Genomic DNA, 144,179 nt, shown 5'->3' with positions numbered 1-144,179 from the left:
CGGGAAGAGGGGGAACCAATGAGAGACAAGCTCTAGGTGTGGGGGCAGGCACAGGTCACTCTATTTTCCCATCAGGAAGAAGAGATAACCACAGGCTCAGCCTGCCCCCCGGAACCAGAATAGGGCCAGAAGCCATCCTGCGCTTTTGCGGCCAGCTCCCACAAAAGCGAGTTGAAAAATGGAGCTCAGGGGCACTGCAATTCACAAACCTGCAGAGTTATAAATGATAACTCTCGTCCACAAATATATTGAGGGAAGGCAACGAAGAGGATTTGAAAGCAAGGCAGAATTGCAGGAAACAGATTTCAGGAGGTAGATTCGAATCGCCTTGAAAGCACATGAAAAGCGGCAAAACGTCGACAATGATGCCCTTGGCCAAAAAGGGCGTATGCGTTTTTTCCTGAATATATTCAGGAAAAAACGCATACGCCCCTTTTGGCCAACCAAGCCACCTGGAAAGGCAAATCAGCGCTACAAAGAAGTCTCGCTTCCCATCGGTCAAAAGGGCCATGCTGAAAAAAGTGTGAAAACCAGAAATGCAGGACAGGCCAAGGAGAAATGGGAGCCTTGCTCCGCTGATGGGTGGGTTGCAAATTGCCAACAGCCACTCTGGAGAAGTGTACGGTGTGTCCGGAAACATCTAAAAAACACAGCTTAGAGAGCATTGGGCACTTCTGCTCATGGGCGTATAAATTGGGAAAGCTAAAAATCAGCAAGACACAGGCACCCCAAAGTTTAGGGCTGCTCTGTTGACAAAACCTCCACTTCATTACACCTTAAATATCCCAGGAAAGAGAAAAATGGATAAAGAATTTCTGGTCCTTATGTACAAGGGACTATCACTCAGCCATGAAATCAATGTCATAAGGCTAGTAGCATCATGATGAGTGGATTTAGGTACGAGGATTCTAAGTGAAATAAGTCACACAGAAAAAGACACTTATCATAAGATATCACTTATAGAGGGAATGTAAAATCCGCTACACTTGAACTGAATTACAAAACAGAACAGTCACACGTTTAGAAAACACACTATGGCTGCTTAACGGGAAAGGTGAGGAGGGGTGATGCATAAAACAAGGGTTTCAAATTAGCTCACATACCGTTCCATAAACCCAATATGTAATAGACAAGACCTACTCCTTCCTCAGTGAACTGGACTCAACACCTCCTATTCACCGCACAAGAATATATCTGACTAGTAAGAATCTTAAAACCTATGTATGATTATCTCTCTGTAAGTGAGTCAAGTGGGTGTAAAGTGGCATAAACACAGCAGTGAACAGCAGCTAAACCCCATTATAAAAATAAATTACTTTTCAAAACCCATGAAACAAAGACAGTGAAAGAGAGAGAAATTCTTACAAAATTCGTTCAGGGGCTGTGAGGCAACCTGGATTGACCATACCTAGACACACAGCTGGAGGAGACATAAAGGTGGACACTCTTGGGCTTGAGAGGTTTGGTGAGGTTGGGTGAGCAAACGCAGACCCTTTAAAGTAATACTGCGTGGTACCCATCCCATGGGTCCCAAAACTCCAGGTTCAAGGGCATCTTCCTACATCGAAAACATGCATGAGAATCCAAGAAGATGGTACACCGTGTGATCGGGAAAGGTTTCTAAAACGCACCTCATTTCTCATCTCCTTGTGCTCGGGTTCGCCATTCCAGCCGCTTTACTAGCAATCTCCCTACTTGGAGAATCAGCACCTTTAACCTCCGGTTCCGTACAGGTTGCAATTTGTCCTGAGGATGAACGGGAAGAGGGGGAACCAATGAGAGACAAGCTCTAGGTGTGGGGGCAGGCACAGGTCACTCTATTTTCCCATCAGGAAGAAGAGATAACCACAGGCTCAGCCTGCCCCCCGGAACCAGAATAGGGCCAGAAGCCATCCTGCGCTTTTGCGGCCAGCTCCCACAAAAGCGAGTTGAAAAATGGAGCTCAGGGGCACTGCAATTCACAAACCTGCAGAGTTATAAATGATAACTCTCGTCCACAAATATATTGAGGGAAGGCAACGAAGAGGATTTGAAAGCAAGGCAGAATTGCAGGAAACAGATTTCAGGAGGTAGATTCGAATCGCCTTGAAAGCACATGAAAAGCGGCAAAACGTCCACAATGATGCCCTTGGCCAAAAAGGGCGTATGCGTTTTTTCCTGAATATATTCAGGAAAAAACGCATAGGCCCTTTTTGGCCAACCAAGCCACCTGGAAAGGCAAATCAGCGCTACAAAGAAGTCTCGCTTCCCATCGGTCAAAAGGGCCATGCTGAAAAAAGTGTAAAAACCAGAAATGCAGGACAGGCCAAGGAGAAATGGGAGCCTTGCTACGCGGATGGGTGGGTTGCAAATTGCCAACAGCCACTCTGGAGAAGTGTACGGTGTGTCCGGAAACATCTAAAAAACACAGCTTAGAGAGCATTGGGCACTTCTGCTCATGGGCGTATAAATTGGGAAAGCTAAAAATCAGCAAGACACAGGCACCCCAAAGTTTAGGGCTGCTCTGTTGACAAAACCTCCACTTCATTACACCTTAAATATCCTAGGAAAGAGAAAAATGGATAAAGAATTTCTGGTCCTTATGTACAAGGGACTATCACTCAGCCATGAAATCAATGTCATAAGGCTAGTAGCATCATGATGAGTGGATTTAGGTACGAGGATTCTAAGTGAAATAAGTCACACAGAAAAAGACACTTATCATAAGATATCACTTATAGAGGGAATGTAAAATCCGCTACACTTGAACTGAATTACAAAACAGAACAGTCACACGTTTAGAAAACACACTATGGCTGCTTAACGGGAAAGGTGAGGTGGGGTGATGCATAAAACAAGGGTTTCAAATTAGCTCACATACCGTTCCATAAACCCAATATGTAATAGACAAGACCTACTCCTTCCTCAGTGAACTGGACTCAACACCTCCTATTCACCGCACAAGAATATATCTGACTAGTAAGAATCTTAAAACCTATGTATGATTATCCCTCTGTAAGTGAGTCAAGTGGGTGTAAAGCGGCATAAACACAGCAGTGAACAGCAGCTAAACCCCATTATAAAAATAAATTACTTTTCAAAACCCATGAAACAAAGACAGTGAAAGAGAGAGAAATTCTTACAAAATTCGTTCAGGGGCTGTGAGGCGACCTGGATTGACCATACCTAGACACACAGCTGGAGGAGACATAAAGGTGGACACTCTTGGGCTTGAGAGGTTTGGTGAGGTTGGGTGAGCAAACGCAGACCCTTTAAAGTAATACTGCGTGGTACCCATCCCATGGGTCCCAAAACTCCAGGTTCAAGGGCATCTTCCTACATCGAAAACATGCATGAGAATCCAAGAAGATGGTACACCGTGTGATCGGGAAAGGTTTCTAAAACGCACCTCATTTCTCATCTCCTTGTGCTCGGGTTCGCCATTCCAGCCGCTTTACTAGCAATCTCCCTACTTGGAGAATCAGCACCTTTAACCTCCGGTTCCGTACAGGTTGCAATTTGTCCTGAGGATGAACGGGAAGAGGGGGAACCAATGAGAGACAAGCTCTAGGTGTGGGGGCAGGCACAGCTCACTCTATTTTCCCATCAGGAAGAAGAGATAACCACAGGCTCAGCCTGCCCCCCGGAACCAGAATAGGGCCAGAAGCAATCCTGCGCTTTTGCGGCCAGCTCCCACAAAAGCGAGTTGAAAAATGGAGCTCAGGGGCACTGCAATTCACAAACCTGCAGAGTTATAAATGATAACTCTCGTCCACAAATATATTGAGGGAAGGCAACGAAGAGGATTTGAAAGCAAGGCAGAAATGCAGGAAACAGATTTCAGGAGGTAGATTCGAATCGCCTTGAAAGCACATGAAAAGCGGCAAAACGTCCACAATGATGCCCTTGGCCAAAAAGGGCGTATGCGTTTTTTCCTGAATATATTCAGGAAAAAACGCATACGCCCTTTTTGGCCAACCAAGCCACCTGGAAAGGCAAATCAGCGCTACAAAGAAGTCTCGCTTCCCATCGGTCAAAAGGGCCATGCTGAAAAAAGTGTGAAAACCAGAAATGCAGGACAGGCCAAGGAGAAATGGGAGCCTTGCTCCGCTGATGGGCGGGTTGCAAATTGCCAACAGCCACTCTGGAGAAGTGTACGGTGTGTCCGGAAACATCTAAAAAACACAGCTTAGAGAGCATTGGGCACTTCTGCTCATGGGCGTATAAATTGGGAAAGCTAAAAATCAGCAAGACACAGGCACCCCAAAGTTTAGGGCTGCTCTGTTGACAAAACCTCCACTTCATTACACCTTAAATATCCCAGGAAAGAGAAAAATGGATAAAGAATTTCTGGTCCTTATGTACAAGGGACTATCACTCAGCCATGAAATCAATGTCATAAGGCTAGTAGCATCATGATGAGTGGATTTAGGTACGAGGATTCTAAGTGAAATAAGTCACACAGAAAAAGACACTTATCATAAGATATCACTTATAGAGGGAATGTAAAATCCGCTACACTTGAACTGAATTACAAAACAGAACAGTCACACGTTTAGAAAACACACTATGGCTGCTTAACGGGAAAGGTGAGGTGGGCTGATGCATAAAACAAGGGTTTCAAATTAGCTCACATACCGTTCCATAAACCCAATATGTAATAGACAAGACCTACTCCTTCCTCAGTGAACTGGACTCAACACCTCCTATTCACCGCACAAGAATATATCTGACTAGTAAGAATCTTAAAACCTATGTATGATTATCTCTCTGTAAGTGAGTCAAGTGGGTGTAAAGTGGCATAAACACAGCAGTGAACAGCAGCTAAACCCCATTATAAAAATAAATTACTTTTCAAAACCCATGAAACAAAGACAGTGAAAGAGAGAGAAATTCTTACAAAATTCGTTCAGGGGCTGTGAGGCAACCTGGATTGACCATACCTAGACACACAGCTGGAGGAGACATAAAGGTGGACACTCTTGGGCTTGAGAGGTTTGGTGAGGTTGGGTGAGCAAACGCAGACCCTTTAAAGTAATACTGCGTGGTACCCATCCCATAGGTCCCAAAACTCCAGGTTCAAGGGCATCTTCCTACATCGAAAACATGCATGAGAATCCAAGAAGATGGTACACCGTGTGATCGGGAAAGGTTTCTAAAACGCACCTCATTTCTCATCTCCTTGTGCTCGGTTTCGCCATTCCAGCCGCTTTACTAGCAATCTCCCTACTTGGAGAATCAGCACCTTTAACCTCCGGTTCCGTACAGGTTGCAATTTGTCCTGAGGATGAACGGGAAGAGGGGGAACCAATGAGAGACAAGCTCTAGGTGTGGGGGCAGGCACAGGTCACTCTATTTTCCCATCAGGAAGAAGAGATAACCACAGGCTCAGCCTGCCCCCCGGAACCAGAATAGGGCCAGAAGCCATCCTGCGCTTTTGCGGCCAGCTCCCACAAAAGCGAGTTGAAAAATGGAGCTCAGGGGCACTGCAATTCACAAACCTGCAGAGTTATAAATGATAACTCTCGTCCACAAATATATTGAGGGAAGGCAACGAAGAGGATTTGAAAGCAAGGCAGAATTGCAGGAAACAGATTTCAGGAGGTAGATTCGAATCGCCTTGAAAGCACATGAAAAGCGGCAAAACGTCCACAATGATGCCCTTGGCCAAAAAGGGCGTATGCGTTTTTTCCTGAATATATTCAGGAAAAAACGCATACGCCCTTTTTGGCCAACCAAGCCACCTGGAAAGGCAAATCAGTGCTACAAAGAAGTCTCGCTTCCCATCGGTCAAAAGGGCCATGCTGAAAAAAGTGTAAAAACCAGAAATGCAGGACAGGCCAAGGAGAAATGGGAGCCTTGCTACGCGGATGGGTGGGTTGCAAATTGCCAACAGCCACTCTGGAGAAGTGTACGGTGTGTCCGGAAACATCTAAAAAACACAGCTTAGAGAGCATTGGGCACTTCTGCTCATGGGCGTATAAATTGGGAAAGCTAAAAATCAGCAAGACACAGGCACCCCAAAGTTTAGGGCTGCTCTGTTGACAAAACCTCCACTTCATTACACCTTAAATATCCCAGGAAAGAGAAAAATGGATAAAGAATTTCTGGTCCTTATGTACAAGGGACTATCACTCAGCCATGAAATCAATGTCATAAGGCTAGTAGCATCATGATGAGTGGATTTAGGTACGAGGATTCTAAGTGAAATAAGTCACACAGAAAAAGACACTTATCATAAGATATCACTTATAGAGGGAATGTAAAATCCGCTACACTTGAACTGAATTACAAAACAGAACAGTCACACGTTTAGAAAACACACTATGGCTGCTTAAAGGGAAAGGTGAGGTGGGGTGATGCATAAAACAAGGGTTTCAAATTAGCTCACATACCGTTCCATAAACCCAATATGTAATAGACAAGACCTACTCCTTCCTCAGTGAACTGGACTCAACACCTCCTATTCACCGCACAAGAATATATCTGACTAGTAAGAATCTTAAAACCTATGTATGATTATCTCTCTGTAAGTGAGTCAAGTGGGTGTAAAGCGGCATAAACACAGCAGTGAACAGCAGCTAAACCCCATTATAAAAATCAATTACTTTTCAAAACCCATGAAACAAAGACAGTGAAAGAGAGAGAAATTCTTACAAAATTCGTTCAGGGGCTGTGAGGCAACCTGGATTGACCATACCTAGACACACAGCTGGAGGAGACATAAAGGTGGACACTCTTGGGCTTGAGAGGTTTGGTGAGGTTGGGTGAGCAAACGCAGACCCTTTAAAGTAATACTGCGTGGTACCCATCCCATGGGTCCCAAAACTCCAGGTTCAAGGGCATCTTCCTACATCGAAAACATGCATGAGAATCCAAGAAGATGGTACACCGTGTGATCGGGAAAGGTTTCTAAAACGCACCTCATTTCTCATCTCCTTGTGCTCGGGTTCGCCATTCCAGCCGCTTTACTAGCAATCTCCCTACTTGGAGAATCAGCACCTTTAACCTCCGGTTCCGTACAGGTTGCAATTTGTCCTGAGGATGAACGGGAAGAGGGGGAACCAATGAGAGGCAAGCTCTAGGTGTGGGGGCAGGCACAGCTCACTCTATTTTCCCATCAGGAAGAAGAGATAACCACAGGCTCAGCCTGCCCCCCGGAACCAGAATAGGGCCAGAAGCCATCCTGCGCTTTTGCGGCCAGCTCCCACAAAAGCGAGTTGAAAAATGGAGCTCAGGGGCACTGCAATTCAAAAACCTGCAGAGTTATAAATGATAACTCTCGTCCACAAATATATTGAGGGAAGGCAACGAAGAGGATTTGAAAGCAAGGCAGAATTGCAGGAAACAGATTTCAGGAGGTAGATTCGAATCGCCTTGAAAGCACATGAAAAGCGGCAAAACGTCCACAATGATGCCCTTGGCCAAAAAGGGCGTATGCGTTTTTTCCTGAATATATTCAGGAAAAAACGCATACGCCCTTTTTGGCCAACCAAGCCACCTGGAAAGGCAAATCAGCGCTACAAAGAAGTCTCGCTTCCCATCGGTCAAAAGGGCCATGCTGAAAAAAGTGTAAAAACCAGAAATGCAGGACAGGCCAAGGAGAAATGGGAGCCTTGCTCCGCGGATGGGTGGGTTGCAAATTGCCAACAGCCACTCTGGAGAAGTGTACGGTGTGTCCGGAAACATCTAAAAAACACAGCTTAGAGAGCATTGGGCACTTCTGCTCATGGGCGTATAAATTGGGAAAGCTAAAAATCAGCAAGACACAGGCACCCCAAAGTTTAGGGCTGCTCTGTTGACAAAACCTCCACTTCATTACACCTTAAATATCCCAGGAAAGAGAAAAATGGATAAAGAATTTCTGGTCCTTATGTACAAGGGACTATCACTCAGCCATGAAATCAATGTCATAAGGCTAGTAGCATCATGATGAGTGGATTTAGGTACGAGGATTCTAAGTGAAATAAGTCACACAGAAAAAGACACTTATCATAAGATATCACTTATAGAGGGAATGTAAAATCCGCTACACTTGAACTGAATTACAAAACAGAACAGTCACACGTTTAGAAAACAGACTATGGCTGCTTAACGGGAAAGGTGAGGTGGGGTGATGCATAAAACAAGGGTTTCAAATTAGCTCACATACCGTTCCATAAACCCAATATGTAATAGACAAGACCTACTCCTTCCTCAGTGAACTGGACTCAACACCTCCTATTCACCGCACAAGAATATATCTGACTAGTAAGAATCTTAAAACCTATGTATGATTATCTCTCTGTAAGTGAGTCAAGTGGGTGTAAAGCGGCATAAACACAGCAGTGAACAGCAGCTAAACCCCATTATAAAAATAAATTACTTTTCAAAACCCATGAAACAAAGACAGTGAAAGAGAGAGAAATTCTTACAAAATTCGTTCAGGGGCTGTGAGGCAACCTGGATTGACCATACCTAGACACACAGCTGGAGGAGACATAAAGGTGGACACTCTTGGGCTTGAGAGGTTTGGTGAGGTTGGGTGAGCAAACGCAGACCCTTTAAAGTAATACTGCGTGGTACCCATCCCATGGGTCCCAAAACTCCAGGTTCAAGGGCATCTTCCTACATCGAAAACATGCATGAGAATCCAAGAAGATGGTACACCGTGTGATCGGGAAAGGTTTCTAAAACGCACCTCATTTCTCATCTCCTTGTGCTCGGGTTCGCCATTCCAGCTGCTTTACTAGCAATCTCCCTACTTGGAGAATCAGCACCTTTAACCTCCTGTTCCGTACAGGTTGCAATTTGTCCTGAGGATGAACGGGAAGAGGGGGAACCAATGAGAGACAAGCTCTAGGTGTGGGGGCAGGCACAGGTCACTCTATTTTCCCATCAGGAAGAAGAGATAACCACAGGCTCAGCCTGCCCCCCGGAACCAGAATAGGGCCAGAAGCAATCCTGCGCTTTTGCGGCCAGCTCCCACAAAAGCGAGTTGAAAAATGGAGCTCAGGGGCACTGCAATTCACAAACCTGCACAGTTATAAATGATAACTCTCGTCCACCAATATATTGAGGGAAGGCAACGAAGAGGATTTGAAAGCAAGGCAGAATTGCAGGAAACAGATTTCAGGAGGTAGATTCGAATCGCCTTGAAAGCACATGAAAAGCGGCAAAACGTCCACAATGATGCCCTTGGCCGAAAAGGGCGTATGCGTTTTTTCCTGAATATATTCAGGAAAAAACGCATACGCCCTTTTTAGCCAACCAAGCCACCTGGAAAGGCAAATCAGCGCTACAAAGAAGTCTCGCTTCCCATCGGTCAAAAGGGCCATGCTGAAAAAAGTGTGAAAACCAGAAATGCAGGACAGGCCAAGGAGAAATGGGAGCCTTGCTCCGCTGATGGGTGGGTTGCAAATTGCCAACAGCCACTCTGGAGAAGTGTACGGTGTGTCCTGAAACATCTAAAAAACACAGCTTAGAGAGCATAGGGCACTTCTGCTCATGGGAGTATAAATTGGGAAAACTAAAAATCAGCAAGACACAGGCACCCCAAGGTTTAGGGCTGCTCTGTTGACAACCTCCACTTCATTTCACCTTAAATATCCCAGGAAAGTTAAAAATGTATAAAGAATTTCTGGTCCTTATGTACAATGGACTATCACTCAGCCGTGAAATCAATGTCATAAGGCTAGTAGCAGCATGATGCGTGGATTTAGGTACGAGGATTCTAAGTGAAATAAGTCACACAGAAAAAGACACTTATCATAAGATATCACTTATAGAGAGAATGTAAAATCCGCTACACTTGAACTGAATTACAAAACAGAACAGTCACACGTTTAGAAAACACACTATGGCTGCTTAACGGGAAAGGTGAGGTGGGGTGATGCATAAAACAAGGGTTTCAAATTAGCTCACATACAGTTCCATAAACCCAATATGTAATAGACAAGACCTACTCCTTCCTCAGTGAACTGGACTCAACACCTCCTATTCACCGCACAAGAATATATCTGACTAGTAAGAATCTTAAAACCTATGTATGATTATCTCTCTGTAAGTGAGTCAAGTGGGTGTAAAGCGGCATAAACACAGCAGTGAACAGCAGCTAAACCCCATTATAAGAATCAATTACTTTTCAAAACCCATGAAACAAAGACAGTGAAAGAGAGAGAAATTCTTACAAAATTCGTTCAGGGGCTGTGAGGCAACCTGGATTGACCATACCTAGACACACAGCTGGAGGAGACATAAAGGTGGACACTCTTGGGCTTGAGAGGTTTGGTGAGGTTGGGTGAGCAAACGCAGACCCTTTAAAGTAATACTGCGTGGTACCCATCCCATGGGTCCCAAAACTCCAGGTTCAAGGGCATCTTCCTACATCGAAAACATGCATGAGAATCCAAGAAGATGGTACACCGTGTGATCGGGAAAGGTTTCTAAAACGCACCTCATTTCTCATCTCCTTGTGCTCGGGTTCGCCATTCCAGCCGCTTTACTAGCAATCTCCCTACTTGGAGAATCAGCACCTTTAACCTCCGGTTCCGTACAGGTTGCAATTTGTCCTGAGGATGAACGGGAAGAGGGGGAACCAATGAGAGGCAAGCTCTAGGTGTGGGGGCAGGCACAGGTCACTCTATTTTCCCATCAGGAAGAAGAGATAACCACAGGCTCAGCCTGCCCCCCGGAACCAGAATAGGGCCAGAAGCCATCCTGCACTTTTGCGGCCAGCTCCCACAAAAGCGAGTTGAAAAATGGAGCTCAGGGGCACTGCAATTCAAAAACCTGCAGAGTTATAAATGATAACTCTCGTCCACAAATATATTGAGGGAAGGCAACGAAGAGGATTTGAAAGCAAGGCAGAATTGCAGGAAACAGATTTCAGGAGGTAGATTCGAATCGCCTTGAAAGCACATGAAAAGCGGCAAAACGTCCACAATGATGCCCTTGGCCAAAAAGGGCGTATGCGTTTTTTCCTGAATATATTCAGGAAAAAACGCATACGCCCTTTTTGGCCAACCAAGCCACCTGGAAAGGCAAATCAGCGCTACAAAGAAGTCTCGCTTCCCATCGGTCAAAAGGGCCATGCTGAAAAAAGTGTAAAAACCAGAAATGCAGGACAGGCCAAGGAGAAATGGGAGCCTTGCTCCGCGGATGGGTGGGTTGCAAATTGCCAACAGCCACTCTGGAGAAGTGTACGGTGTGTCCGGAAACATCTAAAAAACACAGCTTAGAGAGCATTGGGCACTTCTGCTCATGGGCGTATAAATTGGGAAAGCTAAAAATCAGCAAGACACAGGCACCCCAAAGTTTAGGGCTGCTCTGTTGACAAAACCTCCACTTCATTACACCTTAAATATCCCAGGAAAGAGAAAAATGGATAAAGAATTTCTGGTCCTTATGTACAAGGGACTATCACTCAGCCATGAAATCAATGTCATAAGGCTAGTAGCATCATGATGAGTGGATTTAGGTACGAGGATTCTAAGTGAAATAAGTCACACAGAAAAAGACACTTATCATAAGATATCACTTATAGAGGGAATGTAAAATCCGCTACACTTGAACTGAATTACAAAACAGAACAGTCACACGTTTAGAAAACACACTATGGCTGCTTAACGGGAAAGGTGAGGTGGGGTGATGCATAAAACAAGGGTTTCAAATTAGCTCACATACCGTTCCATAAACCCAATATGTAATAGACAAGACCTACTCCTTCCTCAGTGAACTGGACTCAACACCTCCTATTCACCGCACAAGAATATATCTGACTAGTAAGAATCTTAAAACCTATGTATGATTATCTCTCTGTAAGTGAGTCAAGTGGGTGTAAAGCGGCATAAACACAGCAGTGAACAGCAGCTAAACCCCATTATAAAAATCAATTACTTTTCAAAACCCATGAAACAAAGACAGTGAAAGAGAGAGAAATTCTTACAAAATTCGTTCAGGGGCTGTGAGGCAACCTGGATTGACCATACCTAGACACACAGCTGGAGGAGACATAAAGGTGGACACTCTTGGGCTTGAGAGGTTTGGTGAGGTTGGGTGAGCAAACGCAGACCCTTTAAAGTAATACTGCGTGGTACCCATCCCATGGGTCCCAAAACTCCAGGTTCAAGGGCATCTTCCTACATCGAAAACATGCATGAGAATCCAAGAAGATGGTACACCGTGTGATCGGGAAAGGTTTCTAAAACGCACCTCATTTCTCATCTCCTTGTGCTCGGGTTCGCCATTCCAGCCGCTTTACTAGCAATCTCCCTACTTGGAGAATCAGCACCTTTAACCTCCGGTTCCGTACAGGTTGCAATTTGTCCTGAGGATGAACGGGAAGAGGGGGAACCAATGAGAGACAAGCTCTAGGTGTGGGGGCAGGCACAGGTCACTCTATTTTCCCATCAGGAAGAAGAGATAACCACAGGCTCAGCCTGCCCCCCGGAACCAGAATAGGGCCAGAAGCCATCCTGCGCTTTTGCGGCCAGCTCCCACAAAAGCGAGTTGAAAAATGGAGCTCAGGGGCACTGCAATTCACAAACCTGCAGAGTTATAAATGATAACTCTCGTCCACAACTATATTGAGGGAAGGCAACGAAGAGGATTTGAAAGCAAGGCAGAATTGCAGGAAACAGATTTCAGGAGGTAGATTCGAATCGCCTTGAAAGCACATGAAAAGCGGCAAAACGTCGACAATGATGCCCTTGGCCAAAAAGGGCGTATGCGTTTTTTCCTGAATATATTCAGGAAAAAACGCATACGCCCTTTTTGGCCAACCAAGCCACCTGGAAAGGCAAATCAGCGCTACAAAGAAGTCTCGCTTCCCATCGGTCAAAAGGGCCATGCTGAAAAAAGTGTGAAAACCAGAAATGCAGGACAGGCCAAGGAGAAATGGGAGCCTTGCTCCGCTGATGGGTGGGTTGCAAATTGCCAACAGCCACTCTGGAGAAGTGTACGGTGTGTCCGGAAACATCTAAAAAACACAGCTTAGAGAGCATTGGGCACTTCTGCTCATGGGCGTATAAATTGGGAAAGCTAAAAATCATCAAGACACAGGCACCCCAAAGTTTAGGGCTGCTCTGTTGACAAAACCTCCACTTCATTACACCTTAAATATCCCAGGAAAGAGAAAAATGGATAAAGAATTTCTGGTCCTTATGTACAAGGGACTATCACTCAGCCATGAAATCAATGTCATAAGGCTAGTAGCATCATGATGAGTGGATTTAGGTACGAGGATTCTAAGTGAAATAAGTCACACAGAAAAAGACACTTATCATAAGATATCACTTATAGAGGGAATGTAAAATCCGCTACACTTGAACTGAATTACAAAACAGAACAGTCACACGTTTAGAAAACAGACTATGGCTGCTTAACGGGAAAGGTGAGGTGGGGTGATGCATAAAACAAGGGTTTCAAATTAGCTCACATACCGTTCCATAAACCCAATATGTAATAGACAAGACCTACTCCTTCCTCAGTGAACTGGACTCAACACCTCCTATTCACCGCACAAGAATATATCTGACTAGTAAGAATCTTAAAACCTATGTATGATTATCTCTCTGTAAGTGAGTCAAGTGGGTGTAAAGCGGCATAAACACAGCAGTGAACAGCAGCTAAACCCCATTATAAAAATCAATTACTTTTCAAAACCCATGAAACAAAGACAGTGAAAGAGAGAGAAATTCTTACAAAATTCGTTCAGGGGCTGTGAGGCAACCTGGATTGACCATACCTAGACACACAGCTGGAGGAGACATAAAGGTGGACACTCTTGGGCTTGAGAGGTTTGGTGAGGTTGGGTGAGCAAACGCAGACCCTTTAAAGTAATACTGCGTGGTACCCATCCCATGGGTCCCAAAACTCCAGGTTCAAGGGCATCTTCCTACATCGAAAACATGCATGAGAATCCAAGAAGATGGTACACCGTGTGATCGGGAAAGGTTTCTAAAACGCACCTCATTTCTCATCTCCTTGTGCTCGGGTTCGCCATTCCAGCCGCTTTACTAGCAATCTCCCTACTTGGAGAATCAGCACCTTTAACCTCCGGTTCCGTACAGGTTGCAATTTGTCCTGAGGATGAACGGGAAGAGGGGGAACCAATGAGAGACAAGCTCTAGGTGTGGGGGCAGGCACAGCTCACTCTATTTTCCCATCAGGAAGAAGAGATAACCACAGGCTCAGCCTGCCCCCCGGAACCAGAATAGGGCCAGAAGCAATCCTGCGCTTTTGCGGCCAGCTCCCACAAAAGCGAGTTGAAAAATGGAGCTCAGGGGCACTGCAATTCACAAACCTGCAGAGTTATAAATGATAACTCTCGTCCACAAATATATTGAGGGAAGGCAACGAAGAGGATTTGAAAGCAAGGCAGAATTGCAGGAAACAGATTTCAGGAGGTAGATTCGAATCGCCTTGAAAGCACATGAAAAGCGGCAAAACGTCGACAATGATGCCCTTGGCCAAAAAGGGCGTATGCGTTTTTTCCTGAATATATTCAGGAAAAAACGCATACGCCCCTTTTGGCCAACCAAGCCACCTGGAAAGGCAAATCAGCGCTACAAAGAAGTCTCGCTTCCCATCGGTCAAAAGGGCCATGCTGAAAAAAGTGTGAAAACCAGAAATGCAGGACAGGCCAAGGAGAAATGGGAGCCTTGCTCCGCTGATGGGTGGGTTGCAAATTGCCAACAGCCACTCTGGAGAAGTGTACGGTGTGTCCGGAAACATCTAAAAAACACAGCTTAGAGAGCATTGGGCACTTCTGCTCATGGGCGTATAAATTGGGAAAGCTAAAAATCAGCAAGACACAGGCACCCCAAAGTTTAGGGCTGCTCTGTTGACAAAACCTCCACTTCATTACACCTTAAATATCCCAGGAAAGAGAAAAATGGATAAAGAATTTCTGGTCCTTATGTACAAGGGACTATCACTCAGCCATGAAATCAATGTCATAAGGCTAGTAGCATCATGATGAGTGGATTTAGGTACGAGGATTCTAAGTGAAATAAGTCACACAGAAAAAGACACTTATCATAAGATATCACTTATAGAGGGAATGTAAAATCCGCTACACTTGAACTGAATTACAAAACAGAACAGTCACACGTTTAGAAAACACACTATGGCTGCTTAACGGGAAAGGTGAGGAGGGGTGATGCATAAAACAAGGGTTTCAAATTAGCTCACATACCGTTCCATAAACCCAATATGTAATAGACAAGACCTACTCCTTCCTCAGTGAACTGGACTCAACACCTCCTATTCACCGCACAAGAATATATCTGACTAGTAAGAATCTTAAAACCTATGTATGATTATCTCTCTGTAAGTGAGTCAAGTGGGTGTAAAGCGGCATAAACACAGCAGTGAACAGCAGCTAAACCCCATTATAAAAATAAATTACTTTTCAAAACCCATGAAACAAAGACAGTGAAAGAGAGAGAAATTCTTACAAAATTCGTTCAGGGGCTGTGAGGCAACCTGGATTGACCATACCTAGACACACAGCTGGAGGAGACATAAAGGTGGACACTCTTGGGCTTGAGAGGTTTGGTGAGGTTGGGTGAGCAAACGCAGACCCTTTAAAGTAATACTGCGTGGTACCCATCCCATGGGTCCCAAAACTCCAGGTTCAAGGGCATCTTCCTACATCGAAAACATGCATGAGAATCCAAGAAGATGGTACACCGTGTGATCGGGAAAGGTTTCTAAAACGCACCTCATTTCTCATCTCCTTGTGCTCGGGTTCGCCATTCCAGCCGCTTTACTAGCAATCTCCCTACTTGGAGAATCAGCACCTTTAACCTCCGGTTCCGTACAGGTTGCAATTTGTCCTGAGGATGAACGGGAAGAGGGGGAACCAATGAGAGACAAGCTCTAGGTGTGGGGGCAGGCACAGGTCACTCTATTTTCCCATCAGGAAGAAGAGATAACCACAGGCTCAGCCTGCCCCCCGGAACCAGAATAGGGCCAGAAGCCATCCTGCGCTTATGCGGCCAGCTCCCACAAAAGCGAGTTGAAAAATGGAGCTCAGGGGCACTGCAATTCACAAACCTGCAGAGTTATAAATGATAACTCTCGTCCACAAATATATTGAGGGAAGGCAACGAAGAGGATTTGAAAGCAAGGCAGAATTGCAGGAAACAGATTTCAGGAGGTAGATTCGAATCGCCTTGAAAGAACATGAAAAGCGGCAAAACGTCCACAATGATGCCCTTGGCCAAAAAGGGCGTATGCGTTTTTTCCTGAATATATTCAGGAAAAAACGCATAGGCCCTTTTTGGCCAACCAAGCCACCTGGAAAGGCAAATCAGCGCTACAAAGAAGTCTCGCTTCCCATCGGTCAAAAGGGCCATGCTGAAAAAAGTGTAAAAACCAGAAATGCAGGACAGGCCAAGGAGAAATGGGAGCCTTGCTACGCGGATGGGTGGGTTGCAAATTGCCAACAGCCACTCTGGAGAAGTGTACGGTGTGTCCGGAAACATCTAAAAAACACAGCTTAGAGAGCATTGGGCACTTCTGCTCATGGGCGTATAAATTGGGAAAGCTAAAAATCAGCAAGACACAGGCACCCCAAAGTTTAGGGCTGCTCTGTTGACAAAACCTCCACTTCATTACACCTTAAATATCCTAGGAAAGAGAAAAATGGATAAAGAATTTCTGGTCCTTATGTACAAGGGACTATCACTCAGCCATGAAATCAATGTCATAAGGCTAGTAGCATCATGATGAGTGGATTTAGGTACGAGGATTCTAAGTGAAATAAGTCACACAGAAAAAGACACTTATCATAAGATATCACTTATAGAGGGAATGTAAAATCCGCTACACTTGAACTGAATTACAAAACAGAACAGTCACACGTTTAGAAAACACACTATGGCTGCTTAACGGGAAAGGTGAGGTGGGGTGATGCATAAAACAAGGGTTTCAAATTAGCTCACATACCGTTCCATAAACCCAATATGTAATAGACAAGACCTACTCCTTCCTCAGTGAACTGGACTCAACACCTCCTATTCACCGCACAAGAATATATCTGACTAGTAAGAATCTTAAAACCTATGTATGATTATCTCTCTGTAAGTGAGTCAAGTGGGTGTAAAGCGGCATAAACACAGCAGTGAACAGCAGCTAAACCCCATTATAAAAATCAATTACTTTTCAAAACCCATGAAACAAAGACAGTGAAAGAGAGAGAAATTCTTACAAAATTCGTTCAGGGGCTGTGAGGCGACCTGGATTGACCATACCTAGACACACAGCTGGAGGAGACATAAAGGTGGACACTCTTGGGCTTGAGAGGTTTGGTGAGGTTGGGTGAGCAAACGCAGACCCTTTAAAGTAATACTGCGTGGTACCCATCCCATGGGTCCCAAAACTCCAGGTTCAAGGGCATCTTCCTACATCGAAAACATGCATGAGAATCCAAGAAGATGGTACACCGTGTGATCGGGAAAGGTTTCTAAAACGCACCTCATTTCTCATCTCCTTGTGCTCGGGTTCGCCATTCCAGCCGCTTTACTAGCAATCTCCCTACTTGGAGAATCAGCACCTTTAACCTCCGGTTCCGTACAGGTTGCAATTTGTCCTGAGGATGAACGGGAAGAGGGGGAACCAATGAGAGACAAGCTCTAGGTGTGGGGGCAGGCACAGCTCACTCTATTTTCCCATCAGGAAGAAGAGATAACCACAGGCTCAGCCTGCCCCCCGGAACCAGAATAGGGCCAGAAGCAATCCTGCGCTTTTGCGGCCAGCTCCCACAAAAGCGAGTTGAAAAATGGAGCTCAGGGGCACTGCAATTCACAAACCTGCAGAGTTATAAATGATAACTCTCGTCCACAAATATATTGAGGGAAGGCAACGAAGAGGATTTGAAAGCAAGGCAGAAATGCAGGAAACAGATTTCAGGAGGTAGATTCGAATCGCCTTGAAAGCACATGAAAAGCGGCAAAACGTCCACAATGATGCCCTTGGCCAAAAAGGGCGTATGCGTTTTTTCCTGAATATATTCAGGAAAAAACGCATACGCCCTTTTTGGCCAACCAAGCCACCTGGAAAGGCAAATCAGCGCTACAAAGAAGTCTCGCTTCCCATCGGTCAAAAGGGCCATGCTGAAAAAAGTGTGAAAACCAGAAATGCAGGACAGGCCAAGGAGAAATGGGAGCCTTGCTCCGCTGATGGGCGGGTTGCAAATTGCCAACAGCCACTCTGGAGAAGTGTACGGTGTGTCCGGAAACATCTAAAAAACACAGCTTAGAGAGCATTGGGCACTTCTGCTCATGGGCGTATAAATTGGGAAAGCTAAAAATCAGCAAGACACAGGCACCCCAAAGTTTAGGGCTGCTCTGTTGACAAAACCTCCACTTCATTACACCTTAAATATCCCAGGAAAGAGAAAAATGGATAAAGAATTTCTGGTCCTTATGTACAAGGGACTATCACTCAGCCATGAAATCAATGTCATAAGGCTAGTAGCATCATGATGAGTGGATTTAGGTACGAGGATTCTAAGTGAAATAAGTCACACAGAAAAAGACACTTATCATAAGATATCACTTATAGAGGGAATGTAAAATCCGCTACACTTGAACTGAATTACAAAACAGAACAGTCACACGTTTAGAAAACACACTATGGCTGCTTAACGGGAAAGGTGAGGTGGGCTGATGCATAAAACAAGGGTTTCAAATTAGCTCACATACCGTTTCATAAACCCAATATGTAATAGACAAGACCTACTCCTTCCTCAGTGAACTGGACTCAACACTTCCTATTCACCGCACAAGAATATATCTGACTAGTAAGAATCTTAAAACCTATGTATGATTATCTCTCTGTAAGTGAGTCAAGTGGGTGTAAAGCGGCATAAACACAGCAGTGAACAGCAGCTAAACCCCATTATAAAAATAAATTACTTTTCAAAACCCATGAAACAAAGACAGTGAAAGAGAGAGAAATTCTTACAAAATTCGTTCAGGGGCTGTGAGGCAACCTGGATTGACCATACCTAGACACACAGCTGGAGGAGACATAAAGGTGGACACTCTTGGGCTTGAGAGGTTTGGTGAGGTTGGGTGAGCAAACGCAGACCCTTTAAAGTAATACTGCGTGGTACCCATCCCATGGGTCCCAAAACTCCAGGTTCAAGGGCATCTTCCTACATCGAAAACATGCATGAGAATCCAAGAAGATGGTACACCGTGTGATCGGGAAAGGTTTCTAAAACGCACCTCATTTCTCATCTCCTTGTGCTCGGGTTCGCCATTCCAGCCGCTTTACTAGCAATCTCCCTACTTGGAGAATCAGCACCTTTAACCTCCGGTTCCGTACAGGTTGCAATTTGTCCTGAGGATGAACGGGAAGAGGGGGAACCAATGAGAGACAAGCTCTAGGTGTGGGGGCAGGCACAGGTCACTCTATTTTCCCATCAGGAAGAAGAGATAACCACAGGCTCAGCCTGCCCCCCGGAACCAGAATAGGGCCAGAAGCCATCCTGCGCTTTTGCGGCCAGCTCCCACAAAAGCGAGTTGAAAAATGGAGCTCAGGGGCACTGCAATTCACAAACCTGCAGAGTTATAAATGATAACTCTCGTCCACAAATATATTGAGGGAAGGCAACGAAGAGGATTTGAAAGCAAGGCAGAATTGCAGGAAACAGATTTCAGGAGGTAGATTCGAATCGCCTTGAAAGCACATGAAAAGCGGCAAAACGTCCACAATGATGCCCTTGGCCAAAAAGGGCGTATGCGTTTTTTCCTGAATATATTCAGGAAAAAACGCATACGCCCTTTTTGGCCAACCAAGCCACCTGGAAAGGCAAATCAGTGCTACAAAGAAGTCTCGCTTCCCATCGGTCAAAAGGGCCATGCTGAAAAAAGTGTAAAAACCAGAAATGCAGGACAGGCCAAGGAGAAATGGGAGCCTTGCTACGCGGATTGGTGGGTTGCAAATTGCCAACAGCCACTCTGGAGAAGTGTACGGTGTGTCCGGAAACATCTAAAAAACACAGCTTAGAGAGCATTGGGCACTTCTGCTCATGGGCGTATAAATTGGGAAAGCTAAAAATCAGCAAGACACAGGCACCCCAAAGTTTAGGGCTGCTCTGTTGACAAAACCTCCACTTCATTACACCTTAAATATCCCAGGAAAGAGAAAAATGGATAAAGAATTTCTGGTCCTTATGTACAAGGGACTATCACTCAGCCATGAAATCAATGTCATAAGGCTAGTAGCATCATGATGAGTGGATTTAGGTACGAGGATTCTAAGTGAAATAAGTCACACAGAAAAAGACACTTATCATAAGATATCACTTATAGAGGGAATGTAAAATCCGCTACACTTGAACTGAATTACAAAACAGAACAGTCACACGTTTAGAAAACACACTATGGCTGCTTAACGGGAAAGGTGAGGTGGGCTGATGCATAAAACAAGGGTTTCAAATTAGCTCACATACCGTTCCATAAACCCAATATGTAATAGACAAGACCTACTCCTTCCTCAGTGAACTGGACTCAACACCTCCTATTCACCGCACAAGAATATATCTGAATAGTAAGAATCTTAAAACCTATGTATGATTATCTCTCTGTAAGTGAGTCAAGTGGGTGTAAAGCGGCATAAACACAGCAGTGAACAGCAGCTAAACCCAATTATAAAAATAAATTACTTTTCAAAACCCATGAAACAAAGACAGTGAAAGAGAGAGAAATTCTTACAAAATTCGTTCAGGGGCTGTGAGGCAACCTGGATTGACCATACCTAGACACACAGCTGGAGGAGACATAAAGGTGGACACTCTTGGGCTTGAGAGGTTTGGTGAGGTTGGGTGAGCAAACGCAGACCCTTTAAAGTAATACTGCGTGGTACCCATCCCATGGGTCCCAAAACTCCAGGTTCAAGGGCATCTTCCTACATCGAAAACATGCATGAGAATCCAAGAAGATGGTACACCGTGTGATCGGGAAAGGTTTCTAAAACGCACCTCATTTCTCATCTCCTTGTGCTCGGGTTCGCCATTCCAGCCGCTTTACTAGCAATCTCCCTACTTGGAGAATCAGCACCTTTAACCTCCTGTTCCGTACAGGTTGCAATTTGTCCTGAGGATGAACGGGAAGAGGGGGAACCAATGAGAGACAAGCTCTAGGTGTGGGGACAGGCACAGGTCACTCTATTTTCCCATCAGGAAGAAGAGATAACCACAGGCTCAGCCTGCCCCCCGGAACCAGAATAGGGCCAGAAGCAATCCTGCGCTTTTGCGGCCAGCTCCCACAAAAGCGAGTTGAAAAATGGAGCTCAGGGGCACTGCAATTCACAAACCTGCAGAGTTATAAATGATAACTCTCGTCCACAAATATATTGAGGGAAGGCAACGAAGAGGATTTGAAAGCAAGGCAGAATTGCAGGAAACAGATTTCAGGAGGTAGATTCGAATCGCCTTGAAAGCACATGAAAAGCGGCAAAACGTCCACAATGATGCCCTTGGCCAAAAAGGGCGTATGCGTTTTTTCCTGAATATATTCAGGAAAAAACGCATACGCCCTTTTTGGCCAACCAAGCCACCTGGAAAGGCAAATCAGCGCTACAAAGAAGTCTCGCTTCCCATCGGTCAAAAGGGCCATGCTGAAAAATGTGTGAAAACCAGAAATGCAGGACAGGCCAAGGAGAAATGGGAGCCTTGCTACGCGGATGGGTGGGTTGCAAATTGCCAACAGCCACTCTGGAGAAGTGTACGGTGTGTCCGGAAACATCTAAAAAACACAGCTTAGAGAGCATTGGGCACTTCTGCTCATGGGCGTATAAATTGGGAAAGCTAAAAATCAGCAAGACACAGGCACCCCAAAGTTTAGGGCTGCTCTGTTGACAAAACCTCCACTTCATTACACCTTAAATATCCCAGGAAAGAGAAAAATGGATAAAGAATTTCTGGTCCTTATGTACAAGGGACTATCACTCAGCCATGAAATCAATGTCATAAGGCTAGTAGCATCATGATGAGTGGATTTAGGTACGAGGATTCTAAGTGAAATAAGTCACACAGAAAAAGGCACTTATCATAAGATATCACTTATAGAGGGAATGTAAAATCCGCTACACTTGAACTGAATTACAAAACAGAACAGTCACACGTTTAGAAAACACACTATGGCTGCTTAACGGGAAAGGTGAGGTGGGGTGATGCATAAAACAAGGGTTTCAAATTAGCTCACATACCGTTCCATAAACCCAATATGTAATAGACAAGACCTACTCCTTCCTCAGTGAACTGGACTCAACACCTCCTATTCACCGCACAAGAATATATCTGACTAGTAAGAATCTTAAAACCTATGTATGATTATCTCTCTGTAAGTGAGTCAAGTGGGTGTAAAGCGGCATAAACACAGCAGTGAACAGCAGCTAAACCCCATTATAAAAATCAATTACTTTTCAAAACCCATGAAACAAAGACAGTGAAAGAGAGAGAAATTCTTACAAAATTCGTTCAGGGGCTGTGAGGCAACCTGGATTGACCATACCTAGACACACAGCTGGAGGAGACATAAAGGTGGACACTCTTGGGCTTGAGAGGTTTGGTGAGGTTGGGTGAGCAAACGCAGACCCTTTAAAGTAATACTGCGTGGTACCCATCCCATGGGTCCCAAAACTCCAGGTTCAAGGGCATCTTCCTACATCGAAAACATGCATGAGAATCCAAGAAGATGGTACACCGTGTGATCGGGAAAGGTTTCTAAAACGCACCTCATTTCTCATCTCCTTGTGCTCGGGTTCGCCATTCCAGCCGCTTTACTAGCAATCTCCCTACTTGGAGAATCAGCACCTTTAACCTCCGGTTCCGTACAGGTTGCAATTTGTCCTGAGGATGAACGGGAAGAGGGGGAACCAATGAGAGACAAGCTCTAGGTGTGGGGGCAGGCACAGGTCACTCTATTTTCCCATCAGGAAGAAGAGATAACCACAGGCTCAGCCTGCCCCCCGGAACCAGAATAGGGCCAGAAGCCATCCTGCGCTTTTGCGGCCAGCTCCCACAAAAGCGAGTTGAAAAATGGAGCTCAGGGGCACTGCAATTCACAAACCTGCAGAGTTATAAATGATAACTCTCGTCCACAAATATATTGAGGGAAGGCAACGAAGAGGATTTGAAAGCAAGGCAGAATTGCAGGAAACAGATTTCAGGAGGTAGATTCGAATCGCCTTGAAAGCACATGAAAAGCGGCAAAACGTCCACAATGATGCCCTTGGCCAAAAAGGGCGTATGCGTTTTTTCCTGAATATATTCAGGAAAAAACGCATAGGCCCTTTTTGGCCAACCAAGCCACCTGGAAAGGCAAATCAGCGCTACAAAGAAGTCTCGCTTCCCATCGGTCAAAAGGGCCATGCTGAAAAAAGTGTAAAAACCAGAAATGCAGGACAGGCCAAGGAGAAATGGGAGCCTTGCTACGCGGATGGGTGGGTTGCAAATTGCCAACAGCCACTCTGGAGAAGTGTACGGTGTGTCCGGAAACATCTAAAAAACACAGCTTAGAGAGCATTGGGCACTTCTGCTCATGGGCGTATAAATTGGGAAAGCTAAAAATCAGCAAGACACAGGCACCCCAAAGTTTAGGGCTGCTCTGTTGACAAAACCTCCACTTCATTACACCTTAAATATCCCAGGAAAGAGAAAAATGGATAAAGAATTTCTGGTCCTTATGTACAAGGGACTATCACTCAGCCATGAAATCAATGTCATAAGGCTAGTAGCATCATGATGAGTGGATTTAGGTACGAGGATTCTAAGTGAAATAAGTCACACAGAAAAAGACACTTATCATAAGATATCACTTATAGAGGGAATGTAAAATCCGCTACACTTGAACTGAATTACAAAACAGAACAGTCACACGTTTAGAAAACACACTATGGCTGCTTAACGGGAAAGGTGAGGTGGGCTGATGCATAAAACAAGGGTTTCAAATTAGCTCACATACCGTTCCATAAACCCAATATGTAATAGACAAGACCTACTCCTTCCTCAGTGAACTGGACTCAACACCTCCTATTCACCGCACAAGAATATATCTGAATAGTAAGAATCTTAAAACCTATGTATGATTATCTCTCTGTAAGTGAGTCAAGTGGGTGTAAAGCGGCATAAACACAGCAGTGAACAGCAGCTAAACCCCATTATAAAAATCAATTACTTTTCAAAACCCATGAAACAAAGACAGTGAAAGAGAGAGAAATTCTTACAAAATTCGTTCAGGGGCTGTGAGGCAACCTGGATTGACCATACCTAGACACACAGCTGGAGGAGACATAAAGGTGGACACTCTTGGGCTTGAGAGGTTTGGTGAGGTTGGGTGAGCAAACGCAGACCCTTTAAAGTAATACTGCGTGGTACCCATCCCATGGGTCCCAAAACTCCAGGTTCAAGGGCATCTTCCTACATCGAAAACATGCATGAGAATCCAAGAAGATGGTACACCGTGTGATCGGGAAAGGTTTCTAAAACGCACCTCATTTCTCATCTCCTTGTGCTCGGGTTCGCCATTCCAGCCGCTTTACTAGCAATCTCCCTACTTGGAGAATCAGCACCTTTAACCTCCTGTTCCGTACAGGTTGCAATTTGTCCTGAGGATGAACGGGAAGAGGGGGAACCAATGAGAGACAAGCTCTAGGTGTGGGGACAGGCACAGGTCACTCTATTTTCCCATCAGGAAGAAGAGATAACCACAGGCTCAGCCTGCCCCCCGGAACCAGAATAGGGCCAGAAGCCATCCTGCGCTTTTGCGGCCAGCTCCCACAAAAGCGAGTTGAAAAATGGAGCTCAGGGGCACTGCAATTCACAAACCTGCAGAGTTATAAATGATAACTCTCGTCCACAAATATATTGAGGGAAGGCAACGAAGAGGATTTGAAAGCAAGGCAGAATTGCAGGAAACAGATTTCAGGAGGTAGATTCGAATCGCCTTGAAAGCACATGAAAAGCGGCAAAACGTCCACAATGATGCCCTTGGCCAAAAAGGGCGTATGCGTTTTTTCCTGAATATATTCAGGAAAAAACGCATACGCCCTTTTTGGCCAACCAAGCCACCTGGAAAGGCAAATCAGCACTACAAAGAAGTCTCGCTTCCCATCGGTCAAAAGGGCCATGCTGAAAAAAGTGTAAAAACCAGAAATGCAGGACAGGCCAAGGAGAAATGGGAGCCTTGCTACGCGGATGGGTGGGTTGCAAATTGCCAACAGCCACTCTGGAGAAGTGTACGGTGTGTCCGGAAACATCTAAAAAACACAGCTTAGAGAGCATTGGGCACTTCTGCTCATGGGCGTATAAATTGGGAAAGCTAAAAATCAGCAAGACACAGGCACCCCAAAGTTTAGGGCTGCTCTGTTGACAAAACCTCCACTTCATTACACCTTAAATATCCCAGGAAAGAGAAAAATGGATAAAGAATTTCTGGTCCTTATGTACAAGGGACTATCACTCAGCCATGAAATCAATGTCATAAGGCTAGTAGCATCATGATGAGTGGATTTAGGTACGAGGATTCTAAGTGAAATAAGTCACACAGAAAAAGACACTTATCATAAGATATCACTTATAGAGGGAATGTAAAATCCGCTACACTTGAACTGAATTACAAAACAGAACAGTCACACGTTTAGAAAACACACTATGGCTGCTTAACGGGAAAGGTGAGGTGGGGTGATGCATAAAACAAGGGTTTCAAATTAGCTCACATACCGTTCCATAAACCCAATATGTAATAGACAAGACCTACTCCTTCCTCAGTGAACTGGACTCAACACCTCCTATTCACCGCACAAGAATATATCTGACTAGTAAGAATCTTAAAACCTATGTATGATTATCTCTCTGTAAGTGAGTCAAGTGGGTGTAAAGCGGCATAAACACAGCAGTGAACAGCAGCTAAACCCCATTATAAAAATCAATTACTTTTCAAAACCCATGAAACAAAGACAGTGAAAGAGAGAGAAATTCTTACAAAATTCGTTCAGGGGCTGTGAGGCAACCTGGATTGACCATACCTAGACACACAGCTGGAGGAGACATAAAGGTGGACACTCTTGGGCTTGAGAGGTTTGGTGAGGTTGGGTGAGCAAACGCAGACCCTTTAAAGTAATACTGCGTGGTACCCATCCCATGGGTCCCAAAACTCCAGGTTCAAGGGCATCTTCCTACATCGAAAACATGCATGAGAATCCAAGAAGATGGTACACCGTGTGATCGGGAAAGGTTTCTAAAACGCACCTCATTTCTCATCTCCTTGTGCTCGGGTTCGCCATTCCAGCCGCTTTACTAGCAATCTCCCTACTTGGAGAATCAGCACCTTTAACCTCCGGTTCCGTACAGGTTGCAATTTGTCCTGAGGATGAACGGGAAGAGGGGGAACCAATGAGAGACAAGCTCTAGGTGTGGGGGCAGGCACAGGTCACTCTATTTTCCCATCAGGAAGAAGAGATAACCACAGGCTCAGCCTGCCCCCCGGAACCAGAATAGGGCCAGAAGCCATCCTGCGCTTTTGCGGCCAGCTCCCACAAAAGCGAGTTGAAAAATGGAGCTCAGGGGCACTGCAATTCACAAACCTGCAGAGTTATAAATGATAACTCTCGTCCACAAATATATTGAGGGAAGGCAACGAAGAGGATTTGAAAGCAAGGCAGAATTGCAGGAAACAGATTTCAGGAGGTAGATTCGAATCGCCTTGAAAGCACATGAAAAGCGGCAAAACGTCCACAATGATGCCCTTGGCCAAAAAGGGCGTATGCGTTTTTTCCTGAATATATTCAGGAAAAAACGCATAGGCCCTTTTTGGCCAACCAAGCCACCTGGAAAGGCAAATCAGCGCTACAAAGAAGTCTCGCTTCCCATCGGTCAAAAGGGCCATGCTGAAAAAAGTGTAAAAACCAGAAATGCAGGACAGGCCAAGGAGAAATGGGAGCCTTGCTACGCGGATGGGTGGGTTGCAAATTGCCAACAGCCACTCTGGAGAAGTGTACGGTGTGTCCGGAAACATCTAAAAAACACAGCTTAGAGAGCATTGGGCACTTCTGCTCATGGGCGTATAAATTGGGAAAGCTAAAAATCAGCAAGACACAGGCACCCCAAAGTTTAGGGCTGCTCTGTTGACAAAACCTCCACTTCATTACACCTTAAATATCCCAGGAAAGAGAAAAATGGATAAAGAATTTCTGGTCCTTATGTACAAGGGACTATCACTCAGCCATGAAATCAATGTCATAAGGCTAGTAGCATCATGATGAGTGGATTTAGGTACGAGGATTCTAAGTGAAATAAGTCACACAGAAAAAGACACTTATCATAAGATATCACTTATAGAGGGAATGTAAAATCCGCTACACTTGAACTGAATTACAAAACAGAACAGTCACACGTTTAGAAAACACACTATGGCTGCTTAACGGGAAAGGTGAGGTGGGCTGATGCATAAAACAAGGGTTTCAAATTAGCTCACATACCGTTCCATAAACCCAATATGTAATAGACAAGACCTACTCCTTCCTCAGTGAACTGGACTCAACACCTCCTATTCACCGCACAAGAATATATCTGAATAGTAAGAATCTTAAAACCTATGTATGATTATCTCTCTGTAAGTGAGTCAAGTGGGTGTAAAGCGGCATAAACACAGCAGTGAACAGCAGCTAAACCCCATTATAAAAATCAATTACTTTTCAAAACCCATGAAACAAAGACAGTGAAAGAGAGAGAAATTCTTACAAAATTCGTTCAGGGGCTGTGAGGCAACCTGGATTGACCATACCTAGACACACAGCTGGAGGAGACATAAAGGTGGACACTCTTGGGCTTGAGAGGTTTGGTGAGGTTGGGTGAGCAAACGCAGACCCTTTAAAGTAATACTGCGTGGTACCCATCCCATGGGTCCCAAAACTCCAGGTTCAAGGGCATCTTCCTACATCGAAAACATGCATGAGAATCCAAGAAGATGGTACACCGTGTGATCGGGAAAGGTTTCTAAAACGCACCTCATTTCTCATCTCCTTGTGCTCGGGTTCGCCATTCCAGCCGCTTTACTAGCAATCTCCCTACTTGGAGAATCAGCACCTTTAACCTCCTGTTCCGTACAGGTTGCAATTTGTCCTGAGGATGAACGGGAAGAGGGGGAACCAATGAGAGACAAGCTCTAGGTGTGGGGACAGGCACAGGTCACTCTATTTTCCCATCAGGAAGAAGAGATAACCACAGGCTCAGCCTGCCCCCCGGAACCAGAATAGGGCCAGAAGCCATCCTGCGCTTTTGCGGCCAGCTCCCACAAAAGCGAGTTGAAAAATGGAGCTCAGGGGCACTGCAATTCACAAACCTGCAGAGTTATAAATGATAACTCTCGTCCACAAATATATTGAGGGAAGGCAACGAAGAGGATTTGAAAGCAAGGCAGAATTGCAGGAAACAGATTTCAGGAGGTAGATTCGAATCGCCTTGAAAGCACATGAAAAGCGGCAAAACGTCCACAATGATGCCCTTGGCCAAAAAGGGCGTATGCGTTTTTTCCTGAATATATTCAGGAAAAAACGCATACGCCCTTTTTGGCCAACCAAGCCACCTGGAAAGGCAAATCAGCACTACAAAGAAGTCTCGCTTCCCATCGGTCAAAAGGGCCATGCTGAAAAAAGTGTAAAAACCAGAAATGCAGGACAGGCCAAGGAGAAATGGGAGCCTTGCTACGCGGATGGGTGGGTTGCAAATTGCCAACAGCCACTCTGGAGAAGTGTACGGTGTGTCCGGAAACATCTAAAAAACACAGCTTAGAGAGCATTGGGCACTTCTGCTCATGGGCGTATAAATTGGGAAAGCTAAAAATCAGCAAGACACAGGCACCCCAAAGTTTAGGGCTGCTCTGTTGACAAAACCTCCACTTCATTACACCTTAAATATCCCAGGAAAGAGAAAAATGGATAAAGAATTTCTGGTCCTTATGTACAAGGGACTATCACTCAGCCATGAAATCAATGTCATAAGGCTAGTAGCATCATGATGAGTGGATTTAGGTACGAGGATTCTAAGTGAAATAAGTCACACAGAAAAAGACACTTATCATAAGATATCACTTATAGAGGGAATGTAAAATCCGCTACACTTGAACTGAATTACAAAACAGAACAGTCACACGTTTAGAAAACACACTATGGCTGCTTAACGGGAAAGGTGAGGTGGGGTGATGCATAAAACAAGGGTTTCAAATTAGCTCACATACCGTTCCATAAACCCAATATGTAATAGACAAGACCTACTCCTTCCTCAGTGAACTGGACTCAACACCTCCTATTCACCGCACAAGAATATATCTGACTAGTAAGAATCTTAAAACCTATGTATGATTATCTCTCTGTAAGTGAGTCAAGTGGGTGTAAAGCGGCATAAACACAGCAGTGAACAGCAGCTAAACCCCATTATAAAAATCAATTACTTTTCAAAACCCATGAAACAAAGACAGTGAAAGAGAGAGAAATTCTTACAAAATTCGTTCAGGGGCTGTGAGGCAACCTGGATTGACCATACCTAGACACACAGCTGGAGGAGACATAAAGGTGGACACTCTTGGGCTTGAGAGGTTTGGTGAGGTTGGGTGAGCAAACGCAGACCCTTTAAAGTAATACTGCGTGGTACCCATCCCATGGGTCCCAAAACTCCAGGTTCAAGGGCATCTTCCTACATCGAAAACATGCATGAGAATCCAAGAAGATGGTACACCGTGTGATCGGGAAAGGTTTCTAAAACGCACCTCATTTCTCATCTCCTTGTGCTCGGGTTCGCCATTCCAGCCGCTTTACTAGCAATCTCCCTACTTGGAGAATCAGCACCTTTAACCTCCGGTTCCGTACAGGTTGCAATTTGTCCTGAGGATGAACGGGAAGAGGGGGAACCAATGAGAGACAAGCTCTAGGTGTGGGGGCAGGCACAGCTCACTCTATTTTCCCATCAGGAAGAAGAGATAACCACAGGCTCAGCCTGCCCCCCGGAACCAGAATAGGGCCAGAAGCCATCCTGCGCTTTTGCGGCCAGCTCCCACAAAAGCAAGTTGAAAAATGGAGCTCAGGGGCACTGCAATTCACAAACCTGCAGAGTTATAAATGATAACTCTCGTCCACAAATATATTGAGGGAAGGCAACGAAGAGGATTTGAAAGCAAGGCAGAATTGCAGGAAACAGATTTCAGGAGGTAGATTCGAATCGCCTTGAAAGCACATGAAAAGCGGCAATACGTCGACAATGATGCCCTTGGCCAAAAAGGGCGTATGCGTTTTTTCCTGAATATATTCAGGAAAAAACGCATACGCCCTTTTTGGCCAACCAAGCCACCTGGAAAGGCAAATCAGCGCTACAAAGAAGTCTCGCTTCCCATCGGTCAAAAGGGCCATGCTGAAAAAAGTGTGAAAACCAGAAATGCAGGACAGGCCAAGGAGAAATGGGAGCCTTGCTACGCGGATGGGCGGGTTGCAAATTGCCAACAGCCACTCTGGAGAAGTGTACGGTGTGTCCGGAAACATCTAAAAAACACAGCTTAGAGAGCATTGGGCACTTCTGCTCATGGGCGTATAAATTGGGAAAGCTAAAAATCATCAAGACACAGGCACCCCAAAGTTTAGGGCTGCTCTGTTGACAAAACCTCCACTTCATTACACCTTAAATATCCCAGGAAAGAGAAAAATGGACAAAGAATTTCTGGTCCTTATGTACAAGGGACTATCACTCAGCCATGAAATCAATGTCATAAGGCTAGTAGCATCATGATGAGTGGATTTAGGTACGAGGATTCTAAGTGAAATAAGTCACACAGAAAAAGACACTTATCATAAGATATCACTTATAGAGGGAATGTAAAATCCGCTACCCTTGAACTGAATTACAAAACAGAACAGTCACACGTTTAGAAAACACACTATGGCTGCTTAACGGGAAAGGTGAGGTGGGCTGATGCATAAAACAAGGGTTTCAAATTAGCTCACATACCGTTCCATAAACCCAATATGTAATAGACAAGACCTACTCCTTCCTCAGTGAACTGGACTCAACACCTCCTATTCACCGCACAAGAATATATCTGAATAGTAAGAATCTTAAAACCTATGTATGATTATCTCTCTGTAAGTGAGTCAAGTGGGTGTAAAGCGGCATAAACACAGCAGTGAACAGCAGCTAAACCCCATTATAAAAATCAATTACTTTTCAAAACCCATGAAACAAAGACAGTGAAAGAGAGAGAAATTCTTACAAAATTCGTTCAGGGGCTGTGAGGCAACCTGGATTGACCATACCTAGACACACAGCTGGAGGAGACATAAAGGTGGACACTCTTGGGCTTGAGAGGTTTGGTGACGTTGGGTGAGCAAACGCAGACCCTTTAAAGTAATACTGCGTGGTACCCATCCCATGGGTCCCAAAACTCCAGGTTCAAGGGCATCTTCCTACATCGAAAACATGCATGAGAATCCAAGAAGATGGTACACCGTGTGATCGGGAAAGGTTTCTAAAACGCACCTCATTTCTCATCTCCTTGTGCTCGGGTTCGCCATTCCAGCCGCTTTACTAGCAATCTCCCTACTTGGAGAATCAGCACCTTTAACCTCCTGTTCCGTACAGGTTGCAATTTGTCCTGAGGATGAACGGGAAGAGGGGGAACCAATGAGAGACTAGCTCTAGGTGTGGGGACAGGCACAGGTCACTCTATTTTCCCATCAGGAAGAAGAGATAACCACAGGCTCAGCCTGCCCCCCGGAACCAGAATAGGGCCAGAAGCCATCCTGCGCTTTTGCGGCCAGCTCCCACAAAAGCGAGTTGAAAAATGGAGCTCAGGGGCACTGCAATTCACAAACCTGCAGAGTTATAAATGATAACTCTCGTCCACAAATATATTGAGGGAAGGCAACGAAGAGGATTTGAAAGCAAGGCAGAATTGCAGGAAACAGATTTCAGGAGGTAGATTCGAATCGCCTTGAAAGCACATGAAAAGCGGCAAAACGTCGACAATGATGCCCTTGGCCAAAAAGGGCGTATGCGTTTTTTCCTGAATATATTCAGGAAAAAACGCATACGCCCTTTTTGGCCAACCAAGCCACCTGGAAAGGCAAATCAGCGCTACAAAGAAGTCTCGCTTCCCATCGGTCAAAAGGGCCATGCTGAAAAATGTGTGAAAACCAGAAATGCAGGACAGGCCAAGGAGAAATGGGAGCCTTGCTACGCGGATGGGTGGGTTGCAAATTGCCAACAGCCACTCTGGAGAAGTGTACGGTGTGTCCGGAAACATCTAAACAACACAGCTTAGAGAGCATTGGGCACTTCTGCTCATGGGCGTATAAATTGGGAAAGCTAAAAATCATCAAGACACAGGCACCCCAAAGTTTACGGCTGCTCTGTTGACAAAACCTCCACTTCATTACACCTTAAATATCCCAGGAAAGAGAAAAATGGATAAAGAATTTCTGGTCCTTATGTACAAGGGACTATCACTCAGCCATGAAATCAATGTCATAAGGCTAGTAGCATCATGATGAGTGGATTTAGGTACGAGGATTCTAAGTGAAATAAGTCACACAGAAAAAGACACTTATCATAAGATATCACTTATAGAGGGAATGTAAAATCCGCTACACTTGAACTGAATTACAAAACAGAACAGTCACACGTTTAGAAAACACACTATGACTGCTTAACGGGAAAGGTGAGGTGGGGTGATGCATAAAACAAGGGTTTCAAATTAGCTCACATACCGTTCCATAAACCCAATATGTAATAGACAAGACCTACTCCTTCCTCAGTGAACTGGACTCAACACCTCCTATTCACCGCACAAGAATATATCTGACTAGTAAGAATCTTAAAACCTATGTATGATTATCTCTCTGTAAGTGAGTCAAGTGGGTGTAAAGCGGCATAAACACAGCAGTGAACAGCAGCTAAACCCCATTATAAAAATCAATTACTTTTCAAAACCCATGAAACAAAGACAGTGAAAGAGAGAGAAATTCTTACAAAATTCGTTCAGGGGCTGTGAGGCAACCTGGATTGACCATACCTAGACACACAGCTGGAGGAGACATAAAGGTGGACACTCTTGGGCTTGAGAGGTTTGGTGAGGTTGGGTGAGCAAACGCAGACCCTTTAAAGTAATACTGCGTGGTACCCATCCCATGGGTCCCAAAACTCCAGGTTCAAGGGCATCTTCCTACATCGAAAACATGCATGAGAATCCAAGAAGATGGTACACCGTGTGATCGGGAAAGGTTTCTAAAACGCACCTCATTTCTCATCTCCTTGTGCTCGGGTTCGCCATTCCAGCCGCTTTACTAGCAATCTCCCTACTTGGAGAATCAGCACCTTTAACCTCCGGTTCCGTACAGGTTGCAATTTGTCCTGAGGATGAACGGGAAGAGGGGGAACCAATGAGAGACAAGCTCTAGGTGTGGGGGCAGGCACAGGTCACTCTATTTTCCCATCAGGAAGAAGAGATAACCACAGGCTCAGCCTGCCCCCCGGAACCAGAATAGGGCCAGAAGCCATCCTGCGCTTTTGCGGCCAGCTCCCACAAAAGCGAGTTGAAAAATGGAGCTCAGGGGCACTGCAATTCACAAACCTGCAGAGTTATAAATGATAACTCTCGTCCACAAATATATTGAGGGAAGGCAACGAAGAGGATTTGAAAGCAAGGCAGAATTGCAGGAAACAGATTTCAGGAGGTAGATTCGAATCGCCTTGAAAGCACATGAAAAGCGGCAAAACGTCCACAATGATGCCCTTGGCCAAAAAGGGCGTATGCGTTTTTTCCTGAATATATTCAGGAAAAAACGCATACGCCCTTTTTGGCCAACCAAGCCACCTGGAAAGGCAAATCAGCGCTACAAAGAAGTCTCGCTTCCCATCGGTCAAAAGGGCCATGCTGAAAAAAGTGTAAAAACCAGAAATGCAGGACAGGCCAAGGAGAAATGGGAGCCTTGCTACGCGGATGGGTGGGTTGCAAATTGCCAACAGCCACTCTGAAGAAGTGTACGGTGTGTCCGGAAACATCTAAAAAACACAGCTTAGAGAGCATTTGGCACTTCTGCTCATGGGCGTATAAATTGGGAAAGCTAAAAATCATCAAGACACAGGCACCCCAAAGTTTAGGGCTGCTCTGTTGACAAAACCTCCACTTCATTACACCTTAAATATCCCAGGAAAGAGAAAAATGGATAAAGAATTTCTGGTCCTTATGTACAAGGGACTATCACTCAGCCATGAAATCAATGTCATAAGGCTAGTAGCATCATGATGAGTGGATTTAGGTACGAGGATTCTAAGTGAAATAAGTCACACAGAAAAAGACACTTATCATAAGATATCACTTATAGAGGGAATGTAAAATCCGCTACACTTGAACTGAATTACAAAACAGAACAGTCACACGTTTAGAAAACACACTATGGCTGCTTAACGGGAAAGGTGAGGTGGGGTGATGCATAAAACAAGGGTTTCAAATTAGCTCACATACCGTTCCATAAACCCAATATGTAATAGACAAGACCTACTCCTTCCTCAGTGAACTGGACTCAACGCCTCCTATTCACCGCACAAGAATATATCTGACTAGTAAGAATCTTAAAACCTATGTATGATTATCTCTCTGTAAGTGAGTCAAGTGGGTGTAAAGTGGCATAAACACAGCAGTGAACAGCAGCTAAACCCCATTATAAAAATCAATTACTTTTCAAAACCCATGAAACAAAGACAGTGAAAGAGAGAGAAATTCTTACAAAATTCGTTCAGGGGCTGTGAGGCAACCTGGATTGACCATACCTAGACACACAGCTGGAGGAGACATAAAGGTGGACACTCTTGGGCTTGAGAGGTTTGGTGAGGTTGGGTGAGCAAACGCAGACCCTTTAAAGTAATACTGCGTGGTACCCATCCCATGGGTCCCAAAACTCCAGGTTCAAGGGCATCTTCCTACATCGAAAACATGCATGAGAATCCAAGAAGATGGTACACCGTGTGATCGGGAAAGGTTTCTAAAACGCACCTCATTTCTCATCTCCTTGTGCTCGGGTTCGCCATTCCAGCCGCTTTACTAGCAATCTCCCTACTTGGAGAATCAGCACCTTTAACCTCCGGTTCCGTACAGGTTGCAATTTGTCCTGAGGATGAACGGGAAGAGGGGGAACCAATGAGAGACAAGCTCTAGGTGTGGGGGCAGGCACAGGTCACTCTATTTTCCCATCAGGAAGAAGAGATAACCACAGGCTCAGCCTGCCCCCCGGAACCAGAATAGGGCCAGAAGCCATCCTGCGCTTTTGCGGCCAGCTCCCACAAAAGCAAGTTGAAAAATGGAGCTCAGGGGCACTGCAATTCACAAACCTGCAGAGTTATAAATGATAACTCTCGTCCACAAATATATTGAGGGAAGGCAACGAAGAGGATTTGAAAGCAAGGCAGAATTGCAGGAAACAGATTTCAGGAGGTAGATTCGAATCGCCTTGAAAGCACATGAAAAGCGGCAAAACGTCCACAATGATGCCCTTGGCCAAAAAGGGCGTATGCGTTTTTTCCTGAATATATTCAGGAAAAAACGCATACGCCCTTTTTGGCCAACCAAGCCACCTGGAAAGGCAAATCAGCGCTACAAAGAAGTCTCGCTTCCCATCGGTCAAAAGGGCCATGCTGAAAAAAGTGTAAAAACCAGAAATGCAGGACAGGCCAAGGAGAAATGGGAGCCTTGCTACGCGGATGGGTGGGTTGCAAATTGCCAACAGCCACTCTGGAGAAGTGTACGGTGTGTCCGGAAACATCTAAAAAACACAGCTTAGAGAGCATTGGGCACTTCTGCTCATGGGCGTATAAATTGGGAAAGCTAAAAATCAGCAAGACACAGGCACCCCAAAGTTTAGGGCTGCTCTGTTGACAAAACCTCCACTTCATTACACCTTAAATATCCCAGGAAAGAGAAAAATGGATAAAGAATTTCTGGTCCTTATGTACAAGGGACTATCACTCAGCCATGAAATCAATGTCATAAGGCTAGTAGCATCATGATGAGTGGATTTAGGTACGAGGATTCTAAGTGAAATAAGTCACACAGAAAAAGACACTTATCATAAGATATCACTTATAGAGGGAATGTAAAATCCGCTACACTTGAACTGAATTACAAAACAGAACAGTCACACGTTTAGAAAACACACTATGGCTGCTTAACGGGAAAGGTGAGGTGGGGTGATGCATAAAACAAGGGTTTCAAATTAGCTCACATACCGTTCCATAAACCCAATATGTAATAGACAAGACCTACTCCTTCCTCAGTGAACTGGACTCAACACCTCCTATTCACCGCACAAGAATATATCTGACTAGTAAGAATCTTAAAACCTATGTATGATTATCTCTCTGTAAGTGAGTCAAGTGGGTGTAAAGCGGCATAAACACAGCAGTGAACAGCAGCTAAACCCCATTATAAAAATCAATTACTTTTCAAAACCCATGAAACAAAGACAGTGAAAGAGAGAGAAATTCTTACAAAATTCGTTCAGGGGCTGTGAGGCGACCTGGATTGACCATACCTAGACACACAGCTGGAGGAGACATAAAGGTGGACACTCTTGGGCTTGAGAGGTTTGGTGAGGTTGGGTGAGCAAACGCAGACCCTTTAAAGTAATACTGCGTGGTACCCATCCCATGGGTCCCAAAACTCCAGGTTCAAGGGCATCTTCCTACATCGAAAACATGCATGAGAATCCAAGAAGATGGTACACCGTGTGATCGGGAAAGGTTTCTAAAACGCACCTCATTTCTCATCTCCTTGTGCTCGGGTTCGCCATTCCAGCCGCTTTACTAGCAATCTCCCTACTTGGAGAATCAGCACCTTTAACCTCCGGTTCCGTACAGGTTGCAATTTGTCCTGAGGATGAACGGGAAGAGGGGGAACCAATGAGAGACAAGCTCTAGGTGTGGGGGCAGGCACAGCTCACTCTATTTTCCCATCAGGAAGAAGAGATAACCACAGGCTCAGCCTGCCCCCCGGAACCAGAATAGGGCCAGAAGCAATCCTGCGCTTTTGCGGCCAGCTCCCACAAAAGCGAGTTGAAAAATGGAGCTCAGGGGCACTGCAATTCACAAACCTGCAGAGTTATAAATGATAACTCTCGTCCACAAATATATTGAGGGAAGGCAACGAAGAGGATTTGAAAGCAAGGCAGAAATGCAGGAAACAGATTTCAGGAGGTAGATTCGAATCGCCTTGAAAGCACATGAAAAGCGGCAAAACGTCCACAATGATGCCCTTGGCCAAAAAGGGCGTATGCGTTTTTTCCTGAATATATTCAGGAAAAAACGCATACGCCCTTTTTGGCCAACCAAGCCACCTGGAAAGGCAAATCAGCGCTACAAAGAAGTCTCGCTTCCCATCGGTCAAAAGGGCCATGCTGAAAAAAGTGTGAAAACCAGAAATGCAGGACAGGCCAAGGAGAAATGGGAGCCTTGCTCCGCTGATGGGCGGGTTGCAAATTGCCAACAGCCACTCTGGAGAAGTGTACGGTGTGTCCGGAAACATCTAAAAAACACAGCTTAGAGAGCATTGGGCACTTCTGCTCATGGGCGTATAAATTGGGAAAGCTAAAAATCAGCAAGACACAGGCACCCCAAAGTTTAGGGCTGCTCTGTTGACAAAACCTCCACTTCATTACACCTTAAATATCCCAGGAAAGAGAAAAATGGATAAAGAATTTCTGGTCCTTATGTACAAGGGACTATCACTCAGCCATGAAATCAATGTCATAAGGCTAGTAGCATCATGATGAGTGGATTTAGGTACGAGGATTCTAAGTGAAATAAGTCACACAGAAAAAGACACTTATCATAAGATATCACTTATAGAGGGAATGTAAAATCCGCTACACTTGAACTGAATTACAAAACAGAACAGTCACACGTTTAGAAAACACACTATGGCTGCTTAACGGGAAAGGTGAGGTGGGCTGATGCATAAAACAAAGGTTTCAAATTAGCTCACATACCGTTTCATAAACCCAATATGTAATAGACAAGACCTACTCCTTCCTCAGTGAACTGGACTCAACACTTCCTATTCACCGCACAAGAATATATCTGACTAGTAAGAATCTTAAAACCTATGTATGATTATCTCTCTGTAAGTGAGTCAAGTGGGTGTAAAGCGGCATAAACACAGCAGTGAACAGCAGCTAAACCCCATTATAAAAATAAATTACTTTTCAAAACCCATGAAACAAAGACAGTGAAAGAGAGAGAAATTCTTACAAAATTCGTTCAGGGGCTGTGAGGCAACCTGGATTGACCATACCTAGACACACAGCTGGAGGAGACATAAAGGTGGACACTCTTGGGCTTGAGAGGTTTGGTGAGGTTGGGTGAGCAAACGCAGACCCTTTAAAGTAATACTGCGTGGTACCCATCCCATGGGTCCCAAAACTCCAGGTTCAAGGGCATCTTCCTACATCGAAAACATGCATGAGAATCCAAGAAGATGGTACACCGTGTGATCGGGAAAGGTTTCTAAAACGCACCTCATTTCTCATCTCCTTGTGCTCGGGTTCGCCATTCCAGCCGCTTTACTAGCAATCTCCCTACTTGGAGAATCAGCACCTTTAACCTCCGGTTCCGTACAGGTTGCAATTTGTCCTGAGGATGAACGGGAAGAGGGGGAACCAATGAGAGACAAGCTCTAGGTGTGGGGGCAGGCACAGGTCACTCTATTTTCCCATCAGGAAGAAGAGATAACCACAGGCTCAGCCTGCCCCCCGGAACCAGAATAGGGCCAGAAGCCATCCTGCGCTTTTGCGGCCAGCTCCCACAAAAGCGAGTTGAAAAATGGAGCTCAGGGGCACTGCAATTCACAAACCTGCAGAGTTATAAATGATAACTCTCGTCCACAAATATATTGAGGGAAGGCAACGAAGAGGATTTGAAAGCAAGGCAGAATTGCAGGAAACAGATTTCAGGAGGTAGATTCGAATCGCCTTGAAAGCACATGAAAAGCGGCAAAACGTCCACAATGATGCCCTTGGCCAAAAAGGGCGTATGCGTTTTTTCCTGAATATATTCAGGAAAAAACGCATACGCCCTTTTTGGCCAACCAAGCCACCTGGAAAGGCAAATCAGTGCTACAAAGAAGTCTCGCTTCCCATCGGTCAAAAGGGCCATGCTGAAAAAAGTGTAAAAACCAGAAATGCAGGACAGGCCAAGGAGAAATGGGAGCCTTGCTACGCGGATTGGTGGGTTGCAAATTGCCAACAGCCACTCTGGAGAAGTGTACGGTGTGTCCGGAAACATCTAAAAAACACAGCTTAGAGAGCATTGGGCACTTCTGCTCATGGGCGTATAAATTGGGAAAGCTAAAAATCAGCAAGACACAGGCACCCCAAAGTTTAGGGCTGCTCTGTTGACAAAACCTCCACTTCATTACACCTTAAATATCCCAGGAAAGAGAAAAATGGATAAAGAATTTCTGGTCCTTATGTACAAGGGACTATCACTCAGCCATGAAATCAATGTCATAAGGCTAGTAGCATCATGATGAGTGGATTTAGGTACGAGGATTCTAAGTGAAATAAGTCACACAGAAAAAGACACTTATCATAAGATATCACTTATAGAGGGAATGTAAAATCCGCTACACTTGAACTGAATTACAAAACAGAACAGTCACACGTTTAGAAAACACACTATGGCTGCTTAACGGGAAAGGTGAGGTGGGCTGATGCATAAAACAAGGGTTTCAAATTAGCTCACATACCGTTCCATAAACCCAATATGTAATAGACAAGACCTACTCCTTCCTCAGTGAACTGGACTCAACACCTCCTATTCACCGCACAAGAATATATCTGAATAGTAAGAATCTTAAAACCTATGTATGATTATCTCTCTGTAAGTGAGTCAAGTGGGTGTAAAGCGGCATAAACACAGCAGTGAACAGCAGCTAAACCCAATTATAAAAATAAATTACTTTTCAAAACCCATGAAACAAAGACAGTGAAAGAGAGAGAAATTCTTACAAAATTCGTTCAGGGGCTGTGAGGCAACCTGGATTGACCATACCTAGACACACAGCTGGAGGAGACATAAAGGTGGACACTCTTGGGCTTGAGAGGTTTGGTGAGGTTGGGTGAGCAAACGCAGACCCTTTAAAGTAATACTGCGTGGTACCCATCCCATGGGTCCCAAAACTCCAGGTTCAAGGGCATCTTCCTACATCGAAAACATGCATGAGAATCCAAGAAGATGGTACACCGTGTGATCGGGAAAGGTTTCTAAAACGCACCTCATTTCTCATCTCCTTGTGCTCGGGTTCGCCATTCCAGCCGCTTTACTAGCAATCTCCCTACTTGGAGAATCAGCACCTTTAACCTCCTGTTCCGTACAGGTTGCAATTTGTCCTGAGGATGAACGGGAAGAGGGGGAACCAATGAGAGACAAGCTCTAGGTGTGGGGACAGGCACAGGTCACTCTATTTTCCCATCAGGAAGAAGAGATAACCACAGGCTCAGCCTGCCCCCCGGAACCAGAATAGGGCCAGAAGCCATCCTGCGCTTTTGCGGCCAGCTCCCACAAAAGCGAGTTGAAAAATGGAGCTCAGGGGCACTGCAATTCACAAACCTGCAGAGTTATAAATGATAACTCTCGTCCACAAATATATTGAGGGAAGGCAACGAAGAGGATTTGAAAGCAAGGCAGAATTGCAGGAAACAGATTTCAGGAGGTAGATTCGAATCGCCTTGAAAGCACATGAAAAGCGGCAAAACGTCCACAATGATGCCCTTGGCCAAAAAGGGCGTATGCGTTTTTTCCTGAATATATTCAGGAAAAAACGCATACGCCCTTTTTGGCCAACCAAGCCACCTGGAAAGGCAAATCAGCGCTACAAAGAAGTCTCGCTTCCCATCGGTCAAAAGGGCCATGCTGAAAAATGTGTGAAAACCAGAAATGCAGGACAGGCCAAGGAGAAATGGGAGCCTTGCTACGCGGATGGGTGGGTTGCAAATTGCCAACAGCCACTCTGGAGAAGTGTACGGTGTGTCCGGAAACATCTAAAAAACACAGCTTAGAGAGCATTGGGCACTTCTGCTCATGGGCGTATAAATTGGGAAAGCTAAAAATCATCAAGACACAGGCACCCCAAAGTTTAGGGCTGCTCTGTTGACAAAACCTCCACTTCATTACACCTTAAATATCCCAGGAAAGAGAAAAATGGATAAAGAATTTCTGGTCCTTATGTACAAGGGACTATCACTCAGCCATGAAATCAATGTCATAAGGCTAGTAGCATCATGATGAGTGGATTTAGGTACGAGGATTCTAAGTGAAATAAGTCACACAGAAAAAGGCACTTATCATAAGATATCACTTATAGAGGGAATGTAAAATCCGCTACACTTGAACTGAATTACAAAACAGAACAGTCACACGTTTAGAAAACACACTATGGCTGCTTAACGGGAAAGGTGAGGTGGGGTGATGCATAAAACAAGGGTTTCAAATTAGCTCACATACCGTTCCATAAACCCAATATGTAATAGACAAGACCTACTCCTTCCTCAGTGAACTGGACTCAACACCTCCTATTCACCGCACAAGAATATATCTGACTAGTAAGAATCTTAAAACCTATGTATGATTATCTCTCTGTAAGTGAGTCAAGTGGGTGTAAAGCGGCATAAACACAGCAGTGAACAGCAGCTAAACCCCATTATAAAAATCAATTACTTTTCAAAACCCATGAAACAAAGACAGTGAAAGAGAGAGAAATTCTTACAAAATTCGTTCAGGGGCTGTGAGGCAACCTGGATTGACCATACCTAGACACACAGCTGGAGGAGACATAAAGGTGGACACTCTTGGGCTTGAGAGGTTTGGTGAGGTTGGGTGAGCAAACGCAGACCCTTTAAAGTAATACTGCGTGGTACCCATCCCATGGGTCCCAAAACTCCAGGTTCAAGGGCATCTTCCTACATCGAAAACATGCATGAGAATCCAAGAAGATGGTACACCGTGTGATCGGGAAAGGTTTCTAAAACGCACCTCATTTCTCATCTCCTTGTGCTCGGGTTCGCCATTCCAGCCGCTTTACTAGCAATCTCCCTACTTGGAGAATCAGCACCTTTAACCTCCGGTTCCGTACAGGTTGCAATTTGTCCTGAGGATGAACGGGAAGAGGGGGAACCAATGAGAGACAAGCTCTAGGTGTGGGGGCAGGCACAGCTCACTCTATTTTCCCATCAGGAAGAAGAGATAACCACAGGCTCAGCCTGCCCCCCGGAACCAGAATAGGGCCAGAAGCCATCCTGCGCTTTTGCGGCCAGCTCCCACAAAAGCGAGTTGAAAAATGGAGCTCAGGGGCACTGCAATTCACAAACCTGCAGAGTTATAAATGATAACTCTCGTCCACAAATATATTGAGGGAAGGCAACGAAGAGGATTTGAAAGCAAGGCAGAATTGCAGGAAACAGATTTCAGGAGGTAGATTCGAATCGCCTTGAAAGCACATGAAAAGCGGCAAAACGTCCACAATGATGCCCTTGGCCAAAAAGGGCGTATGCGTTTTTTCCTGAATATATTCAGGAAAAAACGCATAGGCCCTTTTTGGCCAACCAAGCCACCTGGAAAGGCAAATCAGCGCTACAAAGAAGTCTCGCTTCCCATCGGTCAAAAGGGCCATGCTGAAAAAAGTGTAAAAACCAGAAATGCAGGACAGGCCAAGGAGAAATGGGAGCCTTGCTACGCGGATGGGTGGGTTGCAAATTGCCAACAGCCACTCTGGAGAAGTGTACGGTGTGTCCGGAAACATCTAAAAAACACAGCTTAGAGAGCATTGGGCACTTCTGCTCATGGGCGTATAAATTGGGAAAGCTAAAAATCAGCAAGACACAGGCACCCCAAAGTTTAGGGCTGCTCTGTTGACAAAACCTCCACTTCATTACACCTTAAATATCCCAGGAAAGAGAAAAATGGATAAAGAATTTCTGGTCCTTATGTACAAGGGACTATCACTCAGCCATGAAATCAATGTCATAAGGCTAGTAGCATCATGATGAGTGGATTTAGGTACGAGGATTCTAAGTGAAATAAGTCACACAGAAAAAGACACTTATCATAAGATATCACTTATAGAGGGAATGTAAAATCCGCTACACTTGAACTGAATTACAAAACAGAACAGTCACACGTTTAGAAAACACACTATGGCTGCTTAACGGGAAAGGTGAGGTGGGCTGATGCATAAAACAAGGGTTTCAAATTAGCTCACATACCGTTCCATAAACCCAATATGTAATAGACAAGACCTACTCCTTCCTCAGTGAACTGGACTCAACACCTCCTATTCACCGCACAAGAATATATCTGAATAGTAAGAATCTTAAAACCTATGTATGATTATCTCTCTGTAAGTGAGTCAAGTGGGTGTAAAGCGGCATAAACACAGCAGTGAACAGCAGCTAAACCCCATTATAAAAATCAATTACTTTTCAAAACCCATGAAACAAAGACAGTGAAAGAGAGAGAAATTCTTACAAAATTCGTTCAGGGGCTGTGAGGCAACCTGGATTGACCATACCTAGACACACAGCTGGAGGAGACATAAAGGTGGACACTCTTGGGCTTGAGAGGTTTGGTGAGGTTGGGTGAGCAAACGCAGACCCTTTAAAGTAATACTGCGTGGTACCCATCCCATGGGTCCCAAAACTCCAGGTTCAAGGGCATCTTCCTACATCGAAAACATGCATGAGAATCCAAGAAGATGGTACACCGTGTGATCGGGAAAGGTTTCTAAAACGCACCTCATTTCTCATCTCCTTGTGCTCGGGTTCGCCATTCCAGCCGCTTTACTAGCAATCTCCCTACTTGGAGAATCAGCACCTTTAACCTCCTGTTCCGTACAGGTTGCAATTTGTCCTGAGGATGAACGGGAAGAGGGGGAACCAATGAGAGACAAGCTCTAGGTGTGGGGGCAGGCACAGGTCACTCTATTTTCCCATCAGGAAGAAGAGATAACCACAGGCTCAGCCTGCCCCCCGGAACCAGAATAGGGCCAGAAGCCATCCTGCGCTTTTGCGGCCAGCTCCCACAAAAGCGAGTTGAAAAATGGAGCTCAGGGGCACTGCAATTCACAAACCTGCAGAGTTATAAATGATAACTCTCGTCCACAAATATATTGAGGGAAGGCAACGAAGAGGATTTGAAAGCAAGGCAGAATTGCAGGAAACAGATTTCAGGAGGTAGATTCGAATCGCCTTGAAAGCACATGAAAAGCGGCAAAACGTCCACAATGATGCCCTTGGCCAAAAAGGGCGTATGCGTTTTTTCCTGAATATATTCAGGAAAAAACGCATACGCCCTTTTTGGCCAACCAAGCCACCTGGAAAGGCAAATCAGCGCTACAAAGAAGTCTCGCTTCCCATCGGTCAAAAGGGCCATGCTGAAAAAAGTGTAAAAACCAGAAATGCAGGACAGGCCAAGGAGAAATGGGAGCCTTGCTACGCGGATGGGTGGGTTGCAAATTGCCAACAGCCACTCTGGAGAAGTGTACGGTGTGTCCGGAAACATCTAAAAAACACAGCTTAGAGAGCATTGGGCACTTCTGCTCATGGGCGTATAAATTGGGAAAGCTAAAAATCAGCAAGACACAGGCACCCCAAAGTTTAGGGCTGCTCTGTTGACAAAACCTCCACTTCATTACACCTTAAATATCCCAGGAAAGAGAAAAATGGATAAAGAATTTCTGGTCCTTATGTACAAGGGACTATCACTCAGCCATGAAATCAATGTCATAAGGCTAGTAGCATCATGATGAGTGGATTTAGGTACGAGGATTCTAAGTGAAATAAGTCACACAGAAAAAGACACTTATCATAAGATATCACTTATAGAGGGAATGTAAAATCCGCTACACTTGAACTGAATTACAAAACAGAACAGTCACACGTTTAGAAAACACACTATGGCTGCTTAACGGGAAAGGTGAGGTGGGGTGATGCATAAAACAAGGGTTTCAAATTAGCTCACATACCGTTCCATAAACCCAATATGTAATAGACAAGACCTACTCCTTCCTCAGTGAACTGGACTCAACACCTCCTATTCACCGCACAAGAATATATCTGACTAGTAAGAATCTTAAAACCTATGTATGATTATCTCTCTGTAAGTGAGTCAAGTGGGTGTAAAGCGGCATAAACACAGCAGTGAACAGCAGCTAAACCCCATTATAAAAATCAATTACTTTTCAAAACCCATGAAACAAAGACAGTGAAAGAGAGAGAAATTCTTACAAAATTCGTTCAGGGGCTGTGAGGCAACCTGGATTGACCATACCTAGACACACAGCTGGAGGAGACATAAAGGTGGACACTCTTGGGCTTGAGAGGTTTGGTGAGGTTGGGTGAGCAAACGCAGACCCTTTAAAGTAATACTGCGTGGTACCCATCCCATGGGTCCCAAAACTCCAGGTTCAAGGGCATCTTCCTACATCGAAAACATGCATGAGAATCCAAGAAGATGGTACACCGTGTGATCGGGAAAGGTTTCTAAAACGCACCTCATTTCTCATCTCCTTGTGCTCGGGTTCGCCATTCCAGCCGCTTTACTAGCAATCTCCCTACTTGGAGAATCAGCACCTTTAACCTCCGGTTCCGTACAGGTTGCAATTTGTCCTGAGGATGAACGGGAAGAGGGGGAACCAATGAGAGACAAGCTCTAGGTGTGGGGGCAGGCACAGCTCACTCTATTTTCCCATCAGGAAGAAGAGATAACCACAGGCTCAGCCTGCCCCCCGGAACCAGAATAGGGCCAGAAGCCATCCTGCGCTTTTGCGGCCAGCTCCCACAAAAGCAAGTTGAAAAATGGAGCTCAGGGGCACTGCAATTCACAAACCTGCAGAGTTATAAATGATAACTCTCGTCCACAAATATATTGAGGGAAGGCAACGAAGAGGATTTGAAAGCAAGGCAGAATTGCAGGAAACAGATTTCAGGAGGTAGATTCGAATCGCCTTGAAAGCACATGAAAAGCGGCAATACGTCGACAATGATGCCCTTGGCCAAAAAGGGCGTATGCGTTTTTTCCTGAATATATTCAGGAAAAAACGCATACGCCCTTTTTGGCCAACCAAGCCACCTGGAAAGGCAAATCAGCGCTACAAAGAAGTCTCGCTTCCCATCGGTCAAAAGGGCCATGCTGAAAAAAGTGTGAAAACCAGAAATGCAGGACAGGCCAAGGAGAAATGGGAGCCTTGCTACGCGGATGGGCGGGTTGCAAATTGCCAACAGCCACTCTGGAGAAGTGTACGGTGTGTCCGGAAACATCTAAAAAACACAGCTTAGAGAGCATTGGGCACTTCTGCTCATGGGCGTATAAATTGGGAAAGCTAAAAATCATCAAGACACAGGCACCCCAAAGTTTAGGGCTGCTCTGTTGACAAAACCTCCACTTCATTACACCTTAAATATCCCAGGAAAGAGAAAAATGGACAAAGAATTTCTGGTCCTTATGTACAAGGGACTATCACTCAGCCATGAAATCAATGTCATAAGGCTAGTAGCATCATGATGAGTGGATTTAGGTACGAGGATTCTAAGTGAAATAAGTCACACAGAAAAAGACACTTATCATAAGATATCACTTATAGAGGGAATGTAAAATCCGCTACCCTTGAACTGAATTACAAAACAGAACAGTCACACGTTTAGAAAACACACTATGGCTGCTTAACGGGAAAGGTGAGGTGGGCTGATGCATAAAACAAGGGTTTCAAATTAGCTCACATACCGTTCCATAAACCCAATATGTAATAGACAAGACCTACTCCTTCCTCAGTGAACTGGACTCAACACCTCCTATTCACCGCACAAGAATATATCTGAATAGTAAGAATCTTAAAACCTATGTATGATTATCTCTCTGTAAGTGAGTCAAGTGGGTGTAAAGCGGCATAAACACAGCAGTGAACAGCAGCTAAACCCCATTATAAAAATCAATTACTTTTCAAAACCCATGAAACAAAGACAGTGAAAGAGAGAGAAATTCTTACAAAATTCGTTCAGGGGCTGTGAGGCAACCTGGATTGACCATACCTAGACACACAGCTGGAGGAGACATAAAGGTGGACACTCTTGGGCTTGAGAGGTTTGGTGAGGTTGGGTGAGCAAACGCAGACCCTTTAAAGTAATACTGCGTGGTACCCATCCCATGGGTCCCAAAACTCCAGGTTCAAGGGCATCTTCCTACATCGAAAACATGCATGAGAATCCAAGAAGATGGTACACCGTGTGATCGGGAAAGGTTTCTAAAACGCACCTCATTTCTCATCTCCTTGTGCTCGGGTTCGCCATTCCAGCCGCTTTACTAGCAATCTCCCTACTTGGAGAATCAGCACCTTTAACCTCCTGTTCCGTACAGGTTGCAATTTGTCCTGAGGATGAACGGGAAGAGGGGGAACCAATGAGAGACAAGCTCTAGGTGTGGGGACAGGCACAGGTCACTCTATTTTCCCATCAGGAAGAAGAGATAACCACAGGCTCAGCCTGCCCCCCGGAACCAGAATAGGGCCAGAAGCCATCCTGCGCTTTTGCGGCCAGCTCCCACAAAAGCGAGTTGAAAAATGGAGCTCAGGGGCACTGCAATTCACAAACCTGCAGAGTTATAAATGATAACTCTCGTCCACAAATATATTGAGGGAAGGCAACGAAGAGGATTTGAAAGCAAGGCAGAATTGCAGGAAACAGATTTCAGGAGGTAGATTCGAATCGCCTTGAAAGCACATGAAAAGCGGCAAAACGTCCACAATGATGCCCTTGGCCAAAAAGGGCGTATGCGTTTTTTCCTGAATATATTCAGGAAAAAACGCATACGCCCTTTTTGGCCAACCAAGCCACCTGGAAAGGCAAATCAGCGCTACAAAGAAGTCTCGCTTCCCATCGGTCAAAAGGGCCATGCTGAAAAATGTGTGAAAACCGGAAATGCAGGACAGGCCAAGGAGAAATGGGAGCCTTGCTACGCGGATGGGTGGGTTGCAAATTGCCAACAGCCACTCTGGAGAAGTGTACGGTGTGTCCGGAAACATCTAAACAACACAGCTTAGAGAGCATTGGGCACTTCTGCTCATGGGCGTATAAATTGGGAAAGCTAAAAATCATCAAGACACAGGCACCCCAAAGTTTACGGCTGCTCTGTTGACAAAACCTCCACTTCATTACACCTTAAATATCCCAGGAAAGAGAAAAATGGATAAAGAATTTCTGGTCCTTATGTACAAGGGACTATCACTCAGCCATGAAATCAATGTCATAAGGCTAGTAGCATCATGATGAGTGGATTTAGGTACGAGGATTCTAAGTGAAATAAGTCACACAGAAAAAGGCACTTATCATAAGATATCACTTATAGAGGGAATGTAAAATCCGCTACACTTGAACTGAATTACAAAACAGAACAGTCACACGTTTAGAAAACACACTATGGCTGCTTAACGGGAAAGGTGAGGTGGGGTGATGCATAAAACAAGGGTTTCAAATTAGCTCACATACCGTTCCATAAACCCAATATGTAATAGACAAGACCTACTCCTTCCTCAGTGAACTGGACTCAACGCCTCCTATTCACCGCACAAGAATATATCTGACTAGTAAGAATCTTAAAACCTATGTATGATTATCTCTCTGTAAGTGAGTCAAGTGGGTGTAAAGTGGCATAAACACAGCAGTGAACAGCAGCTAAACCCCATTATAAAAATCAATTACTTTTCAAAACCCATGAAACAAAGACAGTGAAAGAGAGAGAAATTCTTACAAAATTCGTTCAGGGGCTGTGAGGCAACCTGGATTGACCATACCTAGACACACAGCTGGAGGAGACATAAAGGTGGACACTCTTGGGCTTGAGAGGTTTGGTGAGGTTGGGTGAGCAAACGCAGACCCTTTAAAGTAATACTGCGTGGTACCCATCCCATGGGTCCCAAAACTCCAGGTTCAAGGGCATCTTCCTACATCGAAAACATGCATGAGAATCCAAGAAGATGGTACACCGTGTGATCGGGAAAGGTTTCTAAAACGCACCTCATTTCTCATCTCCTTGTGCTCGGGTTCGCCATTCCAGCCGCTTTACTAGCAATCTCCCTACTTGGAGAATCAGCACCTTTAACCTCCGGTTCCGTACAGGTTGCAATTTGTCCTGAGGATGAACGGGAAGAGGGGGAACCAATGAGAGACAAGCTCTATGTGTGGGGGCAGGCACAGGTCACTCTATTTTCCCATCAGGAAGAAGAGATAACCACAGGCTCAGCCTGCCCCCCGGAACCAGAATAGGGCCAGAAGCCATCCTGCGCTTTTGCGGCCAGCTCCCACAAAAGCAAGTTGAAAAATGGAGCTCAGGGGCACTGCAATTCACAAACCTGCAGAGTTATAAATGATAACTCTCGTCCACAAATATATTGAGGGAAGGCAACGAAGAGGATTTGAAAGCAAGGCAGAATTGCAGGAAACAGATTTCAGGAGGTAGATTCGAATCGCCTTGAAAGCACATGAAAAGCGGCAAAACGTCCACAATGATGCCCTTGGCCAAAAAGGGCGTATGCGTTTTTTCCTGAATATATTCAGGAAAAAACGCATACGCCCTTTTTGGCCAACCAAGCCACCTGGAAAGGCAAATCAGCGCTACAAAGAAGTCTCGCTTCCCATCGGTCAAAAGGGCCATGCTGAAAAAAGTGTGAAAACCAGAAATGCAGGACAGGCCAAGGAGAAATGGGAGCCTTGCTACGAGGATGGGTGGGTTGCAAATTGCCAACAGCCACTCTGGAGAAGTGTACGGTGTGTCCGGAAACATCTAAAAAACACAGCTTAGAGAGCATTGGGCACTTCTGCTCATGGGCGTATAAATTGGGAAAGCTAAAAATCAGCAAGACACAGGCACCCCAAAGTTTAGGGCTGCTCTGTTGACAAAACCTCCACTTCATTACACCTTAAATATCCCAGGAAAGAGAAAAATGGATAAAGAATTTCTGGTCCTTATGTACAAGGGACTATCACTCAGCCATGAAATCAATGTCATAAGGCTAGTAGCATCATGATGAGTGGATTTAGGTACGAGGATTCTAAGTGAAATAAGTCACACAGAAAAAGGCACTTATCATAAGATATCACTTATAGAGGGAATGTAAAATCCGCTACACTTGAACTGAATTACAAAACAGAACAGTCACACGTTTAGAAAACACACTATGACTGCTTAACGGGAAAGGTGAGGTGGGGTGATGCATAAAACAAGGGTTTCAAATTAGCTCACATACCGTTCCATAAACCCAATATGTAATAGACAAGACCTACTCCTTCCTCAGTGAACTGGACTCAACACCTCCTATTCACCGCACAAGAATATATCTGACTAGTAAGAATCTTAAAACCTATGTATGATTATCTCTCTGTAAGTGAGTCAAGTGGGTGTAAAGCGGCATAAACACAGCAGTGAACAGCAGCTAAACCCCATTATAAAAATCAATTACTTTTCAAAACCCATGAAACAAAGACAGTGAAAGAGAGAGAAATTCTTACAAAATTCGTTCAGGGGCTGTGAGGCAACCTGGATTGACCATACCTAGACACACAGCTGGAGGAGACATAAAGGTGGACACTCTTGGGCTTGAGAGGTTTGGTGAGGTTGGGTGAGCAAACGCAGACCCTTTAAAGTAATACTGCGTGGTACCCATCCCATGGGTCCCAAAACTCCAGGTTCAAGGGCATCTTCCTACATCGAAAACATGCATGAGAATCCAAGAAGATGGTACACCGTGTGATCGGGAAAGGTTTCTAAAACGCACCTCATTTCTCATCTCCTTGTGCTCGGGTTCGCCATTCCAGCCGCTTTACTAGCAATCTCCCTACTTGGAGAATCAGCACCTTTAACCTCCTGTTCCGTACAGGTTGCAATTTGTCCTGAGGATGAACGGGAAGAGGGGGAACCAATGAGAGACTAGCTCTAGGTGTGGGGACAGGCACAGGTCACTCTATTTTCCCATCAGGAAGAAGAGATAACCACAGGCTCAGCCTGCCCCCCGGAACCAGAATAGGGCCAGAAGCCATCCTGCGCTTTTGCGGCCAGCTCCCACAAAAGCGAGTTGAAAAATGGAGCTAGGGGCACTGCAATTCACAAACCTGCAGAGTTATAAATGATAACTCTCGTCCACAAATATATTGAGGGAAGGCAACGAAGAGGATTTGAAAGCAAGGCAGAATTGCAGGAAACAGATTTCAGGAGGTAGATTCGAATCGCCTTGAAAGCACATGAAAAGCGGCAAAACGTCGACAATGATGCCCTTGGCCAAAAAGGGCGTATGCGTTTTTTCCTGAATATATTCAGGAAAAAACGCATACGCCCTTTTTGGCCAACCAAGCCACCTGGAAAGGCAAATCAGCGCTACAAAGAAGTCTCGCTTCCCATCGGTCAAAAGGGCCATGCTGAAAAATGTGTGAAAACCAGAAATGCAGGACAGGCCAAGGAGAAATGGGAGCCTTGCTACGCGGATGGGTGGGTTGCAAATTGCCAACAGCCACTCTGGAGAAGTGTACGGTGTGTCCGGAAACATCTAAAAAACACAGCTTAGAGAGCATTGGGCACTTCTGCTCATGGGCGTATAAATTGGGAAAGCTAAAAATCATCAAGACACAGGCACCCCAAAGTTTAGGGCTGCTCTGTTGACAAAACCTCCACTTCATTACACCTTAAATATCCCAGGAAAGAGAAAAATGGATAAAGAATTTCTGGTCCTTATGTACAAGGGACTATCACTCAGCCATGAAATCAATGTCATAAGGCTAGTAGCATCATGATGAGTGGATTTAGGTACGAGGATTCTAAGTGAAATAAGTCACACAGAAAAAGACACTTATCATAAGATATCACTTATAGAGGGAATGTAAAATCCGCTACACTTGAACTGAATTACAAAACAGAACAGTCACACGTTTAGAAAACACACTATGGCTGCTTAACGGGAAAGGTGAGGTGGGGTGATGCATAAAACAAGGGTTTCAAATTAGCTCACATACCGTTCCATAAACCCAATATGTAATAGACAAGACCTACTCCTTCCTCAGTGAACTGGACTCAACACCTCCTATTCACCGCACAAGAATATATCTGACTAGTAAGAATCTTAAAACCTATGTATGATTATCTCTCTGTAAGTGAGTCAAGTGGGTGTAAAGCGGCATAAACACAGCAGTGAACAGCAGCTAAACCCCATTATAAAAATCAATTACTTTTCAAAACCCATGAAACAAAGACAGTGAAAGAGAGAGAAATTCTTACAAAATTCGTTCAGGGGCTGTGAGGCAACCTGGATTGACCATACCTAGACACACAGCTGGAGGAGACATAAAGGTGGACACTCTTGGGCTTGAGAGGTTTGGTGAGGTTGGGTGAGCAAACGCAGACCCTTTAAAGTAATACTGCGTGGTACCCATCCCATGGGTCCCAAAACTCCAGGTTCAAGGGCATCTTCCTACATCGAAAACATGCATGAGAATCCAAGAAGATGGTACACCGTGTGATCGGGAAAGGTTTCTAAAACGCACCTCATTTCTCATCTCCTTGTGCTCGGGTTCGCCATTCCAGCCGCTTTACTAGCAATCTCCCTACTTGGAGAATCAGCACCTTTAACCTCCTGTTCCGTACAGGTTGCAATTTGTCCTGAGGATGAACGGGAAGAGGGGGAACCAATGAGAGACAAGCTCTAGGTGTGGGGACAGGCACAGGTCACTCTATTTTCCCATCAGGAAGAAGAGATAACCACAGGCTCAGCCTGCCCCCCGGAACCAGAATAGGGCCAGAAGCCATCCTGCGCTTTTGCGGCCAGCTCCCACAAAAGCGAGTTGAAAAATGGAGCTCAGGGGCACTGCAATTCACAAACCTGCAGAGTTATAAATGATAACTCTCGTCCACAAATATATTGAGGGAAGGCAACGAAGAGGATTTGAAAGCAAGGCAGAATTGCAGGAAACAGATTTCAGGAGGTAGATTCGAATCGCCTTGAAAGCACATGAAAAGCGGCAAAACGTCCACAATGATGCCCTTGGCCAAAAAGGGCGTATGCGTTTTTTCCTGAATATATTCAGGAAAAAACGCATACGCCCTTTTTGGCCAACCAAGCCACCTGGAAAGGCAAATCAGCGCTACAAAGAAGTCTCGCTTCCCATCGGTCAAAAGGGCCATGCTGAAAAAAGTGTGAAAACCAGAAATGCAGGACAGGCCAAGGAGAAATGGGAGCCTTGCTACGAGGATGGGTGGGTTGCAAATTGCCAACAGCCACTCTGGAGAAGTGTACGGTGTGTCCGGAAACATCTAAAAAACACAGCTTAGAGAGCATTGGGCACTTCTGCTCATGGGCGTATAAATTGGGAAAGCTAAAAATCAGCAAGACACAGGCACCCCAAAGTTTAGGGCTGCTCTGTTGACAAAACCTCCACTTCATTACACCTTAAATATCCCAGGAAAGAGAAAAATGGATAAAGAATTTCTGGTCCTTATGTACAAGGGACTATCACTCAGCCATGAAATCAATGTCATAAGGCTAGTAGCATCATGATGAGTGGATTTAGGTACGAGGATTCTAAGTGAAATAAGTCACACAGAAAAAGGCACTTATCATAAGATATCACTTATAGAGGGAATGTAAAATCCGCTACACTTGAACTGAATTACAAAACAGAACAGTCACACGTTTAGAAAACACACTATGACTGCTTAACGGGAAAGGTGAGGTGGGGTGATGCATAAAACAAGGGTTTCAAATTAGCTCACATACCGTTCCATAAACCCAATATGTAATAGACAAGACCTACTCCTTCCTCAGTGAACTGGACTCAACACCTCCTATTCACCGCACAAGAATATATCTGACTAGTAAGAATCTTAAAACCTATGTATGATTATCTCTCTGTAAGTGAGTCAAGTGGGTGTAAAGCGGCATAAACACAGCAGTGAACAGCAGCTAAACCCCATTATAAAAATCAATTACTTTTCAAAACCCATGAAACAAAGACAGTGAAAGAGAGAGAAATTCTTACAAAATTCGTTCAGGGGCTGTGAGGCAACCTGGATTGACCATACCTAGACACACAGCTGGAGGAGACATAAAGGTGGACACTCTTGGGCTTGAGAGGTTTGGTGAGGTTGGGTGAGCAAACGCAGACCCTTTAAAGTAATACTGCGTGGTACCCATCCCATGGGTCCCAAAACTCCAGGTTCAAGGGCATCTTCCTACATCGAAAACATGCATGAGAATCCAAGAAGATGGTACACCGTGTGATCGGGAAAGGTTTCTAAAACGCACCTCATTTCTCATCTCCTTGTGCTCGGGTTCGCCATTCCAGCCGCTTTACTAGCAATCTCCCTACTTGGAGAATCAGCACCTTTAACCTCCTGTTCCGTACAGGTTGCAATTTGTCCTGAGGATGAACGGGAAGAGGGGGAACCAATGAGAGACTAGCTCTAGGTGTGGGGACAGGCACAGGTCACTCTATTTTCCCATCAGGAAGAAGAGATAACCACAGGCTCAGCCTGCCCCCCGGAACCAGAATAGGGCCAGAAGCCATCCTGCGCTTTTGCGGCCAGCTCCCACAAAAGCGAGTTGAAAAATGGAGCTAGGGGCACTGCAATTCACAAACCTGCAGAGTTATAAATGATAACTCTCGTCCACAAATATATTGAGGGAAGGCAACGAAGAGGATTTGAAAGCAAGGCAGAATTGCAGGAAACAGATTTCAGGAGGTAGATTCGAATCGCCTTGAAAGCACATGAAAAGCGGCAAAACGTCCACAATGATGCCCTTGGCCAAAAAGGGCGTATGCGTTTTTTCCTGAATATATTCAGGAAAAAACGCATACGCCCTTTTTGGCCAACCAAGCCACCTGGAAAGGCAAATCAGCGCTACAAAGAAGTCTCGCTTCCCATCGGTCAAAAGGGCCATGCTGAAAAATGTGTGAAAACCAGAAATGCAGGACAGGCCAAGGAGAAATGGGAGCCTTGCTACGCGGATGGGTGGGTTGCAAATTGCCAACAGCCACTCTGGAGAAGTGTACGGTGTGTCCGGAAACATCTAAAAAACACAGCTTAGAGAGCATTGGGCACTTCTGCTCATGGGCGTATAAATTGGGAAAGCTAAAAATCATCAAGACACAGGCACCCCAAAGTTTAGGGCTGCTCTGTTGACAAAACCTCCACTTCATTACACCTTAAATATCCCAGGAAAGAGAAAAATGGATAAAGAATTTCTGGTCCTTATGTACAAGGGACTATCACTCAGCCATGAAATCAATGTCATAAGGCTAGTAGCATCATGATGAGTGGATTTAGGTACGAGGATTCTAAGTGAAATAAGTCACACAGAAAAAGACACTTATCATAAGATATCACTTATAGAGGGAATGTAAAATCCGCTACACTTGAACTGAATTACAAAACAGAACAGTCACACGTTTAGAAAACACACTATGACTGCTTAACGGGAAAGGTGAGGTGGGGTGATGCATAAAACAAGGGTTTCAAATTAGCTCACATACCGTTCCATAAACCCAATATGTAATAGACAAGACCTACTCCTTCCTCAGTGAACTGGACTCAACACCTCCTATTCACCGCACAAGAATATATCTGACTAGTAAGAATCTTAAAACCTATGTATGATTATCTCTCTGTAAGTGAGTCAAGTGGGTGTAAAGCGGCATAAACACAGCAGTGAACAGCAGCTAAACCCCATTATAAAAATCAATTACTTTTCAAAACCCATGAAACAAAGACAGTGAAAGAGAGAGAAATTCTTACAAAATTCGTTCAGGGGCTGTGAGGCAACCTGGATTGACCATACCTAGACACACAGCTGGAGGAGACATAAAGGTGGACACTCTTGGGCTTGAGAGGTTTGGTGAGGTTGGGTGAGCAAACGCAGACCCTTTAAAGTAATACTGCGTGGTACCCATCCCATGGGTCCCAAAACTCCAGGTTCAAGGGCATCTTCCTACATCGAAAACAGGCATGAGAATCCAAGAAGATGGTACACCGTGTGATCGGGAAAGGTTTCTAAAACGCACCTCATTTCTCATCTCCTTGTGCTCGGGTTCGCCATTCCAGCCGCTTTACTAGCAATCTCCCTACTTGGAGAATCAGCACCTTTAACCTCCTGTTCCGTAAAGGTTGCAATTTGTCCTGAGGATGAACGGGAAGAGGGGGAACCAATGAGAGACAAGCTCTAGGTGTGGGGACAGGCACAGGTCACTCTATTTTCCCATCAGGAAGAAGAGATAACCACAGGCTCAGCCTGCCCCCCGGAACCAGAATAGGGCCAGAAGCCATCCTGCGCTTTTGCGGCCAGCTCCCACAAAAGCGAGTTGAAAAATGGAGCTCAGGGGCACTGCAATTCACAAACCTGCAGAGTTATAAATGATAACTCTCGTCCACAAATATATTGAGGGAAGGCAACGAAGAGGATTTGAAAGCAAGGCAGAATTGCAGGAAACAGATTTCAGGAGGTAGATTCGAATCGCCTTGAAAGCACATGAAAAGCGGCAAAACGTCCACAATGATGCCCTTGGCCAAAAAGGGCGTATGCGTTTTTTCCTGAATATATTCAGGAAAAAACGCATACGCCCTTTTTGGCCAACCAAGCCACCTGGAAAGGCAAATCAGCGCTACAAAGAAGTCTCGCTTCCCATCGGTCAAAAGGGCCATGCTGAAAAAAGTGTAAAAACCAGAAATGCAGGACAGGCCAAGGAGAAATGGGAGCCTTGCTACGCGGATGGGTGGGTTGCAAATTGCCAACAGCCACTCTGGAGAAGTGTACGGTGTGTCCGGAAACATCTAAAAAACACAGCTTAGAGAGCATTTGGCACTTCTGCTCATGGGCGTATAAATTGGGAAAGCTAAAAATCATCAAGACACAGGCACCCCAAAGTTTAGGGCTGCTCTGTTGACAAAACCTCCACTTCATTACACCTTAAATATCCCAGGAAAGAGAAAAATGGATAAAGAATTTCTGGTCCTTATGTACAAGGGACTATCACTCAGCCATGAAATCAATGTCATAAGGCTAGTAGCATCATGATGAGTGGATTTAGGTACGAGGATTCTAAGTGAAATAAGTCACACAGAAAAAGACACTTATCATAAGATATCACTTATAGAGGGAATGTAAAATCCGCTACACTTGAACTGAATTACAAAACAGAACAGTCACACGTTTAGAAAACACACTATGGCTGCTTAACGGGAAAGGTGAGGTGGGGTGATGCATAAAACAAGGGTTTCAAATTAGCTCACATACCGTTCCATAAACCCAATATGTAATAGACAAGACCTACTCCTTCCTCAGTGAACTGGACTCAACACCTCCTATTCACCGCACAAGAATATATCTGACTAGTAAGAATCTTAAAACCTATGTATGATTATCTCTCTGTAAGTGAGTCAAGTGGGTGTAAAGTGGCATAAACACAGCAGTGAACAGCAGCTAAACCCCATTATAAAAATCAATTACTTTTCAAAACCCATGAAACAAAGACAGTGAAAGAGAGAGAAATTCTTACAAAATTCGTTCAGGGGCTGTGAGGCAACCTGGATTGACCATACCTAGACACACAGCTGGAGGAGACATAAAGGTGGACACTCTTGGGCTTGAGAGGTTTGGTGAGGTTGGGTGAGCAAACGCAGACCCTTTAAAGTAATACTGCGTGGTACCCATCCCATGGGTCCCAAAACTCCAGGTTCAAGGGCATCTTCCTACATCGAAAACATGCATGAGAATCCAAGAAGATGGTACACCGTGTGATCGGGAAAGGTTTCTAAAACGCACCTCATTTCTCATCTCCTTGTGCTCGGGTTCGCCATTCCAGCCGCTTTACTAGCAATCTCCCTACTTGGAGAATCAGCACCTTTAACCTCCTGTTCCGTACAGGTTGCAATTTGTCCTGAGGATGAACGGGAAGAGGGGGAACCAATGAGAGACAAGCTCTAGGTGTGGGGGCAGGCACAGGTCACTCTATTTTCCCATCAGGAAGAAGAGATAACCACAGGCTCAGCCTGCCCCCCGGAACCAGAATAGGGCCAGAAGCCATCCTGCGCTTTTGCGGCCAGCTCCCACAAAAGCAAGTTGAAAAATGGAGCTCAGGGGCACTGCAATTCACAAACCTGCAGAGTTATAAATGATAACTCTCGTCCACAAATATATTGAGGGAAGGCAACGAAGAGGATTTGAAAGCAAGGCAGAATTGCAGGAAACAGATTTCAGGAGGTAGATTCGAATCGCCTTGAAAGCACATGAAAAGCGGCAAAACGTCGACAATGATGCCCTTGGCCAAAAAGGGCGTATGCGTTTTTTCCTGAATATATTCAGGAAAAAACGCATACGCCCTTTTTGGCCAACCAAGCCACCTGGAAAGGCAAATCAGCGCTACAAAGAAGTCTCGCTTCCCATCGGTCAAAAGGGCCATGCTGAAAAAAGTGTGAAAACCAGAAATGCAGGACAGGCCAAGGAGAAATGGGAGCCTTGCTACGCGGATGGGTGGGTTGCAAATTGCCAACAGCCACTCTGGAGAAGTGTACGGTGTGTCCGGAAACATCTAAAAAACACAGCTTAGAGAGCATTGGGCACTTCTGCTCATGGGCGTATAAATTGGGAAAGCTAAAAATCAGCAAGACACAGGCACCCCAAAGTTTAGGGCTGCTCTGTTGACAAAACCTCCACTTCATTACACCTTAAATATCCCAGGAAAGAGAAAAATGGATAAAGAATTTCTGGTCCTTATGTACAAGGGACTATCACTCAGCCATGAAATCAATGTCATAAGGCTAGTAGCATCATGATGAGTGGATTTAGGTACGAGGATTCTAAGTGAAATAAGTCACACAGAAAAAGGCACTTATCATAAGATATCACTTATAGAGGGAATGTAAAATCCGCTACACTTGAACTGAATTACAAAACAGAACAGTCACACGTTTAGAAAACACACTATGGCTGCTTAACGGGAAAGGTGAGGTGGGGTGATGCATAAAACAAGGGTTTCAAATTAGCTCACATACCGTTCCATAAACCCAATATGTAATAGACAAGACCTACTCCTTCCTCAGTGAACTGGACTCAACACCTCCTATTCACCGCACAAGAATATATCTGACTAGTAAGAATCTTAAAACCTATGTATGATTATCTCTCTGTAAGTGAGTCAAGTGGGTGTAAAGCGGCATAAACACAGCAGTGAACAGCAGCTAAACCCCATTATAAAAATCAATTACTTTTCAAAACCCATGAAACAAAGACAGTGAAAGAGAGAGAAATTCTTACAAAATTCGTTCAGGGGCTGTGAGGCAACCTGGATTGACCATACCTAGACACACAGCTGGAGGAGACATAAAGGTGGACACTCTTGGGCTTGAGAGGTTTGGTGAGGTTGGGTGAGCAAACGCAGACCCTTTAAAGTAATACTGCGTGGTACCCATCCCATGGGTCCCAAAACTCCAGGTTCAAGGGCATCTTCCTACATCGAAAACATGCATGAGAATCCAAGAAGATGGTACACCGTGTGATCGGGAAAGGTTTCTAAAACGCACCTCATTTCTCATCTCCTTGTGCTCGGGTTCGCCATTCCAGCCGCTTTACTAGCAATCTCCCTACTTGGAGAATCAGCACCTTTAACCTCCGGTTCCGTACAGGTTGCAATTTGTCCTGAGGATGAACGGGAAGAGGGGGAACCAATGAGAGACAAGCTCTAGGTGTGGGGGCAGGCACAGGTCACTCTATTTTCCCATCAGGAAGAAGAGATAACCACAGGCTCAGCCTGCCCCCCGGAACCAGAATAGGGCCAGAAGCCATCCTGCGCTTTTGCGGCCAGCTCCCACAAAAGCGAGTTGAAAAATGGAGCTCAGGGGCACTGCAATTCACAAACCTGCAGAGTTATAAATGATAACTCTCGTCCACAAATATATTGAGGGAAGGCAACGAAGAGGATTTGAAAGCAAGGCAGAATTGCAGGAAACAGATTTCAGGAGGTAGATTCGAATCGCCTTGAAAGCACATGAAAAGCGGCAAAACGTCCACAATGATGCCCTTGGCCAAAAAGGGCGTATGCGTTTTTTCCTGAATATATTCAGGAAAAAACGCATACGCCCTTTTTGGCCAACCAAGCCACCTGGAAAGGCAAATCAGCGCTACAAAGAAGTCTCGCTTCCCATCGGTCAAAAGGGCCATGCTGAAAAAAGTGTGAAAACCAGAAATGCAGGAGAGGCCAAGGAGAAATGGGAGCCTTGCTACGCGGATGGGTGGGTTGCAAATTGCCAACAGCCACTCTGGAGAAGTGTACGGTGTGTCCGGAAACATCTAAAAAACACAGCTTAGAGAGCATTGGGCACTTCTGCTCATGGGCGTATAAATTGGGAAAGCTAAAAATCATCAAGACACAGGCACCCCAAAGTTTAGGGCTGCTCTGTTGACAAAACCTCCACTTCATTACACCTTAAATATCCCAGGAAAGAGAAAAATGGATAAAGAATTTCTGGTCCTTATGTACAAGGGACTATCACTCAGCCATGAAATCAATGTCATAAGGCTAGTAGCATCATGATGAGTGGATTTAGGTACGAGGATTCTAAGTGAAATAAGTCACACAGAAAAAGGCACTTATCATAAGATATCACTTATAGAGGGAATGTAAAATCCGCTACACTTGAACTGAATTACAAAACAGAACAGTCACACGTTTAGAAAACACACTATGGCTGCTTAACGGGAAAGGTGAGGTGGGGTGATGCATAAAACAAGGGTTTCAAATTAGCTCACATACCGTTCCATAAACCCAATATGTAATAGACAAGACCTACTCCTTCCTCAGTGAACTGGACTCAACACCTCCTATTCACCGCACAAGAATATATCTGACTAGTAAGAATCTTAAAACCTATGTATGATTATCTCTCTGTAAGTGAGTCAAGTGGGTGTAAAGCGGCATAAACACAGCAGTGAACAGCAGCTAAACCCCATTATAAAAATCAATTACTTTTCAAAACCCATGAAACAAAGACAGTGAAAGAGAGAGAAATTCTTACAAAATTCGTTCAGGGGCTGTGAGGCAACCTGGATTGACCATACCTAGACACACAGCTGGAGGAGACATAAAGGTGGACACTCTTGGGCTTGAGAGGTTTGGTGAGGTTGGGTGAGCAAACGCAGACCCTTTCAAGTAATACTGCGTGGTACCCATCCCATGGGTCCCAAAACTCCAGGTTCAAGGGCATCTTCCTACATCGAAAACATGCATGAGAATCCAAGAAGATGGTACACCGTGTGATCGGGAAAGGTTTCTAAAACGCACCTCATTTCTCATCTCCTTGTGCTCGGGTTCGCCATTCCAGCCGCTTTACTAGCAATCTCCCTACTTGGAGAATCAGCACCTTTAACCTCCGGTTCCGTACAGGTTGCAATTTGTCCTGAGGATGAACGGGAAGAGGGGGAACCAATGAGAGACAAGCTCTAGGTGTGGGGGCAGGCACAGGTCACTCTATTTTCCCATTCAGAAGAAGAGATAACCACAGGCTCAGCCTGCCCCCCGGAACCAGAATAGGGCCAGAAGCCATCCTGCGCTTTTGCGGCCAGCTCCCACAAAAGCGAGTTGAAAAATGGAGCTCAGGGGCACTGCAATTCACAAACCTGCACAGTTATAAATGATAACTCTCGTCCACAAATATATTGAGGGAAGGCAACGAAGAGGATTTGAAAGCAAGGCAGAATTGCAGGAAACAGATTTCAGGAGGTAGATTCGAATCGCCTTGAAAGCACATGAAAAGCGGCAAAACGTCCACAATGATGCCCTTGGCCAAAAAGGGCGTATGCGTTTTTTCCTGAATATATTCAGGAAAAAACGCATACGCCCTTTTTGGCCAACCAAGCCACCTGGAAAGGCAAATCAGCGCTACAAAGAAGTCTCGCTTCCCATCGGTCAAAAGGGCCATGCTGAAAAAAGTGTAAAAACCAGAAATGCAGGACAGGCCAAGGAGAAATGGGAGCCTTGCTACGCGGATGGGTGGGTTGCAAATTGCCAACAGCCACTCTGGAGAAGTGTACGGTGTGTCCGGAAACATCTAAACAACACAGCTTAGAGAGCATTGGGCACTTCTGCTCATGGGCGTATAAATTGGGAAAGCTAAAAATCATCAAGACACAGGCACCCCAAAGTTTAGGGCTGCTCTGTTGACAAAACCTCCACTTCATTACACCTTAAATATCCCAGGAAAGAGAAAAATGGATAAAGAATTTCTGGTCCTTATGTACAAGGGACTATCACTCAGCCATGAAATCAATGTCATAAGGCTAGTAGCATCATGATGAGTGGATTTAGGTACGAGGATTCTAAGTGAAATAAGTCACACAGAAAAAGACACTTATCATAAGATATCACATATAGAGGGAATGTAAAATCCACTACACTTGAACTGAATTACAAAACAGAACAGTCACACGTTTAGAAAACACACTATGGCTGCTTAACGGGAAAGGTGAGGTGGGGTGATGCATAAAACAAGGGTTTCAAATTAGCTCACATACCGTTCCATAAACCCAATATGTAATAGACAAGACCTACTCCTTCCTCAGTGAACTGGACTCAACACCTCCTATTCACCGCACAAGAATATATCTGACTAGTAAGAATCTTAAAACCTATGTATGATTATCTCTCTGTAAGTGAGTCAAGTGGGTGTAAAGCGGCATAAACACAGCAGTGAACAGCAGCTAAACCCCATTATAAAAATCAATTACTTTTCAAAACCCATGAAACAAAGACAGTGAAAGAGAGAGAAATTCTTACAAAATTCGTTCAGGGGCTGTGAGGCAACCTGGATTGACCATACCTAGACACACAGCTGGAGGAGACATAAAGGTGGACACTCTTGGGCTTGAGAGGTTTGGTGAGGTTGGGTGAGCAAACGCAGACCCTTTAAAGTAATACTGCGTGGTACCCATCCCATGGGTCCCAAAACTCCAGGTTCAAGGGCATCTTCCTACATCGAAAACATGCATGAGAATCCAAGAAGATGGTACACCATGTGATCGGGAAAGGTTTCTAAAACGCACCTCATTTCTCATCTCCTTGTGCTCGGGTTCGCCATTCCAGCCGCTTTACTAGCAATCTCCCTACTTGGAGAATCAGCACCTTTAACCTCCTGTTCCGTACAGGTTGCAATTTGTCCTGAGGATGAACGGGAAGAGGGGGAACCAATGAGAGACAAGCTCTAGGTGTGGGGGCAGGCACAGGTCACTCTATTTTCCCATTCAGAAGAAGAGATAACCACAGGCTCAGCCTGCCCCCCGGAACCAGAATAGGGCCAGAAGCCATCCTGCGCTTTTGCGGCCAGCTCCCACAAAAGCGAGTTGAAAAATGGAGCTCAGGGGCACTGCAATTCACAAACCTGCACAGTTATAAATGATAACTCTCGTCCACAAATATATTGAGGGAAGGCAACGAAGAGGATTTGAAAGCAAGGCAGAATTGCAGGAAACAGATTTCAGGAGGTAGATTCGAATCGCCTTGAAAGCACATGAAAAGCGGCAAAACGTCCACAATGATGCCCTTGGCCAAAAAGGGCGTATGCGTTTTTTCCTGAATATATTCAGGAAAAAACGCATACGCCCTTTTTGGCCAACCAAGCCACCTGGAAAGGCAAATCAGCGCTACAAAGAAGTCTCGCTTCCCATCGGTCAAAAGGGCCATGCTGAAAAAAGTGTAAAAACCAGAAATGCAGGACAGGCCAAGGAGAAATGGGAGCCTTGCTACGTGGATGGGTGGGTTGCAAATTGCCAACAGCCACTCTGGAGAAGTGTACGGTGTGTCCGGAAACATCTAAACAACACAGCTTAGAGAGCATTGGGCACTTCTGCTCATGGGCGTATAAATTGGGAAAGCTAAAAATCAGCAAGACACAGGCACCCCAAAGTTTAGGGCTGCTCTGTTGACAAAACCTCCACTTCATTACACCTTAAATATCCCAGGAAAGGGAAAAATGGATAAAGAATTTCTGGTCCTTATGTACAAGGGACTATCACTCAGCCATGAAATCAATGTCATAAGGCTAGTAGCATCATGATGAGTGGATTTAGGTACGAGGATTCTAAGTGAAATAAGTCACACAGAAAAAGACACTTATCATAAGATATCACTTATAGAGGGAATGTAAAATCCGCTACACTTGAACTGAATTACAAAACAGAACAGTCACACGTTTAGAAAACACACTATGGCTGCTTAACGGGAAAGGTGAGGTGGGGTGATGCATAAAACAAGGGTTTCAAATTAGCTCACATACCGTTCCATAAACCCAATATGTAATAGACAACACCTACTCCTTCCTCAGTGAACTGGACTCAACACCTCCTATTCACCGCACAAGAATATATCTGACTAGTAAGAATCTTAAAACCTATGTATGATTATCTCTCTGTAAGTGAGTCAAGTGGGTGTAAAGCGGCATAAACACAGCAGTGAACAGCAGCTAAACCCCATTATAAAAATCAATTACTTTTCAAAACCCATGAAACAAAGACAGTGAAAGAGAGAGAAATTCTTACAAAATTCGTTCAGGGGCTGTGAGGCAACCTGGATTGACCATACCTAGACACACAGCTGGAGGAGACATAAAGGTGGACACTCTTGGGCTTGAGAGGTTTGGTGAGGTTGGGTGAGCAAACGCAGACCCTTTAAAGTAATACTGCGTGGTACCCATCCCATGGGTCCCAAAACTCCAGGTTCAAGGGCATCTTCCTACATCGAAAACATGCATGAGAATCCAAGAAGATGGTACACCGTGTGATCGGGAAAGGTTTCTAAAACGCACCTCATTTCTCATCTCCTTGTGCTCGGGTTCGCCATTCCAGCCGCTTTACTAGCAATCTCCCTACTTGGAGAATCAGCACCTTTAACCTCCGGTTCCGTACAGGTTGCAATTTGTCCTGAGGATGAACGGGAAGAGGGGGAACCAATGAGAGACAAGCTCTAGGTGTGGGGGCAGGCACAGGTCACTCTATTTTCCCATCAGGAAGAAGAGATAACCACAGGCTCAGCCTGCCCCCCGGAACCAGAATAGGGCCAGAAGCCATCCTGCGCTTTTGCGGCCAGCTCCCACAAAAGCGAGTTGAAAAATGGAGCTCAGGGGCACTGCAATTCACAAACCTGCAGAGTTATAAATGATAACTCTCGTCCACAAATATATTGAGGGAAGGCAACGAAGAGGATTTGAAAGCAAGGCAGAATTGCAGGAAACAGATTTCAGGAGGTAGATTCGAATCGCCTTGAAAGCACATGAAAAGCGGCAAAACGTCCACAATGATGCCCTTGGCCAAAAAGGGTGTATGCGTTTTTTCCTGAATATATTCAGGAAAAAACGCATACGCCCTTTTTGGCCAACCAAGCCACCTGGAAAGGCAAATCAGCGCTACAAAGAAGTCTCGCTTCCCATCGGTCAAAAGGGCCATGCTGAAAAAAGTGTGAAAACCAGAAATGCAGGAGAGGCCAAGGAGAAATGGGAGCCTTGCTACGCGGATGGGTGGGTTGCAAATTGCCAACAGCCACTCTGGAGAAGTGTACGGTGTGTCCGGAAACATCTAAAAAACACAGCTTAGAGAGCATTGGGCACTTCTGCTCATGGGCGTATAAATTGGGAAAGCTAAAAATCATCAAGACACAGGCACCCCAAAGTTTAGGGCTGCTCTGTTGACAAAACCTCCACTTCATTACACCTTAAATATCCCAGGAAAGAGAAAAATGGATAAAGAATTTCTGGTCCTTATGTACAAGGGACTATCACTCAGCCATGAAATCAATGTCATAAGGCTAGTAGCATCATGATGAGTGGATTTAGGTACGAGGATTCTAAGTGAAATAAGTCACACAGAAAAAGGCACTTATCATAAGATATCACTTATAGAGGGAATGTAAAATCCGCTACACTTGAACTGAATTACAAAACAGAACAGTCACACGTTTAGAAAACACACTATGGCTGCTTAACGGGAAAGGTGAGGTGGGGTGATGCATAAAACAAGGGTTTCAAATTAGCTCACATACCGTTCCATAAACCCAATATGTAATAGACAAGACCTACTCCTTCCTCAGTGAACTGGACTCAACACCTCCTATTCACCGCACAAGAATATATCTGACTAGTAAGAATCTTAAAACCTATGTATGATTATCTCTCTGTAAGTGAGTCAAGTGGGTGTAAAGCGGCATAAACACAGCAGTGAACAGCAGCTAAACCCCATTATAAAAATCAATTACTTTTCAAAACCCATGAAACAAAGACAGTGAAAGAGAGAGAAATTCTTACAAAATTCGTTCAGGGGCTGTGAGGCAACCTGGATTGACCATACCTAGACACACAGCTGGAGGAGACATAAAGGTGGACACTCTTGGGCTTGAGAGGTTTGGTGAGGTTGGGTGAGCAAACGCAGACCCTTTCAAGTAATACTGCGTGGTACCCATCCCATGGGTCCCAAAACTCCAGGTTCAAGGGCATCTTCCTACATCGAAAACATGCATGAGAATCCAAGAAGATGGTACACCGTGTGATCGGGAAAGGTTTCTAAAACGCACCTCATTTCTCATCTCCTTGTGCTCGGGTTCGCCATTCCAGCCGCTTTACTAGCAATCTCCCTACTTGGAGAATCAGCACCTTTAACCTCCGGTTCCGTACAGGTTGCAATTTGTCCTGAGGATGAACGGGAAGAGGGGGAACCAATGAGAGACAAGCTCTAGGTGTGGGGGCAGGCACAGGTCACTCTATTTTCCCATTCAGAAGAAGAGATAACCACAGGCTCAGCCTGCCCCCCGGAACCAGAATAGGGCCAGAAGCCATCCTGCGCTTTTGCGGCCAGCTCCCACAAAAGCGAGTTGAAAAATGGAGCTCAGGGGCACTGCAATTCACAAACCTGCACAGTTATAAATGATAACTCTCGTCCACAAATATATTGAGGGAAGGCAACGAAGAGGATTTGAAAGCAAGGCAGAATTGCAGGAAACAGATTTCAGGAGGTAGATTCGAATCGCCTTGAAAGCACATGAAAAGCGGCAAAACGTCCACAATGATGCCCTTGGCCAAAAAGGGCGTATGCGTTTTTTCCTGAATATATTCAGGAAAAAACGCATACGCCCTTTTTGGCCAACCAAGCCACCTGGAAAGGCAAATCAGCGCTACAAAGAAGTCTCGCTTCCCATCGGTCAAAAGGGCCATGCTGAAAAAAGTGTAAAAACCAGAAATGCAGGACAGGCCAAGGAGAAATGGGAGCCTTGCTACGCGGATGGGTGGGTTGCAAATTGCCAACAGCCACTCTGGAGAAGTGTACGGTGTGTCCGGAAACATCTAAACAACACAGCTTAGAGAGCATTGGGCACTTCTGCTCATGGGCGTATAAATTGGGAAAGCTAAAAATCATCAAGACACAGGCACCCCAAAGTTTAGGGCTGCTCTGTTGACAAAACCTCCACTTCATTACACCTTAAATATCCCAGGAAAGAGAAAAATGGATAAAGAATTTCTGGTCCTTATGTACAAGGGACTATCACTCAGCCATGAAATCAATGTCATAAGGCTAGTAGCATCATGATGAGTGGATTTAGGTACGAGGATTCTAAGTGAAATAAGTCACACAGAAAAAGACACTTATCATAAGATATCACATATAGAGGGAATGTAAAATCCACTACACTTGAACTGAATTACAAAACAGAACAGTCACACGTTTAGAAAACACACTATGGCTGCTTAACGGGAAAGGTGAGGTGGGGTGATGCATAAAACAAGGGTTTCAAATTAGCTCACATACCGTTCCATAAACCCAATATGTAATAGACAAGACCTACTCCTTCCTCAGTGAACTGGACTCAACACCTCCTATTCACCGCACAAGAATATATCTGACTAGTAAGAATCTTAAAACCTATGTATGATTATCTCTCTGTAAGTGAGTCAAGTGGGTGTAAAGCGGCATAAACACAGCAGTGAACAGCAGCTAAACCCCATTATAAAAATCAATTACTTTTCAAAACCCATGAAACAAAGACAGTGAAAGAGAGAGAAATTCTTACAAAATTCGTTCAGGGGCTGTGAGGCAACCTGGATTGACCATACCTAGACACACAGCTGGAGGAGACATAAAGGTGGACACTCTTGGGCTTGAGAGGTTTGGTGAGGTTGGGTGAGCAAACGCAGACCCTTTCAAGTAATACTGCGTGGTACCCATCCCATGGGTCCCAAAACTCCAGGTTCAAGGGCATCTTCCTACATCGAAAACATGCATGAGAATCCAAGAAGATGGTACACCATGTGATCGGGAAAGGTTTCTAAAACGCACCTCATTTCTCATCTCCTTGTGCTCGGGTTCGCCATTCCAGCCGCTTTACTAGCAATCTCCCTACTTGGAGAATCAGCACCTTTAACCTCCTGTTCCGTACAGGTTGCAATTTGTCCTGAGGATGAACGGGAAGAGGGGGAACCAATGAGAGACAAGCTCTAGGTGTGGGGGCAGGCACAGGTCACTCTATTTTCCCATTCAGAAGAAGAGATAACCACAGGCTCAGCCTGCCCCCCGGAACCAGAATAGGGCCAGAAGCCATCCTGCGCTTTTGCGGCCAGCTCCCACAAAAGCGAGTTGAAAAATGGAGCTCAGGGGCACTGCAATTCACAAACCTGCAGAGTTATAAATGATAACTCTCGTCCACAAATATATTGAGGGAAGGCAACGAAGAGGATTTGAAAGCAAGGCAGAATTGCAGGAAACAGATTTCAGGAGGTAGATTCGAATCGCCTTGAAAGCACATGAAAAGCGGCAAAACGTCCACAATGATGCCCTTGGCCAAAAAGGGCGTATGCGTTTTTTCCTGAATATATTCAGGAAAAAACGCATACGCCCTTTTTGGCCAACCAAGCCACCTGGAAAGGCAAATCAGCGCTACAAAGAAGTCTCGCTTCCCATCGGTCAAAAGGGCCATGCTGAAAAAAGTGTAAAAACCAGAAATGCAGGACAGGCCAAGGAGAAATGGGAGCCTTGCTACGCGGATGGGTGGGTTGCAAATTGCCAACAGCCACTCTGGAGAAGTGTACAGTGTGTCCGGAAACATCTAAAAAACACAGCTTAGAGAGCATTGGGCACTTCTGCTCATGGGCGTATAAATTGGGAAAGCTAAAAATCATCAAGACACAGGCACCCCAAAGTTTAGGGCTGCTCTGTTGACAAAACCTCCACTTCATTACACCTTAAATATCCCAGGAAAGAGAAAAATGGATAAAGAATTTCTGGTCCTTATGTACAAGGGACTATCACTCAGCCATGAAATCAATGTCATAAGGCTAGTAGCATCATGATGAGTGGATTTAGGTACGAGGATTCTAAGTGAAATAAGTCACACAGAAAAAGGCACTTATCATAAGATATCACTTATAGAGGGAATGTAAAATCCGCTACACTTGAACTGAATTACAAAACAGAACAGTCACACGTTTAGAAAACACACTATGGCTGCTTAACGGGAAAGGTGAGGTGGGGTGATGCATAAAACAAGGGTTTCAAATTAGCTCACATACCGTTCCATAAACCCAATATGTAATAGACAAGACCTACTCCTTCCTCAGTGAACTGGACTCAACACCTCCTATTCACCGCACAAGAATATATCTGACTAGTAAGAATCTTAAAACCTATGTATGATTATCTCTCTGTAAGTGAGTCAAGTGGGTGTAAAGCGGCATAAACACAGCAGTGAACAGCAGCTAAACCCCATTATAAAAATAAATTACTTTTCAAAACCCATGAAACAAAGACAGTGAAAGAGAGAGAAATTCTTACAAAATTCGTTCAGGGGCTGTGAGGCAACCTGGATTGACCATACCTAGACACACAGCTGGAGGAGACATAAAGGTGGACACTCTTGGGCTTGAGAGGTTTGGTGAGGTTGGGTGAGCAAACGCAGACCCTTTAAAGTAATACTGCGTGGTACCCATCCCATGGGTCCCAAAACTCCAGGTTCAAGGGCATCTTCCTACATCGAAAACATGCATGAGAATCCAAGAAGATGGTACACCGTGTGATCGGGAAAGGTTTCTAAAACGCACCTCATTTCTCATCTCCTTGTGCTCGGGTTCGCCATTCCAGCCGCTTTACTAGCAATCTCCCTACTTGGAGAATCAGCACCTTTAACCTCCTGTTCCGTACAGGTTGCAATTTGTCCTGAGGATGAACGGGAAGAGGGGGAACCAATGAGAGACAAGCTCTAGGTGTGGGGGCAGGCACAGGTCACTCTATTTTCCCATTCAGAAGAAGAGATAACCACAGGCTCAGCCTGCCCCCCGGAACCAGAATAGGGCCAGAAGCCATCCTGCGCTTTTGCGGCCAGCTCCCACAAAAGCGAGTTGAAAAATGGAGCTCAGGGGCACTGCAATTCACAAACCTGCAGAGTTATAAATGATAACTCTCGTCCACAAATATATTGAGGGAAGGCAATGAAGAGGATTTGAAAGCAAGGCAGAATTGCAGGAAACAGATTTCAGGAGGTAGATTCGAATCGCCTTGAAAGCACATGAAAAGTGGCAAAACGTCGACAATGATGCCCTTGGCCAAAAAGGGCGTATGCGTTTTTTCCTGAATATATTCAGGAAAAAACGCATACGCCCTTTTTGGCCAACCAAGCAAGCTGGAAAGGCAAATCAGCGCTACAAAGAAGTCTCGCTTCCCATCGGTCAAAAGGGCCATGCTGAAAAAAGTGTGAAAACCAGAAATGCAGGACAGGCCAAGGAGAAATGGGAGCCTTGCTACGCGGATGGGTGGGTTGCAAATTGCCAACAGCCACTCTGGAGAAGTGTACGGTGTGTCCGGAAACATCTAAAAAACACAGCTTAGAGAGCATTGGGCACTTCTGCTCATGGGCGTATAAATTGGGAAAGCTAAAAATCATCAAGACACAGGCACCCCAAAGTTTAGGGCTGCTCTGTTGACAAAACCTCCACTTCATTACACCTTAAATATCCCAGGAAAGAGAAAAATGGATAAAGAATTTCTGGTCCTTATGTACAAGGGACTATCACTCAGCCATGAAATCAATGTCATAAGGCTAGTAGCATCATGATGAGTGGATTTAGGTACGAGGATTCTAAGTGAAATAAGTCACACAGAAAAAGACACTTATCATAAGATATCACTTATAGAGGGAATGTAAAATCCGCTACACTTGAACTGAATTACAAAACAGAACAGTCACACGTTTAGAAAACACACTATGGCTGCTTAACGGGAAAGGTGAGGTGGGGTGATGCATAAAACAAGGGTTTCAAATTAGCTCACATACCGTTCCATAAACCCAATATGTAATAGACAAGACCTACTCCTTCCTCAGTGAACTGGACTCAACACCTCCTATTCACCGCACAAGAATATATCTGACTAGTAAGAATCTTAAAACCTATGTATGATTATCTCTCTGTAAGTGAGTCAAGTGGGTGTAAAGCGGCATAAACACAGCAGTGAACAGCAGCTAAACCCCATTATAAAAATCAATTACTTTTCAAAACCCATGAAACAAAGACAGTGAAAGAGAGAGAAATTCTTACAAAATTCGTTCAGGGGCTGTGAGGCAACCTGGATTGACCATACCTAGACACACAGCTGGAGGAGACATAAAGGTGGACACTCTTGGGCTTGAGAGGTTTGGTGAGGTTGGGTGAGCAAACGCAGACCCTTTAAAGTAATACTGCGTGGTACCCATCCCATGGGTCCCAAAACTCCAGGTTCAAGGGCATCTTCCTACATCGAAAACATGCATGAGAATCCAAGAAGATGGTACACCGTGTGATCGGGAAAGGTTTCTAAAACGCACCTCATTTCTCATCTCCTTGTGCTCGGGTTCGCCATTCCAGCCGCTTTACTAGCAATCTCCCTACTTGGAGAATCAGCACCTTTAACCTCCGGTTCCGTACAGGTTGCAATTTGTCCTGAGGATGAACGGGAAGAGGGGGAACCAATGAGAGACAAGCTCTAGGTGTGGGGGCAGGCACAGGTCACTCTATTTTCCCATCAGGAAGAAGAGATAACCACAGGCTCAGCCTGCCCCCCGGAACCAGAATAGGGCCAGAAGCCATCCTGCGCTTTTGCGGCCAGCTCCCACAAAAGCAAGTTGAAAAATGGAGCTCAGGGGCACTGCAATTCACAAACCTGCAGAGTTATAAATGATAACTCTCGTCCACAAATATATTGAGGGAAGGCAATGAAGAGGATTTGAAAGCAAGGCAGAATTGCAGGAAACAGATTTCAGGAGGTAGATTCGAATCGCCTTGAAAGCACATGAAAAGCGGCAAAACGTCGACAATGATGCCCTTGGCCAAAAAGGGCGTATGCGTTTTTTCCTGAATATATTCAGGAAAAAACGCATACGCCCTTTTTGGCCAACCAAGCAAGCTGGAAAGGCAAATCAGCGCTACAAAGAAGTCTCGCTTCCCATCGGTCAAAAGGGCCATGCTGAAAAAAGTGTGAAAACCAGAAATGCAGGACAGGCCAAGGAGAAATGGGAGCCTTGCTACGCGGATGGGTGGGTTGCAAATTGCCAACAGCCACTCTGGAGAAGTGTACGGTGTGTCCGGAAACATCTAAAAAACACAGCTTAGAGAGCATTGGGCACTTCTGCTCATGGGCGTATAAATTGGGAAAGCTAAAAATCAGCAAGACACAGGCACCCCAAAGTTTAGGGCTGCTCTGTTGACAAAACCTCCACTTCATTACACCTTAAATATCCCAGGAAAGAGAAAAATGGATAAAGAATTTCTGGTCCTTATGTACAAGGGACTATCACTCAGCCATGAAATCAATGTCATAAGGCTAGTAGCATCATGATGAGTGGATTTAGGTACGAGGATTCTAAGTGAAATAAGTCACACAGAAAAAGACACTTATCATAAGATATCACTTATAGAGGGAATGTAAAATCCGCTACACTTGAACTGAATTACAAAACAGAACAGTCACACGTTTAGAAAACACACTATGGCTGCTTAACGGGAAAGGTGAGGTGGGCTGATGCATAAAACAAGGGTTTCAAATTAGCTCACATACCGTTCCATAAACCCAATATGTAATAGACAAGACCTACTCCTTCCTCAGTGAACTGGACTCAACACCTATTCACCGCACAAGAATATATCTGACTAGTAAGAATCTTAAAACCTATGTATGATTATCTCTCTGTAAGTGAGTCAAGTGGGTGTAAAGCGGCATAAACACAGCAGTGAACAGCAGCTAAACCCCATTATAAAAATAAATTACTTTTCAAAACCCATGAAACAAAGACAGTGAAAGAGAGAGAAATTCTTACAAAATTCGTTCAGGGGCTGTGAGGCAACCTGGATTGACCATACCTAGACACACAGCTGGAGGAGACATAAAGGTGGACATTCTTGGGCTTGAGAGGTTTGGTGAGGTTGGGTGAGCAAACGCAGACCCTTTAAAGTAATACTGTGTGGTACCCATCCCATGGGTCCCAAAACTCCAGGTTCAAGGGCATCTTCCTACATCGAAAACATGCATGAGAATCCAAGAAGATGGTACACCGTGTGATCGGGAAAGGTTTCTAAAACGCACCTCATTTCTCATCTGCTTGTGCTTGGGTTCGCCATTCCAGCCGCTTTACTAGCAATCTCCCTACTTGGAGAATCAGCACCTTTAACCTCCGGTTCCGTACAGGTTGCAATTTGTCCTGAGGATGAACGGGAAGAGGGGGAACCAATGAGAGACAAGCTCTAGGTGTGGGGGCAGGCACAGGTCACTCTATTTTCCCATCAGGAAGAAGAGATAACCACAGGCTCAGCCTGCCCCCCGGAACCAGAATAGAGCCAGAAGCCATCCTGCGCTTTTGCGGCCAGCTCCCACAAAAGCGAGTTGAAAAATGGAGCTCAGGGGCACTGCAATTCACAAACCTGCAGAGTTATAAATGATAACTCTCGTCCACAAATATATTGAGGGAAGGCAACGAAGAGGATTTGAAAGCAAGGCAGAATTGCAGGAAACAGATTTCAGGAGGTAGATTCGAATCGCCTTGAAAGCACATGAAAAGCGGCAAAACGTCCACAATGATGCCCTTGGCCAAAAAGGGCGTATGCGTTTTTTCCTGAATATATTCAGGAAAAAACGCATATGCCCTTTTTGGCCAACCAAGCCACCTGGAAAGGCAAATCAGCGCTACAAAGAAGTCTCGCTTCCCATCGGTCAAAAGGGCCATGCTGAAAAAAGTGTAAAAACCAGAAATGCAGGACAGGCCAAGGAGAAATGGGAGCCTTGCTACGCGGATGGGTGGGTTGCAAATTGCCAACAGCCACTCTGGAGAAGTGTACGGTGTGTCCGGAAACATCTAAAAAACACAGCTTAGAGAGCATTGGGCACTTCTGCTCATGGGCGTATAAATTGGGAAAGCTAAAAATCAGCAAGACACAGGCACCCCAAAGTTTAGGGCTGCTCTGTTGACAAAACCTCCACTTCATTACACCTTAAATATCCCAGGAAAGGGAAAAATGGATAAAGAATTTCTGGTCCTTATGTACAAGGGACTATCACTCAGCCATGAAATCAATGTCATAAGGCTAGTAGCATCATGATGAGTGGATTTAGGTACGAGGATTCTAAGTGAAATAAGTCACACAGAAAAAGACACTTATCATAAGATATCACTTATAGAGGGAATGTAAAATCCGCTACACTTGAACTGAATTACAAAACAGAACAGTCACACGTTTAGAAAACACACTATGGCTGCTTAACGGGAAAGGTGAGGTGGGGTGATGCATAAAACAAGGGTTTCAAATTAGCTCACATACCGTTCCATAAACCCAATATGTAATAGACAAGACCTACTCCTTCCTCAGTGAACTGGACTCAACACCTCCTATTCACCGCACAAGAATATATCTGACTAGTAAGAATCTTAAAACCTATGTATGATTATCTCTCTGTAAGTGAGTCAAGTGGGTGTAAAGCGGCATAAACACAGCAGTGAACAGCAGCTAAACCCCATTATAAAAATCAATTACTTTTCAAAACCCATGAAACAAAGACAGTGAAAGAGAGAGAAATTCTTACAAAATTCGTTCAGGGGCTGTGAGGCAACCTGGATTGACCATACCTAGACAAACAGCTGGAGGAGACATAAAGGTGGACACTCTTGGGCTTGAGAGGTTTGGTGAGGTTGGGTGAGCAAACGCAGACCCTTTAAAGTAATACTGCGTGGTACCCATCCCATGGGTCCCAAAACTCCAGGTTCAAGGGCATCTTCCTACATCGAAAACATGCATGAGAATCCAAGAAGATGGTACACCGTGTGATCGGGAAAGGTTTCTAAAACGCACCTCATTTCTCATCTCCTTGTGCTCGGGTTCGCCATTCCAGCCGCTTTACTAGCAATCTCCCTACTTGGAGAATCAGCACCTTTAACCTCCTGTTCCGTACAGGTTGCAATTTGTCCTGAGGATGAACGGGAAGAGGGGGAACCAATGAGAGACAAGCTCTAGGTGTGGGGGCAGGCACAGGTCACTCTATTTTCCCATCAGGAAGAAGAGATAACCACAGGCTCAGCCTGCCCCCCGGAACCAGAATAGGGCCAGAAGCCATCCTGCGCTTTTGCGGCCAGCTCCCACAAAAGCGAGTTGAAAAATGGAGCTCAGGGGCACTGCAATTCACAAACCTGCAGAGTTATAAATGATAACTCTCGTCCACAAATATATTGAGGGAAGGCAACGAAGAGGATTTGAAAGCAAGGCAGAATTGCAGGAAACAGATTTCAGGAGGTAGATTCGAATCGCCTTGAAAGCACATGAAAAGCGGCAAAACGTCCACAATGATGCCCTTGGCCAAAAAGGGCGTATGCGTTTTTTCCTGAATATATTCAGGAAAAAACGCATACGCCCTTTTTGGCCAACCAAGCCACCTGGAAAGGCAAATCAGCGCTACAAAGAAGTCTCGCTTCCCATCGGTCAAAAGGGCCATGCTGAAAAAAGTGTAAAAACCAGAAATGCAGGACAGGCCAAGGAGAAATGGGAGCCTTGCTACGCGGATGGGTGGGTTGCAAATTGCCAACAGCCACTCTGGAGAAGTGTACGGTGTGTCCGGAAACATCTAAAAAACACAGCTTAGAGAGCATTGGGCACTTCTGCTCATGGGCGTATAAATTGGGAAAGCTAAAAATCATCAAGACACAGGCACCCCAAAGTTTAGGGCTGCTCTGTTGACAAAACCTCCACTTCATTACACCTTAAATATCCCAGGAAAGAGAAAAATGGATAAAGAATTTCTGGTCCTTATGTACAAGGGACTATCACTCAGCCATGAAATCAATGTCATAAGGCTAGTAGCATCATGATGAGTGGATTTAGGTACGAGGATTCTAAGTGAAATAAGTCACACAGAAAAAGACACTTATCATAAGATATCACATATAGAGGGAATGTAAAATCCACTACACTTGAACTGAATTACAAAACAGAACAGTCACACGTTTAGAAAACACACTATGGCTGCTTAACGGGAAAGGTGAGGTGGGGTGATGCATAAAACAAGGGTTTCAAATTAGCTCACATACCGTTCCATAAACCCAATATGTAATAGACAAGACCTACTCCTTCCTCAGTGAACTGGACTCAACACCTCCTATTCACCGCACAAGAATATATCTGACTAGTAAGAATCTTAAAACCTATGTATGATTATCTCTCTGTAAGTGAGTCAAGTGGGTGTAAAGCGGCATAAACACAGCAGTGAACAGCAGCTAAACCCCATTATAAAAATCAATTACTTTTCAAAACCCATGAAACAAAGACAGTGAAAGAGAGAGAAATTCTTACAAAATTCGTTCAGGGGCTGTGAGGCAACCTGGATTGACCATACCTAGACACACAGCTGGAGGAGACATAAAGGTGGACACTCTTGGGCTTGAGAGGTTTGGTGAGGTTGGGTGAGCAAACGCAGACCCTTTAAAGTAATACTGTGTGGTACCCATCCCATGGGTCCCAAAACTCCAGGTTCAAGGGCATCTTCCTACATCGAAAACATGCATGAGAATCCAAGAAGATGGTACACCATGTGATCGGGAAAGGTTTCTAAAACGCACCTCATTTCTCATCTCCTTGTGCTCGGGTTCGCCGTTCCAGCCGCTTTACTAGCAATCTCCCTACTTGGAGAATCAGCACCTTTAACCTCCTGTTCCGTACAGGTTGCAATTTGTCCTGAGGATGAACGGGAAGAGGGGGAACCAATGAGAGACAAGCTCTAGGTGTGGGGGCAGGCACAGGTCACTCTATTTTCCCATTCAGAAGAAGAGATAACCACAGGCTCAGCCTGCCCCCCGGAACCAGAATAGGGCCAGAAGCCATCCTGCGCTTTTGCGGCCAGCTCCCACAAAAGCGAGTTGAAAAATGGAGCTCAGGGGCACTGCAATTCACAAACCTGCAGAGTTATAAATGATAACTCTCGTCCACAAATATATTGAGGGAAGGCAACGAAGAGGATTTGAAAGCAAGGCAGAATTGCAGGAAACAGATTTCAGGAGGTAGATTCGAATCGCCTTGAAAGCACATGAAAAGCGGCAAAACGTCCACAATGATGCCCTTGGCCAAAAAGGGCGTATGCGTTTTTTCCTGAATATATTCAGGAAAAAACGCATACGCCCTTTTTGGCCAACCAAGCCACCTGGAAAGGCAAATCAGCGCTACAAAGAAGTCTCGCTTCCCATCGGTCAAAAGGGCCATGCTGAAAAAAGTGTAAAAACCAGAAATGCAGGACAGGCCAAGGAGAAATGGGAGCCTTGCTACGCGGATGGGTGGGTTGCAAATTGCCAACAGCCACTCTGGAGAAGTGTACAGTGTGTCCGGAAACATCTAAAAAACACAGCTTAGAGAGCATTGGGCACTTCTGCTCATGGGCGTATAAATTGGGAAAGCTAAAAATCATCAAGACACAGGCACCCCAAAGTTTAGGGCTGCTCTGTTGACAAAACCTCCACTTCATTACACCTTAAATATCCCAGGAAAGAGAAAAATGGATAAAGAATTTCTGGTCCTTATGTACAAGGGACTATCACTCAGCCATGAAATCAATGTCATAAGGCTAGTAGCATCATGATGAGTGGATTTAGGTACGAGGATTCTAAGTGAAATAAGTCACACAGAAAAAGGCACTTATCATAAGATATCACTTATAGAGGGAATGTAAAATCCGCTACACTTGAACTGAATTACAAAACAGAACAGTCACACGTTTAGAAAACACACTATGGCTGCTTAACGGGAAAGGTGAGGTGGGGTGATGCATAAAACAAGGGTTTCAAATTAGCTCACATACCGTTCCATAAACCCAATATGTAATAGACAAGACCTACTCCTTCCTCAGTGAACTGGACTCAACACCTCCTATTCACCGCACAAGAATATATCTGACTAGTAAGAATCTTAAAACCTATGTATGATTATCTCTCTGTAAGTGAGTCAAGTGGGTGTAAAGCGGCATAAACACAGCAGTGAACAGCAGCTAAACCCCATTATAAAAATCAATTACTTTTCAAAACCCATGAAACAAAGACAGTGAAAGAGAGAGAAATTCTTACAAAATTCGTTCAGGGGCTGTGAGGCAACCTGGATTGACCATACCTAGACACACAGCTGGAGGAGACATAAAGGTGGACACTCTTGGGCTTGAGAGGTTTGGTGAGGTTGGGTGAGCAAACGCAGACCCTTTAAAGTAATACTGCGTGGTACCCATCCCATGGGTCCCAAAACTCCAGGTTCAAGGGCATCTTCCTACATCGAAAACATGCATGAGAATCCAAGAAGATGGTACACCGTGTGATCGGGAAAGGTTTCTAAAACGCACCTCATTTCTCATCTCCTTGTGCTCGGGTTCGCCATTCCAGCCGCTTTACTAGCAATCTCCCTACTTGGAGAATCAGCACCTTTAACCTCCTGTTCCGTACAGGTTGCAATTTGTCCTGAGGATGAACGGGAAGAGGGGGAACCAATGAGAGACAAGCTCTAGGTGTGGGGGCAGGCACAGGTCACTCTATTTTCCCATTCAGAAGAAGAGATAACCACAGGCTCAGCCTGCCCCCCGGAACCAGAATAGGGCCAGAAGCCATCCTGCGCTTTTGCGGCCAGCTCCCACAAAAGCGAGTTGAAAAATGGAGCTCAGGGGCACTGCAATTCACAAACCTGCAGAGTTATAAATGATAACTCTCGTCCACAAATATATTGAGGGAAGGCAATGAAGAGGATTTGAAAGCAAGGCAGAATTGCAGGAAACAGATTTCAGGAGGTAGATTCGAATCGCCTTGAAAGCACATGAAAAGTGGCAAAACGTCGACAATGATGCCCTTGGCCAAAAAGGGCGTATGCGTTTTTTCCTGAATATATTCAGGAAAAAACGCATACGCCCTTTTTGGCCAACCAAGCAAGCTGGAAAGGCAAATCAGCGCTACAAAGAAGTCTCGCTTCCCATCGGTCAAAAGGGCCATGCTGAAAAAAGTGTGAAAACCAGAAATGCAGGACAGGCCAAGGAGAAATGGGAGCCTTGCTACGCGGATGGGTGGGTTGCAAATTGCCAACAGCCACTCTGGAGAAGTGTACGGTGTGTCCGGAAACATCTAAAAAACACAGCTTAGAGAGCATTGGGCACTTCTGCTCATGGGCGTATAAATTGGGAAAGCTAAAAATCATCAAGACACAGGCACCCCAAAGTTTAGGGCTGCTCTGTTGACAAAACCTCCACTTCATTACACCTTAAATATCCCAGGAAAGAGAAAAATGGATAAAGAATTTCTGGTCCTTATGTACAAGGGACTATCACTCAGCCATGAAATCAATGTCATAAGGCTAGTAGCATCATGATGAGTGGATTTAGGTACGAGGATTCTAAGTGAAATAAGTCACACAGAAAAAGACACTTATCATAAGATATCACTTATAGAGGGAATGTAAAATCCGCTACACTTGAACTGAATTACAAAACAGAACAGTCACACGTTTAGAAAACACACTATGGCTGCTTAACGGGAAAGGTGAGGTGGGGTGATGCATAAAACAAGGGTTTCAAATTAGCTCACATACCGTTCCATAAACCCAATATGTAATAGACAAGACCTACTCCTTCCTCAGTGAACTGGACTCAACACCTCCTATTCACCGCACAAGAATATATCTGACTAGTAAGAATCTTAAAACCTATGTATGATTATCTCTCTGTAAGTGAGTCAAGTGGGTGTAAAGCGGCATAAACACAGCAGTGAACAGCAGCTAAACCCCATTATAAAAATCAATTACTTTTCAAAACCCATGAAACAAAGACAGTGAAAGAGAGAGAAATTCTTACAAAATTCGTTCAGGGGCTGTGAGGCAACCTGGATTGACCATACCTAGACACACAGCTGGAGGAGACATAAAGGTGGACACTCTTGGGCTTGAGAGGTTTGGTGAGGTTGGGTGAGCAAACGCAGACCCTTTAAAGTAATACTGCGTGGTACCCATCCCATGGGTCCCAAAACTCCAGGTTCAAGGGCATCTTCCTACATCGAAAACATGCATGAGAATCCAAGAAGATGGTACACCGTGTGATCGGGAAAGGTTTCTAAAACGCACCTCATTTCTCATCTCCTTGTGCTCGGGTTCGCCATTCCAGCCGCTTTACTAGCAATCTCCCTACTTGGAGAATCAGCACCTTTAACCTCCGGTTCCGTACAGGTTGCAATTTGTCCTGAGGATGAACGGGAAGAGGGGGAACCAATGAGAGACAAGCTCTAGGTGTGGGGGCAGGCACAGGTCACTCTATTTTCCCATCAGGAAGAAGAGATAACCACAGGCTCAGCCTGCCCCCCGGAACCAGAATAGGGCCAGAAGCCATCCTGCGCTTTTGCGGCCAGCTCCCACAAAAGCAAGTTGAAAAATGGAGCTCAGGGGCACTGCAATTCACAAACCTGCAGAGTTATAAATGATAACTCTCGTCCACAAATATATTGAGGGAAGGCAATGAAGAGGATTTGAAAGCAAGGCAGAATTGCAGGAAACAGATTTCAGGAGGTAGATTCGAATCGCCTTGAAAGCACATGAAAAGCGGCAAAACGTCGACAATGATGCCCTTGGCCAAAAAGGGCGTATGCGTTTTTTCCTGAATATATTCAGGAAAAAACGCATACGCCCTTTTTGGCCAACCAAGCAAGCTGGAAAGGCAAATCAGCGCTACAAAGAAGTCTCGCTTCCCATCGGTCAAAAGGGCCATGCTGAAAAAAGTGTGAAAACCAGAAATGCAGGACAGGCCAAGGAGAAATGGGAGCCTTGCTACGCGGATGGGTGGGTTGCAAATTGCCAACAGCCACTCTGGAGAAGTGTACGGTGTGTCCGGAAACATCTAAAAAACACAGCTTAGAGAGCATTGGGCACTTCTGCTCATGGGCGTATAAATTGGGAAAGCTAAAAATCAGCAAGACACAGGCACCCCAAAGTTTAGGGCTGCTCTGTTGACAAAACCTCCACTTCATTACACCTTAAATATCCCAGGAAAGAGAAAAATGGATAAAGAATTTCTGGTCCTTATGTACAAGGGACTATCACTCAGCCATGAAATCAATGTCATAAGGCTAGTAGCATCATGATGAGTGGATTTAGGTACGAGGATTCTAAGTGAAATAAGTCACACAGAAAAAGACACTTATCATAAGATATCACTTATAGAGGGAATGTAAAATCCGCTACACTTGAACTGAATTACAAAACAGAACAGTCACACGTTTAGAAAACACACTATGGCTGCTTAACGGGAAAGGTGAGGTGGGCTGATGCATAAAACAAGGGTTTCAAATTAGCTCACATACCGTTCCATAAACCCAATATGTAATAGACAAGACCTACTCCTTCCTCAGTGAACTGGACTCAACACCTATTCACCGCACAAGAATATATCTGACTAGTAAGAATCTTAAAACCTATGTATGATTATCTCTCTGTAAGTGAGTCAAGTGGGTGTAAAGCGGCATAAACACAGCAGTGAACAGCAGCTAAACCCCATTATAAAAATAAATTACTTTTCAAAACCCATGAAACAAAGACAGTGAAAGAGAGAGAAATTCTTACAAAATTCGTTCAGGGGCTGTGAGGCAACCTGGATTGACCATACCTAGACACACAGCTGGAGGAGACATAAAGGTGGACATTCTTGGGCTTGAGAGGTTTGGTGAGGTTGGGTGAGCAAACGCAGACCCTTTAAAGTAATACTGCGTGGTACCCATCCCATGGGTCCCAAAACTCCAGGTTCAAGGGCATCTTCCTACATCGAAAACATGCATGAGAATCCAAGAAGATGGTACACCGTGTGATCGGGAAAGGTTTCTAAAACGCACCTCATTTCTCATCTGCTTGTGCTTGGGTTCGCCATTCCAGCCGCTTTACTAGCAATCTCCCTACTTGGAGAATCAGCACCTTTAACCTCCGGTTCCGTACAGGTTGCAATTTGTCCTGAGGATGAACGGGAAGAGGGGGAACCAATGAGAGACAAGCTCTAGGTGTGGGGGCAGGCACAGGTCACTCTATTTTCCCATCAGGAAGAAGAGATAACCACAGGCTCAGCCTGCCCCCCGGAACCAGAATAGAGCCAGAAGCCATCCTGCGCTTTTGCGGCCAGCTCCCACAAAAGCGAGTTGAAAAATGGAGCTCAGGGGCACTGCAATTCACAAACCTGCAGAGTTATAAATGATAACTCTCGTCCACAAATATATTGAGGGAAGGCAACGAAGAGGATTTGAAAGCAAGGCAGAATTGCAGGAAACAGATTTCAGGAGGTAGATTCGAATCGCCTTGAAAGCACATGAAAAGCGGCAAAACGTCCACAATGATGCCCTTGGCCAAAAAGGGCGTATGCGTTTTTTCCTGAATATATTCAGGAAAAAACGCATACGCCCTTTTTGGCCAACCAAGCCACCTGGAAAGGCAAATCAGCGCTACAAAGAAGTCTCGCTTCCCATCGGTCAAAAGGGCCATGCTGAAAAAAGTGTAAAAACCAGAAATGCAGGACAGGCCAAGGAGAAATGGGAGCCTTGCTACGCGGATGGGTGGGTTGCAAATTGCCAACAGCCACTCTGGAGAAGTGTACGGTGTGTCCGGAAACATCTAAAAAACACAGCTTAGAGAGCATTGGGCACTTCTGCTCATGGGCGTATAAATTGGGAAAGCTAAAAATCAGCAAGACACAGGCACCCCAAAGTTTAGGGCTGCTCTGTTGACAAAACCTCCACTTCATTACACCTTAAATATCCCAGGAAAGGGAAAAATGGATAAAGAATTTCTGGTCCTTATGTACAAGGGACTATCACTCAGCCATGAAATCAATGTCATAAGGCTAGTAGCATCATGATGAGTGGATTTAGGTACGAGGATTCTAAGTGAAATAAGTCACACAGAAAAAGACACTTATCATAAGATATCACTTATAGAGGGAATGTAAAATCCGCTACACTTGAACTGAATTACAAAACAGAACAGTCACACGTTTAGAAAACACACTATGGCTGCTTAACGGGAAAGGTGAGGTGGGGTGATGCATAAAACAAGGGTTTCAAATTAGCTCACATACCGTTCCATAAACCCAATATGTAATAGACAAGACCTACTCCTTCCTCAGTGAACTGGACTCAACACCTCCTATTCACCGCACAAGAATATATCTGACTAGTAAGAATCTTAAAACCTATGTATGATTATCTCTCTGTAAGTGAGTCAAGTGGGTGTAAAGCGGCATAAACACAGCAGTGAACAGCAGCTAAACCCCATTATAAAAATCAATTACTTTTCAAAACCCATGAAACAAAGACAGTGAAAGAGAGAGAAATTCTTACAAAATTCGTTCAGGGGCTGTGAGGCAACCTGGATTGACCATACCTAGACAAACAGCTGGAGGAGACATAAAGGTGGACACTCTTGGGCTTGAGAGGTTTGGTGAGGTTGGGTGAGCAAACGCAGACCCTTTAAAGTAATACTGCGTGGTACCCATCCCATGGGTCCCAAAACTCCAGGTTCAAGGGCATCTTCCTACATCGAAAACATGCATGAGAATCCAAGAAGATGGTACACCGTGTGATCGGGAAAGGTTTCTAAAACGCACCTCATTTCTCATCTCCTTGTGCTCGGGTTCGCCATTCCAGCCGCTTTACTAGCAATCTCCCTACTTGGAGAATCAGCACCTTTAACCTCCTGTTCCGTACAGGTTGCAATTTGTCCTGAGGATGAACGGGAAGAGGGGGAACCAATGAGAGACAAGCTCTAGGTGTGGGGGCAGGCACAGGTCACTCTATTTTCCCATCAGGAAGAAGAGATAACCACAGGCTCAGCCTGCCCCCCGGAACCAGAATAGGGCCAGAAGCCATCCTGCGCTTTTGCGGCCAGCTCCCACAAAAGCGAGTTGAAAAATGGAGCTCAGGGGCACTGCAATTCACAAACCTGCAGAGTTATAAATGATAACTCTCGTCCACAAATATATTGAGGGAAGGCAACGAAGAGGATTTGAAAGCAAGGCAGAATTGCAGGAAACAGATTTCAGGAGGTAGATTCGAATCGCCTTGAAAGCACATGAAAAGCGGCAAAACGTCCACAATGATGCCCTTGGCCAAAAAGGGCGTATGCGTTTTTTCCTGAATATATTCAGGAAAAAACGCATACGCCCTTTTTGGCCAACCAAGCCACCTGGAAAGGCAAATCAGCGCTACAAAGAAGTCTCGCTTCCCATCGGTCAAAAGGGCCATGCTGAAAAAAGTGTAAAAACCAGAAATGCAGGACAGGCCAAGGAGAAATGGGAGCCTTGCTACGCGGATGGGTGGGTTGCAAATTGCCAACAGCCACTCTGGAGAAGTGTACGGTGTGTCCGGAAACATCTAAAAAACACAGCTTAGAGAGCATTGGGCACTTCTGCTCATGGGCGTATAAATTGGGAAAGCTAAAAATCATCAAGACACAGGCACCCCAAAGTTTAGGGCTGCTCTGTTGACAAAACCTCCACTTCATTACACCTTAAATATCCCAGGAAAGAGAAAAATGGATAAAGAATTTCTGGTCCTTATGTACAAGGGACTATCACTCAGCCATGAAATCAATGTCATAAGGCTAGTAGCATCATGATGAGTGGATTTAGGTACGAGGATTCTAAGTGAAATAAGTCACACAGAAAAAGACACTTATCATAAGATATCACATATAGAGGGAATGTAAAATCCACTACACTTGAACTGAATTACAAAACAGAACAGTCACACGTTTAGAAAACACACTATGGCTGCTTAACGGGAAAGGTGAGGTGGGGTGATGCATAAAACAAGGGTTTCAAATTAGCTCACATACCGTTCCATAAACCCAATATGTAATAGACAAGACCTACTCCTTCCTCAGTGAACTGGACTCAACACCTCCTATTCACCGCACAAGAATATATCTGACTAGTAAGAATCTTAAAACCTATGTATGATTATCTCTCTGTAAGTGAGTCAAGTGGGTGTAAAGCGGCATAAACACAGCAGTGAACAGCAGCTAAACCCCATTATAAAAATCAATTACTTTTCAAAACCCATGAAACAAAGACAGTGAAAGAGAGAGAAATTCTTACAAAATTCGTTCAGGGGCTGTGAGGCAACCTGGATTGACCATACCTAGACACACAGCTGGAGGAGACATAAAGGTGGACACTCTTGGGCTTGAGAGGTTTGGTGAGGTTGGGTGAGCAAACGCAGACCCTTTAAAGTAATACTGTGTGGTACCCATCCCATGGGTCCCAAAACTCCAGGTTCAAGGGCATCTTCCTACATCGAAAACATGCATGAGAATCCAAGAAGATGGTACACCATGTGATCGGGAAAGGTTTCTAAAACGCACCTCATTTCTCATCTCCTTGTGCTCGGGTTCGCCGTTCCAGCCGCTTTACTAGCAATCTCCCTACTTGGAGAATCAGCACCTTTAACCTCCTGTTCCGTACAGGTTGCAATTTGTCCTGAGGATGAACGGGAAGAGGGGGAACCAATGAGAGACAAGCTCTAGGTGTGGGGGCAGGCACAGGTCACTCTATTTTCCCATTCAGAAGAAGAGATAACCACAGGCTCAGCCTGCCCCCCGGAACCAGAATAGGGCCAGAAGCCATCCTGCGCTTTTGCGGCCAGCTCCCACAAAAGCGAGTTGAAAAATGGAGCTCAGGGGCACTGCAATTCACAAACCTGCAGAGTTATAAATGATAACTCTCGTCCACAAATATATTGAGGGAAGGCAACGAAGAGGATTTGAAAGCAAGGCAGAATTGCAGGAAACAGATTTCAGGAGGTAGATTCGAATCGCCTTGAAAGCACATGAAAAGCGGCAAAACGTCCACAATGATGCCCTTGGCCAAAAAGGGCGTATGCGTTTTTTCCTGAATATATTCAGGAAAAAACGCATACGCCCTTTTTGGCCAACCAAGCCACCTGGAAAGGCAAATCAGCGCTACAAAGAAGTCTCGCTTCCCATCGGTCAAAAGGGCCATGCTGAAAAAAGTGTAAAAACCAGAAATGCAGGACAGGCCAAGGAGAAATGGGAGCCTTGCTACGCGGATGGGTGGGTTGCAAATTGCCAACAGCCACTCTGGAGAAGTGTACAGTGTGTCCGGAAACATCTAAAAAACACAGCTTAGAGAGCATTGGGCACTTCTGCTCATGGGCGTATAAATTGGGAAAGCTAAAAATCATCAAGACACAGGCACCCCAAAGTTTAGGGCTGCTCTGTTGACAAAACCTCCACTTCATTACACCTTAAATATCCCAGGAAAGAGAAAAATGGATAAAGAATTTCTGGTCCTTATGTACAAGGGACTATCACTCAGCCATGAAATCAATGTCATAAGGCTAGTAGCATCATGATGAGTGGATTTAGGTACGAGGATTCTAAGTGAAATAAGTCACACAGAAAAAGGCACTTATCATAAGATATCACTTATAGAGGGAATGTAAAATCCGCTACACTTGAACTGAATTACAAAACAGAACAGTCACACGTTTAGAAAACACACTATGGCTGCTTAACGGGAAAGGTGAGGTGGGGTGATGCATAAAACAAGGGTTTCAAATTAGCTCACATACCGTTCCATAAACCCAATATGTAATAGACAAGACCTACTCCTTCCTCAGTGAACTGGACTCAACACCTCCTATTCACCGCACAAGAATATATCTGACTAGTAAGAATCTTAAAACCTATGTATGATTATCTCTCTGTAAGTGAGTCAAGTGGGTGTAAAGCGGCATAAACACAGCAGTGAACAGCAGCTAAACCCCATTATAAAAATCAATTACTTTTCAAAACCCATGAAACAAAGACAGTGAAAGAGAGAGAAATTCTTACAAAATTCGTTCAGGGGCTGTGAGGCAACCTGGATTGACCATACCTAGACACACAGCTGGAGGAGACATAAAGGTGGACACTCTTGGGCTTGAGAGGTTTGGTGAGGTTGGGTGAGCAAACGCAGACCCTTTAAAGTAATACTGCGTGGTACCCATCCCATGGGTCCCAAAACTCCAGGTTCAAGGGCATCTTCCTACATCGAAAACATGCATGAGAATCCAAGAAGATGGTACACCGTGTGATCGGGAAAGGTTTCTAAAACGCACCTCATTTCTCATCTCCTTGTGCTCGGGTTCGCCATTCCAGCCGCTTTACTAGCAATCTCCCTACTTGGAGAATCAGCACCTTTAACCTCCTGTTCCGTACAGGTTGCAATTTGTCCTGAGGATGAACGGGAAGAGGGGGAACCAATGAGAGACAAGCTCTAGGTGTGGGGGCAGGCACAGGTCACTCTATTTTCCCATTCAGAAGAAGAGATAACCACAGGCTCAGCCTGCCCCCCGGAACCAGAATAGGGCCAGAAGCCATCCTGCGCTTTTGCGGCCAGCTCCCACAAAAGCGAGTTGAAAAATGGAGCTCAGGGGCACTGCAATTCACAAACCTGCAGAGTTATAAATGATAACTCTCGTCCACAAATATATTGAGGGAAGGCAATGAAGAGGATTTGAAAGCAAGGCAGAATTGCAGGAAACAGATTTCAGGAGGTAGATTCGAATCGCCTTGAAAGCACATGAAAAGTGGCAAAACGTCGACAATGATGCCCTTGGCCAAAAAGGGCGTATGCGTTTTTTCCTGAATATATTCAGGAAAAAACGCATACGCCCTTTTTGGCCAACCAAGCAAGCTGGAAAGGCAAATCAGCGCTACAAAGAAGTCTCGCTTCCCATCGGTCAAAAGGGCCATGCTGAAAAAAGTGTGAAAACCAGAAATGCAGGACAGGCCAAGGAGAAATGGGAGCCTTGCTACGCGGATGGGTGGGTTGCAAATTGCCAACAGCCACTCTGGAGAAGTGTACGGTGTGTCCGGAAACATCTAAAAAACACAGCTTAGAGAGCATTGGGCACTTCTGCTCATGGGCGTATAAATTGGGAAAGCTAAAAATCATCAAGACACAGGCACCCCAAAGTTTAGGGCTGCTCTGTTGACAAAACCTCCACTTCATTACACCTTAAATATCCCAGGAAAGAGAAAAATGGATAAAGAATTTCTGGTCCTTATGTACAAGGGACTATCACTCAGCCATGAAATCAATGTCATAAGGCTAGTAGCATCATGATGAGTGGATTTAGGTACGAGGATTCTAAGTGAAATAAGTCACACAGAAAAAGACACTTATCATAAGATATCACTTATAGAGGGAATGTAAAATCCGCTACACTTGAACTGAATTACAAAACAGAACAGTCACACGTTTAGAAAACACACTATGGCTGCTTAACGGGAAAGGTGAGGTGGGCTGATGCATAAAACAAGGGTTTCAAATTAGCTCACATACCGTTCCATAAACCCAATATGTAATAGACAAGACCTACTCCTTCCTCAGTGAACTGGACTCAACACCTCCTATTCACCGCACAAGAATATATCTGACTAGTAAGAATCTTAAAACCTATGTATGATTATCTCTCTGTAAGTGAGTCAAGTGGGTGTAAAGCGGCATAAACACAGCAGTGAACAGCAGCTAAACCCCATTATAAAAATCAATTACTTTTCAAAACCCATGAAACAAAGACAGTGAAAGAGAGAGAAATTCTTACAAAATTCGTTCAGGGGCTGTGAGGCAACCTGGATTGACCATACCTAGACACACAGCTGGAGGAGACATAAAGGTGGACACTCTTGGGCTTGAGAGGTTTGGTGAGGTTGGGTGAGCAAACGCAGACCCTTTAAAGTAATACTGCGTGGTACCCATCCCATGGGTCCCAAAACTCCAGGTTCAAGGGCATCTTCCTACATCGAAAACATGCATGAGAATCCAAGAAGATGGTACACCGTGTGATCGGGAAAGGTTTCTAAAACGCACCTCATTTCTCATCTCCTTGTGCTCGGGTTCGCCATTCCAGCCGCTTTACTAGCAATCTCCCTACTTGGAGAATCAGCACCTTTAACCTCCGGTTCCGTACAGGTTGCAATTTGTCCTGAGGATGAACGGGAAGAGGGGGAACCAATGAGAGACAAGCTCTAGGTGTGGGGGCAGGCACAGGTCACTCTATTTTCCCATCAGGAAGAAGAGATAACCACAGGCTCAGCCTGCCCCCCGGAACCAGAATAGGGCCAGAAGCCATCCTGCGCTTTTGCGGCCAGCTCCCACAAAAGCAAGTTGAAAAATGGAGCTCAGGGGCACTGCAATTCACAAACCTGCAGAGTTATAAATGATAACTCTCGTCCACAAATATATTGAGGGAAGGCAATGAAGAGGATTTGAAAGCAAGGCAGAATTGCAGGAAACAGATTTCAGGAGGTAGATTCGAATCGCCTTGAAAGCACATGAAAAGCGGCAAAACGTCGACAATGATGCCCTTGGCCAAAAAGGGCGTATGCGTTTTTTCCTGAATATATTCAGGAAAAAACGCATACGCCCTTTTTGGCCAACCAAGCAAGCTGGAAAGGCAAATCAGCGCTACAAAGAAGTCTCGCTTCCCATCGGTCAAAAGGGCCATGCTGAAAAAAGTGTGAAAACCAGAAATGCAGGACAGGCCAAGGAGAAATGGGAGCCTTGCTACGCGGATGGGTGGGTTGCAAATTGCCAACAGCCACTCTGGAGAAGTGTACGGTGTGTCCGGAAACATCTAAAAAACACAGCTTAGAGAGCATTGGGCACTTCTGCTCATGGGCGTATAAATTGGGAAAGCTAAAAATCAGCAAGACACAGGCACCCCAAAGTTTAGGGCTGCTCTGTTGACAAAACCTCCACTTCATTACACCTTAAATATCCCAGGAAAGAGAAAAATGGATAAAGAATTTCTGGTCCTTATGTACAAGGGACTATCACTCAGCCATGAAATCAATGTCATAAGGCTAGTAGCATCATGATGAGTGGATTTAGGTACGAGGATTCTAAGTGAAATAAGTCACACAGAAAAAGACACTTATCATAAGATATCACTTATAGAGGGAATGTAAAATCCGCTACACTTGAACTGAATTACAAAACAGAACAGTCACACGTTTAGAAAACACACTATGGCTGCTTAACGGGAAAGGTGAGGTGGGCTGATGCATAAAACAAGGGTTTCAAATTAGCTCACATACCGTTCCATAAACCCAATATGTAATAGACAAGACCTACTCCTTCCTCAGTGAACTGGACTCAACACCTATTCACCGCACAAGAATATATCTGACTAGTAAGAATCTTAAAACCTATGTATGATTATCTCTCTGTAAGTGAGTCAAGTGGGTGTAAAGCGGCATAAACACAGCAGTGAACAGCAGCTAAACCCCATTATAAAAATAAATTACTTTTCAAAACCCATGAAACAAAGACAGTGAAAGAGAGAGAAATTCTTACAAAATTCGTTCAGGGGCTGTGAGGCAACCTGGATTGACCATACCTAGACACACAGCTGGAGGAGACATAAAGGTGGACATTCTTGGGCTTGAGAGGTTTGGTGAGGTTGGGTGAGCAAACGCAGACCCTTTAAAGTAATACTGCGTGGTACCCATCCCATGGGTCCCAAAACTCCAGGTTCAAGGGCATCTTCCTACATCGAAAACATGCATGAGAATCCAAGAAGATGGTACACCGTGTGATCGGGAAAGGTTTCTAAAACGCACCTCATTTCTCATCTGCTTGTGCTTGGGTTCGCCATTCCAGCCGCTTTACTAGCAATCTCCCTACTTGGAGAATCAGCACCTTTAACCTCCGGTTCCGTACAGGTTGCAATTTGTCCTGAGGATGAACGGGAAGAGGGGGAACCAATGAGAGACAAGCTCTAGGTGTGGGGGCAGGCACAGGTCACTCTATTTTCCCATCAGGAAGAAGAGATAACCACAGGCTCAGCCTGCCCCCCGGAACCAGAATAGAGCCAGAAGCCATCCTGCGCTTTTGCGGCCAGCTCCCACAAAAGCGAGTTGAAAAATGGAGCTCAGGGGCACTGCAATTCACAAACCTGCAGAGTTATAAATGATAACTCTCGTCCACAAATATATTGAGGGAAGGCAACGAAGAGGATTTGAAAGCAAGGCAGAATTGCAGGAAACAGATTTCAGGAGGTAGATTCGAATCGCCTTGAAAGCACATGAAAAGCGGCAAAACGTCCACAATGATGCCCTTGGCCAAAAAGGGCGTATGCGTTTTTTCCTGAATATATTCAGGAAAAAACGCATACGCCCTTTTTGGCCAACCAAGCCACCTGGAAAGGCAAATCAGCGCTACAAAGAAGTCTCGCTTCCCATCGGTCAAAAGGGCCATGCTGAAAAAAGTTTAAAACCAGAAATGCAGGACAGGCCAAGGAGAAATGGGAGCCTTGCTACGCGGATGGGTGGGTTGCAAATTGCCAACAGCCACTCTGGAGAAGTGTACGGTGTGTCCGGAAACATCTAAAAAACACAGCTTAGAGAGCATTGGGCACTTCTGCTCATGGGCGTATAAATTGGGAAAGCTAAAAATCAGCAAGACACAGGCACCCCAAAGTTTAGGGCTGCTCTGTTGACAAAACCTCCACTTCATTACACCTTAAATATCCCAGGAAAGGGAAAAATGGATAAAGAATTTCTGGTCCTTATGTACAAGGGACTATCACTCAGCCATGAAATCAATGTCATAAGGCTAGTAGCATCATGATGAGTGGATTTAGGTACGAGGATTCTAAGTGAAATAAGTCACACAGAAAAAGACACTTATCATAAGATATCACTTATAGAGGGAATGTAAAATCCGCTACACTTGAACTGAATTACAAAACAGAACAGTCACACGTTTAGAAAACACACTATGGCTGCTTAACGGGAAAGGTGAGGTGGGGTGATGCATAAAACAAGGGTTTCAAATTAGCTCACATACCGTTCCATAAACCCAATATGTAATAGACAAGACCTACTCCTTCCTCAGTGAACTGGACTCAACACCTCCTATTCACCACACAAGAATATATCTGACTAGTAAGAATCTTAAAACCTATGTATGATTATCTCTCTGTAAGTGAGTCAAGTGGGTGTAAAGCGGCATAAACACAGCAGTGAACAGCAGCTAAACCCCATTATAAAAATCAATTACTTTTCAAAACCCATGAAACAAAGACAGTGAAAGAGAGAGAAATTCTTACAAAATTCGTTCAGGGGCTGTGAGGCAACCTGGATTGACCATACCTAGACACACAGCTGGAGGAGACATAAAGGTGGACACTCTTGGGCTTGAGAGGTTTGGTGAGGTTGGGTGAGCAAACGCAGACCCTTTAAAGTAATACTGCGTGGTACCCATCCCATGGGTCCCAAAACTCCAGGTTCAAGGGCATCTTCCTACATCGAAAACATGCATGAGAATCCAAGAAGATGGTACACCGTGTGATCGGGAAAGGTTTCTAAAACGCACCTCATTTCTCATCTCCTTGTGCTCGGGTTCGCCATTCCAGCCGCTTTACTAGCAATCTCCCTACTTGGAGAATCAGCACCTTTAACCTCCGGTTCCGTACAGGTTGCAATTTGTCCTGAGGATGAACGGGAAGAGGGGGAACCAATGAGAGACAAGCTCTAGGTGTGGGGGCAGGCACAGGTCACTCTATTTTCCCATCAGGAAGAAGAGATAACCACAGGCTCAGCCTGCCCCCCGGAACCAGAATAGGGCCAGAAGCCATCCTGCGCTTTTGCGGCCAGCTCCCACAAAAGCGAGTTGAAAAATGGAGCTCAGGGGCACTGCAATTCACAAACCTGCAGAGTTATAAATGATAACTCTCGTCCACAAATATATTGAGGGAAGGCAACGAAGAGGATTTGAAAGCAAGGCAGAATTGCAGGAAACAGATTTCAGGAGGTAGATTCGAATCGCCTTGAAAGCACATGAAAAGCGGCAAAACGTCCACAATGATGCCCTTGGCCAAAAAGGGCGTATGCGTTTTTTCCTGAATATATTCAGGAAAAAACGCATACGCCCTTTTTGGCCAACCAAGCCACCTGGAAAGGCAAATCAGCGCTACAAAGAAGTCTCGCTTCCCATCGGTCAAAAGGGCCATGCTGAAAAAAGTGTAAAAACCAGAAATGCAGGACAGGCCAAGGAGAAATGGGAGCCTTGCTACGCGGATGGGTGGGTTGCAAATTGCCAACAGCCACTCTGGAGAAGTGTACGGTGTGTCCGGAAACATCTAAAAAACACAGCTTAGAGAGCATTGGGCACTTCTGCTCATGGGCGTATAAATTGGGAAAGCTAAAAATCATCAAGACACAGGCACCCCAAAGTTTAGGGCTGCTCTGTTGACAAAACCTCCACTTCATTACACCTTAAATATCCCAGGAAAGAGAAAAATGGATAAAGAATTTCTGGTCCTTATGTACAAGGGACTATCACTCAGCCATGAAATCAATGTCATAAGGCTAGTAGCATCATGATGAGTGGATTTAGGTACGAGGATTCTAAGTGAAATAAGTCACACAGAAAAAGACACTTATCATAAGATATCACTTATAGAGGGAATGTAAAATCCGCTACACTTGAACTGAATTACAAAACAGAACAGTCACACGTTTAGAAAACACACTATGGCTGCTTAACGGGAAAGGTGAGGTGGGGTGATGCATAAAACAAGGGTTTCAAATTAGCTCACATACCGTTCCATAAACCCAATATGTAATAGACAAGACCTACTCCTTCCTCAGTGAACTGGACTCAACACCTCCTATTCACCGCACAAGAATATATCTGACTAGGAAGAATCTTAAAACCTATGTATGATTATCTCTCTGTAAGTGAGTCAAGTGGGTGTAAAGCGGCATAAACACAGCAGTGAACGGCAGCTAAACCCCATTATAAAAATCAATTACTTTTCAAAACCCATGAAACAAAGACAGTGAAAGAGAGAGAAATTCTTACAAAATTCGTTCAGGGGCTGTGAGGCAACCTGGATTGACCATACCTAGACACACAGCTGGAGGAGACATAAAGGTGGACACTCTTGGGCTTGAGAGGTTTGGTGAGGTTGGGTGAGCAAACGCAGACCCTTTAAAGTAATACTGCGTGGTACCCATCCCATGGGTCCCAAAACTCCAGGTTCAAGGGCATCTTCCTACATCGAAAACATGCATGAGAATCCAAGAAGATGGTACACCGTGTGATCGGGAAAGGTTTCTAAAACGCACCTCATTTCTCATCTCCTTGTGCTCGGGTTCGCCATTCCAGCCGCTTTACTAGCAATCTCCCTACTTGGAGAATCAGCACCTTTAACCTCCGGTTCCGTACAGGTTGCAATTTGTCCTGAGGATGAACGGGAAGAGGGGGAACCAATGAGAGACAAGCTCTAGGTGTGGGGGCAGGCACAGGTCACTCTATTTTCCCATCAGGAAGAAGAGATAACCACAGGCTCAGCCTGCCCCCCGGAACCAGAATAGGGCCAGAAGCCATCCTGCGCTTTTGCGGCCAGCTCCCACAAAAGCGAGTTGAAAAATGGAGCTCAGGGGCACTGCAATTCACAAACCTGCAGAGTTATAAATGATAACTCTCGTCCACAAATATATTGAGGGAAGGCAACGAAGAGGATTTGAAAGCAAGGCAGAATTGCAGGAAACAGATTTCAGGAGGTAGATTCGAATCGCCTTGAAAGCACATGAAAAGCGGCAAAACGTCCACAATGATGCCCTTGGCCAAAAAGGGCGTATGCGTTTTTTCCTGAATATATTCAGGAAAAAACGCATACGCCCTTTTTGGCCAACCAAGCCACCTGGAAAGGCAAATCAGCGCTACAAAGAAGTCTCGCTTCCCATCGGTCAAAAGGGCCATGCTGAAAAAAGTGTGAAAACCAGAAATGCAGGACAGGCCAAGGAGAAATGGGAGCCTTGCTCCGCGGATGGGCGGGTTGCAAATTGCCAACAGCCACTCTGGAGAAGTGTACGGTGTGTCCGGAAACATCTAAAAAACACAGCTTAGAGAGCATTGGGCACTTCTGCTCATGGGCGTATAAATTGGGAAAGCTAAAAATCAGCAAGACACAGGCACCCCAAAGTTTAGGGCTGCTCTGTTGACAAAACCTCCACTTCATTACACCTTAAATATCCCAGGAAAGAGAAAAATGGATAAAGAATTTCTGGTCCTTATGTACAAGGGACTATCACTCAGCCATGAAATCAATGTCATAAGGCTAGTAGCATCATGATGAGTGGATTTAGGTATGAGGATTCTAAGTGAAATAAGTCACACAGAAAAAGACACTTATCATAAGATATCACTTATAGAGGGAATGTAAAATCCGCTACACTTGAACTGAATTACAAAACAGAACAGTCACACGTTTAGAAAACACACTATGGCTGCTTAACGGGAAAGGTGAGGTGGGCTGATGCATAAAACAAGGGTTTCAAATTAGCTCACATACCGTTCCATAAACCCAATATGTAATAGACAAGACCTACTCCTTCCTCAGTGAACTGGACTCAACACCTCCTATTCACCGCACAAGAATATATCTGACTAGTAAGAATCTTAAAACCTATGTATGATTATCTCTCTGTAAGTGAGTCAAGTGGGTGTAAAGCGGCATAAACACAGCAGTGAACAGCAGCTAAACCCCATTATAAAAATCAATTACTTTTCAAAACCCATGAAACAAAGACAGTGAAAGAGAGAGAAATTCTTACAAAATTCGTTCAGGGGCTGTGAGGCAACCTGGATTGACCATACCTAGACACAGAGCTGGAGGAGACATAAAGGTGGACACTCTTGGGATTGAGAGGTTTGGTGAGGTTGGGTGAGCAAACGCAGACCCTTTAAAGTAATACTGCGTGGTACCCATCCCATGGGTCCCAAAACTCCAGGTTCAAGGGCATCTTCCTACATCGAAAACATGCATGAGAATCCAAGAAGATGGTACACCGTGTGATCGGGAAAGGTTTCTAAAACGCACCTCATTTCTCATCTCCTTGTGCTCGGGTTCGCCATTCCAGCCGCTTTACTAGCAATCTCCCTACTTGGAGAATCAGCACCTTTAACCTCCGGTTCCGTACAGGTTGCAATTTGTCCTGAGGATGAACGGGAAGAGGGGGAACCAATGAGAGACAAGCTCTAGGTGTGGGGGCAGGCACAGGTCACTCTATTTTCCCATCAGGAAGAAGAGATAACCACAGGCTCAGCCTGCCCCCCGGAACCAGAATAGGGCCAGAAGCCATCCTGCGCTTTTGCGGCCAGCTCCCACAAAAGCAAGTTGAAAAATGGAGCTCAGGGGCACTGCAATTCACAAACCTGCAGAGTTATAAATGATAACTCTCGTCCACAAATATATTGAGGGAAGGCAATGAAGAGGATTTGAAAGCAAGGCAGAATTGCAGGAAACAGATTTCAGGAGGTAGATTCGAATCGCCTTGAAAGCACATGAAAAGCGGCAAAACGTCGACAATGATGCCCTTGGCCAAAAAGGGCGTATGCGTTTTTTCCTGAATATATTCAGGAAAAAACGCATACGCCCTTTTTGGCCAACCAAGCAAGCTGGAAAGGCAAATCAGCGCTACAAAGAAGTCTCGCTTCCCATCGGTCAAAAGGGCCATGCTGAAAAAAGTGTGAAAACCAGAAATGCAGGACAGGCCAAGGAGAAATGGGAGCCTTGCTACGCGGATGGGTGGGTTGCAAATTGCCAACAGCCACTCTGGAGAAGTGTACGGTGTGTCCGGAAACATCTAAAAAACACAGCTTAGAGAGCATTGGGCACTACTGCTCATGGGCGTATAAATTGGGAAAGCTAAAAATCAGCAAGACACAGGCACCCCAAAGTTTAGGGCTGCTCTGTTGACAAAACCTCCACTTCATTACACCTTAAATATCCCAGGAAAGAGAAAAATGGATAAAGAATTTCTGGTCCTTATGTACAAGGGACTATCACTCAGCCATGAAATCAATGTCATAAGGCTAGTAGCATCATGATGAGTGGATTTAGGTACGAGGATTCTAAGTGAAATAAGTCACACAGAAAAAGACACTTATCATAAGATATCACTTATAGAGGGAATGTAAAATCCGCTACACTTGAACTGAATTACAAAACAGAACAGTCACACGTTTAGAAAACACACTATGGCTGCTTAACGGGAAAGGTGAGGTGGGCTGATGCATAAAACAAGGGTTTCAAATTAGCTCACATACCGTTCCATAAACCCAATATGTAATAGACAAGACCTACTCCTTCCTCAGTGAACTGGACTCAACACCTATTCACCGCACAAGAATATATCTGACTAGTAAGAATCTTAAAACCTATGTATGATTATCTCTCTGTAAGTGAGTCAAGTGGGTGTAAAGCGGCATAAACACAGCAGTGAACAGCAGCTAAACCCCATTATAAAAATAAATTACTTTTCAAAACCCATGAAACAAAGACAGTGAAAGAGAGAGAAATTCTTACAAAATTCGTTCAGGGGCTGTGAGGCAACCTGGATTGACCATACCTAGACACACAGCTGGAGGAGACATAAAGGTGGACACTCTTGGGCTTGAGAGGTTTGGTGAGGTTGGGTGAGCAAACGCAGACCCTTTAAAGTAATACTGCGTGGTACCCATCCCATGGGTCCCAAAACTCCAGGTTCAAGGGCATCTTCCTACATCGAAAACATGCATGAGAATCCAAGAAGATGGTACACCGTGTGATCGGGAAAGGTTTCTAAAACGCACCTCATTTCTCATCTCCTTGTGCTCGGGTTCGCCATTCCAGCCGCTTTACTAGCAATCTCCCTACTTGGAGAATCAGCACCTTTAACCTCCTGTTCCGTACAGGTTGCAATTTGTCCTGAGGATGAACGGGAAGAGGGGGAACCAATGAGAGACAAGCTCTAGGTGTGGGGGCAGGCACAGGTCACTCTATTTTCCCATCAGGAAGAAGAGATAACCACAGGCTCAGCCTGCCCCCCGGAACCAGAATAGGGCCAGAAGCCATCCTGCGCTTTTGCGGCCAGCTCCCACAAAAGCGAGTTGAAAAATGGAGCTCAGGGGCACTGCAATTCACAAACCTGCAGAGTTATAAATGATAACTCTCGTCCACAAATATATTGAGGGAAGGCAACGAAGAGGATTTGAAAGCAAGGCAGAATTGCAGGAAACAGATTTCAGGAGGTAGATTCGAATCGCCTTGAAAGCACATGAAAAGCGGCAAAACGTCCACAATGATGCCCTTGGCCAAAAAGGGCGTATGCGTTTTTTCCTGAATATATTCAGGAAAAAACGCATACGCCCTTTTTGGCCAACCAAGCCACCTGGAAAGGCAAATCAGCGCTACAAAGAAGTCTCGCTTCCCATCGGTCAAAAGGGCCATGCTGAAAAAAGTGTAAAAACCAGAAATGCAGGACAGGCCAAGGAGAAATGGGAGCCTTGCTACGCGGATGGGTGGGTTGCAAATTGCCAACAGCCACTCTGGAGAAGTGTACGGTGTGTCCGGAAACATCTAAAAAACACAGCTTAGAGAGCATTGGGCACTTCTGCTCATGGGCGTATAAATTGGGAAAGCTAAAAATCATCAAGACACAGGCACCCCAAAGTTTAGGGCTGCTCTGTTGACAAAACCTCCACTTCATTACACCTTAAATATCCCAGGAAAGAGAAAAATGGATAAAGAATTTCTGGTCCTTATGTACAAGGGACTATCACTCAGCCATGAAATCAATGTCATAAGGCTAGTAGCATCATGATGAGTGGATTTAGGTACGAGGATTCTAAGTGAAATAAGTCACACAGAAAAAGACACTTATCATAAGATATCACTTATAGAGGGAATGTAAAATCCGCTACACTTGAACTGAATTACAAAACAGAACAGTCACACGTTTAGAAAACACACTATGGCTGCTTAACGGGAAAGGTGAGGTGGGGTGATGCATAAAACAAGGGTTTCAAATTAGCTCACATACCGTTCCATAAACCCAATATGTAATAGACAAGACCTACTCCTTCCTCAGTGAACTGGACTCAACACCTCCTATTCACCGCACAAGAATATATCTGACTAGGAAGAATCTTAAAACCTATGTATGATTATCTCTCTGTAAGTGAGTCAAGTGGGTGTAAAGCGGCATAAACACAGCAGTGAACGGCAGCTAAACCCCATTATAAAAATCAATTACTTTTCAAAACCCATGAAACAAAGACAGTGAAAGAGAGAGAAATTCTTACAAAATTCGTTCAGGGGCTGTGAGGCAACCTGGATTGACCATACCTAGACACACAGCTGGAGGAGACATAAAGGTGGACACTCTTGGGCTTGAGAGGTTTGGTGAGGTTGGGTGAGCAAACGCAGACCCTTTAAAGTAATACTGCGTGGTACCCATCCCATGGGTCCCAAAACTCCAGGTTCAAGGGCATCTTCCTACATCGAAAACATGCATGAGAATCCAAGAAGATGGTACACCGTGTGATCGGGAAAGGTTTCTAAAACGCACCTCATTTCTCATCTCCTTGTGCTCGGGTTCGCCATTCCAGCCGCTTTACTAGCAATCTCCCTACTTGGAGAATCAGCACCTTTAACCTCCGGTTCCGTACAGGTTGCAATTTGTCCTGAGGATGAACGGGAAGAGGGGGAACCAATGAGAGACAAGCTCTAGGTGTGGGGGCAGGCACAGGTCACTCTATTTTCCCATCAGGAAGAAGAGATAACCACAGGCTCAGCCTGCCCCCCGGAACCAGAATAGGGCCAGAAGCCATCCTGCGCTTTTGCGGCCAGCTCCCACAAAAGCGAGTTGAAAAATGGAGCTCAGGGGCACTGCAATTCACAAACCTGCAGAGTTATAAATGATAACTCTCGTCCACAAATATATTGAGGGAAGGCAACGAAGAGGATTTGAAAGCAAGGCAGAATTGCAGGAAACAGATTTCAGGAGGTAGATTCGAATCGCCTTGAAAGCACATGAAAAGCGGCAAAACGTCCACAATGATGCCCTTGGCCAAAAAGGGCGTATGCGTTTTTTCCTGAATATATTCAGGAAAAAACGCATACGCCCTTTTTGGCCAACCAAGCCACCTGGAAAGGCAAATCAGCGCTACAAAGAAGTCTCGCTTCCCATCGGTCAAAAGGGCCATGCTGAAAAAAGTGTGAAAACCAGAAATGCAGGACAGGCCAAGGAGAAATGGGAGCCTTGCTCCGCGGATGGGCGGGTTGCAAATTGCCAACAGCCACTCTGGAGAAGTGTACGGTGTGTCCGGAAACATCTAAAAAACACAGCTTAGAGAGCATTGGGCACTTCTGCTCATGGGCGTATAAATTGGGAAAGCTAAAAATCAGCAAGACACAGGCACCCCAAAGTTTAGGGCTGCTCTGTTGACAAAACCTCCACTTCATTACACCTTAAATATCCCAGGAAAGAGAAAAATGGATAAAGAATTTCTGGTCCTTATGTACAAGGGACTATCACTCAGCCATGAAATCAATGTCATAAGGCTAGTAGCATCATGATGAGTGGATTTAGGTATGAGGATTCTAAGTGAAATAAGTCACACAGAAAAAGACACTTATCATAAGATATCACTTATAGAGGGAATGTAAAATCCGCTACACTTGAACTGAATTACAAAACAGAACAGTCACACGTTTAGAAAACACACTATGGCTGCTTAACGGGAAAGGTGAGGTGGGCTGATGCATAAAACAAGGGTTTCAAATTAGCTCACATACCGTTCCATAAACCCAATATGTAATAGACAAGACCTACTCCTTCCTCAGTGAACTGGACTCAACACCTCCTATTCACCGCACAAGAATATATCTGACTAGTAAGAATCTTAAAACCTATGTATGATTATCTCTCTGTAAGTGAGTCAAGTGGGTGTAAAGCGGCATAAACACAGCAGTGAACAGCAGCTAAACCCCATTATAAAAATCAATTACTTTTCAAAACCCATGAAACAAAGACAGTGAAAGAGAGAGAAATTCTTACAAAATTCGTTCAGGGGCTGTGAGGCAACCTGGATTGACCATACCTAGACACAGAGCTGGAGGAGACATAAAGGTGGACACTCTTGGGATTGAGAGGTTTGGTGAGGTTGGGTGAGCAAACGCAGACCCTTTAAAGTAATACTGCGTGGTACCCATCCCATGGGTCCCAAAACTCCAGGTTCAAGGGCATCTTCCTACATCGAAAACATGCATGAGAATCCAAGAAGATGGTACACCGTGTGATCGGGAAAGGTTTCTAAAACGCACCTCATTTCTCATCTCCTTGTGCTCGGGTTCGCCATTCCAGCCGCTTTACTAGCAATCTCCCTACTTGGAGAATCAGCACCTTTAACCTCCGGTTCCGTACAGGTTGCAATTTGTCCTGAGGATGAACGGGAAGAGGGGGAACCAATGAGAGACAAGCTCTAGGTGTGGGGGCAGGCACAGGTCACTCTATTTTCCCATCAGGAAGAAGAGATAACCACAGGCTCAGCCTGCCCCCCGGAACCAGAATAGGGCCAGAAGCCATCCTGCGCTTTTGCGGCCAGCTCCCACAAAAGCAAGTTGAAAAATGGAGCTCAGGGGCACTGCAATTCACAAACCTGCAGAGTTATAAATGATAACTCTCGTCCACAAATATATTGAGGGAAGGCAATGAAGAGGATTTGAAAGCAAGGCAGAATTGCAGGAAACAGATTTCAGGAGGTAGATTCGAATCGCCTTGAAAGCACATGAAAAGCGGCAAAACGTCGACAATGATGCCCTTGGCCAAAAAGGGCGTATGCGTTTTTTCCTGAATATATTCAGGAAAAAACGCATACGCCCTTTTTGGCCAACCAAGCAAGCTGGAAAGGCAAATCAGCGCTACAAAGAAGTCTCGCTTCCCATCGGTCAAAAGGGCCATGCTGAAAAAAGTGTGAAAACCAGAAATGCAGGACAGGCCAAGGAGAAATGGGAGCCTTGCTACGCGGATGGGTGGGTTGCAAATTGCCAACAGCCACTCTGGAGAAGTGTACGGTGTGTCCGGAAACATCTAAAAAACACAGCTTAGAGAGCATTGGGCACTTCTGCTCATGGGCGTATAAATTGGGAAAGCTAAAAATCAGCAAGACACAGGCACCCCAAAGTTTAGGGCTGCTCTGTTGACAAAACCTCCACTTCATTACACCTTAAATATCCCAGGAAAGAGAAAAATGGATAAAGAATTTCTGGTCCTTATGTACAAGGGACTATCACTCAGCCATGAAATCAATGTCATAAGGCTAGTAGCATCATGATGAGTGGATTTAGGTACGAGGATTCTAAGTGAAATAAGTCACACAGAAAAAGACACTTATCATAAGATATCACTTATAGAGGGAATGTAAAATCCGCTACACTTGAACTGAATTACAAAACAGAACAGTCACACGTTTAGAAAACACACTATGGCTGCTTAACGGGAAAGGTGAGGTGGGCTGATGCATAAAACAAGGGTTTCAAATTAGCTCACATACCGTTCCATAAACCCAATATGTAATAGACAAGACCTACTCCTTCCTCAGTGAACTGGACTCAACACCTATTCACCGCACAAGAATATATCTGACTAGTAAGAATCTTAAAACCTATGTATGATTATCTCTCTGTAAGTGAGTCAAGTGGGTGTAAAGCGGCATAAACACAGCAGTGAACGGCAGCTAAACCCCATTATAAAAATCAATTACTTTTCAAAACCCATGAAACAAAGACAGTGAAAGAGAGAGAAATTCTTACAAAATTCGTTCAGGGGCTGTGAGGCACCTGGATTGACCATACCTAGACACACAGCTGGAGGAGACATAAAGGTGGACATTCTTGGGCTTGAGAGGTTTGGTGAGGTTGGGTGAGCAAACGCAGACCCTTTAAAGTAATACTGCGTGGTACCCATCCCATGGGTCCCAAAACTCCAGGTTCAAGGGCATCTTCCTACATCGAAAACATGCATGAGAATCCAAGAAGATGGTACACCGTGTGATCGGGAAAGGTTTCTAAAACGCACCTCATTTCTCATCTGCTTGTGCTTGGGTTCGCCATTCCAGCCGCTTTACTAGCAATCTCCCTACTTGGAGAATCAGCACCTTTAACCTCCGGTTCCGTACAGGTTGCAATTTGTCCTGAGGATGAACGGGAAGAGGGGGAACCAATGAGAGACAAGCTCTAGGTGTGGGGGCAGGCACAGGTCACTCTATTTTCCCATCAGGAAGAAGAGATAACCACAGGCTCAGCCTGCCCCCCGGAACCAGAATAGAGCCAGAAGCCATCCTGCGCTTTTGCGGCCAGCTCCCACAAAAGCGAGTTGAAAAATGGAGCTCAGGGGCACTGCAATTCACAAACCTGCAGAGTTATAAATGATAACTCTCGTCCACAAATATATTGAGGGAAGGCAACGAAGAGGATTTGAAAGCAAGGCAGAATTGCAGGAAACAGATTTCAGGAGGTAGATTCGAATCGCCTTGAAAGCACATGAAAAGCGGCAAAACGTCCACAATGATGCCCTTGGCCAAAAAGGGCGTATGCGTTTTTTCCTGAATATATTCAGGAAAAAACGCATATGCCCTTTTTGGCCAACCAAGCCACCTGGAAAGGCAAATCAGCGCTACAAAGAAGTCTCGCTTCCCATCGGTCAAAAGGGCCATGCTGAAAAAAGTGTAAAAACCAGAAATGCAGGACAGGCCAAGGAGAAATGGGAGCCTTGCTACGCGGATGGGTGGGTTGCAAATTGCCAACAGCCACTCTGGAGAAGTGTACGGTGTGTCCGGAAACATCTAAAAAACACAGCTTAGAGAGCATTGGGCACTTCTGCTCATGGGCGTATAAATTGGGAAAGCTAAAAATCAGCAAGACACAGGCACCCCAAAGTTTAGGGCTGCTCTGTTGACAAAACCTCCACTTCATTACACCTTAAATATCCCAGGAAAGGGAAAAATGGATAAAGAATTTCTGGTCCTTATGTACAAGGGACTATCACTCAGCCATGAAATCAATGTCATAAGGCTAGTAGCATCATGATGAGTGGATTTAGGTACGAGGATTCTAAGTGAAATAAGTCACACAGAAAAAGACACTTATCATAAGATATCACTTATAGAGGGAATGTAAAATCCGCTACACTTGAACTGAATTACAAAACAGAACAGTCACACGTTTAGAAAACACACTATGGCTGCTTAACGGGAAAGGTGAGGTGGGGTGATGCATAAAACAAGGGTTTCAAATTAGCTCACATACCGTTCCATAAACCCAATATGTAATAGACAAGACCTACTCCTTCCTCAGTGAACTGGACTCAACACCTCCTATTCACCGCACAAGAATATATCTGACTAGTAAGAATCTTAAAACCTATGTATGATTATCTCTCTGTAAGTGAGTCAAGTGGGTGTAAAGCGGCATAAACACAGCAGTGAACAGCAGCTAAACCCCATTATAAAAATCAATTACTTTTCAAAACCCATGAAACAAAGACAGTGAAAGAGAGAGAAATTCTTACAAAATTCGTTCAGGGGCTGTGAGGCAACCTGGATTGACCATACCTAGACAAACAGCTGGAGGAGACATAAAGGTGGACACTCTTGGGCTTGAGAGGTTTGGTGAGGTTGGGTGAGCAAACGCAGACCCTTTAAAGTAATACTGCGTGGTACCCATCCCATGGGTCCCAAAACTCCAGGTTCAAGGGCATCTTCCTACATCGAAAACATGCATGAGAATCCAAGAAGATGGTACACCGTGTGATCGGGAAAGGTTTCTAAAACGCACCTCATTTCTCATCTCCTTGTGCTCGGGTTCGCCATTCCAGCCGCTTTACTAGCAATCTCCCTACTTGGAGAATCAGCACCTTTAACCTCCTGTTCCGTACAGGTTGCAATTTGTCCTGAGGATGAACGGGAAGAGGGGGAACCAATGAGAGACAAGCTCTAGGTGTGGGGGCAGGCACAGGTCACTCTATTTTCCCATCAGGAAGAAGAGATAACCACAGGCTCAGCCTGCCCCCCGGAACCAGAATAGGGCCAGAAGCCATCCTGCGCTTTTGCGGCCAGCTCCCACAAAAGCGAGTTGAAAAATGGAGCTCAGGGGCACTGCAATTCACAAACCTGCAGAGTTATAAATGATAACTCTCGTCCACAAATATATTGAGGGAAGGCAACGAAGAGGATTTGAAAGCAAGGCAGAATTGCAGGAAACAGATTTCAGGAGGTAGATTCGAATCGCCTTGAAAGCACATGAAAAGCGGCAAAACGTCCACAATGATGCCCTTGGCCAAAAAGGGCGTATGCGTTTTTTCCTGAATATATTCAGGAAAAAACGCATACGCCCTTTTTGGCCAACCAAGCCACCTGGAAAGGCAAATCAGCGCTACAAAGAAGTCTCGCTTCCCATCGGTCAAAAGGGCCATGCTGAAAAAAGTGTGAAAACCAGAAATGCAGGACAGGCCAAGGAGAAATGGGAGCCTTGCTCCGCGGATGGGCGGGTTGCAAATTGCCAACAGCCACTCTGGAGAAGTGTACGGTGTGTCCGGAAACATCTAAAAAACACAGCTTAGAGAGCATTGGGCACTTCTGCTCATGGGCGTATAAATTGGGAAAGCTAAAAATCAGCAAGACACAGGCACCCCAAAGTTTACGGCTGCTCTGTTGACAAAACCTCCACTTCATTACACCTTAAATATCCCAGGAAAGAGAAAAATGGATAAAGAATTTCTGGTCCTTATGTACAAGGGACTATCACTCAGCCATGAAATCAATGTCATAAGGCTAGTAGCATCATGATGAGTGGATTTAGGTACGAGGATTCTAAGTGAAATAAGTCACACAGAAAAAGACACTTATCATAAGATATCACTTATAGAGGGAATGTAAAATCCGCTACACTTGAACTGAATTACAAAACAGAACAGTCACACGTTTAGAAAACACACTATGGCTGCTTAACGGGAAAGGTGAGGTGGGCTGATGCATAAAACAAGGGTTTCAAATTAGCTCACATACCGTTCCATAAACCCAATATGTAATAGACAAGACCTACTCCTTCCTCAGTGAACTGGACTCAACACCTCCTATTCACCGCACAAGAATATATCTGACTAGTAAGAATCTTAAAACCTATGTATGATTATCTCTCTGTAAGTGAGTCAAGTGGGTGTAAAGCGGCATAAACACAGCAGTGAACAGCAGCTAAACCCCATTATAAAAATCAATTACTTTTCAAAACCCATGAAACAAAGACAGTGAAAGAGAGAGAAATTCTTACAAAATTCGTTCAGGGGCTGTGAGGCAACCTGGATTGACCATACCTAGACACACAGCTGGAGGAGACATAAAGGTGGACACTCTTGGGCTTGAGAGGTTTGGTGAGGTTGGGTGAGCAAACGCAGACCCTTTAAAGTAATACTGCGTGGTACCCATCCCATGGGTCCCAAAACTCCAGGTTCAAGGGCATCTTCCTACATCGAAAACATGCATGAGAATCCAAGAAGATGGTACACCGTGTGATCGGGAAAGGTTTCTAAAACGCACCTCATTTCTCATCTCCTTGTGCTCGGGTTCGCCATTCCAGCCGCTTTACTAGCAATCTCCCTACTTGGAGAATCAGCACCTTTAACCTCCGGTTCCGTACAGGTTGCAATTTGTCCTGAGGATGAACGGGAAGAGGGGGAACCAATGAGAGACAAGCTCTAGGTGTGGGGGCAGGCACAGGTCACTCTATTTTCCCATCAGGAAGAAGAGATAACCACAGGCTCAGCCTGCCCCCCGGAACCAGAATAGGGCCAGAAGCCATCCTGCGCTTTTGCGGCCAGCTCCCACAAAAGCAAGTTGAAAAATGGAGCTCAGGGGCACTGCAATTCACAAACCTGCAGAGTTATAAATGATAACTCTCGTCCACAAATATATTGAGGGAAGGCAATGAAGAGGATTTGAAAGCAAGGCAGAATTGCAGGAAACAGATTTCAGGAGGTAGATTCGAATCGCCTTGAAAGCACATGAAAAGCGGCAAAACGTCGACAATGATGCCCTTGGCCAAAAAGGGCGTATGCGTTTTTTCCTGAATATATTCAGGAAAAAACGCATACGCCCTTTTTGGCCAACCAAGCAAGCTGGAAAGGCAAATCAGCGCTACAAAGAAGTCTCGCTTCCCATCGGTCAAAAGGGCCATGCTGAAAAAAGTGTGAAAACCAGAAATGCAGGACAGGCCAAGGAGAAATGGGAGCCTTGCTACGCGGATGGGTGGGTTGCAAATTGCCAACAGCCACTCTGGAGAAGTGTACGGTGTGTCCGGAAACATCTAAAAAACACAGCTTAGAGAGCATTGGGCACTTCTGCTCATGGGCGTATAAATTGGGAAAGCTAAAAATCAGCAAGACACAGGCACCCCAAAGTTTAGGGCTGCTCTGTTGACAAAACCTCCACTTCATTACACCTTAAATATCCCAGGAAAGAGAAAAATGGATAAAGAATTTCTGGTCCTTATGTACAAGGGACTATCACTCAGCCATGAAATCAATGTCATAAGGCTAGTAGCATCATGATGAGTGGATTTAGGTACGAGGATTCTAAGTGAAATAAGTCACACAGAAAAAGACACTTATCATAAGATATCACTTATAGAGGGAATGTAAAATCCGCTACACTTGAACTGAATTACAAAACAGAACAGTCACACGTTTAGAAAACACACTATGGCTGCTTAACGGGAAAGGTGAGGTGGGCTGATGCATAAAACAAGGGTTTCAAATTAGCTCACATACCGTTCCATAAACCCAATATGTAATAGACAAGACCTACTCCTTCCTCAGTGAACTGGACTCAACACCTATTCACCGCACAAGAATATATCTGACTAGTAAGAATCTTAAAACCTATGTATGATTATCTCTCTGTAAGTGAGTCAAGTGGGTGTAAAGCGGCATAAACACAGCAGTGAACAGCAGCTAAACCCCATTATAAAAATAAATTACTTTTCAAAACCCATGAAACAAAGACAGTGAAAGAGAGAGAAATTCTTACAAAATTCGTTCAGGGGCTGTGAGGCAACCTGGATTGACCATACCTAGACACACAGCTGGAGGAGACATAAAGGTGGACATTCTTGGGCTTGAGAGGTTTGGTGAGGTTGGGTGAGCAAACGCAGACCCTTTAAAGTAATACTGCGTGGTACCCATCCCATGGGTCCCAAAACTCCAGGTTCAAGGGCATCTTCCTACATCGAAAACATGCATGAGAATCCAAGAAGATGGTACACCGTGTGATCGGGAAAGGTTTCTAAAACGCACCTCATTTCTCATCTGCTTGTGCTTGGGTTCGCCATTCCAGCCGCTTTACTAGCAATCTCCCTACTTGGAGAATCAGCACCTTTAACCTCCGGTTCCGTACAGGTTGCAATTTGTCCTGAGGATGAACGGGAAGAGGGGGAACCAATGAGAGACAAGCTCTAGGTGTGGGGGCAGGCACAGGTCACTCTATTTTCCCATCAGGAAGAAGAGATAACCACAGGCTCAGCCTGCCCCCCGGAACCAGAATAGAGCCAGAAGCCATCCTGCGCTTTTGCGGCCAGCTCCCACAAAAGCGAGTTGAAAAATGGAGCTCAGGGGCACTGCAATTCACAAACCTGCAGAGTTATAAATGATAACTCTCGTCCACAAATATATTGAGGGAAGGCAACGAAGAGGATTTGAAAGCAAGGCAGAATTGCAGGAAACAGATTTCAGGAGGTAGATTCGAATCGCCTTGAAAGCACATGAAAAGCGGCAAAACGTCCACAATGATGCCCTTGGCCAAAAAGGGCGTATGCGTTTTTTCCTGAATATATTCAGGAAAAAACGCATATGCCCTTTTTGGCCAACCAAGCCACCTGGAAAGGCAAATCAGCGCTACAAAGAAGTCTCGCTTCCCATCGGTCAAAAGGGCCATGCTGAAAAAAGTGTAAAAACCAGAAATGCAGGACAGGCCAAGGAGAAATGGGAGCCTTGCTACGCGGATGGGTGGGTTGCAAATTGCCAACAGCCACTCTGGAGAAGTGTACGGTGTGTCCGGAAACATCTAAAAAACACAGCTTAGAGAGCATTGGGCACTTCTGCTCATGGGCGTATAAATTGGGAAAGCTAAAAATCAGCAAGACACAGGCACCCCAAAGTTTAGGGCTGCTCTGTTGACAAAACCTCCACTTCATTACACCTTAAATATCCCAGGAAAGGGAAAAATGGATAAAGAATTTCTGGTCCTTATGTACAAGGGACTATCACTCAGCCATGAAATCAATGTCATAAGGCTAGTAGCATCATGATGAGTGGATTTAGGTACGAGGATTCTAAGTGAAATAAGTCACACAGAAAAAGACACTTATCATAAGATATCACTTATAGAGGGAATGTAAAATCCGCTACACTTGAACTGAATTACAAAACAGAACAGTCACACGTTTAGAAAACACACTATGGCTGCTTAACGGGAAAGGTGAGGTGGGGTGATGCATAAAACAAGGGTTTCAAATTAGCTCACATACCGTTCCATAAACCCAATATGTAATAGACAAGACCTACTCCTTCCTCAGTGAACTGGACTCAACACCTCCTATTCACCGCACAAGAATATATCTGACTAGTAAGAATCTTAAAACCTATGTATGATTATCTCTCTGTAAGTGAGTCAAGTGGGTGTAAAGCGGCATAAACACAGCAGTGAACAGCAGCTAAACCCCATTATAAAAATCAATTACTTTTCAAAACCCATGAAACAAAGACAGTGAAAGAGAGAGAAATTCTTACAAAATTCGTTCAGGGGCTGTGAGGCAACCTGGATTGACCATACCTAGACAAACAGCTGGAGGAGACATAAAGGTGGACACTCTTGGGCTTGAGAGGTTTGGTGAGGTTGGGTGAGCAAACGCAGACCCTTTAAAGTAATACTGCGTGGTACCCATCCCATGGGTCCCAAAACTCCAGGTTCAAGGGCATCTTCCTACATCGAAAACATGCATGAGAATCCAAGAAGATGGTACACCGTGTGATCGGGAAAGGTTTCTAAAACGCACCTCATTTCTCATCTCCTTGTGCTCGGGTTCGCCATTCCAGCCGCTTTACTAGCAATCTCCCTACTTGGAGAATCAGCACCTTTAACCTCCTGTTCCGTACAGGTTGCAATTTGTCCTGAGGATGAACGGGAAGAGGGGGAACCAATGAGAGACAAGCTCTAGGTGTGGGGGCAGGCACAGGTCACTCTATTTTCCCATCAGGAAGAAGAGATAACCACAGGCTCAGCCTGCCCCCCGGAACCAGAATAGGGCCAGAAGCCATCCTGCGCTTTTGCGGCCAGCTCCCACAAAAGCGAGTTGAAAAATGGAGCTCAGGGGCACTGCAATTCACAAACCTGCAGAGTTATAAATGATAACTCTCGTCCACAAATATATTGAGGGAAGGCAACGAAGAGGATTTGAAAGCAAGGCAGAATTGCAGGAAACAGATTTCAGGAGGTAGATTCGAATCGCCTTGAAAGCACATGAAAAGCGGCAAAACGTCCACAATGATGCCCTTGGCCAAAAAGGGCGTATGCGTTTTTTCCTGAATATATTCAGGAAAAAACGCATACGCCCTTTTTGGCCAACCAAGCCACCTGGAAAGGCAAATCAGCGCTACAAAGAAGTCTCGCTTCCCATCGGTCAAAAGGGACATGCTGAAAAAAGTGTAAAAACCAGAAATGCAGGACAGGCCAAGGAGAAATGGGAGCCTTGCTACGCGGATGGGTGGGTTGCAAATTGCCAACAGCCACTCTGGAGAAGTGTACGGTGTGTCCGGAAACATCTAAAAAACACAGCTTAGAGAGCATTGGGCACTTCTGCTCATGGGCGTATAAATTGGGAAAGCTAAAAATCAGCAAGACACAGGCACCCCAAAGTTTACGGCTGCTCTGTTGACAAAACCTCCACTTCATTACACCTTAAATATCCCAGGAAAGAGAAAAATGGATAAAGAATTTCTGGTCCTTATGTACAAGGGACTATCACTCAGCCATGAAATCAATGTCATAAGGCTAGTAGCATCATGATGAGTGGATTTAGGTACGAGGATTCTAAGTGAAATAAGTCACACAGAAAAAGACACTTATCATAAGATATCACTTATAGAGGGAATGTAAAATCCGCTACACTTGAACTGAATTACAAAACAGAACAGTCACACGTTTAGAAAACACACTATGGCTGCTTAACGGGAAAGGTGAGGTGGGGTGATGCATAAAACAAGGGTTTCAAATTAGCTCACATACCGTTCCATAAACCCAATATGTAATAGACAAGACCTACTCCTTCCTCAGTGAACTGGACTCAACACCTCCTATTCACCGCACAAGAATATATCTGACTAGGAAGAATCTTAAAACCTATGTATGATTATCTCTCTGTAAGTGAGTCAAGTGGGTGTAAAGCGGCATAAACACAGCAGTGAACGGCAGCTAAACCCCATTATAAAAATCAATTACTTTTCAAAACCCATGAAACAAAGACAGTGAAAGAGAGAGAAATTCTTACAAAATTCGTTCAGGGGCTGTGAGGCAACCTGGATTGACCATACCTAGACACACAGCTGGAGGAGACATAAAGGTGGACACTCTTGGGCTTGAGAGGTTTGGTGAGGTTGGGTGAGCAAACGCAGACCCTTTAAAGTAATACTGCGTGGTACCCATCCCATGGGTCCCAAAACTCCAGGTTCAAGGGCATCTTCCTACATCGAAAACATGCATGAGAATCCAAGAAGATGGTACACCGTGTGATCGGGAAAGGTTTCTAAAACGCACCTCATTTCTCATCTCCTTGTGCTCGGGTTCGCCATTCCAGCCGCTTTACTAGCAATCTCCCTACTTGGAGAATCAGCACCTTTAACCTCCGGTTCCGTACAGGTTGCAATTTGTCCTGAGGATGAACGGGAAGAGGGGGAACCAATGAGAGACAAGCTCTAGGTGTGGGGGCAGGCACAGGTCACTCTATTTTCCCATCAGGAAGAAGAGATAACCACAGGCTCAGCCTGCCCCCCGGAACCAGAATAGGGCCAGAAGCCATCCTGCGCTTTTGCGGCCAGCTCCCACAAAAGCGAGTTGAAAAATGGAGCTCAGGGGCACTGCAATTCACAAACCTGCAGAGTTATAAATGATAACTCTCGTCCACAAATATATTGAGGGAAGGCAACGAAGAGGATTTGAAAGCAAGGCAGAATTGCAGGAAACAGATTTCAGGAGGTAGATTCGAATCGCCTTGAAAGCACATGAAAAGCGGCAAAACGTCCACAATGATGCCCTTGGCCAAAAAGGGCGTATGCGTTTTTTCCTGAATATATTCAGGAAAAAACGCATACGCCCTTTTTGGCCAACCAAGCCACCTGGAAAGGCAAATCAGCGCTACAAAGAAGTCTCGCTTCCCATCGGTCAAAAGGGCCATGCTGAAAAAAGTGTGAAAACCAGAAATGCAGGACAGGCCAAGGAGAAATGGGAGCCTTGCTCCGCGGATGGGCGGGTTGCAAATTGCCAACAGCCACTCTGGAGAAGTGTACGGTGTGTCCGGAAACATCTAAAAAACACAGCTTAGAGAGCATTGGGCACTTCTGCTCATGGGCGTATAAATTGGGAAAGCTAAAAATCAGCAAGACACAGGCACCCCAAAGTTTAGGGCTGCTCTGTTGACAAAACCTCCACTTCATTACACCTTAAATATCCCAGGAAAGAGAAAAATGGATAAAGAATTTCTGGTCCTTATGTACAAGGGACTATCACTCAGCCATGAAATCAATGTCATAAGGCTAGTAGCATCATGATGAGTGGATTTAGGTACGAGGATTCTAAGTGAAATAAGTCACACAGAAAAAGACACTTATCATAAGATATCACTTATAGAGGGAATGTAAAATCCGCTACACTTGAACTGAATTACAAAACAGAACAGTCACACGTTTAGAAAACACACTATGGCTGCTTAACGGGAAAGGTGAGGTGGGCTGATGCATAAAACAAGGGTTTCAAATTAGCTCACATACCGTTCCATAAACCCAATATGTAATAGACAAGACCTACTCCTTCCTCAGTGAACTGGACTCAACACCTCCTATTCACCGCACAAGAATATATCTGACTAGTAAGAATCTTAAAACCTATGTATGATTATCTCTCTGTAAGTGAGTCAAGTGGGTGTAAAGCGGCATAAACACAGCAGTGAACAGCAGCTAAACCCCATTATAAAAATCAATTACTTTTCAAAACCCATGAAACAAAGACAGTGAAAGAGAGAGAAATTCTTACAAAATTCGTTCAGGGGCTGTGAGGCAACCTGGATTGACCATACCTAGACACACAGCTGGAGGAGACATAAAGGTGGACACTCTTGGGCTTGAGAGGTTTGGTGAGGTTGGGTGAGCAAACGCAGACCCTTTAAAGTAATACTGCGTGGTACCCATCCCATGGGTCCCAAAACTCCAGGTTCAAGGGCATCTTCCTACATCGAAAACATGCATGAGAATCCAAGAAGATGGTACACCGTGTGATCGGGAAAGGTTTCTAAAACGCACCTCATTTCTCATCTCCTTGTGCTCGGGTTCGCCATTCCAGCCGCTTTACTAGCAATCTCCCTACTTGGAGAATCAGCACCTTTAACCTCCGGTTCCGTACAGGTTGCAATTTGTCCTGAGGATGAACGGGAAGAGGGGGAACCAATGAGAGACAAGCTCTAGGTGTGGGGGCAGGCACAGGTCACTCTATTTTCCCATCAGGAAGAAGAGATAACCACAGGCTCAGCCTGCCCCCCGGAACCAGAATAGAGCCAGAAGCCATCCTGCGCTTTTGCGGCCAGCTCCCACAAAAGCGAGTTGAAAAATGGAGCTCAGGGGCACTGCAATTCACAAACCTGCAGAGTTATAAATGATAACTCTCGTCCACAAATATATTGAGGGAAGGCAACGAAGAGGATTTGAAAGCAAGGCAGAATTGCAGGAAACAGATTTCAGGAGGTAGATTCGAATCGCCTTGAAAGCACATGAAAAGCGGCAAAACGTCCACAATGATGCCCTTGGCCAAAAAGGGCGTATGCGTTTTTTCCTGAATATATTCAGGAAAAAACGCATACGCCCTTTTTGGCCAACCAAGCCACCTGGAAAGGCAAATCAGCGCTACAAAGAAGTCTCGCTTCCCATCGGTCAAAAGGGCCATGCTGAAAAAAGTGTGAAAACCAGAAATGCAGGACAGGCCAAGGAGAAATGGGAGCCTTGCTCCGCGGATGGGTGGGTTGCAAATTGCCAACAGCCACTCTGGAGAAGTGTACGGTGTGTCCGGAAACATCTAAAAAACACAGCTTAGAGAGCATTGGGCACTTCTGCTCATGGGCGTATAAATTGGGAAAGCTAAAAATCATCAAGACACAGGCACCCCAAAGTTTAGGGCTGCTCTGTTGACAAAACCTCCACTTCATTACACCTTAAATATCCCAGGAAAGAGAAAAATGGATAAAGAATTTCTGGTCCTTATGTACAAGGGACTATCACTCAGCCATGAAATCAATGTCATAAGGCTAGTAGCATCATGATGAGTGGATTTAGGTACGAGGATTCTAAGTGAAATAAGTCACACAGAAAAAGACACTTATCATAAGATATCACTTATAGAGGGAATGTAAAATCCGCTACACTTGAACTGAATTACAAAACAGAACAGTCACACGTTTAGAAAACACACTATGGCTGCTTAACGGGAAAGGTGAGGTGGGGTGATGCATAAAACAAGGGTTTCAAATTAGCTCACATACCGTTCCATAAACCCAATATGTAATAGACAAGACCTACTCCTTCCTCAGTGAACTGGACTCAACACCTATTCACCGCACAAGAATATATCTGACTAGTAAGAATCTTAAAACCTATGTATGATTATCTCTCTGTAAGTGAGTCAAGTGGGTGTAAAGCGGCATAAACACAGCAGTGAACAGCAGCTAAACCCCATTATAAAAATAAATTACTTTTCAAAACCCATGAAACAAAGACAGTGAAAGAGAGAGAAATTCTTACAAAATTCGTTCAGGGGCTGTGAGGCAACCTGGATTGACCATACCTAGACACACAGCTGGAGGAGACATAAAGGTGGACATTCTTGGGCTTGAGAGGTTTGGTGAGGTTGGGTGAGCAAACGCAGACCCTTTAAAGTAATACTGCGTGGTACCCATCCCATGGGTCCCAAAACTCCAGGTTCAAGGGCATCTTCCTACATCGAAAACATGCATGAGAATCCAAGAAGATGGTACACCGTGTGATCGGGAAAGGTTTCTAAAACGCACCTCATTTCTCATCTGCTTGTGCTTGGGTTCGCCATTCCAGCCGCTTTACTAGCAATCTCCCTACTTGGAGAATCAGCACCTTTAACCTCCGGTTCCGTACAGGTTGCAATTTGTCCTGAGGATGAACGGGAAGAGGGGGAACCAATGAGAGACAAGCTCTAGGTGTGGGGGCAGGCACAGGTCACTCTATTTTCCCATCAGGAAGAAGAGATAACCACAGGCTCAGCCTGCCCCCCGGAACCAGAATAGAGCCAGAAGCCATCCTGCGCTTTTGCGGCCAGCTCCCACAAAAGCGAGTTGAAAAATGGAGCTCAGGGGCACTGCAATTCACAAACCTGCAGAGTTATAAATGATAACTCTCGTCCACAAATATATTGAGGGAAGGCAACGAAGAGGATTTGAAAGCAAGGCAGAATTGCAGGAAACAGATTTCAGGAGGTAGATTCGAATCGCCTTGAAAGCACATGAAAAGCGGCAAAACGTCGACAATGATGCCCTTGGCCAAAAAGGGCGTATGCGTTTTTTCCTGAATATATTCAGGAAAAAACGCATATGCCCTTTTTGGCCAACCAAGCCACCTGGAAAGGCAAATCAGCGCTACAAAGAAGTCTCGCTTCCCATCGGTCAAAAGGGCCATGCTGAAAAAAGTGTAAAAACCAGAAATGCAGGACAGGCCAAGGAGAAATGGGAGCCTTGCTACGCGGATGGGTGGGTTGCAAATTGCCAACAGCCACTCTGGAGAAGTGTACGGTGTGTCCGGAAACATCTAAAACACACAGCTTAGAGAGCATTGGGCACTTCTGCTCATGGGCGTATAAATTGGGAAAGCTAAAAATCAGCAAGACACAGGCACCCCAAAGTTTAGGGCTGCTCTGTTGACAAAACCTCCACTTCATTACACCTTAAATATCCCAGGAAAGGGAAAAATGGATAAAGAATTTCTGGTCCTTATGTACAAGGGACTATCACTCAGCCATGAAATCAATGTCATAAGGCTAGTAGCATCATGATGAGTGGATTTAGGTACGAGGATTCTAAGTGAAATAAGTCACACAGAAAAAGACACTTATCATAAGATATCACTTATAGAGGGAATGTAAAATCCGCTACACTTGAACTGAATTACAAAACAGAACAGTCACACGTTTAGAAAACACACTATGGCTGCTTAACGGGAAAGGTGAGGTGGGCTGATGCATAAAACAAGGGTTTCAAATTAGCTCACATACCGTTCCATAAACCCAATATGTAATAGACAAGACCTACTCCTTCCTCAGTGAACTGGACTCAACACCTCCTATTCACCGCACAAGAATATATCTGACTAGTAAGAATCTTAAAACCTATGTATGATTATCTCTCTGTAAGTGAGTCAAGTGGGTGTAAAGCGGCATAAACACAGCAGTGAACAGCAGCTAAACCCCATTATAAAAATCAATTACTTTTCAAAACCCATGAAACAAAGACAGTGAAAGAGAGAGAAATTCTTACAAAATTCGTTCAGGGGCTGTGAGGCAACCTGGATTGACCATACCTAGACACACAGCTGGAGGAGACATAAAGGTGGACATTCTTGGGCTTGAGAGGTTTGGTGAGGTTGGGTGAGCAAACGCAGACCCTTTAAAGTAATACTGCGTGGTACCCATCCCATGGGTCCCAAAACTCCAGGTTCAAGGGCATCTTCCTACATCGAAAACATGCATGAGAATCCAAGAAGATGGTACACCGTGTGATCGGGAAAGGTTTCTAAAACGCACCTCATTTCTCATCTGCTTGTGCTTGGGTTCGCCATTCCAGCCGCTTTACTAGCAATCTCCCTACTTGGAGAATCAGCACCTTTAACCTCCGGTTCCGTACAGGTTGCAATTTGTCCTGAGGATGAACGGGAAGAGGGGGAACCAATGAGAGACAAGCTCTAGGTGTGGGGGCAGGCACAGGTCACTCTATTTTCCCATCAGGAAGAAGAGATAACCACAGGCTCAGCCTGCCCCCCGGAACCAGAATAGAGCCAGAAGCCATCCTGCGCTTTTGCGGCCAGCTCCCACAAAAGCGAGTTGAAAAATGGAGCTCAGGGGCACTGCAATTCACAAACCTGCAGAGTTATAAATGATAACTCTCGTCCACAAATATATTGAGGGAAGGCAACGAAGAGGATTTGAAAGCAAGGCAGAATTGCAGGAAACAGATTTCAGGAGGTAGATTCGAATCGCCTTGAAAGCACATGAAAAGCGGCAAAACGTCGACAATGATGCCCTTGGCCAAAAAGGGCGTATGCGTTTTTTCCTGAATATATTCAGGAAAAAACGCATATGCCCTTTTTGGCCAACCAAGCCACCTGGAAAGGCAAATCAGCGCTACAAAGAAGTCTCGCTTCCCATCGGTCAAAAGGGCCATGCTGAAAAAAGTGTAAAAACCAGAAATGCAGGACAGGCCAAGGAGAAATGGGAGCCTTGCTACGCGGATGGGTGGGTTGCAAATTGCCAACAGCCACTCTGGAGAAGTGTACGGTGTGTCCGGAAACATCTAAAACACACAGCTTAGAGAGCATTGGGCACTTCTGCTCATGGGCGTATAAATTGGGAAAGCTAAAAATCAGCAAGACACAGGCACCCCAAAGTTTAGGGCTGCTCTGTTGACAAAACCTCCACTTCATTACACCTTAAATATCCCAGGAAAGGGAAAAATGGATAAAGAATTTCTGGTCCTTATGTACAAGGGACTATCACTCAGCCATGAAATCAATGTCATAAGGCTAGTAGCATCATGATGAGTGGATTTAGGTACGAGGATTCTAAGTGAAATAAGTCACACAGAAAAAGACACTTATCATAAGATATCACTTATAGAGGGAATGTAAAATCCGCTACACTTGAACTGAATTACAAAACAGAACAGTCACACGTTTAGAAAACACACTATGGCTGCTTAACGGGAAAGGTGAGGTGGGCTGATGCATAAAACAAGGGTTTCAAATTAGCTCACATACCGTTCCATAAACCCAATATGTAATAGACAAGACCTACTCCTTCCTCAGTGAACTGGACTCAACACCTCCTATTCACCGCACAAGAATATATCTGACTAGTAAGAATCTTAAAACCTATGTATGATTATCTCTCTGTAAGTGAGTCAAGTGGGTGTAAAGCGGCATAAACACAGCAGTGAACAGCAGCTAAACCCCATTATAAAAATCAATTACTTTTCAAAACCCATGAAACAAAGACAGTGAAAGAGAGAGAAATTCTTACAAAATTCGTTCAGGGGCTGTGAGGCAACCTGGATTGACCATACCTAGACACACAGCTGGAGGAGACATAAAGGTGGACATTCTTGGGCTTGAGAGGTTTGGTGAGGTTGGGTGAGCAAACGCAGACCCTTTAAAGTAATACTGCGTGGTACCCATCCCATGGGTCCCAAAACTCCAGGTTCAAGGGCATCTTCCTACATCGAAAACATGCATGAGAATCCAAGAAGATGGTACACCGTGTGATCGGGAAAGGTTTCTAAAACGCACCTCATTTCTCATCTGCTTGTGCTTGGGTTCGCCATTCCAGCCGCTTTACTAGCAATCTCCCTACTTGGAGAATCAGCACCTTTAACCTCCGGTTCCGTACAGGTTGCAATTTGTCCTGAGGATGAACGGGAAGAGGGGGAACCAATGAGAGACAAGCTCTAGGTGTGGGGGCAGGCACAGGTCACTCTATTTTCCCATCAGGAAGAAGAGATAACCACAGGCTCAGCCTGCCCCCCGGAACCAGAATAGAGCCAGAAGCCATCCTGCGCTTTTGCGGCCAGCTCCCACAAAAGCGAGTTGAAAAATGGAGCTCAGGGGCACTGCAATTCACAAACCTGCAGAGTTATAAATGATAACTCTCGTCCACAAATATATTGAGGGAAGGCAACGAAGAGGATTTGAAAGCAAGGCAGAATTGCAGGAAACAGATTTCAGGAGGTAGATTCGAATCGCCTTGAAAGCACATGAAAAGCGGCAAAACGTCCACAATGATGCCCTTGGCCAAAAAGGGCGTATGCGTTTTTTCCTGAATATATTCAGGAAAAAACGCATATGCCCTTTTTGGCCAACCAAGCCACCTGGAAAGGCAAATCAGCGCTACAAAGAAGTCTCGCTTCCCATCGGTCAAAAGGGCCATGCTGAAAAAAGTGTAAAAACCAGAAATGCAGGACAGGCCAAGGAGAAATGGGAGCCTTGCTACGCGGATGGGTGGGTTGCAAATTGCCAACAGCCACTCTGGAGAAGTGTACGGTGTGTCCGGAAACATCTAAAAAACACAGCTTAGAGAGCATTGGGCACTTCTGCTCATGGGCGTATAAATTGGGAAAGCTAAAAATCAGCAAGACACAGGCACCCCAAAGTTTAGGGCTGCTCTGTTGACAAAACCTCCACTTCATTACACCTTAAATATCCCAGGAAAGGGAAAAATGGATAAAGAATTTCTGGTCCTTATGTACAAGGGACTATCACTCAGCCATGAAATCAATGTCATAAGGCTAGTAGCATCATGATGAGTGGATTTAGGTACGAGGATTCTAAGTGAAATAAGTCACACAGAAAAAGACACTTATCATAAGATATCACTTATAGAGGGAATGTAAAATCCGCTACACTTGAACTGAATTACAAAACAGAACAGTCACACGTTTAGAAAACACACTATGGCTGCTTAACGGGAAAGGTGAGGTGGGCTGATGCATAAAACAAGGGTTTCAAATTAGCTCACATACCGTTCCATAAACCCAATATGTAATAGACAAGACCTACTCCTTCCTCAGTGAACTGGACTCAACACCTCCTATTCACCGCACAAGAATATATCTGACTAGTAAGAATCTTAAAACCTATGTATGATTATCTCTCTGTAAGTGAGTCAAGTGGGTGTAAAGCGGCATAAACACAGCAGTGAACAGCAGCTAAACCCCATTATAAAAATCAATTACTTTTCAAAACCCATGAAACAAAGACAGTGAAAGAGAGAGAAATTCTTACAAAATTCGTTCAGGGGCTGTGAGGCAACCTGGATTGACCATACCTAGACACACAGCTGGAGGAGACATAAAGGTGGACACTCTTGGGCTTGAGAGGTTTGGTGAGGTTGGGTGAGCAAACGCAGACCCTTTAAAGTAATACTGCGTGGTACCCATCCCATGGGTCCCAAAACTCCAGGTTCAAGGGCATCTTCCTACATCGAAAACATGCATGAGAATCCAAGAAGATGGTACACCGTGTGATCGGGAAAGGTTTCTAAAACGCACCTCATTTCTCATCTCCTTGTGCTCGGGTTCGCCATTCCAGCCGCTTTACTAGCAATCTCCCTACTTGGAGAATCAGCACCTTTAACCTCCGGTTCCGTACAGATTGCAATTTGTCCTGAGGATGAACGGGAAGAGGGGGAACCAATGAGAGACAAGCTCTAGGTGTGGGGGCAGGCACAGGTCACTCTATTTTCCCATCAGGAAGAAGAGATAACCACAGGCTCAGCCTGCCCCCCGGAACCAGAATAGGGCCAGAAGCCATCCTGCGCTTTTGCGGCCAGCTCCCACAAAAGCGAGTTGAAAAATGGAGCTCAGGGGCACTGCAATTCACAAACCTGCAGAGTTATAAATGATAACTCTCGTCCACAAATATATTGAGGGAAGGCAACGAAGAGGATTTGAAAGCAAGGCAGAAATGCAGGAAACAGATTTCAGGAGGTAGATTCGAATCGCCTTGAAAGCACATGAAAAGCGGCAAAACGTCCACAATGATGCCCTTGGCCATAAAGGGCGTATGCGTTTTTTCCTGAATATATTCAGGAAAAAACGCATACGCCCTTTTTGGCCAACCAAGCCACCTGGAAAGGCAAATCAGCGCTACAAAGAAGTCTCGCTTCCCATCGGTCAAAAGGGCCATGCTGAAAAAAGTGTGAAAACCAGAAATGCAGGACAGGCCAAGGAGAAATGGGAGCCTTGCTCCGCGGATGGGTGGGTTGCAAATTGCCAACAGCCACTCTGGAGAAGTGTACGGTGTGTCCGGAAACATCTAAAAAACACAGCTTAGAGAGCATTGGGCACTTCTGCTCATGGGCGTATAAATTGGGAAAGCTAAAAATCAGCAAGACACAGGCACCCCAAAGTTTAGGGCTGCTCTGTTGACAAAACCTCCACTTCATTACACCTTAAATATCCCAGGAAAGAGAAAAATGGATAAAGAATTTCTGGTCCTTATGTACAAGGGACTATCACTCAGCCATGAAATCAATGTCATAAGGCTAGTAGCATCATGATGAGTGGATTTAGGTACGAGGATTCTAAGTGAAATAAGTCACACAGAAAAAGACACTTATCATAAGATATCACTTATAGAGGGAATGTAAAATCCGCTACACTTGAACTGAATTACAAAACAGAACAGTCACACGTTTAGAAAACACACTATGGCTGCTTAACGGGAAAGGTGAGGTGGGGTGATGCATAAAACAAGGGTTTCAAATTAGCTCACATACCGTTCCATAAACCCAATATGTAATAGACAAGACCTACTCCTTCCTCAGTGAACTGGACTCAACACCTATTCACCGCACAAGAATATATCTGACTAGTAAGAATCTTAAAACCTATGTATGATTATCTCTCTGTAAGTGAGTCAAGTGGGTGTAAAGCGGCATAAACACAGCAGTGAACAGCAGCTAAACCCCATTATAAAAATAAATTACTTTTCAAAACCCATGAAACAAAGACAGTGAAAGAGAGAGAAATTCTTACAAAATTCGTTCAGGGGCTGTGAGGCAACCTGGATTGACCATACCTAGACACACAGCTGGAGGAGACATAAAGGTGGACATTCTTGGGCTTGAGAGGTTTGGTGAGGTTGGGTGAGCAAACGCAGACCCTTTAAAGTAATACTGCGTGGTACCCATCCCATGGGTCCCAAAACTCCAGGTTCAAGGGCATCTTCCTACATCGAAAACATGCATGAGAATCCAAGAAGATGGTACACCGTGTGATCGGGAAAGGCTTCTAAAACGCACCTCATTTCTCATCTGCTTGTGCTTGGGTTCGCCATTCCAGCCGCTTTACTAGCAATCTCCCTACTTGGAGAATCAGCACCTTTAAACTCCGGTTCCGTACAGGTTGCAATTTGTCCTGAGGATGAACGGGAAGAGGGGGAACCAATGAGAGACAAGCTCTAGGTGTGGGGGCAGGCACAGGTCACTCTATTTTCCCATCAGGAAGAAGAGATAACCACAGGCTCAGCCTGCCCCCCGGAACCAGAATAGAGCCAGAAGCCATCCTCCGCTTTTGCGGCCAGCTCCCACAAAAGCGAGTTGAAAAATGGAGCTCAGGGGCACTGCAATTCTCAAACCTGCCGAGTTATAAATGATAACTCTCGTCCACAAATATATTGAGGGAAGGCAACGAAGAGGATTTGAAAGCAAGGCAGAATTGCAGGAAACAGATTTCAGGAGGTAGATTCGAATCGCCTTGAAAGCACATGAAAAGCGGCAAAACGTCCACAATGATGCCCTTGGCCAAAAAGGGCGTATGCGTTTTTTCCTGAATATATTCAGGAAAAAACGCATATGCCCTTTTTGGCCAACCAAGCCACCTGGAAAGGCAAATCAGCGCTACAAAGAAGTCTCGCTTCCCATCGGTCAAAAGGGCCATGCTGAAAAAAGTGTAAAAACCAGAAATGCAGGACAGGCCAAGGAGAAATGGGAGCCTTGCTACGCGGATGGGTGGGTTGCAAATTGCCAACAGCCACTCTGGAGAAGTGTACGGTGTGTCCGGAAACATCTAAAAAACACAGCTTAGAGAGCATTGGGCACTTCTGCTCATGGGCGTATAAATTGGGAAAGCTAAAAATCAGCAAGACACAGGCACCCCAAAGTTTAGGGCTGCTCTGTTGACAAAACCTCCACTTCATTACACCTTAAATATCCCAGGAAAGGGAAAAATGGATAAAGAATTTCTGGTCCTTATGTACAAGGGACTATCACTCAGCCATGAAATCAATGTCATAAGGCTAGTAGCATCATGATGAGTGGATTTAGGTACGAGGATTCTAAGTGAAATAAGTCACACAGAAAAAGACACTTATCATAAGATATCACTTATAGAGGGAATGTAAAATCCGCTACACTTGAACTGAATTACAAAACAGAACAGTCACACGTTTAGAAAACACACTATGGCTGCTTAACGGGAAAGGTGAGGTGGGGTGATGCATAAAACAAGGGTTTCAAATTAGCTCACATACCGTTCCATAAACCCAATATGTAATAGACAAGACCTACTCCTTCCTCAGTGAACTGGACTCAACACCTCCTATTCACCGCACAAGAATATATCTGACTAGTAAGAATCTTAAAACCTATGTATGATTATCTCTCTGTAAGTGAGTCAAGTGGGTGTAAAGCGGCATAAACACAGCAGTGAACAGCAGCTAAACCCCATTATAAAAATAAATTACTTTTCAAAACCCATGAAACAAAGACAGTGAAAGAGAGAGAAATTCTTACAAAATTCGTTCAGGGGCTGTGAGGCAACCTGGATTGACCATACCTAGACACACAGCTGGAGGAGACATAAAGGTGGACACTCTTGGGCTTGAGAGGTTTGGTGAGGTTGGGTGAGCAAACGCAGACCCTTTAAAGTAATACTGCGTGGTACCCATCCCATGGGTCCCAAAACTCCAGGTTCAAGGGCATCTTCCTACATCGAAAACATGCATGAGAATCCAAGAAGATGGTACACCGTGTGATCGGGAAAGGTTTCTAAAACGCACCTCATTTCTCATCTCCTTGTGCTCGGGTTCGCCATTCCAGCCGCTTTACTAGCAATCTCCCTACTTGGAGAATCAGCACCTTTAACCTCCTGTTCCGTACAGGTTGCAATTTGTCCTGAGGATGAACGGGAAGAGGGGGAACCAATGAGAGACAAGCTCTAGGTGTGGGGGCAGGCACAGGTCACTCTATTTTCCCATCAGGAAGAAGGGATAACCACAGGCTCAGCCTGCCCCCTGGAACCAGAATAGGGCCAGAAGCCATCCTGCGCTTTTGCGGCCAGCTCCCACAAAAGCGAGTTGAAAAATGGAGCTCAGGGGCACTGCAATTCACAAACCTGCAGAGTTATAAATGATAACTCTCGTCCACAAATATATTGAGGGAAGGCAACGAAGAGGATTTGAAAGCAAGGCAGAATTGCAGGAAACAGATTTCAGGAGGTAGATTCGAATCGCCTTGAAAGCACATGAAAAGCGGCAAAACGTCCACAATGATGCCCTTGGCCAAAAAGGGCGTATGCGTTTTTTCCTGAATATATTCAGGAAAAAACGCATACGCCCTTTTTGGCCAACCAAGCCACCTGGAAAGGCAAATCAGCGCTACAAAGAAGTCTCGCTTCCCATCGGTCAAAAGGGCCATGCTGAAAAAAGTGTAAAAACCAGAAATGCAGGACAGGCCAAGGAGAAATGGGAGCCTTGCTCCGCGGATGGGTGGGTTGCAAATTGCCAACAGCCACTCTGGAGAAGTGTACGGTGTGTCCGGAAACATCTAAAAAACACAGCTTAGAGAGCATTGGGCACTTCTGCTCATGGGCGTATAAATTGGGAAAGCTAAAAATCAGCAAGACACAGGCACCCCAAAGTTTACGGCTGCTCTGTTGACAAAACCTCCACTTCATTACACCATAAATATCCCAGGAAAGAGAAAAATGGATAAAGAATTTCTGGTCCTTATGTACAAGGGACTATCACTCAGCCATGAAATCAATGTCATAAGGCTAGTAGCATCATGATGAGTGGATTTAGGTACGAGGATTCTAAGTGAAATAAGTCACACAGAAAAAGACACTTATCATAAGATATCACTTATAGAGGGAATGTAAAATCCGCTACACTTGAACTGAATTACAAAACAGAACAGTCACACGTTTAGAAAACACACTATGGCTGCTTAACGGGAAAGGTGAGGTGGGGTGATGCATAAAACAAGGGTTTCAAATTAGCTCACATACCGTTCCATAAACCCAATATGTAATAGACAACACCTACTCCTTCCTCAGTGAACTGGACTCAACACCTCCTATTCACCGCACAAGAATATATCTGACTAGTAAGAATCTTAAAACCTATGTATGATTATCTCTCTGTAAGTGAGTCAAGTGGGTGTAAAGCGGCATAAACACAGCAGTGAACAGCAGCTAAACCCCATTATAAAAATCAATTACTTTTCAAAACCCATGAAACAAAGACAGTGAAAGAGAGAGAAATTCTTACAAAATTCGTTCAGGGGCTGTGAGGCAACCTGGATTGACCATACCTAGACACACAGCTGGAGGAGACATAAAGGTGGACACTCTTGGGCTTGAGAGGTTTGGTGAGGTTGGGTGAGCAAACGCAGACCCTTTCAAGTAATACTGCGTGGTACCCATCCCATGGGTCCCAAAACTCCAGGTTCAAGGGCATCTTCCTACATCGAAAACATGCATGAGAATCCAAGAAGATGGTACACCGTGTGATCGGGAAAGGTTTCTAAAACGCACCTCATTTCTCATCTCCTTGTGCTCGGGTTTGCCATTCCAGCCACTTTACTAGCAATCTCCCTACTTGGAGAATCAGCACCTTTAACCTCTGGTTCCGTACAGGTTGCAATTTGTCCTGAGGATGAACGGGAAGAGGGGGAACCAATGAGAGACAAGCTCTAGGTGTGGGGGCAGGCACAGGTCACTCTATTTTCCCATCAGGAAGAAGAGATAACCACAGGCTCAGCCTGCCCCCCGGAACCAGAATAGGGCCAGAAGCCATCCTGCGCTTTTGCGGCCAGCTCCCACAAAAGCGAGTTGAAAAATGGAGCTCAGGGGCACTGCAATTCACAAACCTGCAGAGTTATAAATGATAACTCTCGTCCACAAATATATTGAGGGAAGGCAACGAAGAGGATTTGAAAGCAAGGCAGAATTGCAGGAAACAGATTTCAGGAGGTAGATTCGAATCGCCTTGAAAGCACATGAAAAGCGGCAAAACGTCCACAATGATGCCCTTGGCCAAAAAGGGCGTATGCGTTTTTTCCTGAATATATTCAGGAAAAAACGCATACGCCCTTTTTGGCCAACCAAGCCACCTGGAAAGGCAAATCAGCGCTACAAAGAAGTCTCGCTTCCCATCGGTCAAAAGGGCCATGCTGAAAAAAGTGTGAAAACCAGAAATGCAGGACAGGCCAAGGAGAAATGGGAGCCTTGCTCCGCTGATGGGCGGGTTGCAAATTGCCAACAGCCACTCTGGAGAAGTGTACGGTGTGTCCGGAAACATCTAAAAAACACAGCTTAGAGAGCATTGGGCACTTCTGCTCATGGGCGTATAAATTGGGAAAGCTAAAAATCAGCAAGACACAGGCACCCCAAAGTTTAGGGCTGCTCTGTTGACAAAACCTCCACTTCATTACACCTTAAATATCCCAGGAAAGAGAAAAATGGATAAAGAATTTCTGGTCCTTATGTACAAGGGACTATCACTCAGCCATGAAATCAATGTCATAAGGCTAGTAGCATCATGATGAGTGGATTTAGGTACGAGGATTCTAAGTGAAATAAGTCACACAGAAAAAGACACTTATCATAAGATATCACTTATAGAGGGAATGTAAAATCCGCTACACTTGAACTGAATTACAAAACAGAACAGTCACACGTTTAGAAAACACACTATGGCTGCTTAACGGGAAAGGTGAGGTGGGGTGAGGCATAAAACAAGGGTTTCAAATTAGCTCACATACCGTTCCATAAACCCAATATGTAATAGACAAGACCTACTCCTTCCTCAGTGAACTGGACTCAACACCTCCTATTCACCGCACAAGAATATATCTGACTAGTAAGAATCTTAAAACCTATGTATGATTATCTCTCTGTAAGTGAGTCAAGTGGGTGTAAAGCGGCATAAACAGAGCAGTGAACAGCAGCTAAACCCCATTATAAAAATCAATTACTTTTCAAAACCCATGAAACAAAGACAGTGAAAGAGAGAGAAATTCTTACAAAATTCGTTCAGGGGCTGTGAGGCAACCTGGATTGACCATACCTAGACACACAGCTGGAGGAGACATAAAGGTGGACACTCTTGGGCTTGAGAGGTTTGGTGAGGTTGGGTGAGCAAACGCAGACCCTTTAAAGTAATACTGCGTGGTACCCATCCCATGGGTCCCAAAACTCCAGGTTCAAGGGCATCTTCCTACATCGAAAACATGCATGAGAATCCAAGAAGATGGTACACCGTGTGATCGGGAAAGGTTTCTAAAACGCACCTCATTTCTCATCTCCTTGTGCTCGGGTTCGCCATTCCAGCCGCTTTACTAGCAATCTCCCTACTTGGAGAATCAGCACCTTTAACCTCCTGTTCCGTACAGGTTGCAATTTGTCCTGAGGATGAACGGGAAGAGGGGGAACCAATGAGAGACAAGCTCTAGGTGTGGGGGCAGGCACAGGTCACTCTATTTTCCCATCAGGAAGAAGAGATAACCACAGGCTCAGCCTGCCCCCCGGAACCAGAATAGGGCCAGAAGCAATCCTGCGCTTTTGCGGCCAGCTCCCACAAAAGCGAGTTGAAAAATGGAGCTCAGGGGCACTGCAATTCACAAACCTGCAGAGTTATAAATGATAACTCTCGTCCACAAATATATTGAGGGAAGGCAACGAAGAGGATTTGAAAGCAAGGCAGAATTGCAGGAAACAGATTTCAGGAGGTAGATTCGAATCGCCTTGAAAGCACATGAAAAGCGGCAAAACGTCCACAATGATGCCCTTGGCCAAAAAGGGCGTATGCGTTTTTTCCTGAATATATTCAGGAAAAAACGCATACGCCCTTTTTGGCCAACCAAGCCACCTGGAAAGGCAAATCAGCGCTACAAAGAAGTCTCGCTTCCCATCGGTCAAAAGGGCCATGCTGAAAAAAGTGTGAAAACCAGAAATGCAGGACAGGCCAAGGAGAAATGGGAGCCTTGCTACGCGGATGGGTGGGTTGCAAATTGCCAACAGCCACTCTGGAGAAGTGTACGGTGTGTCCGGAAACATCTAAAAAACACAGCTTAGAGAGCATTGGGCACTTCTGCTCATGGGCGTATAAATTGGGAAAGCTAAAAATCAGCAAGACACAGGCACCCCAAAGTTTAGGGCTGCTCTGTTGACAAAACCTCCACTTCATTACACCTTAAATATCCCAGGAAAGAGAAAAATGGATAAAGAATTTCTGGTCCTTATGTACAAGGGACTATCACTCAGCCATGAAATCAATGTCATAAGGCTAGTAGCATCATGATGAGTGGATTTAGGTACGAGGATTCTAAGTGAAATAAGTCACACAGAAAAAGACACTTATCATAAGATATCACTTATAGAGGGAATGTAAAATCCGCTACACTTGAACTGAATTACAAAACAGAACAGTCACACGTTTAGAAAACACACTATGGCTGCTTAACGGGAAAGGTGAGGTGGGGTGATGCATAAAACAAGGGTTTCAAATTAGCTCACATACCGTTCCATAAACCCAATATGTAATAGACAAGACCTACTCCTTCCTCAGTGAACTGGACTCAACACCTCCTATTCACCGCACAAGAATATATCTGACTAGTAAGAATCTTAAAACCTATGTATGATTATCTCTCTGTAAGTGAGTCAAGTGGGTGTAAAGCGGCATAAACAGAGCAGTGAACAGCAGCTAAACCCCATTATAAAAATCAATTACTTTTCAAAACCCATGAAACAAAGACAGTGAAAGAGAGAGAAATTCTTACAAAATTCGTTCAGGGGCTGTGAGGCAACCTGGATTGACCATACCTAGACACACAGCTGGAGGAGACATAAAGGTGGACACTCTTGGGCTTGAGAGGTTTGGTGAGGTTGGGTGAGCAAACGCAGACCCTTTAAAGTAATACTGCGTGGTACCCATCCCATGGGTCCCAAAACTCCAGGTTCAAGGGCATCTTCCTACATCGAAAACATGCATGAGAATCCAAGAAGATGGTACACCGTGTGATCGGGAAAGGTTTCTAAAACGCACCTCATTTCTCATCTCCTTGTGCTCGGGTTCGCCATTCCAGCCGCTTTACTAGCAATCTCCCTACTTGGAGAATCAGCACCTTTAACCTCCGGTTCCGTACAGATTGCAATTTCTCCTGAGGATGAACGGGAAGAGGGGGAACCAATGAGAGACAAGCTCTAGGTGTGGGGGCAGGCACAGGTCACTCTATTTTCCCATCAGGAAGAAGAGATAACCACAGGCTCAGCCTGCCCCCCGGAACCAGAATAGGGCCAGAAGCAATCCTGCGCTTTTGCGGCCAGCTCCCACAAAAGCGAGTTGAAAAATGGAGCTCAGGGGCACTGCAATTCACAAACCTGCAGAGTTATAAATGATAACTCTCGTCCACAAATATATTGAGGGAAGGCAACGAAGAGGATTTGAAAGCAAGGCAGAAATGCAGGAAACAGATTTCAGGAGGTAGATTCGAATCGCCTTGAAAGCACATGAAAAGCGGCAAAACGTCCACAATGATGCCCTTGGCCATAAAGGGCGTATGCGTTTTTTCCTGAATATATTCAGGAAAAAACGCATACGCCCTTTTTGGCCAACCAAGCCACCTGGAAAGGCAAATCAGCGCTACAAAGAAGTCTCGCTTCCCATCGGTCAAAAGGGCCATGCTGAAAAAAGTGTGAAAACCAGAAATGCAGGACAGGCCAAGGAGAAATGGGAGCCTTGCTACGCGGATGGGTGGGTTGCAAATTGCCAACAGCCACTCTGGAGAAGTGTACGGTGTGTCCGGAAACATCTAAAAAACACAGCTTAGAGAGCATTGGGCACTTCTGCTCATGGGCGTATAAATTGGGAAAGCTAAAAATCAGCAAGACACAGGCACCCCAAAGTTTAGGGCTGCTCTGTTGACAAAACCTCCACTTCATTACACCTTAAATATCCCAGGAAAGAGAAAAATGGATAAAGAATTTCTGGTCCTTATGTACAAGGGACTATCACTCAGCCATGAAATCAATGTCATAAGGCTAGTAGCATCATGATGAGTGGATTTAGGTACGAGGATTCTAAGTGAAATAAGTCACACAGAAAAAGACACTTATCATAAGATATCACTTATAGAGGGAATGTAAAATCCGCTACACTTGAACTGAATTACAAAACAGAACAGTCACACGTTTAGAAAACACACTATGGCTGCTTAACGGGAAAGGTGAGGTGGGGTGATGCATAAAACAAGGGTTTCAAATTAGCTCACATACCGTTCCATAAACCCAATATGTAATAGACAAGACCTACTCCTTCCTCAGTGAACTGGACTCAACACCTATTCACCGCACAAGAATATATCTGACTAGTAAGAATCTTAAAACCTATGTATGATTATCTCTCTGTAAGTGAGTCAAGTGGGTGTAAAGCGGCATAAACACAGCAGTGAACAGCAGCTAAACCCCATTATAAAAATAAATTACTTTTCAAAACCCATGAAACAAAGACAGTGAAAGAGAGAGAAATTCTTACAAAATTCGTTCAGGGGCTGTGAGGCAACCTGGATTGACCATACCTAGACACACAGCTGGAGGAGACATAAAGGTGGACATTCTTGGGCTTGAGAGGTTTGGTGAGGTTGGGTGAGCAAACGCAGACCCTTTCAAGTAATACTGCGTGGTACCCATCCCATGGGTCCCAAAACTCCAGGTTCAAGGGCATCTTCCTACATCGAAAACATGCATGAGAATCCAAGAAGATGGTACACCGTGTGATCGGGAAAGGTTTCCAAAACGCACCTCATTTCTCATCTGCTTGTGCTTGGGTTCGCCATTCCAGCCGCTTTACTAGCAATCTCCCTACTTGGAGAATCAGCACCTTTAACCTCCGGTTCCGTACAGGTTGCAATTTGTCCTGAGGATGAACGGGAAGAGGGGGAACCAATGAGAGACAAGCTCTAGGTGTGGGGGCAGGCACAGGTCACTCTATTTTCCCATCAGGAAGAAGAGATAACCACAGGCTCAGCCTGCCCCCCGGAACCAGAATAGAGCCAGAAGCCATCCTGCGCTTTTGCGGCCAGCTCCCACAAAAGCGAGTTGAAAAATGGAGCTCAGGGGCACTGCAATTCACAAACCTGCAGAGTTATAAATGATAACTCTCGTCCACAAATATATTGAGGGAAGGCAACGAAGAGGATTTGAAAGCAAGGCAGAATTGCAGGAAACAGATTTCAGGAGGTAGATTCGAATCGCCTTGAAAGCACATGAAAAGCGGCAAAACGTCCACAATGATGCCCTTGGCCAAAAAGGGCGTATGCGTTTTTTCCTGAATATATTCAGGAAAAAACGCATATGCCCTTTTTGGCCAACCAAGCCACCTGGAAAGGCAAATCAGCGCTACAAAGAAGTCTCGCTTCCCATCGGTCAAAAGGGCCATGCTGAAAAAAGTGTAAAAACCAGAAATGCAGGACAGGCCAAGGAGAAATGGGAGCCTTGCTAGGCGGATGGGTGGGTTGCAAATTGCCAACAGCCACTCTGGAGAAGTGTACGGTGTGTCCGGAAACATCTAAAAAACACAGCTTAGAGAGCATTGGGCACTTCTGCTCATGGGCGTATAAATTGGGAAAGCTAAAAATCAGCAAGACACAGGCACCCCAAAGTTTAGGGCTGCTCTGTTGACAAAACCTCCACTTCATTACACCTTAAATATCCCAGGAAAGGGAAAAATGGATAAAGAATTTCTGGTCCTTATGTACAAGGGACTATCACTCAGCCATGAAATCAATGTCATAAGGCTAGTAGCATCATGATGAGTGGATTTAGGTACGAGGATTCTAAGTGAAATAAGTCACACAGAAAAAGACACTTATCATAAGATATCACTTATAGAGGGAATGTAAAATCCGCTACACTTGAACTGAATTACAAAACAGAACAGTCACACGTTTAGAAAACACACTATGGCTGCTTAACGGGAAAGGTGAGGTGGGGTGATGCATAAAACAAGGGTTTCAAATTAGCTCACATACCGTTCCATAAACCCAATATGTAATAGACAACACCTACTCCTTCCTCAGTGAACTGGACTCAACACCTCCTATTCACCGCACAAGAATATATCTGACTAGTAAGAATCTTAAAACCTATGTATGATTATCTCTCTGTAAGTGAGTCAAGTGGGTGTAAAGCGGCATAAACACAGCAGTGAACAGCAGCTAAACCCCATTATAAAAATCAATTACTTTTCAAAACCCATGAAACAAAGACAGTGAAAGAGAGAGAAATTCTTACAAAATTCGTTCAGGGGCTGTGAGGCAACCTGGATTGACCATACCTAGACACACAGCTGGAGGAGACATAAAGGTGGACACTCTTGGGCTTGAGAGGTTTGGTGAGGTTGGGTGAGCAAACGCAGACCCTTTAAAGTAATACTGCGTGGTACCCATCCCATGGGTCCCAAAACTCCAGGTTCAAGGGCATCTTCCTACATCGAAAACATGCATGAGAATCCAAGAAGATGGTACACCGTGTGATCGGGAAAGGTTTCTAAAACGCACCTCATTTCTCATCTCCTTGTGCTCGGGTTCGCCATTCCAGCCGCTTTACTAGCAATCTCCCTACTTGGAGAATCAGCACCTTTAACCTCCGGTTCCGTACAGATTGCAATTTCTCCTGAGGATGAACGGGAAGAGGGGGAACCAATGAGAGACAAGCTCTAGGTGTGGGGGCAGGCACAGGTCACTCTATTTTCCCATCAGGAAGAAGAGATAACCACAGGCTCAGCCTGCCCCCCGGAACCAGAATAGGGCCAGAAGCCATCCTGCGCTTTTGCGGCCAGCTCCCACAAAAGCGAGTTGAAAAATGGAGCTCAGGGGCACTGCAATTCACAAACCTGCAGAGTTATAAATGATAACTCTCGTCCACAAATATATTGAGGGAAGGCAACGAAGAGGATTTGAAAGCAAGGCAGAAATGCAGGAAACAGATTTCAGGAGGTAGATTCGAATCGCCTTGAAAGCACATGAAAAGCGGCAAAACGTCCACAATGATGCCCTTGGCCATAAAGGGCGTATGCGTTTTTTCCTGAATATATTCAGGAAAAAACGCATACGCCCTTTTTGGCCAACCAAGCCACCTGGAAAGGCAAATCAGCGCTACAAAGAAGTCTCGCTTCCCATCGGTCAAAAGGGCCATGCTGAAAAAAGTGTGAAAACCAGAAATGCAGGACAGGCCAAGGAGAAATGGGAGCCTTGCTCCGCGGATGGGTGGGTTGCAAATTGCCAACAGCCACTCTGGAGAAGTGTACGGTGTGTCCGGAAACATCTAAAAAACACAGCTTAGAGAGCATTGGGCACTTCTGCTCATGGGCGTATAAATTGGGAAAGCTAAAAATCAGCAAGACACAGGCACCCCAAAGTTTAGGGCTGCTCTGTTGACAAAACCTCCACTTCATTACACCTTAAATATCCCAGGAAAGAGAAAAATGGATAAAGAATTTCTGGTCCTTATGTACAAGGGACTATCACTCAGCCATGAAATCAATGTCATAAGGCTAGTAGCATCATGATGAGTGGATTTAGGTACGAGGATTCTAAGTGAAATAAGTCACACAGAAAAAGACACTTATCATAAGATATCACTTATAGAGGGAATGTAAAATCCGCTACACTTGAACTGAATTACAAAACAGAACAGTCACACGTTTAGAAAACACACTATGGCTGCTTAACGGGAAAGGTGAGGTGGGGTGATGCATAAAACAAGGGTTTCAAATTAGCTCACATACCGTTCCATAAACCCAATATGTAATAGACAAGACCTACTCCTTCCTCAGTGAACTGGACTCAACACCTATTCACCGCACAAGAATATATCTGACTAGTAAGAATCTTAAAACCTATGTATGATTATCTCTCTGTAAGTGAGTCAAGTGGGTGTAAAGCGGCATAAACACAGCAGTGAACAGCAGCTAAACCCCATTATAAAAATAAATTACTTTTCAAAACCCATGAAACAAAGACAGTGAAAGAGAGAGAAATTCTTACAAAATTCGTTCAGGGGCTGTGAGGCAACCTGGATTGACCATACCTAGACACACAGCTGGAGGAGACATAAAGGTGGACATTCTTGGGCTTGAGAGGTTTGGTGAGGTTGGGTGAGCAAACGCAGACCCTTTAAAGTAATACTGCGTGGTACCCATCCCATGGGTCCCAAAACTCCAGGTTCAAGGGCATCTTCCTACATCGAAAACATGCATGAGAATCCAAGAAGATGGTACACCGTGTGATCGGGAAAGGTTTCCAAAACGCACCTCATTTCTCATCTGCTTGTGCTTGGGTTCGCCATTCCAGCCGCTTTACTAGCAATCTCCCTACTTGGAGAATCAGCACCTTTAACCTCCGGTTCCGTACAGGTTGCAATTTGTCCTGAGGATGAACGGGAAGAGGGGGAACCAATGAGAGACAAGCTCTAGGTGTGGGGGCAGGCACAGGTCACTCTATTTTCCCATCAGGAAGAAGAGATAACCACAGGCTCAGCCTGCCCCCCGGAACCAGAATAGAGCCAGAAGCCATCCTGCGCTTTTGCGGCCAGCTCCCACAAAAGCGAGTTGAAAAATGGAGCTCAGGGGCACTGCAATTCACAAACCTGCAGAGTTATAAATGATAACTCTCGTCCACAAATATATTGAGGGAAGGCAACGAAGAGGATTTGAAAGCAAGGCAGAATTGCAGGAAACAGATTTCAGGAGGTAGATTCGAATCGCCTTGAAAGCACATGAAAAGCGGCAAAACGTCCACAATGATGCCCTTGGCCAAAAAGGGCGTATGCGTTTTTTCCTGAATATATTCAGGAAAAAACGCATACGCCCTTTTTGGCCAACCAAGCCACCTGGAAAGGCAAATCAGCGCTACAAAGAAGTCTCGCTTCCCATCGGTCAAAAGGGCCATGCTGAAAAAAGTGTAAAAACCAGAAATGCAGGACAGGCCAAGGAGAAATGGGAGCCTTGCTAGGCGGATGGGTGGGTTGCAAATTGCCAACAGCCACTCTGGAGAAGTGTACGGTGTGTCCGGAAACATCTAAAAAACACAGCTTAGAGAGCATTGGGCACTTCTGCTCATGGGCGTATAAATTGGGAAAGCTAAAAATCAGCAAGACACAGGCACCCCAAAGTTTAGGGCTGCTCTGTTGACAAAACCTCCACTTCATTACACCTTAAATATCCCAGGAAAGGGAAAAATGGATAAAGAATTTCTGGTCCTTATGTACAAGGGACTATCACTCAGCCATGAAATCAATGTCATAAGGCTAGTAGCATCATGATGAGTGGATTTAGGTACGAGGATTCTAAGTGAAATAAGTCACACAGAAAAAGACACTTATCATAAGATATCACTTATAGAGGGAATGTAAAATCCGCTACACTTGAACTGAATTACAAAACAGAACAGTCACACGTTTAGAAAACACACTATGGCTGCTTAACGGGAAAGGTGAGGTGGGGTGATGCATAAAACAAGGGTTTCAAATTAGCTCACATACCGTTCCATAAACCCAATATGTAATAGACAAGACCTACTCCTTCCTCAGTGAACTGGACTCAACACCTCCTATTCACCGCACAAGAATATATCTGACTAGTAAGAATCTTAAAACCTATGTATGATTATCTCTCTGTAAGTGAGTCAAGTGGGTGTAAAGCGGCATAAACACAGCAGTGAACAGCAGCTAAACCCCATTATAAAAATCAATTACTTTTCAAAACCCATGAAACAAAGACAGTGAAAGAGAGAGAAATTCTTACAAAATTCGTTCAGGGGCTGTGAGGCAACCTGGATTGACCATACCTAGACACACAGCTGGAGGAGACATAAAGGTGGACACTCTTGGGCTTGAGAGGTTTGGTGAGGTTGGGTGAGCAAACGCAGACCCTTTAAAGTAATACTGCGTGGTACCCATCCCATGGGTCCCAAAACTCCAGGTTCAAGGGCATCTTCCTACATCGAAAACATGCATGAGAATCCAAGAAGATGGTACACCGTGTGATCGGGAAAGGTTTCTAAAACGCACCTCATTTCTCATCTCCTTGTGCTCGGGTTCGCCATTCCAGCCGCTTTACTAGCAATCTCCCTACTTGGAGAATCAGCACCTTTAACCTCCGGTTCCGTACAGATTGCAATTTGTCCTGAGGATGAACGGGAAGAGGGGGAACCAATGAGAGACAAGCTCTAGGTGTGGGGGCAGGCACAGGTCACTCTATTTTCCCATCAGGAAGAAGAGATAACCACAGGCTCAGCCTGCCCCCCGGAACCAGAATAGGGCCAGAAGCCATCCTGCGCTTTTGCGGCCAGCTCCCACAAAAGCGAGTTGAAAAATGGAGCTCAGGGGCACTGCAATTCACAAACCTGCAGAGTTATAAATGATAACTCTCGTCCACAAATATATTGAGGGAAGGCAACGAAGAGGATTTGAAAGCAAGGCAGAAATGCAGGAAACAGATTTCAGGAGGTAGATTCGAATCGCCTTGAAAGCACATGAAAAGCGGCAAAACGTCCACAATGATGCCCTTGGCCATAAAGGGCGTATGCGTTTTTTCCTGAATATATTCAGGAAAAAACGCATACGCCCTTTTTGGCCAACCAAGCCACCTGGAAAGGCAAATCAGCGCTACAAAGAAGTCTCGCTTCCCATCGGTCAAAAGGGCCATGCTGAAAAAAGTGTGAAAACCAGAAATGCAGGACAGGCCAAGGAGAAATGGGAGCCTTGCTCCGCGGATGGGTGGGTTGCAAATTGCCAACAGCCACTCTGGAGAAGTGTACGGTGTGTCCGGAAACATCTAAAAAACACAGCTTAGAGAGCATTGGGCACTTCTGCTCATGGGCGTATAAATTGGGAAAGCTAAAAATCAGCAAGACACAGGCACCCCAAAGTTTAGGGCTGCTCTGTTGACAAAACCTCCACTTCATTACACCTTAAATATCCCAGGAAAGAGAAAAATGGATAAAGAATTTCTGGTCCTTATGTACAAGGGACTATCACTCAGCCATGAAATCAATGTCATAAGGCTAGTAGCATCATGATGAGTGGATTTAGGTACGAGGATTCTAAGTGAAATAAGTCACACAGAAAAAGACACTTATCATAAGATATCACTTATAGAGGGAATGTAAAATCCGCTACACTTGAACTGAATTACAAAACAGAACAGTCACACGTTTAGAAAACACACTATGGCTGCTTAACGGGAAAGGTGAGGTGGGGTGATGCATAAAACAAGGGTTTCAAATTAGCTCACATACCGTTCCATAAACCCAATATGTAATAGACAAGACCTACTCCTTCCTCAGTGAACTGGACTCAACACCTCCTATTCACCGCACAAGAATATATCTGACTAGTAAGAATCTTAAAACCTATGTATGATTATCTCTCTGTAAGTGAGTCAAGTGGGTGTAAAGCGGCATAAACACAGCAGTGAACAGCAGCTAAACCCCATTATAAAAATAAATTACTTTTCAAAACCCATGAAACAAAGACAGTGAAAGAGAGAGAAATTCTTACAAAATTCGTTCAGGGGCTGTGAGGCAACCTGGATTGACCATACCTAGACACACAGCTGGAGGAGACATAAAGGTGGACACTCTTGGGCTTGAGAGGTTTGGTGAGGTTGGGTGAGCAAACGCAGACCCTTTAAAGTAATACTGCGTGGTACCCATCCCATGGGTCCCAAAACTCCAGGTTCAAGGGCATCTTCCTACATCGAAAACATGCATGAGAATCCAAGAAGATGGTACACCGTGTGATCGGGAAAGGTTTCTAAAACGCACCTCATTTCTCATCTCCTTGTGCTCGGGTTCGCCATTCCAGCCGCTTTACTAGCAATCTCCCTACTTGGAGAATCAGCACCTTTAACCTCCTGTTCCGTACAGGTTGCAATTTGTCCTGAGGATGAACGGGAAGAGGGGGAACCAATGAGAGACAAGCTCTAGGTGTGGGGACAGGCACAGGTCACTCTATTTTCCCATCAGGAAGAAGAGATAACCACAGGCTCAGCCTGCCCCCCGGAACCAGAATAGGGCCAGAAGCCATCCTGCGCTTTTGCGGCCAGCTCCCACAAAAGCGAGTTGAAAAATGGAGCTCAGGGGCACTGCAATTCACAAACCTGCAGAGTTATAAATGATAACTCTCGTCCACAAATATATTGAGGGAAGGCAACGAAGAGGATTTGAAAGCAAGGCAGAATTGCAGGAAACAGATTTCAGGAGGTAGATTCGAATCGCCTTGAAAGCACATGAAAAGCGGCAAAACGTCCACAATGATGCCCTTGGCCAAAAAGGGCGTATGCGTTTTTTCCTGAATATATTCAGGAAAAAACGCATACGCCCTTTTTGGCCAACCAAGCCACCTGGAAAGGCAAATCAGCGCTACAAAGAAGTCTCGCTTCCCATCGGTCAAAAGGGCCATGCTGAAAAAAGTGTAAAAACCAGAAATGCAGGACAGGCCAAGGAGAAATGGGAGCCTTGCTCCGCGGATGGGTGGGTTGCAAATTGCCAACAGCCACTCTGGAGAAGTGTACGGTGTGTCCGGAAACATCTAAAAAACACAGCTTAGAGAGCATTGGGCACTTCTGCTCATGGGCGTATAAATTGGGAAAGCTAAAAATCAGCAAGACACAGGCACCCCAAAGTTTACGGCTGCTCTGTTGACAAAACCTCCACTTCATTACACCTTAAATATCCCAGGAAAGAGAAAAATGGATAAAGAATTTCTGGTCCTTATGTACAAGGGACTATCACTCAGCCATGAAATCAATGTCATAAGGCTAGTAGCATCATGATGAGTGGATTTAGGTACGAGGATTCTAAGTGAAATAAGTCACACAGAAAAAGACACTTATCATAAGATATCACTTATAGAGGGAATGTAAAATCCGCTACACTTGAACTGAATTACAAAACAGAACAGTCACACGTTTAGAAAACACACTATGGCTGCTTAACGGGAAAGGTGAGGTGGGGTGATGCATAAAACAAGGGTTTCAAATTAGCTCACATACCGTTCCATAAACCCAATATGTAATAGACAACACCTACTCCTTCCTCAGTGAACTGGACTCAACACCTCCTATTCACCGCACAAGAATATATCTGACTAGTAAGAATCTTAAAACCTATGTATGATTATCTCTCTGTAAGTGAGTCAAGTGGGTGTAAAGCGGCATAAACACAGCAGTGAACAGCAGCTAAACCCCATTATAAAAATCAATTACTTTTCAAAACCCATGAAACAAAGACAGTGAAAGAGAGAGAAATTCTTACAAAATTCGTTCAGGGGCTGTGAGGCAACCTGGATTGACCATACCTAGACACACAGCTGGAGGAGACATAAAGGTGGACACTCTTGGGCTTGAGAGGTTTGGTGAGGTTGGGTGAGCAAACGCAGACCCTTTAAAGTAATACTGCGTGGTACCCATCCCATGGGTCCCAAAACTCCAGGTTCAAGGGCATCTTCCTACATCGAAAACATGCATGAGAATCCAAGAAGATGGTACACCGTGTGATCGGGAAAGGTTTCTAAAACGCACCTCATTTCTCATCTCCTTGTGCTCGGGTTCGCCATTCCAGCCGCTTTACTAGCAATCTCCCTACTTGGAGAATCAGCACCTTTAACCTCCGGTTCCGTACAGGTTGCAATTTGTCCTGAGGATGAACGGGAAGAGGGGGAACCAATGAGAGACAAGCTCTAGGTGTGGGGGCAGGCACAGGTCACTCTATTTTCCCATCAGGAAGAAGAGATAACCACAGGCTCAGCCTGCCCCCCGGAACCAGAATAGGGCCAGAAGCCATCCTGCGCTTTTGCGGCCAGCTCCCACAAAAGCGAGTTGAAAAATGGAGCTCAGGGGCACTGCAATTCACAAACCTGCAGAGTTATAAATGATAACTCTCGTCCACAAATATATTGAGGGAAGGCAACGAAGAGGATTTGAAAGCAAGGCAGAATTGCAGGAAACAGATTTCAGGAGGTAGATTCGAATCGCCTTGAAAGCACATGAAAAGCGGCAAAACGTCCACAATGATGCCCTTGGCCAAAAAGGGCGTATGCGTTTTTTCCTGAATATATTCAGGAAAAAACGCATACGCCCTTTTTGGCCAACCAAGCCACCTGGAAAGGCAAATCAGCGCTACAAAGAAGTCTCGCTTCCCATCGGTCAAAAGGGCCATGCTGAAAAAAGTGTGAAAACCAGAAATGCAGGACAGGCCAAGGAGAAATGGGAGCCTTGCTCCGCTGATGGGCGGGTTGCAAATTGCCAACAGCCACTCTGGAGAAGTGTACGGTGTGTCCGGAAACATCTAAAAAACACAGCTTAGAGAGCATTGGGCACTTCTGCTCATGGGCGTATAAATTGGGAAAGCTAAAAATCAGCAAGACACAGGCACCCCAAAGTTTAGGGCTGCTCTGTTGACAAAACCTCCACTTCATTACACCTTAAATATCCCAGGAAAGAGAAAAATGGATAAAGAATTTCTGGTCCTTATGTACAAGGGACTATCACTCAGCCATGAAATCAATGTCATAAGGCTAGTAGCATCATGATGAGTGGATTTAGGTACGAGGATTCTAAGTGAAATAAGTCACACAGAAAAAGACACTTATCATAAGATATCACTTATAGAGGGAATGTAAAATCCGCTACACTTGAACTGAATTACAAAACAGAACAGTCACACGTTTAGAAAACACACTATGGCTGCTTAACGGGAAAGGTGAGGTGGGGTGAGGCATAAAACAAGGGTTTCAAATTAGCTCACATACCGTTCCATAAACCCAATATGTAATAGACAAGACCTACTCCTTCCTCAGTGAACTGGACTCAACACCTCCTATTCACCGCACAAGAATATATCTGACTAGTAAGAATCTTAAAACCTATGTATGATTATCTCTCTGTAAGTGAGTCAAGTGGGTGTAAAGCGGCATAAACAGAGCAGTGAACAGCAGCTAAACCCCATTATAAAAATAAATTACTTTTCAAAACCCATGAAACAAAGACAGTGAAAGAGAGAGAAATTCTTACAAAATTCGTTCAGGGGCTGTGAGGCAACCTGGATTGACCATACCTAGACACACAGCTGGAGGAGACATAAAGGTGGACACTCTTGGGCTTGAGAGGTTTGGTGAGGTTGGGTGAGCAAACGCAGACCCTTTAAAGTAATACTGCGTGGTACCCATCCCATGGGTCCCAAAACTCCAGGTTCAAGGGCATCTTCCTACATCGAAAACATGCATGAGAATCCAAGAAGATGGTACACCGTGTGATCGGGAAAGGTTTCTAAAACGCACCTCATTTCTCATCTCCTTGTGCTCGGGTTCGCCATTCCACGTGCTTTACTAGCAATCTCCCTACTTGGAGAATCAGCACCTTTAACCTCCTGTTCCGTACAGGTTGCAATTTGTCCTGAGGATGAACGGGAAGAGGGGGAACCAATGAGAGACAAGCTCTAGGTGTGGGGGCAGGCACAGGTCACTCTATTTTCCCATCAGGAAGAAGAGATAACCACAGGCTCAGCCTGCCCCCCGGAACCAGAATAGGGCCAGAAGCAATCCTGCGCTTTTGCGGCCAGCTCCCACAAAAGCGAGTTGAAAAATGGAGCTCAGGGGCACTGCAATTCACAAACCTGCAGAGTTATAAATGATAACTCTCGTCCACAAATATATTGAGGGAAGGCAACGAAGAGGATTTGAAAGCAAGGCAGAATTGCAGGAAACAGATTTCAGGAGGTAGATTCGAATCGCCTTGAAAGCACATGAAAAGCGGCAAAACGTCCACAATGATGCCCTTGGCCAAAAAGGGCGTATGCGTTTTTTCCTGAATATATTCAGGAAAAAACGCATACGCCCTTTTTGGCCAACCAAGCCACCTGGAAAGGCAAATCAGCGCTACAAAGAAGTCTCGCTTCCCATCGGTCAAAAGGGCCATGCTGAAAAAAGTGTGAAAACCAGAAATGCAGGACAGGCCAAGGAGAAATGGGAGCCTTGCTCCGCGGATGGGTGGGTTGCAAATTGCCAACAGCCACTCTGGAGAAGTGTACGGTGTGTCCGGAAACATCTAAAAAACACAGCTTAGAGAGCATTGGGCACTTCTGCTCATGGGCGTATAAATTGGGAAAGCTAAAAATCAGCAAGACACAGGCACCCCAAAGTTTAGGGCTGCTCTGTTGACAAAACCTCCACTTCATTACACCTTAAATATCCCAGGAAAGAGAAAAATGGATAAAGAATTTCTGGTCCTTATGTACAAGGGACTATCACTCAGCCATGAAATCAATGTCATAAGGCTAGTAGCATCATGATGAGTGGATTTAGGTACGAGGATTCTAAGTGAAATAAGTCACACAGAAAAAGACACTTATCATAAGATATCACTTATAGAGGGAATGTAAAATCCGCTACACTTGAACTGAATTACAAAACAGAACAGTCACACGTTTAGAAAACACACTATGGCTGCTTAACGGGAAAGGTGAGGTGGGGTGATGCATAAAACAAGGGTTTCAAATTAGCTCACATACCGTTCCATAAACCCAATATGTAATAGACAACACCTACTCCTTCCTCAGTGAACTGGACTCAACACCTCCTATTCACCGCACAAGAATATATCTGACTAGTAAGAATCTTAAAACCTATGTATGATTATCTCTCTGTAAGTGAGTCAAGTGGGTGTAAAGCGGCATAAACAGAGCAGTGAACAGCAGCTAAACCCCATTATAAAAATCAATTACTTTTCAAAACCCATGAAACAAAGACAGTGAAAGAGAGAGAAATTCTTACAAAATTCGTTCAGGGGCTGTGAGGCAACCTGGATTGACCATACCTAGACACACAGCTGGAGGAGACATAAAGGTGGACACTCTTGGGCTTGAGAGGTTTGGTGAGGTTGGGTGAGCAAACGCAGACCCTTTAAAGTAATACTGCGTGGTACCCATCCCATGGGTCCCAAAACTCCAGGTTCAAGGGCATCTTCCTACATCGAAAACATGCATGAGAATCCAAGAAGATGGTACACCGTTTGATCGGGAAAGGTTTCTAAAACGCACCTCATTTCTCATCTCCTTGTGCTCGGGTTCGCCATTCCAGCCGCTTTACTAGCAATCTCCCTACTTGGAGAATCAGCACCTTTAACCTCCGGTTCCGTACAGATTGCAATTTCTCCTGAGGATGAACGGGAAGAGGGGGAACCAATGAGAGACAAGCTCTAGGTGTGGGGGCAGGCACAGGTCACTCTATTTTCCCATCAGGAAGAAGAGATAACCACAGGCTCAGCCTGCCCCCCGGAACCAGAATAGGGCCAGAAGCCATCCTGC

Source organism: Balaenoptera borealis, assembly GCF_965194805.1.
Source record: "Balaenoptera borealis genome assembly, chromosome: 5".
Lineage (NCBI taxonomy): Eukaryota > Metazoa > Chordata > Mammalia > Artiodactyla > Balaenopteridae > Balaenoptera > Balaenoptera borealis.
This window is presented reverse-complemented; position numbering follows the sequence as displayed.